We start from the raw sequence: 143,378 nt of genomic DNA, 5'->3' as shown, positions 1-143,378 counted from the left end.
AAACCAGTGAGGCGGGATCTCAGGGTAAGTGATCAGCTGGTGCGTGTGTCCCTGATTGGCAGATGGTGAGGTCGAAGGGCGGTGCCCCAGGGGTCAACAGCATCCAGCTTTAGGCTCCAGGAGGCTCTCAAGTATTTAATAGTTTCTCTTTGGAACATTTGTGAAACAGTTCAGGGGACTGTTTTCTGGGTGCTGCAGAGGAGCCCAAGCAGAGGAGATGAGGCAGGTGCTGCCCCAGCAAGGCCCCACAGGGTCCTGTTCTGTTACATTTTGTTAAGAAAATTGTTTTTGTTCTGATTCTTTTTTTTTTCTGTCTTTTTCTAGGGCCACTCCTGGGGCATATGAATCAGAGCTGCAGCCACCGGCCTACACCACAGCCACAGCAACGTTGGATCCGAGCTGCGTCTGCAACCTACACCACAGCTCATGGCAACACTAGATCTTTAACCCACTGAGCAAAGGCAGGGACCGAACCCTCAACCTCATGGTTCCTAGTCAGATTCGTTAACCACTGAGCCATGATGGGGGAACTCCTGTTCTGATTCTTTTTTAAGGATGTCCTCTCTGCTGGGCACAGGGACTCTGAAGATGAAAAGCATCGCTTCCTCTTCAGGCCTGTGGTCCAGCCAAGGGAGAGGGCCCTCTGTTTGCCAGGGCTGAATTGAAACACAGAGACAGGGTTTGGGGTAAGGGAGAAAAAAATAGCTTTATTGCTTTGCCAGGCAAAGGAGGGTCACAGTGGTCTCTAATGCCTTTAAGACTGTGCCCCCCTTAGAAAGAATTGTGAGGAGTGTTAGTAAAAAGGAGAAAAACAGGTCTTCAGATAGGGATCAGGATTGGGACAAACCTGCATTCTTCTTTCTTTGCGGGGATCTTAGTCATCAAAGCTGGCGTCAGGAGATCTCAGCCCGACCATGATGATGGTCTTCTGGGTTATTGCCTAGAATAACCGTATTTACGAAGAGGGCGTATTGATCAGAGATTAGAACAAACTAGGAAAGTTTCTGAAAAACATCATGCGCTAATCATCTTTAACCCACAGGCAGTGATGCTGAGGGTGCCTAATCTTTAGCTTCTGGGTGATTGTGTTTAGGGTGCAATTAAGCCTGGGAGAAGGACACAGGAGGACTCTAAGCTGTTCAGTTTTAAAGTATGCATTTCTGGGGTTCCTGTCATGGCTCAGTGGATACAAATCTGACTAGTATCCATGAGGACATGGGTTCAATCCCTAGCCTCGCTCAGTGGATTAAGGATCTGCGTTGCCATGGGCTGTGGTGTAGGTCACAGCTGCAGCTTGGATCTGGCCTTCTGGTGGCTGTGGTGTAGGCTGGCAGCTGTAGGTCCAATTCAACCCCTAGTCTGGGAACTTCCATATGTAGCCCTAAAAGACCAAAAAAAAAAAAAAAAAATTCATTTCTAAAAGGAGCATAAGGAATATAACTTTTCTCTCAGATGTATAAGATGCCTCTGTCATAATGTGTATCCCCTGAGGAGGAACTGGGACCTGCCCCCAGGCTGCGATGTTGTCTCATGATGGCTCCTCCCTGGTGTCTGCATCCCCTCCCTTCCCTGGATCAGCACCTGCCTGAACCTGTCCTAGGGACTCAGGGAAGTTCATAGAGGCTGAACGAGGCCCATTTCCTCAGAACAAGAAGTGGGCTTTGGTGCCCAGGAGCCCCACTAGGCCCTGCTATGTTGTAACTGGAGAAGCACAAAGCAGCAGGGGTGGCTGGATCCTGAGAGAAGAAAGGGCTGGAAACCTGGAAGACACTTGGGGCCAAGGTCAAGGACCTCTAACAACTCTGTGCAGTAACCTCTTAGGTGCTGAGCAGCGATGGGACACCCTGGCTGCTGGGCCAGCCAGGTCTGCGATAGAGAGTTCTGAGGAGAACCCGTGCTCATTGGCCCCTAGCATCTCTGCGAGTGTCTGGGGGTGAGTGTGTTTAGGGAAGGGGGACCCCTTCCAGGGCCTGAGCATGGGCTCCTGTCTAACACTCGGAAATGAATTGTCCCAGGAGATGCATGTGCTGACAAAGCAAGAGACTTTATTGGGGAGGGGGCCTGGGCGGAGAGCGGCAGGGAGAGGGGACCAAGGAGAGACGCTTTGCCACGTGGCTATAATGTCAGGTTTTACGGGAATAGGGTTAGTTTCTGGAGAAATGATTATTAAGGTCTTTTTTCCATTTTTAAAGTTGGGTTCTTTTATTTTCTATTTTTTTCTATTTTTTTATTTTTCTGCTATTTCTGTCTTTTTTCACTTTTTTGAGCCACATGGAAGTCCGTGTCTTTTCACTTTTTTGATGGTATTCATTGAAGCAAAAATGTCTTAAAATCAGAGAAAGTCCAATTTATCTATTTTTCCGTTTGCCCCCCCTCTTTTATTTTTTAAGGCCGCACCTACAACACATGGAGGTTCCCAGGCTAGAGGTTGAATCAGAGCTGTAGCTGCCAGCCTACACCACAGCCACAGCAATGCAGGATCTGAGCCTTGTCTGTGACCTACACCATAGTTCATGGCAACACTGGATCCTTAACTCACTGAGCAAGGCCAGGGATTGAACCCATGTCCTCATGAATACTAGTCAGGTTCGTTAACCACTGAGCCACAATAGGAACTCATGTCACTCATTTTTTTTGGTGTCATATCAAAGAAGGCTTTGCCTAATACATGGGTATTTGCTCCTATATTCTGTTATACAGGATTTATAGTTTTAGCTTTTGCATTTATATTAATGATTCATTTTGAGTCAGTTTTTGTGTATGAAATGGGAGGTAGCTCAATTCCATTTGTTTGTATGTTAATATCCAGCTGTCACTGTACTATTTGTTGAAAATACTACGCTTTCGCCATCAAATTGTCTTGGCACTTTTGTTGAAAATCAGCTCATTAAAATGTGCGTGTTTATTTTTTGGACTCCAAATTCCATTCCATTGCTCACGATGTTGATTACTGTAGTTTTGTAGTCAATTTCATAACCATTATGAGTCTTCCAACTTCTTCCTTTTTTTTTTTTTTCTCAAGATTTTTGGTTATCTAGGATCTCTTGACTTTTCATATGAATTTTAGGATCAGCTTCCCAATTTCTACAAACAAGACAACTAGGATTTTTCTAGAGATTGCATTGAATCTGTAAATCAACTTGGGGAGTATCGCTCTCTTAACAATATTAGGCCTTCCAATCCATGAACATGGGATATCATTCTACTTATTTGGATCTTGAATTTTTTTTCAGTGATGTCTTGTAGTTTGCAGTGTATAAGTATTGCCTTCTTTTATTTAGTTTTATCCTAACTATCTTTTGATGCTATTGTGGATGGAACAATTTTCTTAAATTTATTTTTTGACTGTCAACTGCTCAGAAATACAATTAATTTTTTTTGGGGGGGGGTCTTTTTAGGGCCGCACCCATGGCATGTTGAGGTTCTCAGGCTAGGGGTACAATCAGAGCTGTAGCTGCTGGCCTGCACCACAGCCATAGCAACGCAGGATCTGAGCTGCATCTGTGACCTATACCACAGTTCATGACAACACTGGATCCTTAACCCACTGAATAAGGCCAGGGATTGAACCTGCATCCTCATGGATGCTAGTCAGATTCATTAACTGCTGAGCCACGATGGGAACCCCAGAAATACAATTAATTTTTGTATATTGACCTTGTTTCCTGCAACCCTTTGAATTCATTGATTAGCTCTAATAGTTTATTAGTCATGTACATGCTATCTTAAAAGAGGAGAAATTGCTTTTTACTTTTCCTTTCCAATCTGAGTAACTTTATTATTTCTTTTTCTTGCCAAATTGTCTTGGATTGGAATTTCAATAGCACGCTGATTAGAAGAAGTGAGAGGGAATATCCCTCTTCTCATTCCCAATCTTGGGGAACAAGTGTGCCTTTCACTGTTAATTATGATGTTAGCTGTGGCTTTTTGGAAATGCTCTGTATTAGGTTAAAAGGGTTCTTTTTTCTTCTGATTTGGTGAGAGTTTTTGTCAGCAATTAATGTAGGATTTTGTCAAATGTGTTTTTTTTCCCTGAGTCTATTATGTTCTTTATTCTAGTAATGAGTGGTGTATCACATTGATTGATTTTTCAAATGTTAAATTAATCTTCCATTCTTGGGATAAATGCCACTTGGTCATGGTGTATAATCTTTTTTCATAAGTTGGTGGATTCAGTTTGCTAACTTTTATTTATCTATTTATTTATTTTGCTATCTTTTTAAAAGAATTTTGCATCTATCTCCATTAGGAATAGGATCTGTGGTCTGTCATCTTATTGCCTGGCTTTTGAGTCAAGTAATAGTAGGATCATAAAATGAGTTGAGAAATGTTTCTTTATTCCCTGTTTTTGAAAGAGTTTGTATAGTTTTGGTATTATTTCTTGAATTTTGATAGAATTCACCAGTGAAATCTCCTGGGTCAGGGGTTTTCTTTATGAAAGGATTTTAAATTACTAATTCAACTCACTTTGTTTGATAGAAGTCTATTCACTTTAAAACTTTCTTAGTCAGTTTTTATAATTTGTAAACTTCTAGGAATTTTTCCTTTTCCTCAAAGTCTAAAATGTTAGCATAAAATTGTTCATGATAATCTGTTACTTTTTTAATTACTGTAGACTCTATAGTGATGTCCCCTCTATTATTATTTATGTGTTTATTTTTGGCTGCACCCACAGTGTGAGGAAGTTCCCAGGCCCAGGATCCAACTTGCACCACAGCAGTAACAATGCCAGATCCTTAACCACTAGACCACCAGGGAACTCCCTCCTCTCTCACTCTTGATTTTGTCAATTTGTGTCTTCCTTTTCTTGTTTGGTTATAGCTCAGGGGTTAGCTGTGGCCCATGGGCTCAGTCTGGCCTGTTACCTGTTTTTGTCTAACTCGGGGTAAAGAATGGTTTTTACATTTTTAGGGAGTTGTAAAACAACAGTAAAGACAAACAAGAATATGCAACAAGACCGTACATAATATGCAAATCTTATAATATTTACTCTCTGAACTTTTACCGAAAGTCTTCCAACCTCTGATTGATCACGTGTGTTGATCTTTATAAAGAACTCACTGTATTATTTAATTTATTTCTTTATTTTTATTTTTTGCATTTTAGGGCCATACCTACGTTCCCAGGCAAGGGGTCAAATCAGAGCTACAGCTGCCGGCCTACACCATAACCACAGCCACACAGGATCTGAGCCATGTCTGCAACCTATACCGCAGCTCATGGCAACATCAAATCCTTAACCCACTAAGTGGTGCCAGGGATTGAACTTGCGTCCTCATGGATACCAGTCAGGCTCATTACCGCTGAGCCACAAGGGGAACTTCCAAGAACACACTTTCAGTTTCATTGATTTTCTCTATTCTTCTTCTGCTTTCTATTTCGTTGAGTTCTGCTTTGATATTTCCTCTCTCCTATTTATTTCAGTATTCATTTTTCTCTTCTATCTTGAATTCAAAGCTTGGCATATTGATTTTAGATTTTACTTCTTTCTAATGGTAAGGATTTAAGTATAAAACTTCAATCAATAAAAGTCGATATGTTATATTTTCATTTTTATTAGATCAAGCAAATTTCTAATATCCCTAATAATTTATTCTGGCCCTTGTTGTTTGGGGAGTTCCCGTCGTGGCCCAGTGGAAATGAATCTGACTAGCATCCATGAGGATACAGGTTTGATCCCTGGCCTCGCTCAGTGGATTAAGGATCCAACTTGCCATGAGCTGTGGCGTAGGTCGCAGAGGTGGCTTGGATGTCATGTTGCTAAGGCCGTGGTATAGGCCGGCAGCTGTAGTTCCATTTGACCCCTAGCCTGGGTATCTCCATATACCATGGTAGTGACCCTATAAAGACAAAATAAATAAATAAAAATAAATAAAAATAAAATATGTTGTTTGGGAAGTTCCTGTTGTAGTTCAGTGGTTAACGAACCTGACTGGTAACCATGAGGTTGTGGGTTCAATCCCTGGCCTTGCACAGTGGGTTAAGGATCCGGCGTTGCTGTGAGCTGTGGTGTAGGCCAGCGGCTACAGCTCTAATTAGACCCCTAGCCTGAGAACCTCCATATGCCTTGGGTTCGGCCCTCAAAAGATAAAACAAAACAAAACAAAAATGTTGTCTAATTTTCAAATATTTGGGGCTTAGTTTATAGAGGTTCCCCTTTATGTTTGATGTGGGGAGATTTTTTCTATTATTGCTTTCTAATTTAATATTCTTTTTAGTTGGAAAAGATATTTTATATGATTTCTATCCTTTTAAAATTTCTTGAGACTTCTGTATGATTTAATATATAGTCTATCCTATGAATGTTCCATGTGCACTTGAGAAGAACTTGTATTATCCTGTTGTTCAGTGGAGTATTATAGACATGACAGTAGAGAATATATATATACATTAGGAGTTCCTGTTGTGGCTCAGTGGTAACAAACCCAACTGGTATACATGAGGACGCAGGTTCGATCCCTGGCCTTGCTCAGTGGGTTAAGGATCCATTGTTGCCATGAGCTGTGGCATAGGTCACAGACATTGTTTGGATCCTGTGTTGCTGTGGCTGTGGTGTTAGGTGGGCAGTTGTAGCTCTGATTTGACCCATAGCCTGGGAACTTCCATTTGCCTTGGGCGCAGCCATAAAAAGCAAAAAAAAACAAAATAAAACAAAAAAAGAGAGAAAAAGGGAATATATATACAGTAGCCCAATTTGGTTTACAGTGTTGTCCTTTCTATCCTTACTTCTTTTTTTGTTTTACTGTTCTATCAATCACTGAGAGGAATACTGGAGTCTCTGACTCCAATTGATTTCTTTTTTCAATCTCTTTAGATTTTGTTTTATATAATTTCAGGCTTTTTTGTTAGGTGAACATACATTTATTACTGTTATTTCTTCTTGATGTATTGACTCTTCTATCATTAGGAATTATTCCTCTTTGTCTCTAGTAATATTGCTTTTATTGACTTCAATTTTATCTGGTATTCCTATAGCCTCTCTAGTTCTCTTGTGGTTACTGGTTGCGGTTTTTTTTTTTTTTTGGCTTTTTAGGGCCACACCCATGGCATATGATGGAAATTCTCAGGTGGAATCAGAGCTAGATCTGCTAGCCGACACCACAGCCACAGCAGTGCAGGATCAAAGCCACATCTGTGACCTACACCACAGCTCATGGCAACAACAGATCCTTAACTCACTGAGCAAGGCTGGGGATCGAACCTGCATCCTTATGGATATTAGTCCAATTCCTTTCCACTGTGCCACAGCAGGAACTCCTGACTTTTTTAATTTATTTATCTATTTTGCTTTTTTTTTAAAGATCTTTTTTCTCCTTTTATTTCAACCCAGTTGTCTGTTTAAGCGTACAATGTGTCTCTTGAAGACAACGTATTATTGTCTTCCATTTTTTATCCATTCTGATAATCTGTTTTCTGACTAGACTCTTTTGTCCCTTCCCATTTAATGTTCTAATGATGAAGTTGGATTAACATCTACCATTTTGCCATTAACTTTCCATATATCTCATGTTAGTTTTTCTGCCTTTTTTTTGGTTTGTTTTTCTTTTGTTTTTGGCTGCACCTGCAGCATGCAGGGGTTCCCAGGCCAGGGACCAAACCTGCTCCACAGCAGTGACAATGCTGGATCTTAACTAACTAGGCCACCATGGAATGCCATCTTCTGCTTATTTTTTTTGTTTTGTTTTTTTAAATGATTTTTATTTTTTCCATTATAGCTTGTTTACAGTATTCTGTCAATTTTCTATATAGCAAGGTGACCCAGCCACACATGCATATATACATTCCTTTTTCTCACATTATTCTCCATCCTGCTCCTTCATGAGTGACTAGATATAGTTCCAGTGGTATATAGCAGGAACTCATTGCTTATCCATTCCAAAGGCAATAGTTTGCATCTATTAACCCAAGATTCTCAGTCCATCCCACTCCTTCCCCCTCCTCCTTGGCAACCACAGGTATGTTCTCCAAGTTTATGAGTTTCTTTTCTGTGGAAAGGTTCATTTATGCCATATATTAGATTCCAGATATAGGTGATATCATATGGTATTTGTCTTTCTCTTTCTGACTGAATTCACTTAGTATGAGAGTCTCTAGTTCCATCCATATTGCTGTAAATGGGATTATTTTGTTCTTTTTTATGGCTGAGTAGTATTCCATTGTGTATATATACCACATCTTCTTGATCAATTCATCTGTTGATGGACATATAGGTTGTTTCCGTGAATAGTGCTGCAATGAATATGCGGGTGCATATGCCTTTTTCAAGGAAAGTTTTGTCCGGATATATGCCCAGGAGTGGGATTGCTGGGTCATACAATAGTTCTATATTTAGTTTTCTGAGGTATCTCCATCCTGTTTTCCATAGTGGTTATACCTGCTTATTTTTTGAAATAAACTTTTTATATTAGAATAGTTTTAAATTTACAGAAAAAAGTTAAAAGACAGTACAAAGCATCTATTTCCTTTTACTTTCTTCTTTGGCGTTAAATACTTTCAGGTGTACCATTTTAATTATTTTCAGCTATATTTTGGTTATTTATTTTTAGTGCTGCTTCTTGGTATTGCAGTATGCATCTTCAGTGTATCCCAAAGTACATCTTCAGTGTTCTTCAGGTTACTACTGTTTTTTGTTTGCTTGTTTGTTTGTTTTGGCCACACCCACTACATATGGAAATTCTTCGGCCAGGAATCCAATCCAAGCCACAGTTGCAACTTACGGCACAGTTGCGGCAATGATGCATCCTTAACCCGCTGCCTCACAGCAGGAATTCCCAGGTTACTACAGTTTTAATTCCAGAAGAATGTAGCAACTGTGCTCCAGAATAACTCCATTCCACCTCCCCCCCCCTTTTCACTATTATCATCTTATACATTGCATTTATATGTTATAAACTCAACAAGACAGGGTTATAATCACTGCTTTCAATAATCTTACATTTACTAAAGAAATTAAGAAGTAAAATCTTAGGTTTGCCCTCATGTCTACCATTTCTGGTGTTCTCTCTCCATTCCCATCAATTTCCTTTTATCCTAAAGGACTTTAAAATTTTTTCTCTTATAGATCAGGGCTCAGCTTTTGCTTCTTTGGGAATATCTTAATTTCACCTTCATTTTTTAAGAAGAATTTCACTGCATATAGAATTCTTGATCCACAGCTGGCTGACTAACTTACTTTCTTTATTCCTTCCTTCCTTCCTTTCTTTCTTTCTGTCTTTTGTCTTTTTAGGGCTGCACAGCTGACTTTTAGAACTTTGGATATGCAATTCTATGGCCTTCTGGCTTGCGTTGTTTCTGATAAAACAGATGTTAATCTAATCGATTGTTCATTATATGTTGTTTTCTTTTGCTGCTTTCAAAATTTCTCTTTTTCCCCCCCCTTACAACTGTATGTCTGTAGGTCTAGTTGGGGATCTTTGTGTTTTTCCTATTTGAGGATTTTTGGGGTAACTTGAATCTACAGATTAATGTTTTCGATTAAATTGTAAAGTTTTTTTTTCTTTATTTTTTGTGTCTTTTTGCTATTTCTTGGGCCGCTCCCGCGGCATATGGAGATTCCCAGGCTAGGGGTCAAATCAGAGCTGTAGCCACTGGCCTACGCCACAGCCATAGCAACTCCGGATCCGAGCCGAGTCTGCACCCTACACCACAGCTCATGGCAACGCCGGATCGTTAACCCACTGAGCAAGGGCAGGGACCGAACCCACAACCTCATGGTTCCTAGTCAGATTTGTTAACCACTGCGCCATGACGGGAACTCCTCAATTGTAAAGTTTTTTAGCAATTATTTTTTCAAAAATTTTTTTCTCGTTCTTCTCTCCTAGTACATTTGATTTTTTCTTATAGATTGCTAAGGCTCTGCTCATTTTTTTTTCAGTCTTTTTCTTTTCTTCAGATTGAGCAATAGAAACTATCCAATCTTTTTGCCTTCTGAAATCTGCTGAGCCCATCTGGTGATCTTTTCCATTTTTTAACTATTTTCTATGGTAGTTTTAATTTTTACTGTTAAAACAGTTTCTATCTCGCTATTGAGATTTTCTATTTGTTGAATCATTTGTTGAATTTTCCTTTATTTCTTTGAACATACTTATAAGAGGTGTGTTGGTCTTTTTCTGCGAAATCCAAAATCTGGGCCCAGAGTCACTTTATGTTGCCTTTTTTTTTTTTTTAGAGTCATACTTTTCTATTTTCAATCTAGTAAAATTTTAAACTCAAGCTGGACATTTTAGACAATGTTAGACAATGTTTAGAGCAATTCTAAGTTCAATTTTTCTTTTTTCGTGTGTTTGCTTGTTTTTAGAGCTGCACCCGCAGCATATGAAAATTCCCAGGCTAGGGGTTGAATCAGAGCTGCAAGCTGCCAGCTGCCAGCCTACACCACAGCCACAGTAACGCAGGATCCGAGCCACATCTGCGACCTACACCACAGCTCACGGCAACACCGGATCCTTAACCCACTGAGAGAGGCCAAGGGATTGAACTCTCATGGATCCTGGCTGGGTCTGTTAACCGCTGAGCCACAAAGGGAACTCCCTCTAGGTTCAATTTTTCTTTGGATTGTGATTCTTTTTCATCATTGCCTGGATGAAAACTCTGGAATCTATCTTCCCTATGGTGAACAGTAGGTGTCTCTACTAAGCTTTTGTTCTTATACGTACATATATTTTTTTGCCTGCCTTTCCTAGGGGCCCATCCTCTGCTTCCAACACTTTAGACCTGCAGTCTGTATGCCTCCCGTGCTCTGCTGCAGGACTGCGTGTGGGCTACAGAATGCATTATGTGTTGCAGCTATATCTCAGCTTTCCCTTTTTGTCCAGGTCTCTTGGGTCTTTTCCAAGCTGAATAATTTTCCATTCCCCCGGGGATGTGTAGAGGGCTCATCTTAGTCCTTCTACAGCTCTCTCTAGTCTGGAATTTCCTTGTTGAATTTCTAGCTGGTCTGCTGCTTTCCCTAACTGGGTGTCTCATCTCAGGCTGTTAAAGCTGCAGGTTTTGCTTTGCTAAATAAACCAGAGCTGGACAGTGGTTAAAGTGGTAAAAATAGATTTTATTCAGGAACTATTGTGATGGGGGAAAAAGAGCCGGCCATCTAGAACTGGACTGGAGTCCAAACACAGCAGGGACAATTGAGATTTACGGCAAAGGGGCAGGTTATGGGGCTCGGTGACTGGAAAATTACTAGAAGGATACATCACGGGTAGAGGGAAGGTGGCTAAACAGACTTAACAGAATTCTTTCTTGGTAGGGGATGAGGAATTTGATCAAGTGTTAAGGGCGATCAGATATTGAAGATGGCGGGGGGAGTTCCCATCATGGCTTAGCAGAAATGAAGCTAACTAGCATCCATGAGGTTGCAGGTTGGATCCCTGGCCTCATTCAGTGGGTTAAAGGATCCGGTGTTGCTGTGAGCTGTGGTGGAGGTCGCAGACATGGCTCAGATCCCTCGTTACTGTGGCTGTGGTGTAGGCGGGCACCTAGAGCTCCAATTTGACCCCTAGCCTGGGAACCTTCATATGCTGGGGGTGTAGCCCTAAAAAGCAAAAAGTAAAATAAAATAAAATAAAATGTGGGGGATTCCTGGTAACTCGACTTAGCAGGTTTCTTGCCAAAATTGGACTGGACAGGCCCAAGGGCAATACCCAAGGGTGACGCCTGGGGAGGCTGCCCAAGCTTTGGTCAAGGCCAGTTTCCCTCTTTCACCCCCACGAGCCCACCCCTTTCTACCAGAGTTGTAGGGGGTTTTCACCGCAGCTGCCCAAAGACGGTGCACTCTGACAAAGCAGTTGTTTTTGAAAGTCTGAGAGCAGCCCTGGGCAACAAGGCCACAGACTCTTACTCAAAATTCTAGCACTTTTCCCAAGAATGCATCTAACTTTGTTGTCTGCTTTTGGGTTTCAGTACCTGAGATCGATACTTCAGACAGTTCTGTCTAGTTTTACATGTTTTCTTCCAGGGAGGAGCCATAAACATCTTTAAGCCACTGCAGCTGGAAGCCCCTCTAAAGGTCCCTGGTCAGAGTCCTTTATGCATCAAAGTATTTTGTGAATCAAGTGTTTTTCTGCAGGGTAGAATTCAGTATTCTCTCTCTCTCTCTTTTGTTTTTTTTTCCCTTTTTTGGCTGCCTTGTGGCATGTGGAGTTCCCAGCTAAGGATCAGATCTGATCTGCAGTTGAAACCTGTGCCGCAGCTACGGCTATGCTGGATCCTTTAACCCACTGCACTGGCCAGGGATCGAACCTACATCCTGATGCTGCAGAGGTGATGCCAATCTCATTGTGCTAGAGTGGGAAGTCCAGAATTCAGCATTCTTAAACCTCTTTGGTGGTAGAACCCTCTCTTTTTTTCAGGAGCACCCTGAAATATATATATTTCTTTCTTTCTTTTTTTTTTTTTTTTGTCTTTTGTCTTTTCATGGCTACACCTGCGGCATATGGGGGTTCCCAGGCTAGGGGTCTAATCGGAGCTGTTGCTGCCGGCCTCCACCACAGCCACAGCAACACGGGATCTGAGCCGTGTCTGGGACCTACACCATAGCTCACAGCAATGCTGGATCCTCTACCCACTGAGCGAGGCCAGGGATTGAACACGCAACCTCATGGTTCCTAGTCAGATTCATTTCCATTGCACCAAGATGGGAACTCCCCATATAGTTCATATTTTATAGTCTATATAGTCTGTTATTTTATGTATGTCTTATGTCAAGGTCTCAGACCTCAACAAAATACATTTACTTCTCCTCACATCATTTAAAGAGACTGCAGTAGAAGAGATAGTATTTGGTGTCAACCAAGTCTGCTTCCACATCCTTGCTGATGCTAACACAGAAAAGCACACCTCTCACCATCCTGTAGCTGAGTGCAGCCCCATGTCTAGGCTGGCCAAGATTTATGCTCAAGGTAATAAGAACATCACTTCCCAGCCATGGTGGGGAAAAGCCTTGCCTCTCCATGGGGGGCCAAGGGGGCCTATGGGAAGAGGGCAGAGCCACAAGTCTAATAACGTCTTGACCCCTTAGTTCTAGATGGACGACACCCACCTTTGGGCCATAGAGGACACTGGATGAGCAACAAATTAGCTTCTAAGTGCCAGGCCATGGAGACTTATCGCTGTCTGTAATCACATCAGAACCTAGCCAAGCCTGACAGAGGGTTATAGGAAGGGCAGCCATAAAATGATCTTTGGAAGGAACTCAAAGGTTTGAGGAGAGAAAATGCTATTAGCAGGAAACCTACATTCCCCAAAAGCAGCGACTGGCCAACCCTGGTGTCACTTGATCCAGCTCCTCCGTCAGCGAGGTCAAATTTACAACCCATGTTCCTTTCTTGCATTTGTTAAGTCTGACCTCTAAGCGAAAACAATGTCTTAGACTTAATCTGAGGGACAAATATAATAAAATGTCAATTAACTGGAGCCCATCTACCCAGAACCCTCACCTGTAAAATTATTTTCAAGAAACAAGGTGAAAACAAGAGTCTTTCTTGTTGTTTGTTTTGTTTTGTTTTGCTTTTTAGGGTTGCCCTGGTGGCATATGGAGGATCCCAGGCTAGGGGTCAAGTCAGAGCTGTAGCTGCCGGTGTATACCACAGCCACAGCAACATGGGATCCAAGCCATGTCTGCGACATACACCACAACTCATGGCAACGCCAGATCCTTAACCCACTGAGTGAGGCCAGGGATTGAACCCACAACCTCATGGATCCTAGTCAGAATTGTGTCCGCTGATCCATAACGGGAACTCCAAGTCTTTCTAGTTTAACCATCAGTTAACCAGCACGTTTTATGAACTGGAATTCATAGCCTAAACCCTCCTTATTGAGGTTTTTACCCTTTAGGCAACGATGTTAACAATATGTAAGTTACAGAGGAAGAAAATAGGTGGTGTGCTTGTACTGAAAAGGGAATAAACAAAATTAATAAAATGCTTTCGGCAGGGAAATCCTTAGAGCCCTCTGCCATCTAGGAAACACACCAGCTCAATTAAATATAGCAGGTGACATTTTATCTTTAAACAGTGAATGCTAGCCTTAAAGATGCATGGCTTTCTCCAGCTTGCATCCCCTGATTCAGCCCACTCCGTGCCCTCCTACACCAGAAAGGAAAGTGAGGTGCCTGTGTGTCCCATTGCTGAGTTAATGATTATAGAACATGTTGCTTGGAGGCTGGAGGAAATGGAAAGGCAGCTTGCAGCTCATAGAAAAGATTGTGAACCCCCGTGGTGAGAATAACAGATGTAGCATGAAAGTGAAATTGTCAGCCTTTCCTGTTTTCTCCTGATTACCTTTGACATTTGCATGAAAATTGAATCCTGGTTTCCTGGAAGTTCATTTGCTCCCACAAAGCCTCTCCCTCTCAAGGCTTGATCCTCTGGTGGTGACATGATAATCACATCTCCAGCAAGCAATTCTCATGTCGCAAAGAGGCAATCATCACTTCAGGTGAGAGAATAAATGGCCCGCCCAGATGATCACTTGAAATCTTCGCGATGATCTTTTTTTTTTTCCAGTCTGCTTTATTTTTATTTATTTTTTAAATGATTTTATTTTTTCCATTATTGTTGGTTTACAGCGTTCTGTCAATTTTCTACTGTACAGCAAAGTGACCCAGTCACACATACATTCTTTTTCTCATATTCTCCTCCATCCTGCTCCATCACAAGTGACTAGATATAGTTCCCAGTGCTGTATAGCAGGATCTCATTGCTTATCCACTCCAAATGCAATAGTTTGCATCTATTAACCCCAGATTCCCAGTCCATCCCACTCCCTCCCCCTCCCCCTTGGCAACCCCAAGTCTGTTCTCCAAGTTTATGAGTTTCTTTTCTGTGGAAAGGTTTATTTGTGCCATATATTAGATTCCACATATAAGTTATATCATATGTTTGTCTTTCTCTGACTGACTTTACTTAGTATGAGAGTCTTTAGTTCCATCCATGTTGCTGCAAGTGGCATTATGTTGTTCTTTTTATGGCTGAATAATGTTCCATTGGAAGCCTTCATGATGATCTTAATGCAGTTTTCTTGGAAGAGACTTAACTTCATATGAGAAAATGACTAGAAACCTTGAAAAGAACCCACAAGGCAAAGGTAAACTTTGCCATCTGGGCACAGAGCCGAATCTTAGTGTCAGTCCTGTAAATCGTTCCTTAGCAGTACCGGGAGTAACTTCCTGCTCCCATGTCCCCTGCAAATGGTGGCTTGCTGAACGTCCATGGAGATCCATCTGTTGGCCCTATATGTTTCTCCTCTTTCAAAGCAAAGTGAACAAGTTCCTTGGACAGGAGTAATGTCATGGAGTACTACCGTTCATGAGGACATTTCTGGAGTTCCCATTGTGGCTCAGCGGGTTAAGGGCCCAGCTAGTATCCATGAGGATTCAGGTTTGATCCCTGGACTCACTCAGTGGGCTAAGGATTCGGCATTGCCACAAGCTGCAGGGAAGCTTGCAGGGAAGCTCGGATCCCCTGTTGCTATGGCTGTGGCGTAGACTGGCAGCTACAGCTCTAATTCCACCCCAGACTGGGAGTCTCCATATGCCACAGATGCGGCAGTAAAAACAAAAAAGAAGCTCATTGCACAAAAATTGGACAATGTATAGTAACCAAAAGAAGGTGATAAAAATTGCCTAGAGTCCTATCACACAGTGAAAACTCTTCTTTTAGTTCCAATCTTTTTTCCTGCACTGTGTTGGGTGGCCATTGTGTACGCGGTTTGTTTTGCAGGCGTTCATTCACAAGGCACATGCTGGTTTGCACTTGGCTCTTTGGTTGGCGCATATGCAAAGGCCCTGTGGTACACAATTACATTTGAATAAGGGAACCACAGTCTGATTCTAGGAAGTCCTCTAGACAGGCCAGTGTTCCATGTGGAGACCATGTTCAGTGAAGACACGACGTTTGATTCTGGCCATCAGACCATGAGATGCGCTCAGCAGTCGCTTGGCTGATGACTGGGCCCTCCTCCGTCAAGACTATGCCCAACAGTGACCACCCATCAATGCAAAAGACCCATGTAAAGAGGGCCATGCATGTGACCACGTGTGCAGTTTGGACCACGGTTGGGCCCAGGCGAGTCTGTTCAACCCCACCCCCCGACCCCGTGAGCTCCATCCATCCTTCAGGCCATGATCACGGCATTTCAGTCCTCAGCACAAGTGTAAAATGGTTTGAGTTTTCCAATCACCACCCCCCCAACTATGCAACCTCGAATCTCTTACTCCAGCTGGGTCACACCTACCCTGGTGACATCTCAAGAAGGGTCACTTTCGGTTATAAGCATGTAGCGAACTCATCACCTTTGTATCTGCTTCCAGATGCTCTTACAGCAGCGCGGGTCTGACCTGTGTCTCCAGGCTCAGCGAGGGAGGGGATGGGCTTTGTTCTTTCACTTGGGGGCCTAAGAGGGGGTGGGGTGGCCTGACTGTGTCCTGCGCCATGCGGTGTTGTGATGTTGATGAAGTGGAGGCAAACCTCGGCTTTGCCTGCTGCCCCCGGGGCGCCCCAGGACTCTCTTGGCCACCTGCCCTGGCTCTTTGATCTCCGACACAGCAATGCTTGTGGCCTGGCTTCGTGGCATTGCACCCATGACTGCACCCCCTTCTCTGAAATACCCAGGGAACCCCTCGTATTCGGGGGGGGGTGGTGGTGAGACTACCAGATGCCCTTAAACCCAGGAGCAGAGCCGCGAGGCAGAGTGAGAAGGTTTGAGTGTGAACCCTTTAACTCCTCAAAGAAGAATTTTAAAAGGAAGGATGAGGTCCATCCCCAGGTGCCAGGGCTGCAGGCGCGTTCCCAGTGACACCAGTTGTGCCCAAGGGACACTGGGCAGCGCTCCCCTGCAAGGACGGTGCATGGGTAATAGGTTTTTGCTGTTCCAAGAGGTGCCTTTGAGCTGGATTCTCCGAGATCTCCCTGTTGAAAAGGGCCCGTGTGTTTCTCACACTTGAGAAGCGCCAGCTGGAGGACTTGGAGCAGCCGCGGGCGTCATTTCTGCAGGGCTTTCTCAGCCTCCACCCTGGATGGGAAACTGCTTTTGGGATCCCTTCCAGGCCCTCTGGGGCAAGGGAACAGCAGTTCTCAGTGTGGATCTGGCTGCTCAGTGACCCCGAGGACCCGAAAGGAGCGGGAGAAAGTCAATGGCCTTATTTCACTTCCAAGTAAGGCAGGGCTGTTTGCCTGGTTCCTGGGAAATTGGGGACTACTGGCGAGATGCTTCTTGGCAGTGAGGGGGCTTTCAATTTGGCATTTGTGAGCCTAAATCAGGGCTGCCTAGAGATTAAAGCTGGAGGTGGTGCCTTGAACCCCAGGGAGCAGGGAGGGCCCTGTGTGTTTACAGGGCTTGATAATGGCTGTGAAGTCAGGGGCATTGGATGGAGGTGAGGGAGCCCCAGAGGCGGGAGGATCCCCTGCCTGATGTTTGGAAGTTAATTGTCCCGTGATAAAGTGTGATGCCTGCCCAGCCCTGGACTAGGAAAGGGCCCAACATCCCTTTGTTTTATGAGGAAAGAGCCCCCTGAGACCATCCTGGAAGATCTGGGCTCCCTGCACTTGATAAAAACCTGATACACAATCAGGAATACAGTTTAATGTGTACCGCCGAAAGCTTTTCTATGAAAGTTTCAGTATTCATTGAAAAAAGTGTATTTCCTGAATCTGATTAGTAACCATGATGTCACAAGTTCAGTCCATGGCCTCACTCAGTGGGTTAAGGATCCAGCGTTGTCATGAGCTGTGGTGTAGGCCACAGATTCGGCTTGGATCCTGCGTGGCTGTGGCTGTGGCTGGCAGCTGTAGCTCTGATTTGACCCCTAGTCTGGGAACCTCCATGTGATGCAGGTGTGCCCTAAAAAGCAAATAGTAATAATAATAAAATAAAAAGAAGATGGGAAAATTTCCATTCCTCCTGCTTTTGCTCCTCTCAGCCCCTGCCCTCTCTCTCTGTCCACTCCTCCCCCAGGAGAAGAACAGGGGAGTGACCACTTGGGCCAGGAAGGATAGACTGCAAAAGGACATATGTCCCCAAGTCAGCTGTGGACCCGTGTCAGTCTGGAATTCATACAGCATTTTCACAGGAAAGCACTGCAGGCTTTACAACATGGAAGCAGTTCAGAGCCTGAGCCTGGATCCTCTGGCAGCCTGGGACTGGCTTTTCAAAACCCCGATTTATCATAAAGGAGAAGAAAACAGATGGGGGGGACACTGCATTGGTGACCGGGACAAAATTCTGAAATTACAAAGCAACACCAAGATGCAGAGTCTGTACAGTGGAGCACATATTTCACGTGGAGGACGTCATGGTGACGAGAAAAGAATGGCCAGCTTTGGCATTGGAGGAGCTGGGTTCATTCGTGGTGGGGCCACGTGGGAGCCAAGAATCTTCTATAAATCACCACTGGCCCGGGAGCACTGCCAGGCTCACCTTGGCCTTTACCTGCTCCAGACAAAGACCAGCCATTTTGCCACAGAATCCCTGTTTTAATGGAGACTTGTTCTTAGATACCAAAATCTGGGGACTAAATGCACTCATTGCTTCTGGGCCATCATGACTACTCTTCCCTTCCAGTGGAGGCAGGGAGGTACATTTTTCTAAATCATGGCTGTACCCTGATAACCTTCAATTCAAATAAATTCAACACCTCAGAGTCCTTCCTGGCTACCCTACACCTGTATTTGTATCTCCTGTCCTTTCCTGTAACAATCCTGGGCCATCACTTCCCTTGCCTATTTGCTCTATTTTATAAAAATTTCAAAATATTTCAGAATCACCACAAATGACAAGGCTCACCAGTAAAGGTATATATATATAGTAAAGATATGAAATCATCCATGCACAATTATACCACCAAAATCAGAAATCATGAGAAGAGATGGGTACAAATGCAGGACACTGGTGACGCACTTGCAATTAAGACAACAACAACCTAAAACAATCTCATATACATATAGATTCTTATATCAAAACTCCAGAATAACTGCAAACCAAAAATCTACAATTGATACACAAACAAATAAGAAAAATCAACTCAAATACAGCACTAAAGATAGTGATAAAATCACAAGAGGAGAGAACAAGAGAAGAAGGGAAGAATAAAGACCAACAAAAACAATAAGAACATACATATCAATAATTACCTTAAATGCTAATGGCCTAAATGCCCCAACCAAAAGACACAGACTGGTTGAATGGATACAAAAACAAGACCCATATGTATGCTGTCTTCAAGAGACCCATTTCACTTCTAGGGACACATACAAATTGAAAGTCAGAGGATGGAAGGAAATATTCCATGCAAATGGGAATCAAAAGAAAGCTGGAGTAGCAATACTCATATCAGACAAAATAGACTTTAAAATGACTATTTTAAGGGACAGGGAAGGTCACTACATAATGATCAAAGGATCAATCCAAGAAGAAGATATGACAATTTTAAATATCTACACACCCAACATAGGTTCACCACAATATATAAGGCAACTGCTAACAACCTTAAAAGGACAAATCGACAATAACACAATAATAGTGGGGGACTTTAACACCTCACTTACAGCAATGGACAAATCATCCAGACAGAAAATCAATAAGGAAACACAGGCCCTGAATGAAGCATTAGACCAGATGGACTTAATAGATATTTATAGGACATTCCATCCAAAAGCAACAGAACACACATTCTTCTCAAGTGCACATGGAACATTCTCTAAGACTGATCACAGTCTGGGCTACAAATTAAGCCTCAGTAACTTTAAGAAAATCAAAATCATATCAAGCATCTTTTCCAACCACAATGCTATACAAGTGGAAAACAACAAGGAAAAAATTGTAAAAAACACAAACACGTGGAGACTAAACACCATGCTACTAAACAACCAATGGACCACTGAAGAAATCAAAAAGGAAATTAAAAAATACCTAGAAGCAAATGACAATGAAGATACGACACCAAAACCTATGGGATGCAGCAAAAGCCAGTCTAAGAGGAAAGTTTATAGCAATACAAGCCCACCTCAGGAAACAAGAAAAAGCTCAAATAAATAACCTAAAGCAGCTAGAGAGAGAAGAACAGACAAGATCTAAAGTTAGTAGACGGAAAGAAATCATAAAGATCAGAACAGAAATCAATGAAATAGAAATGAAGAAAACCATAGAAAAGATCAATGAAACAAAAAGCTGGTTCTTTGAAAAGATCATCAAAATTGATAAACCCTTAGCCAGACTTATCAAGAAAAAAAGAGGACTCAAATCAATAAAATTATGGATGAAAATGGAGAAGTAACAATGGACATCACAGAAATACAAAGGGATCATAAGAGACTACTATATGAAACTATATGCCAATAAAACAGAAAACCTAGAAGAAATGGACAAATTCTTGGAAAAGTACAATCTTACAAGACTAAACCAAGTTGAAATAGAAAAGATGAATGGCCCAATCACAAGTACTGAAATTGAAACTGTGATTTAAAAACTTCCAACAAACAAAAGTCCAGGACCAGATGGCTTCACAGGTGAATTCTATCAAACAGAGAAGAGTTAACATCTATCCTTCTGAAACTATTCCAAAAATTTGCAGAGGAAGGAATGCTCCCAAACTCAATCTATGAGTCCACCATCACCTTGATATGAAAACCAGACAAAGATATCATAAAAAAAGAAAATTATAGGCCAAGTTCGTCAATGAATATAGATGCAAAAATCCTCAATAAAATACTAGCAAACCAAGTCCGACGATACATTAAAAGGATTGTACATCATAGTCAAGTGGGATTTATCCCAGGGATGCAAGGATTCTTCAATATCCACAAATCAGTCAGTGTGATACACCACATTAACAAACTGAAGAATAAAACCTATATGATCCTCTCAATAGACACAGAAAAAGCCTTTGACAAAATCCAACACCCATTTCTGATAAAAATACTTCAGAAAGTGGGCACAGAGGGAAACTACCTCAACATAATAAAGGCCACATATGACAAACCCACAGCAAACATCATTCTCAATGGTGAAAAGCTGAAAGAATTCCTACTGAGATCAGGAATAAGACAAGGATGTCCGCTCTTGCCACTATGATTCAGCATAGATTTGGAAGTCCTAGCCACAGCAATCAGAGAAGTAAAAGAAATCAAAGGAATCCAAATTGGAAAGGAAGAAGTAAAACTATCCTATTTGCAGATGACATGATACTTTACCTAGAGAATCCTAAAGACTCTACAAGAACATTGGAGATAAATTTAGCTTCATCCATGAATTTGACCAAGTCGCAGGATACAAAATGAATACACAGAAATCGATGGCATTTCTATACACTAACAATGAAAGATCAGAAAGCGAAATTAGGGAAGCAATCTCGTTTACCATCACATCCAAAATAATAAAATACCGAGGAGTAAACCTACCTAGAGAGACAAAAGACCTGTACTCTGAAAACTATAAGACACTGAAGAAAGAAATCAAAGATGAAACAAATAGATGGAAAGACATACCATACTCTTAGATAGAAAAGTCAATATTATCAAAATGACTATACTACCTAAGGCAATATACAGATTCAATGCAATCCCTATTAAATTACCAAGGGCATTTTTCACAGAACTTGAACAAAATATTTTAAAGTTTGTTTGGAAGCACAAAATACCCAGAATAGCCAAAGACATCCTGAAAAAGAAAAATGGAGCTGGAGGAATCAGGCTCCCTAACTTCAGACTATACTACAAAGCAACAGTTATAAAAACTGTGTGGTACTGGCACAAAGACAGAAATAAAAATCAGTGGAACAGGATAGAAAACCCAGAATTAAACCCACGCACCTACAGCCAACTAATCAACAAAGGAGTCAAGAATATGCAATGGAGAAAAAACAGCCTGTTCAATAAGTGGTGCTGAGAAAACTGGATAGCCACATGTAAAAGAATGAAATTAGAGCACTTACAAATTTTGGAAATTAATCCCTTGTCAGTTGCTTCCTTTGCAAATATTTTTTCCCATTCTGTGGGTTGTCTTTTCATTTTGTTTAGGGTTTCATTTGCTGTGCAGAAACTCTTAAGTTTAATTAGGTCCCATTTATTTATTTTTGTTTTTATTGTCATGACTCTAAGAGGTGGATCTGAGAAGATATTGCTGTGGCTTATGTCAGAGGGTTTTTGGCCTTCACTTAATGTATTTTTAAAAATTGTTTTGTGCTGGCTCAACATGGCACTTGGCATGCACTTTGCAGCTGGGTCACATGCCTCTGTGTGGCTGGACCCTGGCTTATTCCATCCGTCTTTAAAGGAAGACAAGCAGATCACTAAGAGTTCACTCTTCTAGCTCCTGCATGATGAATAACCAGGTTAATATTCTGCTGCACTTCAGTAGTGGTGTATTTTCAGCATAAATTCCCAGAAGTGGGATTGCTGCATCAAAGGGTAATTCTGTTAGCTATTGCCAAATTCTCCTCCTTGGTGATATACCAACTTGCCTTCCATCCAGAATATACTAGAGCCTGTCCTCACTGCCTCACTGTTTTGCTTTTGAACATTTGTCCATCTGTCTGAAGAAAAATTGGTAACTCAGGAAAGATCAATTTACATATCTTATTATGAGTGAAGCTGATCACCTTTCATATGTGTAAGGGATATTCATATGTCTTTTTCTATAAACTGTTTATGTCCTTAGCTAATAATTTCTTTTTCTTTTTCTTTTTTTAAAATTTATTTTGCTTTTTAGGGTCGCTCCCACAGCATATGGAGGTTCCCAGGCTAGGGGTTGAATCGAAGCTACAGTGGCCAGCCTACACCACAGCCACAGCAGTGCAGGATCTGGGCCACATCTTTGACCTACACTACAGCTCATGGCAATGCCAGATCCTTAATCCACTGAGTGAGGCCAGGGATAGAACCCACATCCTCATGGATATTAATTGGATTTGTTTCCACTGTGCCACAATGGGAACTCCCTTTGCTAATAATTTCTATTGGATGTTTGGTCTTTTTTACTTCTGTATTTCTAAGAGCTCTTTATTTACTACATATATTTAATATCTTTAAATATGCTATTATTTGTTCTTTTATTTGTGGTGAGTGTTGCAAATATTTTCTCCCCATTTCTCATTTGCCTTTTGACTTTACTTATGGCATTTTTTATGTGGCTAAATTTATCCACAATATATGAAAAAATTTATCTTTCACTTTTTAATTATAGAGATCTATGATCCATTTGGAGTTTATCCTGTGGTTAGGTATGATTGAGGTCAATTTTTTTTTTTTTTCCGAATGCGTTGAAAAGGGTCTATCTTGTGTGATTTAGCAGTTTCACCTCTGGGACAATAGCTAAAGGAAACAAAATTACTATCTTGAAGAGATATCTGTGGAGTTCCCGTCGTGGCTCAGTGGTTAATGAATCCAACTAGGAACTATGAGATTGCAGATTTGATCCCTGGCCTCGCTCAGTGGGTTAAGGATCTGGCGTTGCCGTGAGCTGGGGTGTAGGTTGCAGATGCAGCTCAGATCTGCTGTGGCTGTGGCTGTGGCATAGGCTGGCAGCTATAGCTCCAATTCAACCCCTAGCCTGGGAACCTCCATAGGCCGAGGGTATGGCCCTAAAAAGACCAAAAGAAAAACCCCCCAAAAAAACAAACACCAAACCTTACTAAGAGAGTACATCTTCTCAACTCAAGGGAAAATGTACCTACATGAGGTGACAGATGCTAATTAACATTACCATGGTCATCATTCTGCTATAGATACATATATCATTGTGTTACACACCTTAAACCAATAACAACGTTGTGTGTCAATTATATCTTGTTAAAACGGGGGCAGTCTAAGTTGATTTTTGCTCTAGGGATTTTTGCATGCCACAGTTATTGTAGAGTGAATGTCCAAGTATAATTTTGTCTATTTCTGCAATTCTACTTCCATGTCTGGTCTAGTTCCATTGGTCTAGATTCATGTAGTACGCTTTTTGAATTATAGAGACTTTATATGTTGATAGCTGATAAGGCTTGTCCCTTGCAGAGAATTGTTTTATTCTAAGGTGGCTGTGGTATCCCGTTGTCATTCAGGAGGTGGTCCCCTGTGATGCCAGGCACCTTACAAAGGGCTATCCTGCACTGGGATAAAGTCCCTGGCTCCTTGTATAGCTTTCAAACTGCTACCAGAGAGCACATACATCAAACCTGTTTTTAGGTATCTAAATCTAGAACCTAACTTTGACTCACATAAAAACACAAGGTATGTTTTGTATGGGTCTAATATACACTCTATATTCTTTTTTTTTTTTTTTTTTTTTTTAAGGGCCACACCTGTGGCATACGGAAGTTTCCAGGCTAGGGGTCCAATTGGAGCTGCAGCTGAGGCCTACACCACAGCCATAGCAACACCAGATCTGAGCCACCTCTGCAACCTACACACGGCTCACAGCAATGCCAGATCCTTAACCCACTGAGCACAGCCAGGGATTGAAGCTGCGTCGGGTTTGTTACTGCTGAGCCACGATGGGAACTCCTTTTAAAAACTTTTATCAAGCATCATCAGGACCTCAGGAATGTGACAGCTCTGTTGGCCATGCAGTGTGAAGTGCGTGCGTGGCCAGCACTGCATACCTGAATCGCCCTGTCATGGAAGCTGGCATCTCTGGAGCAGTTGTGTTTAGATACAATTATCTGATTCCCTGTTATGGCTTCTAGTGTAGTTAAACACAAATCTTAAAAATATTTTAATATTAAAAATATCTGAAAGTACTTGTTTTTTTAATTATAAATTACTTTCCCTTTGTTTCTCCTTTTTTTTTTTTTTTTTGGTCTTTTTGCCTTTTCTTGAGCCGCTCCCACAGCATATGGAGATTCCCAGGCTAGGGGTCCAATCGGAGCTGTAGCCACTGGCCTACGCCAGAGCCACAGCAACGCGGGATCCGAGCGGCATCTGCAACCCACACTACAGCTCACAGCAATGCTGAATCCTTAAACCCACTGAGCAAGGCCAGGTATCGAACCCGCAACCTCATGGTTCCTAGTCAGATTCGTTAACCACTGCGCCACGACGGGAACTCCTGTTCTCTCAAACTTTGAATCTTTTAAGATTTTCTGTAGATTGCAAGTGTGCGTGTGTGTTCAGGGGCATGTTTTCAGAGAGAACACTGTCCAGAATATGTTTTGAATGATATTCATTGAGCCCCTTTATGTAGAAACGACAAGCTGGGTGTCAGAGACAAGAGCAGAGCACAGCCCTGCCCTCAGGGACCCTGCGAGGACGTGGACAAAACCTGGCTACAGGGTGGAAAGCCACGGGCCAGGAGAAAACACACACCATGGGGAGTGAGAGGGAAGAGGTTAGAGGGGGGAGAGCAGCCCCGAGGGAGGGGCGACGTTCAACAGGCATTAAAGGGCAGTGTCATGGATTAAATGGGGACCCTCTGACTACAAAGAGAAGCGTCCACATCCTGATTCCTGGAACCTATGAACGTGGTGTCATTTGGAAAAAGGCTCTTGAAGATGCAATGCAATGACGGTAAGGATCTTCAGATAAAGAGGTTGTCCTGGATGTCTGATGAGCCTTAAATCCAACGGTGAATGTCCTTTCAAAGGACAGACAGGAGAAGCCGTGGAAAGATGGACAGAGTAGAGGGACAGGGCCACAGCCAAGGAGCTTCCGAGGACTGCCAGGCCTCATCAAAAGCAGGAAGAGACAGGAAGGATCTTCCCCAGAGCCTCCAGAGGAAGCCCAGCCACCCACGGCTGATTTCAAGCTTCCAAAAATGTGAGAGGAGTTCCCATGTGGCACAGTGGATTAAGGATCTAGTGTTGTCACTGCAGCGTGGGTTCCATCCCTGGCCTGGAAACTTCCACACACTGTGGGTGTAACCAAAAAAACTCCACAAAAAACCATGACAGGACAACCTTCTGTTGTTTTAAGCCACCTAGGGTGGCAATTTTACAGCAGCCACAGGAAACTAAGAGGGTCCAGTTGGTGTTTGTTTTTATTTTCTTCTGCTTTTTCAAATTCTAAAACAGACCTTATAAGAACAGTGGATGATGTAAATGGAGAGTTTAATAAACATCGTAATGTGAACACTATGTAACCACCACGAGAATCACAACGCAGGACGTCACCAGCACCAGGCATCCCTTTGTCTCGACCTGACAACCGCTGCAAAGAAGTTCATTGTGTCACTTTGCAACATGACGAAGTTAGAGATTTTTTTTTTTTTTTTTGCTTTTTTTAGGGCTGCACCTGCAGCTTATGGAGGTTCCCAGACTAGGGGTCCAATCAGAGCTGTAGCTGTCAGCCTACGCCACAGCCAACGTGGGATCGGAGCCACATCTGCAACCTACACCACAGCTCATGGCAACACCAGATCTTTAACCCACTGAGTGAGGCCGGGGATCAAAACTGCGTCCTCATGGATGCTAGTCAGATTCATTTCCACTGCGTCATGTTGGGAAATTCTGAATTTAGGGATCTTGGGATGGGAGAGTGTCCCGGATCCCTGGATTCAGGGGGAGGTTTGACACGGAGGAGCATAAGGAGATGTGACAGCAGAAGCAAGATGCCCTGTTGCTGGATCAGAGGACGGAAAATTGAGCCCCAGCCAAGGAATTCAAGGGATGCAGCTCAGGGAAAGGAAACCAATTGCCACCCCCAGCTGTGGAGGGAGCCAGACCCTGCCCTCCCTCTGACTTTGAACCAGTGGAAATAATTTCCAACTTCTGGCCTCCAGAACTGCATGAGAGTGTATGTGTGCTGAATTAAGCCACTCACTTTGTGGCAATTTGTTACAGCAGCCACAGCACACATATGCACACACACATGCATACACACATACACACAAACACATAATACACACACATACAAAGTACACATAGACACATGTACACACACACACACACACACACACACACACACACACACACAGAGCACTGGAAGGAATCACAGATCACGGTGGAGCTCGCCTCTGCCCACACCCCAAGGCAAGCAGGGCAGGTGTGAGGAGGGCTCTTGTTTTACAGATGAGCCAAGTTTTGGCCGAAGACCATCTAGGACTCAGACCTTGACCTTCAGACGCCAAGGCCAGGGCTCTGTCTGACACTTTCTCAAGCTCTCCCCTGCTGGCTCAGCGCCTCCCCAGGGCTCATTTCCCTCGTGGAGAATGCAACTGTTTTCCTGCTTGTCACCACCAGGAGTCACCATGTCCTCTCCCTAAGCCGCTGTTTGTAGGTGACAGATTACTCTGGTCAGAAAGGGCCAGTGAGCAGAGGCATGGGGTGGAGGCAGGATGCTGGTGTTCAGGCCCATGGGGGCCCCAGAGGAGGAGGCTTTCCCACCAGCTAGTCCCGGCTCATCCCACCTGGGAACTCCCTTACAAAGGTGTTGCATTAGGAAAAACCGACAGTTTTTCCCTTCTCAGTTTTTTTTTTTTTTTAAACACAGGATATTTATGAGTTCCTGTTGTGGCTCAGTGGGTTAAGAACCCAGCTAGTATCCATGAAGATGTGTGTTCCATCCCTGGCCTCACTCAGTGAACTACAGATCCGGCGTTGCCATGAGCTGTGGTGTAGTTTGCAGACGAAGCTTGGGTTCGACTCCTTGCCTGGGAACCTCCATATGCCTTGAGTGCGGCCCTAAAAAGCAAAAAGCAAATAGCAAAAAAGAAAAAAAAAAAAAAAAAAAAAAAGGAACACTCACAATAATTACGACACCAGATACGTGGGTTTTCCCCCAGCACCAAGCAATTCTGTGGGACCCCAGCTGGGTGTCCTACAGTATAATCCAATTCTGACGCCATCTGCCTGGAGGTGATGGCAGATCCCACAGAGCTCCTTATGAGAAGTCATGAAGACGGTGTAACAGCCAGATGACGAGGTACACAGAGTGAAGCTTCAGGGGCTCCCCAGCACAGGCTCTACTTAAGGTTGTTGTTGTTATTGCTGTTGTCCTTGGGGGTTTCGGGTGTGTGTGTTTCTTTGTGATTGAATTTTCATTGTGGCAGCACACTGTTTCTTTTTTTTTGTCTTTTTTTTTGTCTTTTTGCCTTTTCTTGGGCCGCTCCCGCGGCATATGGAGGTTCCCAGGCTGGGGGTCAAATCAGAGCTGTAGCCGCTGGCCTCCGCCAGAGCCACAGCAATGCAGGATCGTTAACCCGCTGAGCAAGGGCAGGGACTGAACCTGCAACCTCATGGTTCCTAGTCGGATTCGTTAACCCGGGCGCCACGACGGGAACTCCAGCACACTGTTTCTATGCAAGCTCCCATAATAAGGGCTTTGCTGAAGCCTCACTCCTGCTCCATCCCCCCTACGCCTTCACCCTCCACCCCTCCATCCCCTTCACCCTCCACCCCTCCATCCCCCCCAACCCCTCACCCTCCACACCTCCATCCCCCACCCCCTCCATCCGCCACCCCCTCCATCCCCCACCCCTCACCCTTCCATCCCCCCACCCCCACCACCCTTCTACATCTCCATCCTCTACCCCTTACCCTCTCCACATCTCCACACCACCACCCTTTCACCCCCTCTTCACCTCCACCTCTCTACCCCTCTGCACTCTACCCCCACCGCTCCATCCTCCACCCCCTACCCTTCACCCCCCACCACTACCTCTTCCACACCCTAATCCCTCCACTCCTACATCCCCCCACCCTTACCCACCCTAAACCCCCACCCCTCCATTCTCCACCCCCCACTCCTACTCCCCCACCCCCCACCATCTACCCACCATCCCTACCCCCACCCCTCCATTCTCCACCCTCCGCCCCCACTCCCTCCACCCCTAACTTTTCGTCTGGGCTTTGCCAGTGGCAGTGAAGCTACCATGTTTGCGATGCTGCTTTGCTTCAGTCCCCAACTGGGGCTTTAGGGACATGCACTAACATGCTCACTAACCTGTCACATTCCTGTCCCGGTTTTCCTCACCTGGAGTCTCCGCTGTGGTTGTTTGTGTGGGTTTTGTCTCTTGGCTCCTGACATGACCTTGTTCCATCACACTTTCTCTGCTGTAAGGTTGGCAAGGTTTGGCTGAATTTATTTCTTCACGGATCTTCATCCCGGGTCCTTTTATATGGCCCTGGGGAGAGAGGAGTAGGCGACCCCCACCCCACACCCACACATCAAAGGTCTCCTCCCCCAGGATGCTTGTCCCCCCACGGACATCAGACCCAGCTCCCTAGTTCAGCCCAGGCGGGTCAGCCCTGCCAGCACTGCCTCAGCTGGACTGGACAGGTCCCTCTGTCCAAGCTTCCTCTCCTCATGGCCAAGCTGGGCTATTCTCCACACCCTTGTCTTGGGCCAGCCACCCTTGAAGGGGAATGACCCAGAGTAACCGAAAGTGACCCATAGTCACAGAGGAAGGGAAGGGTCAGGGGACAAGAGACCCAAGAGCAGACCCCTGGTAGGCATCTCAGGAGGGAGGGGAAGGGGAGTCACTGGGGACCGCTCTTCCCAGAGCTCTGTCCTCTCCTTCATCTTTGCCTCCTTTACCCGGGAACCAGATTCAGAACAGTCAGACCCACAGCACGGCCCAAAAGGCAGGCGATGTCTGTGAATGAGGGTGGACATGCTGAGGGTACATCTGAGAGCTTAGAAGAATAGTCCCAGGGACGGCTGTTTCCCATTCTCAAGATTGTCCCCTCTTGTCTGATCTGGGAATTAACTCTGTCAATTAACAAAATTCCCCCGTCTCTCCAGGCAGGGAGGGGGTTGAGGGGCTTGTCTGCAAAGCACAGCCTGATCCGTGATGTTTAAACCACCTCCCAGCTATTGGAACATCTGCTGTGTTTGGGGACAGTGAAAGGCATTGTCTTGCTGGCAGTAATGGGACAAACCGAGCAGAGAATGAACAACTGAATCTTCTGATGAAGCTTTTGCCACATTTGCCATCATCAGGAATTTTGATGAAAAACAAAAGTTGATCAGAAAAAAAATTTGCACCTAAGCTTTGTAAAAATGATTAATTTCACATGAATCCATTGTTGGTAGTATTTAACTGAAGTCCTTGTCGCTGAAATGTTTGTCAGTTCATCTTAGGCCAGTTCAGTTGGTTTGGGGATTAGATTTCTAAGGCATTGAAGCAGACTCTTTTTTTTTTTCCTTTCTAAATATTCCTTTATTCACAAACCTTTCACAATTTTCAATGTCTATTTTAGTCTCTTCTTTTCTACTTAGAAATAATCAGCTTTAGGACAAAAATCACTTTCTTTTTCCTTAACAAAAACATCTCCATTTATGCCTTTTCTTACCTCCAAACACTTTCTATTATTATATTTGGTAGCTTTAACCACACTTTTTTTTTTTTTTTTGGTCTTTTTAGGGCCACACCTGTGGCATATGGAGGTTCCCAGGCTAGGAATCAAATTGGAGCTGTAGCTGCTGGTCTACACCACAGTCAGAGCAGCACCAGATACAAGCTGAATCTGCTAGATCCTAACCCATTGAGTGAGGCCAGGGATCGAACCCTCATCCTCATGGATGCTAGTCAGTTTGTTTCCGCTGAGCCATGACAGAAACTCCTAACCACACATATTAATTAGACTTCTTAATCCTTTGAAATCTTAAACTTTTTAAGTGAAAATAAATACTGGGGAACTGCATTAACATTTTGGGGCTTAGTAAACTTACGAATACATTTAAATTTTAGAAACATATGTACTTCATTGCAGTCTTTCCACAGAGCACAAGATATATTTACTAAGAGAGCCAAACAGACTTAGTCTTGAAACTGAGCCCCCCTAAAACCAACTTCCTCTACTGAGCGTATGAGTAACCTCTATGCAAAAGGCTATTTCCTTTTTATTTTTCTCGCCTTTTTTTTTTTTTTCAAGGGCCTCACCTGCAGCATATGGAATTTCCCAGGTGAGGGGTCGAATTGGAGCTGCAGCTACCGGCCTATACCACAGCTCACGGCAACGCCAGATCCTTAACCCACTGAGCGAGGCCAGAGATGGAACCCGCATCCTCATGGCTCCCAGTCAGGTTTGTTAACCGCTAAGCCATGAAGGGAACTCCCAGTTATTCCCTTTCTTGTCCAACACCTGGTCCCCTCAAGGCCGAGGAAAGTCAAAGAAAGGTGGGACACAGAAAGTCTTTTGTACCCCGGAGAGTCCCCACAGGGTCCGAAGCAAATCCTTTTAGAGAGCAATTTGGGGCCAAGGTATTTTTCTCGGAAATTCCACCACAGGTATTTCTTAAATCTCTCTCCAGACCAGAGGCAGGCATGTCTGCCACACTTATGGAGCTTCAAAACTGTGGATTTGAAACATTTTACCAATAAATTCTTTGAGCTGCTTGGGACTGTAAGGAAATATTTATCCCCTGGAATGCTTTTTTCTTGCAGGGTATCTGAATGGTTATGGCCCTTCTTCATGCTGTGCAAAATGTGACTTGATTGCGTACAAAAGCAACAAATATAAGAAACCACCATGCTTGCGATGATCTCCACGGGGCTGCTTATTACACGGGATTTAGAGGAGGCAGAACTGCCAATCATATTCAAGTCCACAATCTTTTTCCTGTATTTTTTAAATTTTACCTTAAAATTTTTTATTACAGGAGTTCCCATTGTGGTGCAGGGGAAATGAATCCGACCTGTCACTTCTGATTATCGGAGGCGGACCCTCCCTCCCCACGCAGCCCCCTCCTATTCAGAGCATCTGAACCACCCAGCTGCCAGCCTCTGGGGGTAAGACGGGAAGTGCAGAGTGGTTTTGGCCCCAGGGCAAAAATGTGAATCCCAACAGAGAACGCCCTGTGGGACAGTCCCTGGAATTTCCACACCGTTTCAGTCTCTGTGTTGAATCAGGAGTGGCCAGTCTCTGTGGAAACTTTGGTACATTTGGGCCACTTTGGGTCTAGGTGACAAAGTCCTATTGAGCTTATTGAAGCCAGCACTTGGATTTAGTGGGAAGATTGTGGGGCATCTCATAGGCCAGGGATGGTCACTGACTGGCAGTGACCTGGGTGCCCTCCCTCCCTCCCTCCTCCTCCCTCCCTCCTCCTCTCTCCCTCCCTGGGGCAGGGGACATGCCCTCCACGCGGCTGACACCTTGCCAGCCATTCCTCTACATCCCTCAGCACAGGCCAGGCCATGTGGAGCCATGCTGTCCCTGACACATGTCCCAGGGTCCTGGCAACACCAGCCATCCACTCCTGGGGTCTCCAGCTGAGACCTGGTCACCTGAGAGGGGGACACGCAGGTTGGAACAGGGGAGGGCATTTCTGGTAGCAGCAGATAGAGAGGGGACTCTCGGGGCTGGTCTGGGCAGAGAAGGTGGCTCTTCCCGGCACATGGTAAGAGGAGCCTTTGTCCTGTGCTTGGCTGGGGACCCAGTTCTGGTTGGTCCAGGCTTTCTATGGCCTTTCAGTCCATATCACACTGATCTGGTCATCATTTCATTGGTTGCAAACCAAAAACAGCCAGCAAGGCACCAACCCACGTCTGTAAAACTCACAGACACAAAATTACACAGTCCTGATACACCAAACAACATGGTGGTGTCACAAATGTGGTGTTTGGTGAAAAGAGCCAACCAGGTGCGGGGTGTAGACTTTAGGCTTCCGCTTGTGTGGCGTCCAGAAAAGGCAGATCCAGGCAATCGTTGCTAGAAGCAGGCCAGTCGTGGCAGAGGCTCGAAGCCGAGGGATGGAGGCTGGGAGGGACTCGGGGGACAGGCTGGGGCAGGGGATATTCTGTACCGTATTCCCTACTGGGACTATATGCATGCTAGACAACTGTCTACATTCATCTAAACTCTTTGAATTACACACTTTAAATAGTGCCTTTGCGTCTACTTAAATTGGACCTCAGCGAAGTCATTAGAAAACATAGATGTTCTTAGCCCCCATTTTCAGGGTTGGGACAAGTGGGAAAAGAGGAGAAATATTCTATTTAACTAATTCAGCAGGTTTTTGTTTTTTTCTTTCTGACTTTTCACTTAGAGTGATAATGTCTACGTCCAACCTGTTGCTGCAATAGATATAAACTACTCTGTTAAAAACAGATAAACAGGAGTTCCTGTTGTGGCTCAGTGGTTAACGAATCCGACTAGGAAGCATGAGGTGGCGGGTTCGACCCCTGGCCTCCCTCAGTGGGTTAAGGATTCAGCGTTGCCGTGAGCTGTGGTGTAGGTTGCAGACGTGGCTCGGATCTGGCGGTGCTGTGGCTCTGGCATAGGCCGGTGGCTACAGCTCTGATTCGACCCCTAGCCTGGGAATCTCCATATGCCACAGGAGCAGCCCAAGAAATGGCAAAAAGACAAAACAAACAAACAAACAAACAAACAAACAAACAAAAGCCAGATAAACATAAAGGTGCTACTGTGCAGCACAGGGAACAATATTCAATATCCTGTGATAAACCATCATGGAAAAGAATATGCAAAACAGTGTGCATATGTATAAATGAATCACTTTGTTGTATACCAGAAACACAGCATTGTAAACCACTGTAAATCATATTTACTGAACAGAAAGGGCTGGGAGGGACTGGGGTTTGGGACTGGCATATGCACACTGAGGTATATGGAATGAAAGGCCAACGGGGCCCTGCCGTGAAGCACAGGGGACTCTACCCAATAGTCTGTGATCATCTATGTGGGAAAAGATCAACGAATCACTTTGTTGTACAGCAGAGATGATCACAACCTTGTAAATCAACTATACTTCAATCAAACTTTTTAAAAAATGAATGAAATAGGGACTTCCCGTCGTGGCTCAGCAGAAACAAATCTGGCTAATATCCACGAGGACGCAGGTTCAATCCCTGGCCTTGCTCAGTGGGTTAAGGATCCAGCATTGCCGTGAGCTGTGGTGTAGGTTGCAGACGCAGCTCAGATCCTGTGTTGCTGTGGCTCTGGTGTAAGCTGGCAGCTGTAGCTCCAATTCGACCCCTAGCCTGGGAACCTCCATATGCCACGGGTATGGCCCTAAAAAGAAAAAAAAAAAAAAGAAGAAGAAGAAAGAAAGGAAAGAAAAAATACAATATGGAAAAAATTTTTACTTAAAAAAGTAACTCAGAGGTTGCATGACAGGGAGTGGGGCTCCCCTAAAGCCTTTACTTCCAGTGACTGGTCCCCAGGCTACCAGATGTAGGGAAGGTCACAGCGCACACCCACGTGGTCTCAGGCGTGTCCTGCAACCATGCCCTATGACTGCTGTCACCCTGGCCTGCGGGCAGGAGCCCCCCTGCTCCCAGGACCCTTCAAGTAGACAAGACTGGTGGAAAACGGCCACTGGGCTCCGCTTCTGTGACAAACCCCTCCACCTGGGTCCTGGGGCTGCCCGGCCACCAGGGCCACCTGCCCCTTCCTGCATCAGCAGGTAGTTTTCCAAGGACAAGCCCATGGCTGAGGCAGCAGACAATGACCCAGGGTACCTGGGAGGGTCTGACACAATATGAAAAGTGACTTGAAATATCTTTGCAACACACACACACACACACACACAAACACGAAAAGATAGAACAAAGACGAAATCTCACAAAGGAAATAGCTAAGCCAGCATGCTAAGGTGATATAAATAGCACTAAAACCATTCAAGGTAAAAGGAAATTTCCTGAGTAAATATCTCAGGTTAGACAAGGTTCTGGAGCAGGATCTTAAGATGCTGGGACATGTTTTGGCAGAAAGGCATGACCTCACCCCTGCACCACGAGTGTGGAATAACAACCTCCATGAGAAGCTGTTTATGAACTATCCATCACTTAAGAAACCTTCAGCCCTCTGGGGTCTAATAATAGCAATCTGGATTGTCTGGGGTCCTTAAAATGTCATCTGAGACAGCTATCAAACAGCTGCAAAATCTAATGACACTCCGCTGCTCCCGACACATTCACGTGTATCTGCCCCATCCTGGGAAGATGGACAGCACCCCAAAGACTGGATCTGGCCTCTCTGTGAGAAGTAACATATGTCTTTTCTATCAAAGGAAGTCTTGGTTACTCCATTTGGTTCCTACTTTATCTGAGACACCCTCCACCCGCCCCCCCGCTTTACCCTCTCCTCCCAGTAAAAATTTCTTTCAAATTAGCCAATGGAGAAGAAAGTGCATCCTGACCTGACCGGTGGGAAGGGGACAGGTATACCACCTGCATTAGCGATGAAGGGGGAGGGGTCTTCCTTCTTTGCACGCACTTGCTCACTTGCCAGCTCGTCACCTACGGGGAGCACCTGCGCCCTTCTGCCGAAGTAAGGAGACTTGTCAAGATCTCCCCATGATGTGGGTCTTACTTTCCAACACGGGCGATCCGAGCCGGGAATCACCTTTCTCCAACAACACCTCCCCACACACGGCCCCAGCAAAGCGTCTTGTTTCTGGGCCATCTGAGGATGCAAACAGACCAAAGGAGTGTAAGGCCCAGGACACCGTTGATTGGCAGGTGACAGCCTCTGCCCCCCAGCTTCCTAACCTGTAAAGTGGGGGTGTTACTCCTGCTCGGCCTGTGGGACCGGGGGTGGCTGAGAGGCTCTGAAGTCCTCAAGCACCATTTCACTGTAGGCTTTGCTTCCCTGGACAGCCCTTTGCACCTAATACCCATGGAATGGATCAAATCCTCACCAGTGATGGTAGCATGGCTGTGTCTCTATCTCCATGAATGGAGGATATTTTACTGTTATTATCTAATCAAAAATATTTTTATTTGGGAGTTCCTGCTGTGGCACAGAGGATCCATGATTGGCTTGTCTCTGTGATGGCACGGGTTCGATCCCTGGCCTGGAGCAGTGGGTTAAGGATCTGGCATGGCTGTGTCTGTGGCATATGTCACAGCCATGGCTCAGATTTGATCCCTAGCCTGGGAACTTCCACATGCTTTGGGTGTGGCCAAAAGAGAAAGAAAAAAATATTTGTACTGGAGGCTTGGAGATTTTTATTGGAGTCCTTAGCAGAAGGAATGAATATCTGATGCTCCCGTGGTGGCTGGAGGGAGGAAGTCTGAATCACATCGTCACTGTCCCCATAAGGCCTGGACGTGGCTGTCTTAAAATTCTGTGCTCATAATTCACAACGACAATAGGTAATGAAATGAAACAATGCCCAGCACAAAGGAAATGAGAACAGCTCCTCGGGGAGAGCTCTGTGGCCCGTGTGGGTGCTGCCTGTATGTTACCAACGATCCATAACCAGGTGCCCCCAAGAGAACCCAGCAGGGCTCCATCAGTGCAGACCCATGACCCCCAGGAGCAAGGCCACTGCAAGACCCCTGCAGGCCATCTCTTTGGGTTTCAAGGCACCTGTCAAAGTGGAAAAGACTGTTATTGAGTCCATCCTTCATTAAAGCAGAATCATGTAGGTGCTGGTGGCCCTGTCCGTACTGTGGCCCTGCCCCATCTGTGCTGGTGACAGTGGACCTTGCCCGGTTCCTGGTCTCCGAGCATGGGGTCTGGTGTTCCCCAGGACGGGGCTCAACAGCAGACCTCTGGCTTTGGTATTGGTGCCCTGAGGCTGGGAGTCATCACTTTTGGAAGAGCAGGCTCCCACTAGAACACCCATCTTTTGTGTCCCGGTGATGCAGCTGCTGGGTTTTTTTCACTAGCACTCACCTCGCTCTTCTGCTCCAGTGGGCAAAGGACTTCAGGACATGCACCCCAGGGCTTGTTCCACATGGGCCGCTGAGCTACCTTTCAACTATGGCGGTCTGCTCTGGGTCTCAAGGTCTCTTCAACTCTCAGAATCTTTTTGGTTATAATGATGTAAATTTAAGGATGAAGAGACTGGAAACTGGCCCCATTTAACGTGTGAACATGTTTTAACAGCGTTATATCTTTTCACCAGAGGGCCTGTAGGGATCCAAAGACCATTTCTTGAAGATGTTCGCTGCCTCTGTACCCGAGGCTGGGATGTACCGGCCCCTTCACTGAGGACCACACCCACCTGCAAAGTCCCATCCCTGAGGACCATGCCCACCTGCAAAGTCCCATCCCTGAGGACCGGGTCCATCTGCAGAGTCCCATCCCTGAGGACCATGCCCACCTGCAAAGTCCCATCCCCGAGGACCACATCCATCTGCAAAGTCCCATCACTAAGACCTCATCTGCTTGTGGAGTCCCTGGCCCCTTCCCAAGCCCTGCTCCCTGAACCTTCCCGTGAGCAGAGCTGGGCATAATAAGGATTTTGTGCTTCTCAATATTTTTTTAGGCTGAAAGGAAATTTTCCTGCTTTCCCTGCCTTTGGCTCCGGTTAGTTATTTGAAATGGCAAAGTTATTAAAATTCCAACATGGGGCTTTGCTTAATAAACAGGAAAGGAGTTTTGAGGACCCACCACTGAGCGTAAAGATTAACCCTGTGGTTGCCAGTCCTGAGATATAGACAGTTTCTACGCTGGCCTTTGGGGAGGGTCTCAACACAGGGGTCCTTCCTTATTGCCATTCCTGGGCTGCTATGAGATTTCGTTATGTGTAACATGTACTTTTCTAACATCAAACTTAAAGAGAGACATATGAAATGATCTCACTTGTACAGGACCTGAGTACAAATTCACTTTTATGTTTTCTTTTGTCTTTTTTACGGCCACATCTGTGGCATATGGAGGTTCCCAGACTAGGGGTCCAATCGGAGCTGTTGCTGCCGACCTACACTACAGCCACAGCAACACGGGATCTGAGCTGCATCTGCGACCCACACCATAGCTCATGGCAACACTGGATCCTTTAACCCACTGAGCAAGGGCAAGGATCAAACCTCCATCCTCTGCACCACAGCAAGAACTCCCCAGATTCACTTTTAGATGCCAACATTTTTTTTTTCTTTTTTGTCTTTTTGCCTTTTCTAGGGCTGCTCCTGTACCATATGGAGGTTCTCAGGCTAGGGGTCCAATCAGAGCTGTAGCCGCCGGCCTACACCACAGCCACAGCAATGCGGGATCCGAGCTGCATCTGTGACCTACACCACAGCTCACGGCAACGCCGGATCCTTAACCCACTAAGCAAGGCCAAGGATCGAACCCTCAACCTCATGGTTCCTAATCGGATTCCTTAACCACTGAACCACGATGGGAACTCCTAGATGCCAACATTTATTCATTCATCAGATATTTATTGGGTGCCGGTTCTACGGGGTAATGAAAAAAGAGAACCAACAACTTGGGAAGCTCACCAGCTCAAAAATCAATAGAAAAAAAAAGAGAAATAAGGTGAAGAGAAACCTGAGATAGAATGGAGAAAACGTCAGCAGAACATGAAGCTTGGAGGAGTTCAGAGAAAAGTGTGCTGCTGGCCCCAAAGAAGGAAGCCGGAGAGACTTCCTGGGGAGGCAGCATCTGAGCTTGGCCTTGAAAGGTGGCTGGCTGCAGTGGATTAAAGATGGCCACAAACCCACTGAGAAAGGGGACCTCTGTCCCTCCCGAGTGCCCCCTGCAGGGGGTGGGGGTGCTCTGTGACTGCTCCCATCAACAATACAGTGGCAATGACTCGTGTCAGTGTCCAGGCCAAGACTTTAAGATACTGGCAGCTTCTTCGTCTTGTCTCTTGGAATGGCTGGTCTTGGAATACTCCCTCTGGGAGCCCCAAGCTCCCTGCAGGAACCACCCCGGGCCACAGGGCCTAAGTCTTGGTGGAGCCAGGACTGACTTCTAAATGTACTCTGAGCCCTGCTTATATCAATATCCCCCAGAAACTTCTGTTCTTAAAAAATACAGACTCCTGAGCTTCACTCAAGACCAAGAGACTCAGAACTCCAGGGAATGTAGCCCAGGAATCTGCATTAACAAGCATCTTGTGGAGTTTCCGTCGTGGTGCAGTGGGAACGAATCGACTATGAACCACGAGGTTGTGGGTTCGATCTCCGGCCTCGCTCAGTGGGTTGAGGATCCGGTGTTGCCATGAGCTGTGGTGTAGGTCACAGACATGGCCCAGATCTGGCATTGCTATGGCTCTGGCATAGGCCGGCCTCTACAGTCTGATTTGACCCCTAGTCTGGAAACCTCCATATGCCGTGGGTGTGGCCCTAAAAGAAGACAAAAAGACACACACACACACACACACAAAAACCACACCAAAAAAACAAGTGCCTTGGGCTTTTTAGACCAAGACTGAGGAACAGTGGAATAAAGAATAGACCACGGAGTTTCCACTGTAGCACAGTGGGATAAGGATCTTGCATTGCTGCAGCTGGGGGATTGGTTGCGTGGAAGCTCCAGCTTGGGTTCAGTCCCTGGCCTGGGAACTTCCATACGCCATGGATGCAGCCAAAAAAGAAAAAAAAAATAGACCAGCTTCAGCAGAGAGAGAAAGGGAAATGACAAATTTAAGTAAATAGGAAGAAAAGGACTTTTCACGGGGTCTCAGGTGTGACCAGCACTTTATAAGTAAATACAGTTGAACAAATAAACAAACGGAAAGGGAGCTGGATGTTACAACTGGCACAGTGTCTCCAGCCAGGCACCTGAACTTGAGGGCGGGGGTCTTGCTACCAACACAGAGTTGTTTTCCTGTGACTGACACGAGAAATTTCATCACATAGGAGCCTCTGACTGAGGAAGTGGCGGTGGAGGCTCCTGGGCCCCCAGCAAAGTTGCCTTCCCTCCCCCACCCCCCTCTACACCTGGACCCTCCATGTTTGTGTTGGAGAGAGACGGGGACACAGACAGCCAGTGAGGAGGACCAAGCAACCAGAGGCCTGGCTTGGATGGGGACGAGAAAAGGCTACGAGAAACAGGTGGATGTGGCTCTGCGTGCTTTTTCATCATGCCGATAAATGCAACCAACAGTGCACAAGGCAGACGCGGGAGCCAAAGCCATTTCATTCCGGAAGACCATCTGCACAACGTCCAGCGAGCATTTTGAGAAAGATATTGATACAGGATTGAACGGGACTGAGTTAGATTCAATCAACAGGCATGACTCTGATGCCTTTACTCCTTCTTTGTATTAATGAGTGCCCTCCAACTGTAATCATCAGTCTTTGAGTTCTCATCTTTTGAAGGAAATGGAAATGGGATACCATTTCCTTAAAAAGAAAGAAGAGCATCTCAGACTAAACCATTGCTTTACACACGGGGTGGAGAGGGGCCCGAGGGACTCAGGGGCTCCTGGGGGCTGGCAACAGGGTTTCTTGATCATTGTGCTGTAAAGGGGATCTCTGCGCTTTTCTGCCTTATGTTACATTTCAGTGAAAGGTTGACATGAAGAGGCTGTCCCCATTAATGGCAGAGATGGAGAATTCAGCTATTCTTTAGGGTGTGCAATGCCCTCCACCCCCAAGCAACTGTGAAATCACCTGGAAACATTTCTTGCTTTGAAAAGAGTGTAAACACACAATGGAGACCAAACGGGTCCTTTACTTCAAACGGTCCCCATTTTTATCTTCCTGGTTGGCAAGTGTCCACTAAGCTCAGGAAGCCCAGCATCTTAACCTCTTCTAACAATATCTCCTCTCCATCGCCCTGCCCAGACTCAGGCTGCTGCCTCTAAATGTCCTTTGAGCTTGAGGTGGCCCGTGAGTGCCTGCTTTCCCCACGGAGGGGAAGCAGGGCCTAATTCTCAAGAAACGTTCCCTTCACCTTGTTGGCAAATAATTTTCTACGGAACCCATGATTTGTCCTACCAGTTCTATATACAAGCAGTAATCAAGGGTTTTCTTTCATTTATTTATTGTTTCTTTTAGGGTGGCACCTGCGGCATATGGAAATTCCCAGGCTAGGGGTCGAACCCGAGCTGCGGCTGCTGGCCTACACCACAGCCACAGCAACGCCAGATCCGAGCGGCATCTGCGACCTACCTGGCAACACCAGATCCTTAACACACTGAGGGAGGCCATAGATGGAACCCGCATCCTCATGGATAATGGATACTAGTTGGGCTCTTAACTCACTGTGCCACAACGGGAACTCTGAGCATTGTTTGATTTTTTTTTTAAAACATAGATTCATAAAAAAAATTAGGATTTGACATCTACTTTGTCTTCAAATTTATATCTGCATGAATTGATTAAAGCAGAGTTTTCTCCCCTCGGAATCTTGGCGTTAAGCAATAACACTACCATGTGCATTTTTGAACTGTAAACGAGAGGGCATGAAATGAAGGCCTCTGTCCACAAGACCAAACTCCCCAAGGAGTTGGCTCTGTCCTTACAGGAGACACCCAGGGTTCTGCTCAGACCGGGGGAAGAGGAGAGTTTAAATGTTACAGGAGGAGCAAATGCTGTGGGAGATGGAGCCTGAGGGGTGACCCACAAGACACAGGAGAGGTTCCAGGCACGTTGTGAACCAGCACAGACAGCACGCCTTCCCATTGGCTTGGCTCTTCCTCCTCGTGCTAAATGTCTGGGCCTCAGGCAGAAGGAACCCTACTGTGGTTGCTTCTCATCCTACCCCAGCTCTACCCCTCCCAGGGTCTGTAAGCACTTCCCTGGGGTCACTGGAGGAAAGAGGATATCTTTGGGGTTCTCTCTGGCGCCTCGGGAAGTCTGTGAGCCCAAGGCTTGGGGTTCTCTCGGACCCCAGTCTCCTTTTCCTTTGCTCTGTCTGCTTTTTCCCACTCCACCCAAACGCGCTTCTTTCTGTTGGGGGAGCGCCAACCGCATCACGCAGAGGGTTCTTTACAGGTGAGATGCTGAGCACCAGCAGGTGTAAACACTGAGGAGCCAGATTTAGACCAGGAGTACTCAGCTGAGCTCTGAACAGATTCTGGAGGCGCCGGGTGGGAGGAGGGGTAATTCACATGGCGGCTGCAGTGTAGACGGGCGTGATCAGGCCTGGGACTGGAATGGCAGGCTCGGTTCTCGCCTCCGAGCTTCACGTTGGTACCACTTCTGTGCGGGAATTCAGGGGCGCACGATGGGGAAACTTGTCCTGCGAACCTGCGGGCTTTATCTGCTCCTGGTTTCTGAAAGGTTTCCCTATGCGAGTAGTTAGGAGTGAGGTATTTTCCTGGAAGGCAGCTCTGAACGCAGACTGTGGAGACTTTCAAAATAACACGATGCAGGAAGCTGCCAAGGCATCCCTCTGAGCGCAGCACGGGGGGGATCCAGGGCGTTCCAAAGGCCCTGTGCGGGAGGGAGCGGGCTGGGGTGGCCTGGCGGAGGGCAGTGAGGACGCGGGCTAGTGGGGCAGGTAGCGGCGAGACCCGGAGGCCTGAGCCAGGATCCGGCCGAGCATCTCCACCCGTTCCGCGGCTGGAGAGAGGGGCGCGGTGGCTCAGCGCCGACGCTTGGCCGGCAGCCCGTGGGCACAGCGCCCGTCTGGCGGGTCCCGCCCCTGTAGGGACGTAGGGACCGCCCGCCCGTCCGCCCAGTACCCTCGTGCGCAGTCCTGCCGCGCACAGTGCCCCCGAGCCCCGGTCCTCCTGCGCCTGGTCTCCCAGCGCCTCTTCTTCCCGCGCAGCGTCCGCTGAGCGCACCCGCAGCCATGGCCGCCTCCTCCGCGCAGCCCACAGTCCTGGTCATGACCGCTCTGGCGCTGCTCTTGCTGCTGTGCCTGGGCCCAGGTAAGGAGGCGATGCTAGGGCTCCAGGGAGAGGATTGGTGAGGGCATGGGGTCCTAGGTACCCATCCTGAGCCCGGGCAAGGACCAAGGGGTGAAAGGGGTCTTTGGTTCTGCCTTCGTGCTGTGGCGTGCTTGGGCAGAGCCCAGGGTCAAGGGCAGGGTCTCGGATGTGTGTGGCAATCTGAGGAAAAGAGAGGAGCATTAAGTGGCGCAAGAGGCAGGGCCCAGTGGGCACGAAGGCCGGGAGGTGCGCCCAGGGCTGAGCAGAGCCAAAGGCTGTCCCTAGAGTCCCTTACGGGCAGGCATTCCCTCCCTGGCTCTTTGGCTAGGTCAAGTTCAAGTCTGCAAAGCTGCCAGCACACCTCTCCTCCCAGCTGAAGAACAGTTCTTAAATGAGAAATGCTTAACCCTTTCTGCTGCTTGGAGCCTTCCGAGAATGGGCTGAAAACCTCAGTTTCGCTCGCTACAAAATGTGCACATTATACATACATTCCTTAAATGACGTGGGTGGGTGTGCAGACCTTTGAACTCTGGGAGCCCACAGACCCCATTTCAGGAAGGGTGACTGGAAACCATAGGTTTTGCCCTCACCGTGCCATGTCCCCTCCTGTGATCCTTTGTGGCTCACTAGTGGCTTCATACAGGCAGGGTGTGCCTTTAAGCCTCAGGGCTGGGAGGCACACCCCAACCTATTGCCCTGGAAGGCTGGGGGTGACTGCCCTGACACCCCAAGGCTGGTGCTTTTCCCACCACTAAGCAGCCACACCTGCGGTGGAAAAAAGGCAGGGCTCCCTTGATTGTTCAGCTTCTATGTTTTGGGCATTCAGCACATCCAGGCGCACCAGCAGAGGATGCAGGTGGAGCCCCCAGGGGCTGTGGAGCCTGAGGAGACCTCTGTTCTAATTTAGCGCCCCAGCAGGACCAGTCAATCATTTTTCCATCAAGAGCTGCTCCCTTTGTTCCTCCCATTTTAAGAAGCCCATCTGAAAAAAAACAAAAAAAAAAAAACAAAACAAAAAAAAAAGAAGCCCATCTGAATAAAGCATTGGGCTATAAGCCAGTCCTCCTCAGGACTTGTATTTTATTTCATTTCTACCAAGAATGTTATGATTGGAGGTGGTTCAAATACTAGCATCACTGAGCTGGAATGTGAAAGTTCTTATGACACGAAATGAGCATCTTTGCATCAAGTCCCCAAGGTGGCTCTTTATGACACCCAAAAGCTTTAAGTGGAGAAAGTGATCATGGCCCCTTCTTGGGCAGTGTATTAAGAACTTCAAAGGGGACATCCTGCCATTCTGAGCCTGCTGGGAGGTGGGATGCCAGGTAACTGGATTTGATCAGTGCAGGGGTGTCTCCGATCACAGACTGGAGAAAGTGACCAGTGATGCTGGGGTGAAAAATCCATAGTATGGCAGGAAAAAACCCACAGATCTGATTTGTTCCTTTCCTCACATAAATTTAGCTGGGTGTCCAATTTGATGCATTCATATTTATAGTCCTATATGTAGTAATTGGCACTGTGACATCACTAATAATCCATAATTTAGGACTTAGCCCTGCTTTTCAGTTGTATCGCTGAATTTGGTGAGACTTTCATTTCTGGGGCAGTTGTGACACATTTGCTGTGAGAACTTGCAGCTTCATCGAAAATGCCTAAACCCAAAGTCTACCTCAAATCCGGCCATGTTTCATCAATCAGTTGTAAAGCGCTCTTACAGAAAGCAGACAGAGGGACTGTACTTAATTCTACATGCACGACCCTGTGACTTCTTAGAGACCCATGCATGTTGAGATATTCATCAACACTCTTTTTTTGTGCTCTGTCTGCTTGGGCAAGTGTTTCTATAGATTTTTGTGTTGACTCTTGAGGCTGGAAGGGAAGCACAGACTGAGAGCAGTCCCACAGACTGAGAGCACAGACTGAGAGCAGTCCCACCCATCTAACTAACGCCTAGCTCGCAGCGCTCACTCAGTACTGATGCCCAGCCAGCTCCAGCCTCTACGGATGGGGGGGCCCCTTGGGGTGACTTACCCCAGCCTTGGGTGGCTGCCCGCTGCTGGGAGCCTTACTTCCTGCTCCAATCTATGGCTCAGTGGTGACTTAGAGCCATCGCACTCCTCCTTGAAGTTTCTTTCCTCTAGTTAAACATCTAAATTCCTTTCATTTTTTTTTTTTTTCCTCATGTAACACACATGGACCCTTGTCCTCTCTGGATCTTTTCCTCTGACCAGAACTCCTGTTTTTCTGTGACCATCTGAAAGTGAGAAGTTGGCATCTGAACCAAAGAGTAAAGGGGTGGTCTGATCAGAGAAGTGACAGAACAGACACAGGACAAGTATTTCCTTTTTGCAAGATGCTGTCCTTTAATTAATTAATTTATTTTGACTGCCCCGCAGTATATGGAGTTCCCCAGCCAGGCATCAGATCTGAGCCGCAGTTGCAACCCATGCCACAGCTGCAGCAACACCAGATCCTTAATCCACTGTGCCGGGCAGGGGGTCAAACTTGTGCCCCAGTGCTCCCAAGACGCCATGCTACAAATAGGCTCCCCCCACACAGCTAGTAGTAAATTCTTTAAGCAGGGGGTCTTAATCCTTTTGGGGTCCCAGACACTTCTGAGAGTCTGGCAAAACCTCTAGCTCCCGTTTCCAGAAGACTGCACCTTTGCAGATGCCAACATGGTCTGCAGCTGTTGGGGGAGTGTCAGGGACCTCCAAGGGCGTGGGCACCATCATCTCAGTGTCTCTGTCTGGGAGGCCAGACTCCTGCTCCCTGCACCTGATGATGCCCTGCTCACTCCTTATGAGGCCGGGCTCTTTTCCCAGGAGCTCTGGTTCCCCCTCCACAGGACAAGCCTCCGTCCTGTACATAGCACGAGAGGATCAGATGCTCCCATAGGTCCCCAGCTCCCCGGGAGGATGGGCGTATTATATCAGGTCAGATTTGTCATTTCCTACTAAATGATTGAGCAGGTTAGAATCACTTTTTTTCTTTTCCTTTTTCAGCCGCCCCACAGCACATGGAAGTTCCCAGGCCAGTGATCAGATCCGATCCACAGTTGCGATCGATGCCACAGCGGTGGCAACACCAGATCCTTAACCTACTGAGCCTGGTTGGGGATTGAACCTTTGTCCTGGTGCTTCACAGATGCTGCTGATCCTCTTGCACCACAGAGGGAGCTTCAGAAACACTTTTAGATCTGAATAAAAACAACAGGAAATGGTACAGACGATGCCTGGTTGATTATTAGACAAGCTCCAAAACGGGGCTGACCTTTTAGCTCTAAGGCATGTTCCTGGGCTTATGGCAAAGGAATCCCACCTCCACGTCCATCTTCCCATGGCTGTCTTCTCTATGGTCTCACCTGCCTCCTCGTATAAGGACCCTGGTCATTGGCTTTAGAGCCCAGCCTAAATCGCGTGTCACATCACCTGAGGTCCCTAACTCTCTACGTCTGCAGAGACCCTATTTCCAAACAAGGTCAGGTTCAGAGGCTCTGGGAGGATCTGAATTTGGGGTGACACTCTTCAACCCGTTGTTCCTGAAAAGTCAAGTCTGCAGGCTGGTAAATAAGAGAGGTCACGGCCCCAGCATAATGTCTGAAGGGCTGAAAGCACAAGATCACCTTTCCTAGCAAATGGTTCCAATTGGCTCAAGTAGCTCAAGTTGCCCAGCTCAGCATGGTTGTTGTCACTGCTTTGAGCCACAGAGAGCCTGGCTTGCTTTTTCTGCACAACAGGAAAGGCAACCAGCACTAAATACTGTAATGTTACCATACTGCCAACTTGCCAAAGCAAGAGAGGGGCACAAAGTGCCTTTTTTCCAATTTTGATTTTTGCATTTGAGAAATGTAAGGGCACAGGGCAACCTTGAATATTTTGTTTTCATTCCTTCAGGTGGCACAAATGGAAACAAACTCAAGCTGATGCTTCAGAAACGCAAAGGTAAATACAGCCCAAATGCATAAGGGTTGCATTCTTAACTGGGTGGCAATGAAATGGGGATATGATGTGCTCACTGGAGTCTCGGGTTTGGAAACGCAGACGTGTTTACTCCTTAAAAGGTTAGCTGACCTGAAGGGCTCCCTCTGTGAGGATTTGGGCGGTCTTTCACCAGATAAACATTATTGCCGGCAAATGCTTTTCTGAAAGCTGTCAGCGTGGACTCAGAGGAACAGAGCTGCAGTGTTAATTGAACGCTGTTTGTTTTCAAGCCATGATACTCTCTGGAGTAGCGCCTCACATTCAGAGCACATGCAGGCTCAGTCCTGGGGCAGCACAGAGCAGTATCACTGTGGTCGCTCCGTATCCATCACTCTCCCAGGATGCCTTTCCTTACGTACACCTGCTGTGCAGAACACATCTCACAGGGATGCAGTCACTCAGCAAAATGTGGAAACAGAATGGTCTGGGAGCTACACAGATGAATCCTGGGCTGCTGGGGTCAGTCCCATCATGTGTGGTCCTGAGAATGCCAATTTCCCTCAGGACGCTCGTCCTCACTTGTAAACTAGGAAGTTATCCCTTCCTTAGAATGAAGGTACATTTATTCTATTCCCAGAGTTAAAGGGGCTCCTGGGAGGCTGAAGTCTGCTCCCCGCTGTTGAGCCCCTGCTTCCCAGCTGGCTCAGCAGGGAACTCCCTGAGCACACATGGCCCCTCTGGGAGAGGGCTCCCAGGGAGCTCTCAGCTTCTTCCCACCCCCATCCCCCAGGCCCCTGGGATTGGCCCCTTCCTGTGCCCCTGTGTCACCAGGGGTGATGGAAGCTCTCACAGGGCCACCTGGCGAAGGGGCATCAGAGAGCATCTGGCCGAGGTAGTCACCACTCCTCCATGTACGTCCTCAGCTTTTATCTAAGAAACACATACTGCACACCTACTGTGTACAGAGCAGTGGCACAGGCCCCGGGGGAATACACAGATGAAAAGAGGGGGGAAAACAGACGTGCTGATATTTATCCACATGAGCAACGGGCACAGGGGTGTTGGACTTCCTTTTCCTGCACAGCTGCCACAACAACCCGAGGCAGGGCCCAGTGTCCTAGATGAAGGGTACAGAGGCTCTGGCCCAGACATCGGGCCAGCCCCGAGCATCTGCAGAAACGGGGCCTTTTCAGAAGCTCAGCCCTCAATGGAAAGAGGCTCAGGGAACATGGGAAAGCAAGGGTCACGCCCTTTGAGAGGCAACTGAATGGTCGCCAGTCACAGAGTAAGGCCCAGAATTGGTGGCAGTGCAGACAGGAGGACTTGCTGCAACGCTGGGCTGGCCCGCTCAGCTCTTTCTCCCTCTTCTCCTAAGCAAGCCCACTGCACAGACAATGAACACATACTACTGTGGACTGGATGCCCAGAGGCCGGGGGAAGCAGCAGCCCCTGCCCAGGGTCTGGGGTCCAGCGTCCGGGGTCCGGGCTTGGTACGCGTCTGCAGAGGTGGAACCTGTGCCCAGATGGGAGAGCCTGCTAAGGGAGCCCGGGCAGATGGCGGAGACTGCGCCGAGTCCCGCGGCTCGTATTCCTCCTGGAAGGTGCCACTAAAGCCTCCACCTGCCACGTGGGATGGGGGAGGGGGCATAAAACAGGGATTCACCCCAATGAAGAAAGGAATCATTCTATGTACTTTGGGGACCCATCGTTTCAGCTCCTGCTCCATCTGAGACCCCGGTGGCTGTCCGCGAGAGCAAGGCCAAGGAGTTCCTAAGCAGCCTGCGGCGCCAGAAGCGTCAGCTGTGGGACCGCACGCGCCCGGAGGTGCAGCAGTGGTATCAGCACTTCCTGTACCTGGGCTTCGACGAAGCGGTGGGTGATTGCGCCTGCGAAGCTTGGCTTCCCAAAGGGTGGGGGACAGGATTGGGGTGAGGCGGGGGACAGTGGCCTGGCTTCCTGCAGGGGGGTGGGGGCAGAGGCGTGGTTTGGGGAAACAGGGCTGAGAATTAAGTTCTGCTATTTACTCTGAAATCAGAGACCCCTTTTGTGCCCAGTTTTCCAGGCGTTGGGTCACATGACCATCAGCCAAGGTGTAAAGGCATCAGCTAGAATTTTCCAGCCCGCTGTGCCAATGCAAGTCTCTCCCATAAGGTTTTGAACGTAGAATTCCAGAGACAGCCCCACCCAGAGTGGTTGGCTCTTAAATTCATCAAGAATCTGATTCTCCTAGAACTCCACAGTTTTCTCCGGGTGTCCTTAAAACAATTCACCTCCTCCCAAAATATTTTCACTTTGCCTCAGAACCACCAGAAACAACAAGATTGATGCACAGGCCCTTGAAGACAGTAGAAGAAGATGAAAAGTGACTTTTAAAGAGAGGCAGGTTAGAGTTCCCGTTTTGGCACAGTGGAAACGAATCTGACTAGTATCCATGAGGACTCGGGTTTGATCCCTGGCCTGGCTCAGTGGGTTGGGGATCCATGTGACCTGTGGTGTAGGGCTCAGATGTGGCTCAGATCTGTCATTGCTGTGCTTGTGGTGTAGGCCAGCAGCTGTAGCTCCGATTAGACACCTAGCCTGGGAACCTCCATATGCCATGGGTGCCGCCCTAAAAAGAAAAGGGAAAAAAAAAAAAAGGCAAAATAAATAAATAATGAGGGACGGGTTTTTGCAGATCGTTTGGGGAAAACGGGTCTATGCATTTGCAGGAGGTATGGTTCAGTTCATGTGTCCAGGTAGCGTGAATGGACATATGCACCAAGTGAAGGAAAAAGAACACTTGTCATCCCTGACTCCCAACTGGGGACCAGGTACAGGGAAGCCAGCAGCAGAGTTCCAGTGGGAGATTCTGCTGCAGCAGAGCAAGTCTGCATGGCGATGGGGTAGTGGACATGAGCCCTGCCCTGGAGAGGAGAGCCTGCTGCCCAGCCAGGGAGCACACATGGGGCAGTATTTCCAAGGGTTTTTCCCAACAGGCCCTGGCTCATATTGTGAGTGGAGGGTGTATACAAAATTCTTCAAGAGGCAAACAAAATTAAACTGTTCAGAACTTCCCATCATGGCTCAGTAGAAAGGAATCTGACTAGCATCCATGAGGACGCAGGTTCGATCCCTGTCCTCGCTCAGTGGGTTAAGGATCTGGCGCTGCCGTGGGCTGTGGTGTAGGTCACAGACACAACTCGGATCCTGCATTGTGGTGGCTGTGGTGTAGGCCAGCAGCTACAGCTCTGATTCCACCCCTAGCCTGAGAATCTCCATATGCTGAGTGTGGCTCTAAAAAGGAAAAAAAAAATTAAACTCTTCAGAAACATCGTTTTTAATGGCTGCATAACATGCAGCCCTAGAGCCGTATCATAATTTCCTTCTAGTTCCCAACCATTAGACATATCAGTTGTTCCCTGTTATCTTCTTGCTACTCACATATAGTTTTCTTGCTCTGCACATCACTAAGCACTTAGAGACAAACTGTGAGCCCAGCACATTTCTATTACTTATATGAACTACTTGACATTTTTTTTTTTTTTTAGGGTCACACCCATGGCATATGGAGGTTCCCAAGCTAGGGGTTGAATCAGAGCTGCAGCTGCCGTCCTACACCACAGCCACAGCAATGCAGGATCTGAGCCACGTCTGTAACCTACACCACAGCTCACGGAAACACTGGGGCCTTAACCCACTGAGCAAGGGCAGAGATTGAACCCAAGTCCTCATGGATTAGTATCAGGTTTGTTACCACTGAGCCACAGCAGGAACTCCACAAGGCAGGTACTATTATCTGCATCTTCCTGTGTAGTTTGCTGTTTAGTGTTATTTGCCCAGTGGAGTCATGGGCCAAAAGGTAGAATCAGGATCTTTAAGTATCAGCAAATCACATCTTCCCATAAGCCACACAGGAGAGCCCCACTATTCTTGAATCTTCAGCAGCATCTGGCATTCACAGTGAAACATTTTAAAAACAAATACATGTACTTAATTGGTAGGTGAAAAAGTCACGTCATATTTTAGTGATTTGCATTTTCTTGATTATCAGTATTTGCAGGTCAAGAAAATAGGTATTAAGAGTTTAACATGGGGAAATGGTTAAAATAATGCCTGGTGACAAAACCAGAATAAAAATGGGGGTCAGCGAGTTTCCCAGTGGCTTAGCAGTTAATGGTCAGGCATAGTGATGGCTGTGGCTTGGGCTTAGTCTCTGGCCCAGGAACTTCTTCATGCTGTGGGTGCAGCCAAAACCAATGGGGATCAAGTAAGATTTTAGTAACATAGAAGAGGCTAGAAGGAAATACATCAAAGGGTCAGTAGTGGTTGTCTCTGGCAGTGGAAATATCCCGGTTTTTCTTTGTCTCCCTCCCACATACACATTTTTTTTTTTTTTGTCTTTTTGTCTTTTGTTGTTGTTGTTGTTGTTGCTATTTCTTGGGCCGCTCCCGCGGCATATAGAGGTTCCCAGGCTAGGGGTCTCATCGGAGCTGTAGCCACCGGCCTACGCCAGAGCCACAGCAACGCGGGATCCGAGCCACGTCTGCAACCTACACCACAGCTCACGGCAACGCCGGATCGTCAACCCACTGAGCAAGGGCAGGGATCGAACCCGCGACCTCATGGTTCCTAGTCGGATTCGTTAACCACTGCGCCATGACGGGAACTCCACACATACACATTTTTAAAATACGAGTCTACATAACTTCCGTATTCATGAAATATTTTTTAAATTTTTATTTTTTCCATTATAGCTGGTTTACAGTGTTCTGCTAATTTTCTACTGTACAGCAAAGTGACCCAGTCACACATACACATATACATTCTGTTTCTCACATTATTCTCTATCCTGCTCCATCACAAGTGACTAGATAGAGTTCCCAGTGCTAGACAGCAGGAGCCCATTGCTTATCCATTCCAAAGGCAATAGTTTGCATCTATTAACCCCAGATTCCCAGTCCATCCCACTCCCTCCCCCTCCCCCTTGGCAACCACAAGGCTATTCTCCAAGTCCATGAGTTTCTTTTCTGTGGAAAGATTTATTTGTGCCGTATATTAGATTCCAGATATAAGTGATGTCATATGGTTTTTGTCTTTCTCTTTCTGTTGTGAAATATTTTTTAAATGTATGGAAAAATGATCATAAACCTCAGACGAGATAATAAACTGAGAAAAACCAAGAAACAGGAGTTCCCGTCGTGGCGCAGCAGAAAGGAATCTGACTAGGAACTATGAGGTTTCAGGTTCGATCCCTGACCTCAATCAGTGTTAAGGATCCGGTGTTGCAGTGAGCTGTGGTGTAGGTCACAGACGCGGCTCAGATCTGGTGTTGCTGTGGCTGTGGTATAGGCCAGCAGCTGTAACTCTGATTTGACCCCTAGCCTGGGAACCTCCGTAGGCTGCAGGTATGGCCCTAAAAAGAAAAAACAAAAACCAAGTCACAGGGGTGTCATCTAGGCATGGTGACTTCAGTTAATACTGTTTTGTGTCTTTGTTGCTAAGAGAGTAGATCCTTTTTTTTTTGGCCGTGCCTGCGGTATGCAGAAGTTCCTGGACCAGGGATCAAACCTGTGCTACAGCAGTGACAATGCCAGATCCTTGACTGCTAGGCCATCAGGGAATGAGAGTAGATCTTAAAAGCCCTCATCATAAGGGAAAGAAAAATGTCGTAACTCTGAGAGGTGGTGGATGCTAAGTGGACTTAGTGTGGTGACCATTTCTCAATGTCGACAGCTATCGATTCTGTTGTGCACTTCAACTGCACATAATTTTCTGTGTCCTTTGTGCTCCAGGAAACAAAGGGGTGAACAGCAGACTCCACATGCCCAGGCTGTAAACCCAAAGGGCATCCTGTGCTTCTCACTATCTTCAGCCCCTCCCTCTTCTGTCTTTTTTTTTGGGGGGGGCCTTTTTATGGCGAACCCACAGCAAACAGAGGTTCCCAGGCTAGGGATCAAATCAGAGCTACAGCTGCAGGTCTACACCACAGCCATAGCAGTGGGGGATCGGAATCACGTCTGTGACCTACGCCACAGCTCACAGCAACGCTGGATCCTTAACCCACTGAGCGAGGCCAGGGATCGAACCCACATCCTCATGGATGCTAGTTGGGTTCGTTAACTGCTGAGCCACAATGGGAAGTCCTCTTTATTGTTCTGTATTGGAGTATAGTCGATTTACAATGTTGGGTCAGCTTCAGGTGTACAGCAAAGTTATTCATCCCTTTTTCCATCATAGGTTATTTCAGGAGATTGAGTGGCGGTCCCTGGGCTATGCAGCAGGTCCCCTGTTGCAGGAATTATCCTTAGGAGGGGTCGTTCATTGTTGCAGAAACACCACCCCAGAGAAACATGGCCAGTGAGTTGTGCTGCAGGTGATGCTGGCCTTACACCTGTCTTCTCACATCTTCTTTTGCTGCAGAAATTCGAGGATGACATCACCTACTGGCTCAATAGAGACCGCAATGGGGACGATGACTACGATCACTACCAGCGGCACTATGACGAGGATGCGGCCATCGGTCCCCGGAGCCCCCACAGCTTCAGGTATGGGGCCAGCGTCAACTACGACGACTACTGACCAGCACGTGAGCCCCGCACAACGCCTGGGGCCCTGTCTGCTGTGCCTCGTCTCAGCTGGCCTTCCCTCCCCACAATCTGCGGCCAGAATGGAAGCATTCAAAGAATATACCTGCCTTCAGAGAGTTCATGCAAGTACCCAACCACGCATGTCACTGAAAAGTAGAAATAAAAGCATTTTGTTAAAAAGTCTCAGGATTCCTTTGGATGAAAAGTAAGCTGGCAACAGTTTTCCTTCCCTGCGAGTTTCTGAAGCTAAAGCAACCTCTCGGGGGCACAGGTCCCGTCCCCTCCCAAGCGTTCCCCTGGCAGGAAGCCTCACCACCACCCCAGGCAGCCCAGAGGGCCAGCAGGGTCTCTGGGGTGTTAAAATGCTGCCCCCACTGCAGGCCAATCAAACAACCAGCAAGAACGTTTAGTTGGAAATGAGTTCAGGTTTCAGAATGAGGTCTGGGGATTCTAATCATTGACACGGGTTGGTGGGTTTGCTGTTTCATGCCCTGAGCCAGGAAGGACCTGTTTCATATTATCAGGCAGGAAAAAAAAGGGTAATAGAAAAAACATCGAAGTTTAGTTGATTTCAGAGACTTGCTTGTCTTAAAAATTTAAACCTTGTCCTATGAAGTCAAGGAAGATTTAAGAATATACTTTGAGATTCCCTTGTGGCTCAGCAATAACATATCTAACCAGTATCCATGAGGACACAGGTTCAATCTCTGGCCTCACTCAGGGTGTTAAAGATCCGGTGTTGCCATGAGCTGTGGTGTAGGTTGCAGACGTGGCTCAAATCTAGCATTGCTGTGGCTGTGGTGTAGGTGGGCAGCTGTAGCTCCGATTCGAGCCCTAGCCTGGGAACCTCCATATGCTGAGAGTGTGGCCCTAAAAAGAAAACAAAATTAAAATAAATAAATAAAATCACCGTTTTAAGCCTTTTTAGATGTACAGTTTAGTGACATTAAGTTCACTGCCCCCTACCTCCAGAACCATTTCATCTCCCCCCAGTGGAAACTCTGTCTGAGAAACCCTCACTTCCCACCCTCTCCCCAGCTCCTGGCCCCACCATCTACTTCCTGTCCCCGAGGATTTGACTCCTCCGTGGCCCTCAGAAAAGTAGATTCCTAAGTGTTTGTCCTTCTGTGACTGGCTTAGTTCACTGAGAATCATGTCCTCAAGGTTCATTAGCAGGCGGCAGCATCTCCTCCCTTTTTAAGGAGGAATGATATTCTGTTTCGTGTGCAGAGACCACATTTTTGTTTATCGTCCATCAGCAGACACTGGGGTAGCTTCCACCTCCTGGCTCTTGTGAGTAACACTGTCACCATGGGTGCAAATCTCCACTCATGCCCCCGCTTTCAGTTCTTTGGGGCATATGCTCAGAAGTGAGTTATTGGATCATAGGATGATGCTATTTAATTTTTTTTTTTTTTTTTTTGCCTTTTCTAGGGCCACTTCCAGTGGCATATGGAGGTTCCCAGGCTAGGGGTTTAATCGGAGCTATAGCCGCCGGCCTGCACCACAGCCACAGCAACTCGGGATCTGAGCCGCATCTGCGACCTATATCACAGCTCACGGCAATGCCGGATCCTTAACCCACGGAACAAGGCCAGGGATCAAACCCACAACCTCATGGTTCCTAGTTGGATTCATTAACCACTGAGCCACGACTGGAACTCCAGATGCTATTTAATTTTTTGAGGAGGCACCATTCATGTTTTCCACATCAGTTGTATTATTTTACATTTTTTTTTGTTTAGAAACTGTTTTATCAAATTATATTCATGGAAAAAGTCACATAGTCACTGTACTCCCCCCCCCCAAAAAAAAATCCAATGGCTTACATTTGGGGATGAAAATTAAAATAAAAATAAAACCCCCAAGCAATATAGATAATACAAAAATATAAACAATTACCAAAGAATAAATGTTTTGTGAGGAAACCACAAGGAATAATAGAGAAGCAGGTGGCCAGGAGGCTCCTGAAGTTAGAGAAAGGTCATTTCTATGACCAGTTTAAATACTCGAAGAAAAATTCAATGGCTAAATACATTTCAGAAATATCTTTTGATTAGTATGTGATATGAGGTTAATATATAAAAGAGAAAAATGCAAGTCAGTTTTATTTAATTGGACAGAATTCTATATAATATTGTATCTTCTTGAGAGAACATGAGATATCAAAGATCTCTTTGCAGTTCCCATCATGGCCTCAGCAGTAACAAACCTGACTAGTACCCATGAGGATGCAGGTTTGATCCCTGGCCTCACTCAGTGGGTTAAGGATCGGGCACTGCCGTGAGCTGTGGTGTAGGTCACAGGTGCGGCTCGGATCCTGCATTGTTGTGGCTGTGGTGTAGACCAGCAGCTGCAGTTGATTCGTATTTTACATTTTATTATAACAGAATTATAGAACCTCAGTATTACAAGCTAATCTCTAAATGGAAGTTTCCTATAGGCTTAAATTGAACATCATGGCCCAGCTCTGGGCACCTGCCTTGCAGGTAACAAGCATGAAGCTGAAACACCCCATTTAACTCCCAGGAGCCCCCTGACCAGGCACACCTGGGAATGGCTGCAGGTGGAAGCCGTGAACACATCCCTCCAGAGGATGCAGGGGACCTGGAAATGCTTGGCTTTACTCCCACCCCTCTGAGTATAAAAGAAGCCTAACTCCTAACATGGGGAAGTGGTTCTTTGGGGCACAAGCCCACCATCTCCTCGGTCCGCTGGCTTTCAGGATAAAGTCTCTAGTCCTTGTTCCCACAACTCCTCTCTGGATTTCTTGGCCTGTCATGCAGGGAACAGTACAAGTCTGGACTCCGAAACAGAATTTGACATACGCAGGAAAGAACCTTGCTGCCCATGGCCCGGCAGCCCCATTAGGGAATTTTGGGTAAGGCCTCAGCGGCAGCCAGGACCCCTTGTCCTGAGGACCTGCCCTTCAAAAGTCCCCAAAGAGGCACCAGGTGCCCCAGCACTTGGCAGCTGGAACAAGGAATCAATATTTGGGAGCTGATGGGCTCAATACAGTAGGGTAAGTTTCTCTGGTGTATACAAGCTGGAAAATTTATGTCCTCTCTATTTGGGGCTTTTTCTCCAGCAAAAGCCAGTTTGTTTTGTGTTTAAGTGGGTACCCTGTTGGAGAGGAAGCTGTTATTGGACTTATGCCTGATCTGTGAACCAGTTTATTTTCTTCGTAAGATACTAGCATGTGTGTTTGGTTTGTCTGGACTTTCTGTTTTTAAAAAGAGAGTATGTGGAGTTCCCACCATAGTGCAGTGGTTTAAGAACCCAGCCTTGCTGCAGCTGGGGTGGGTCACCGCTGCAGCTTGGATTCAGTCCCTGGCCTGGGAACTTCCATATGCTTCAGGTGCAGGGAGAAAAATAAAATAGGATGTTTACTATTGACTGAAGATTCTAAGGAACAGTCATTGCTGCCGTTCAGCAGGAAGCAGCCAGTGCATTGTCAGTCCCTTTCCCAAAATTGTGGACTGGACGTTGACCATGGGGAGTTGTAATAGAACACAAAGCTTCTTCACTATTACAATTGAATCACTAAAGCAATGATGCCTATAAGGCTTAATGATGCAGAATGGCTGGGCGCCTGCCTTCCAGGTAACAAGCATGAAGCTGAAACACCCCATTTAACTCCCAGGAGCCCCCTGACCAGGCACACCTGGGAATGGCTGCAGGTGGAAGCCGTGAACACATCCCTCCAGAGGATGCAGGGGACCTGGAAATGCTTGGCTTTACTCCCGCCCCTCTGAGCAGAAAAGGAGCCTGACTCCTAACTCAGGGAAGGTGGTTCTTTGGGGCGCAAGCCCACCATCTCCTCGGTCTGCTGGCTTTCTGGATAAAACAGCTATTCTTCACCCCCAGCGACTCGTCTGTCCATTTACTGGCCTGTCCTGCAGCGAGCAGAGCAGTAGGAACTTGGCCTCGGGAACAGAGTTACATGAAAATTTTTGTTTTTCTTAACTACTAGAGGGCTGGCTCCAACCCCAGTTGCAGTGTTAAAGAGGGGTGGGTGATACAGAAGGTATCTTTGCTTCATTCCTCATTTTAAAGGTTGCCGTGCTTCTCCAGATATTGTGTCTGGATAGTTGGGTAGATTTCTTTTGTCAAGGAAATTATTCTTTTAAAAATATGCTAAGCAAATTAAAATATACCACATATGGATGTGGAATTCTATTTCCTCTATCTGTTCAGATAACATCATTTTTAATGTTAATTACTGATAGCTCTATAATAAAAATTCTAATGTTAACCACTTGAACTCCTGGAATAGAAACTAACTTATTGGGTTCTTTTTTTTTTTTTTTCATTGTTGAAATTGGTTGGATAATATTTGTTTAGAATTTGTGCATCTGTATCTATGAGGAAGATTGGACTGTAGTTTTCTTTCTGAGTCCATTTTATCAGTTTAGGGGCAGCTTATGCTGGCCTCTTAAAATGAATTGTTTTCTACTTCTCCATGTATGAATGGAATTCCCTATATCCTGATTGATTGGGGGTTTTCAAAAAAAAATTGTTTTTTTTGTTTGGTTGGTTGTTTGGTTTTGCTTTTTAGGGCCACACCCATGGCATATAGAGGTTCCCAGGTTAGGGGTTGAATCAGAGCTACAGCTGCCAGTCTACATCACAGCCACATCAACATAGGATCCAAGCCATGTCTGCAATCTACACCACAGCTCATGGCAACACTGGATCCTTAACCCACTGAGCAAGGCCAGGGATCGAACCCTCATCCTCATGGATCCTAGTTGGATTCATTTCTGCTGCACCATAACAGGAACTCCCAAAAAAGCCATTTGGTGTTTCCTTCATGGTGTAATTCTTGACTACAGAATGCATCTTTTATAGGTAAAGAGTTATTCTGGCTTTTTTTTTTGCTGCTTGAATCTCCTTTGCTAAATTCTTTACTGGTAATCATCGATTATATCAATTTTGAAGTGTGTTTGATTTGCTCTTAATTTTTTTTTTTTGTCTTTTTGTCTTTTTGTCTTTTCTAGGGCTGCACCCATGGCATATGGAGGTTCTCAGGCTAGGGGTCTAATTGGAGCTGCAGCCACCAGCCTACACCACAGCCATAGCAACTCGGAATCCGAGCCTCGTCTGCAAACTATACCACAGCTCATGGCAACGCCAGATCCTTAATCCACTGAGCAAGGCCAGGGATCGAACCCGCAACCTCATGGTCCCTAGTCAGATTCATTAACCACTGAGCCACGATGGGCACTCCTGCTCTTAATATCTTATCTTTTCTCTTAATTTCCTTCCTTCCCCATCCACGGATCTTTGATTTATATTAGGTCTTAGCTCAGTTTTGAGCTTTATTTATTTATTTTTTCTAAGGCAGGCATTTAATATCCTAAGTTTCCTTTCAAGAATTGTATCCTAGGGAGTTGCAGTTATGGCTCAGCAGTAACGAACCCAACTAGGATCCATGAGGACTTGGGTTTGATTCCTGGCCTCGCTCAGTGGGTTAAGGCTCTGGTGTTGCCATGAGCTGTGGTACAGGTTGTAGACGGGGCTTGGATCCCGAGTTGCTATGGCTGTGGTGTAGGCTGGCAGCTGTAGTAGCTCCAATATGCTGAGGATGTGGCCCTAAAAAGCAAAAAAAAAAAAAAATTATATTCCATGAGTTTGATGCGAAATTTTAGATGATGAAGTTAGATGATGAAATCTTCTAATTTCAACTCTAACTTCTCCTTTGACCCATACGTTGAATAGAAGTTTTATTAAATTTCCAAGTGAATGGATTTTTCTAATTATCTTATTGGCATTGTTTTTCTAACTTAATTGCATCGTGGTTAAAAACAAAACAAAACAAAACAAAAAACAACTTAGGGAGTTCCCAGCATGGCTCAGCGGAAACAAATCCGACTAGCATCCATGAGGATGCAGGTTCAATCCCTGGCCTCATTCAGTGGGTTAAGGATCCAGCATTGCCATAAGCTGTGGTGTAGGTTGCAGACCAGCTCTCATCTGGCTTGGCTGTGGCACAGGCCAGGGGCTACATTTCCAATTTAACCCTTAGCCTGGGAAGCTCCATATGCTGCAGGTGTGGCCCTTTAAAACAAAAACAAAACCCTTAGTGGGATCCCACTCTTCTGAAGTATAACATCTGCGTCTGTGCCAATCCAACAAGTGGCCACGTGTGCCTGTAAAGAAGGTGGTTTTGCAGACATCCCATGTGCTCATATCCATTAGCTCCAGTTGGACTGTTCTACTGTTCATCTCTTCTATTTTCCTACTAATTTTCTTTTGGTCATTTGATCTACTGATGCCTGCTAAGTGTTAACATCTACTGTGACATGGATTTTTGTCACTCTGGCCTCATATGAGGCTCTACGCAAATTCACATGAGACATACATTTAGACTCGATGCATTTTCCCGGGGAATGGGACCATTTGTTGCCAGGCAGCAGATTTCCTCATTTCTCATAATGCTTTCTGCCTGAATTCTCCTTTGGATATGAATCCAATGACAGCATTTTCTCTCCTGGTGTTAACTTACTGCCTCGTCTACTTTTCTCACAGTTTAGCTTTATTTCTCCGTGTGTTTTTTGTAAAGAGTCCATAGCTGAAAGTTGTCTTCTTTTTAAAATACAGTATAACGCTTAAGGTCTGATCACAACTGTGATGATCGATTTGGTTTTATCTCCAGCGTCACATGTTGCATTTTGACTCATCCGGTGTCACCGGTTCCTCTCCCTCTTTTTCCTCTTTCTTCCTTCCTTTGGACTGCTCTGTTTTTCTCCACTTCTTTTCCCTTCCCTTCCTTTGAAGGGTACCCTTGCTCTCTTAGTGTTTGACCATTTTCCCCACAACTAACAACAGTTGCAGGTAATCAAGAGCCATAGCCTTCTCCCTGGATAAGACAAGCATCCCCAAATGCTTTATTCTGCAGTCTCCCCTCCCAATTCACAAGTGACAATAACGTGGCATTTTTTTAATCTGGTCTGCTTTCCCCCCATAGGTTGCCTTTGTTTCATTTATAGTTGCTGGTTGCTTTAGATGTCATGGATCCAGCTTGGTTCTCTATTTCTCCTTGAGACTCAGACCATGCACGTGAGCTCATTTTCCTTGGGCTTGAATTCCCTCCTCCAAAATCCGTTTAGGGAGGGTTCTCAGGCGGTAAGCTTTCACGTTCCACTTGCCCTTGCATTACTGGGTATAGCATTTGGGTTGAGTTAATCAGCTCTCGGACGCTATTACCCCACAGCCTTGTGGTTTCCACTGTTGACGTTAAGGGTTTTGCCAAGACCTGTCATTCCTGTGGGGGTCCGGTCCTCCCCCGCTGACTTAAAATACACCAGCCTTTGTTACTTACATCTGTGTCTATGTGTTTCTACCGCTTGGGCTTCTTGAGCAGAGAGGACTGGTATCTTTCAACAAATTTGGAAAATTCTATTATTTCCTCACATGTTACTTCTTCCCCCTTCTATTCTTCCTTTTTGGAATTTTATTCAGTTGTGTACATTTCAATATTTCTCCTTTTCAAGTATGCTTCGTTTAGGTCTGGTTATCTGCTCAGATTTTCAAGTTTCCCTTCTATTTCTTTAAAGATATTAAGCTTCTTTCATACTCTTCCTTTCCTGCATCTGAAAGCTTTGCTGATCTTTCTGCCCACCACTCGTTGTTTCTCACACACAGTGTCTTGAATCCTTGATGTCACATAGTTTCTTTCTTTTTGCTTTTTTAGGGCTGTACCTGCCACATATGGAGGTTCCCAGGCTAGGAGTCAAACTGTAACTGCAGCTGCCGGCCTACATCAGAGCCACAGCAACACAGGATCCGAGCCGAGTCTGCAACCTACAGCACAGGTCACGACAATGCCAGATCCTTAACCCACTGAGCCAGGCCAGGGATTGAACCTGCGTCCTCATGAATGCTAGTCAGATTTGTTTCCACTGAGCCACAATGGGAACTCCTGATGTCACATAGTTTCTAACTGTGACATGCTGCTCGTTTTCTTTGGAGACGTTTTGTTCATTAATACTCAAAGCCTGGGTGAAGTTGAGTCCTTCAGCCAATGCATGCATTCCCCACTACCAGTGGCCTAGAGGGCGGGGGTGGGGGGCGGGGAGGATGGGTCCCTACAAAACTGGGACCACTCACTGTGAATTAACCCTCCACATGGGGGTCTTCAGACTCCACAAGGACACTCGTGGTTCCTGTTCTCTTGGTGCTTTCTCCCCAACCACCCGTTCACTCCCACCCAGCTGAACTCTTTCTGGCTGCCGGCTTCATTGTGATTGCATGGTCATCAAGCCCACAACAACGTGGAGGCTTTTGTTTCTGTGAAAGTCTGATTGAAGTATCGTTGATTGACAAGATTGTGATCATTTCTGCTGTACAGCAAACTGATTCAGTTATATGTGTCCACACATCCATTCTCTCTCAGATTCTTTGTCCACATAGATGATCACAGACTATTGGGTAGAGTTCTCTGTACTATACAGCAGGTTTCCATTGGCCAGTCATTCCATATAGCCCAGTGTAGCTATGCCAGTCCCAAACCCCCAGTCACTACCTGTCCCCTTTGGTAACCATAAGTTTTTCAAAGACTGTGAGTCTGTTTCTGTTGTGCAAAAAATTTCATTTGTATCCTTTTTTTAGATTCCACATATGAGTGATATCCTCTGATGTTTGGCTCTCACTATCTAACTTCACTTAGTATGACAGTTTCTAGGTCCATCCATATTGCGTCAAATGGCATTATTTATTTTTTTGTGGCTGAGTAGTATTCCATTGTGTATATGTACCACATCTTCTTAATCCATTCATCTGTCGATGGACATTTAGGTGGATTCCATGTCTTGGTTATTGTAAATAGTGCTGAAATGAACATAGGGGGCATGTATCTTTTTGAATCATGGTTTTTCTCTGGGTAGATGCCCAGGAGTGGGATGGCTAGATCATCTGGTAGTTCTATTTTTAATTTTTTCAGGAACCTCCCATACTGTTTTCCATAGTGGTTGCACCGATTTACATTCAAGGTGCAGCCTTTGGGGGCTCCATCTGACTTGGGGCATCTGACCAGGGCTTTGTCTCTGTCCCAAATGCTGAGCAGCCTTCAGAGAAGCAGGAGCTTTGCAGGATCCTGCAGATGCCCCCAGGCAAATCTGCTTCCCTTCATTTGGGGATTCTGTAGATCCCTTGCTTTTGTGTCTAAAGGATGCATTAAAGATTTTGTAAAAAATCATATTCATTTGTTCCCATTAGGAAATTTACTCTGGTTATCTCTCTAATCTGCCCCACTCCTGGAGACTCCCATCTGGTAATTTATTTAAAATCAGATGTTCTTCACTTTCTTTGTGTGTCTAGGAAATCTAAGAACAATGCCTCTCTCTCTCTCTCTCTTTTTTTTTTTTTTTTTTTTTTGGTGTTTTTAGGGCCACCCCCCGCAGCATATGGAAGCTCCCAGCCTAGGGGTCGAATCAGAGCTGCAGCTGCCAGCCTACACCACAGCCACAGCAACTCAGGATCTGTGCTATGTCTGATCTACACCACAGCTCATGGCAACACCGGATCCTTAACCCATTGAGCAAGACCAGGGATTGAACCCGCATCCTCATGGATGCTAGTCAGATTCCGTGAGGAATCTCTGCTGAGCCATGAAAGGAACTCCTAAGAACAATGCTTTTTAAAAATGTTTAAGATATATTTTAACTTTTTCTGGCCATACCCGAGACACATAGAAGTTCCCAGGCCAGGGACTGAACTTGAGCTACAGCAGCCACCCAAGCTGCCACAATGACAACGCCAGCTCCTTAACCCCACTGCACCACCAGGAAACGCCAACAATACTGCTTTTTAATCCATAAAATAAAATACTTTATTACTTTAAAAAAAACCCTGTGATATAATAATGAATATGCTTCTTCATGCTCCAAAGGACAAGATCTGGTGACAGGTGCATTTGGTAACAAAGTCCCAGGTAAGAACAAATTCTGTGGCTTTTTGTCTACAAGTATAATTGAAGAAAAGGCTACATTTGAGTTAGGGCTCAGTAAAAACAAATGATGCAATATTTTCCTTCTGTCATGAAACTCCTTTGAAGGGCTTTCCATCCCATGTAATTCCTGTAATTGACCCAGGGTGAAAAAGTTTCCAGGTATTCTGAGGTTAAAGGAGAAAACACTGAAGAGTTCCCATCGTGGTGCAGTGGTTAACAAATCTAACTATGAACCATGAGGTTGCAGGTTCGATCCCTGCCCTTGCTCAGTGGGTTAAGGATCCAGCGTTGCCGTGAGCTGTGGTGTAGGTCGCAGATCCGGCTCAGATCCCGCATTGCTGTGGTTTGGTGTAGGCTGGCGGCTGCAGCTCCGATTGGACCCCTAGTCTGGGAACCTCCACACGCCGTGGGAGCAGCCCAAGAAATGGCAAAAAAAAAAAAAAAAAAGAAAGAAAGAAAAGAAAACACTGAGTCCAAGAAGGTCTGGCCCTGTCTCTCTGACCAGCCCCCTCGTGCCCCCTTCTGCGCCCTCCCCTGGCTCCCAGCCTCGGCCCCCCAGCCCCAGCGCCTTCAGCCTGACACTCCATACCCTCCTTCTGGAAGTTCTCTCTGTACTGAGTTAATTCTCAGACTTCTTCCAGTGCCCAGTGTTGTCTTGCCACATTCTCTCCTGGGCTCGTCCCGGGTCAGGGTCCCGCAGGAGAAAGGGTGCTCACATAATAGCCCCAGTGATAACTGTCCCAAGGAAGTGGACGAGGATCACGCCTGCAGCCTGCGGGGTGACTGCTCTGTCGTGCGTGGGGTTGGAGCCGGATTGCACCCAGGAAGGAACAACTGACTCTCTTGTTCACGTATGAGGACAATGGGCTGAGGGATGGACTGGGACCTCTGGGACACAAAGTGAGTTAGGAACAGAATAGGAGTGACAGCTCTGATTTGGGGGTCCTTCCCACTCTCTCACTCTGCCTCCTCCCCTGCATTAGCTTATCCACACCCTCCTTGCCGCCCTCTGCCCCCATGGCGAGGTCCTCCTCCTCCCTGTCCCTCCTCTCTGCCCTCTAACTCCCCATGGCAGGGTCCCCCTCCTCCCTGCCCCCAACCCCTCCCCCGATAGCGGGGTCTACCTCCTGCCTCCAAAGGATGCCGCAGGGCCCAGAGTTTTCCTCCGACAGTGCTCAGCCTGGAAAAAGCGAAGAGTTTCCTTCCCCCTTGCTATACCGAGGGCTGGCCAGCTGCCTTCTGAGAGGAGCTTGCAGCAGCCACGGGAGGCCTCAGGGCCCATCAGGTGGAAGCTTCTTCAGGCTGGGTCAGATGGCCTTGGCCAAGCGCTTTCCAAACTACACCACCGACCCTCTGAGCACGGCTTTCGCATTAAGAGACACTGTCGTCCTTGATGGAGCAGAACACTCTCCAGGATTTTAAACTACTTTCCTAGCAAGCTTCAACAAAGGACAAAAGCTCCCATTGTAAAAAGATGCTGAGTTCTGAGATTAGATGTGGGGGGATGGGACAGCAAGGCCCAGACACGGCTCTCCCCCACCCCCTTCTCTCTCTTTTCTTTTTTTCCTGGGAGCACCCATAGCATGTGGAAGTTCCTGGGCTAGAGTTCAAAGCCACGCCACAGCTGTGACCCGTGCCACTACAGTGACAACACTGGATCCTTAACCCGCTGTGCCACAAGAGAACTTTTTTTTTTTTTTTTTTTAGTTAAAATATAGTTGATTTACTAACGTTGAATTAGTTTCAGATATACAACAGTGATTTGGTTATATGTATATGGTGTGTGTGTGTGTGTCTATTCTTTTTCAGCTTCTCTTCCCTTATAGGGTATTATGAAATATTGAGTATAATTTCCTATACAGTAGGTCCTTGTTGGTGATCTGTTTTATATGCAGTAGTTTGTATCTGCCAATCCCAACTTTCCCTCACTTTCCCTTTGGTAACCATAAGTTTGTTTTCCATGTCTGTGAGTCTGTTTCTGTTTTGTAAATAAGTTCATTTGTATCATTTTTTTTAGATTCTACACATAAATTGTATAATTGTCTTCAGCTTCATTTAGTAGGTCCATCCATGTTGCTGCAAATGGCATTAGTTTGTTCTTTTTTATGGCTGAGTAATATTCCATTGTGTATATGTACCACATCTTCTTTATCTATTCCTCTGTTGATCCACATTTAGGTTGCTTCCATGTCTTGGCTATTGTAGTGCTGCTATGAACATAGAGGTGCATGTATCTTTTTGAATTAACAGTTTTCTCCAGATATGTGCCCAGGAGTGGGATTGCTGGATCATGTGGCAAATCTATTTTTAGTTTAGTTTAGTTTTTGTCTTGTCTTTTTAGGGCCACACCTCAGAATATGGAAGTGTCCAGGCTAGGGGTCAAATCAAAGCTGTAGCTCCCAGCCTATGCCACAGCCACAGCAATGCCAAATCTGCAACATACACCACAAGCTCATGGCAACATCGGATCCTTAAGCCACTGAACGGAGCCAGGGATCAAACCCACATCCTCATGGATACTAGTTGGGTTCCTTACATCTGAGCCACAATGGGAACTACTATTTTTAGTTTTTAATGAACCTCCATACTGTTTTCCATAGTGGTTGTACCAATTAACATTCCTACCAATAGTGTAGGAGGGTTCCCTTTTCTCCACAGCCTCTCCAGCATTTATTATTTGTGCACTTTTTTTTTTTTTTTTTTTTTGTCTTTTGTTGTTGTTGTTGCTATTTCTTGGGCCGCTCCCGCGGCATATGGAGGTTCCCAGGCTAGGGGTTGAATCAGAGATGTAGCCACCGGCCTACGCCAGAGCCACAGCAACGCGGGATCCGAGCCACGTCTGCAACCTACACCACAGCTCACGGCAACGCCGGATCGTTAACCCACTGAGCAAGGGCAGGGACCGAACCCACAACCTCATGGTTCCTAGTCGGATTCGTTAACCACTGCACCACGACGGGAACTCCCTATTTGTGCACTTTTTGATGATGGTCATTTTGACTGGTATGAGGTGATACTTCACTGTAGTTTTAAAAAATAATTAGCAATATCGAGCAAATTTTCGTGTTCGTTTTTGTCATCCATATATCTTCCTAGGAGAAATGTCTAATTAGATCTTCTGCCCACTTTCAGTTGAGTTTGTTTCTGTGCCATTGCACTCTATAAACTCTTTTTATATTTTGGAAATTACTGTCAGTCAAATAATTTGCAAATATTTTCCCCATTATGTAAACTGTCTTTTCATTTTGTTTATGGTTTCCTTTGCTGTGCAAAGCATTTTTGTTTGTTTTGTTTTTTGCTTTTTAGGGCTGCACCCACGGCATATAGAAGTGCCCAGGCTAGGGGTCAAATCAGAGCTAAAGCTGCCAGCCTATACCACAGCCACGGCAACTCAGGATCCGAGCTGTGTCTGTGACCTATACCACATGCTCATGGCAACGCTGGGTCCTTAACCCACTGAGCGGGGCCAGGGATCGAACCTGCATCCTCACGGATACTAGTCAGATTCGTTTCCGATGAGCCATGGTGCAAAAGTTTTAAATTTAATTAGATCCCATTTGTTTATCTTTGCTGTTATTCTCATTACTCTAGGAGACTGCTCCAAATGTTGCTATAATAAATTGAGTGTCAGAGTGTCTTGCATATATAGTCCTCTAAGAGTTTTATGGTGTTTGGTCTTACATTTAGGACTTAATTCACTTCAAGTTTGTTTTTGTACACAGTGTTGGAGAATGTTCTAACTGCATCCTTTTCCATGTAGCTGTCCACTTCCTGAAGAGATTGTCTTTGCTTCATTGTATAGTCTTGCTTTCGTTGCAGATTAGTTGACCATAGCGGGGTGGATTTATTTCTCTGCTTTCTATCCTGTTCCATTGATCTCTCTTTGTTTTTTTTTGTTTGTTTGTTTTGTCTTTTTGCCATTTTTTTGGGCCGCTCCTGTGGCATATGGAGGTTCCCAGGCTAGGGGTCGAATTGGAGCTGTAGCCACTGGCCTATGCCAGAGCCGCAGCAACATGGGATCCGAGCCGTGTCTGCAACCTACACCACAGCTCATGGCAATGCCAGATCGTCAACCCACTGATCAAGGGCAGGGATCGAACCAGCAACCTCATGGTTCCTAGTCGGATTCGTTAACCACTGTGCCACGACGGGAACTCCTCTGTTTCTGTTTTTGAGCCAGTACCACACTGACGTGATTACTATAGCTCTGTGGTATAGTCTGAGGTCAGGGGAACCTGATTCCTCCAATTCTGTTTCTCTTCCTCAGGAATACTTTTGCTATTTGGGGTCTTTTGTTTCCATAAAAATTTAAACATTTTTTTCTCCTAGTTCTGTGAAAAATGCCATTGGTAATCTGATAGGGGTTGTATTGAATCTATAGATTGCCTTGAGTAGTACAGTCATTTTAACAATATTGATTCTTTCAATCCAAGAACTCAGTATACCTTTCCATTTGTGTTATCTTAAATTTCTTTCATCAGTGTCTTATAGATTTTAGAGTACAGGTCTTGCCTCCTTAGGCAGATTTATTCCTAGGTATTTTATTCTTTTTGATGTGATGGTAAATGGGATTGTTTCCTTAATTTCTCTTCCTGGTCTTCTTTCAGTGCATAGAAATGCAATAGATTTCTGCATATTAATTTGCATCCTGCCACTTCATCAAATTCACTGAGCTCCAGTAGGGTTAAGGATTTTCTATGTATAGTATCATGTCAAACTGAGTTTTTCTTCTTATCCAATTTGGATTCACTTTCTTTTTCTTCTCTGTGGCTAGAACTTCCAAAAATGTGTTGACTGAAAGTGGCAAGAGTGGGCATCCTTGTCTTGTTCCTAATCTTAAAATAAATGCTTTCAGCTTTTCATTGTTGAGTATGATGTTAGTTATGGGTTTTTCATTTACGGCTTTTAGTAAGTTGAGGTATGTCCCCGTTCACTTTCTGGAGAGTTTTTACCATGAATGGGTGTAGAATTTTATCAAAAGCTTTTTCAGCACCTTTTGAAATGATATGCTTTTTATTCTTCAATTTGTTAACATGGTGTTTCACACTGATTTGCAGCTACTGAAAAATCCTTACATTCTTAGGATATAGCCTACCTGAGCATGGTGTACAATCTTTTTAATGTATTGTTGGATTCATATTGCTAGTATTTTGTTGAGGACTTTTGCATCAGTGATGATGTAGTATCACCAATAATACAATTCACAGTGATACTGGCCTGTAATTCCATTTGTGATATCTTTGTCTAGTTTTGTATCAGGGTGATGGTGGCCTCATTGAACAACTTCAGAAGTTCCTTCCTCTGCAATTTTTTTGGAATAGTTTCAGAAGGATAGGTGTTAACTCTTCTTGTCTTTTTAAAGATAAGACTCTGAGTAGATGACACACCAGGGAGGGTAACTAGGTCATCCAGGGGAATCCACGTGGGGGACATCACACCTGTGTGACCTGATCACTCATTTTCAAAGTCTGAAGGCTGTCTGGAGAAGGAGTCTTTGTCCTCTTCTTGGAGAGCTCAAGGGCATAACCAGAACTCATGCCTGGCTGCTCAGAGAAGCCGATTTTAGCTCAAAATTCCAAAAATCGAACAGGCTGCCTCAGAGTTATGTGCCTCCAGCAGGGTGAGTGAAAACTTTGTCAATACTGTTGGTGGAAAATTCTGCATTTGAAGATTAGAGTCTTACAGTTTGAGGTCATGGGATGGACACATCCTGGTGATCTTCATAGAGAATAGTCTCCTCCATTCCTGCAGAGACTGTGACGAGATCTGGCCCCGGACTCTTCTGAAACTCTAACTAAAACTACTGCATTAGTTTTATCTCAGATACTGGAGGAAATGTTAGAGCCAAAAGGAATTCACCCTGTTCAGGCTACAGAGCAGAAATTCCAGAAGTTTGCTGACAGCCAGGCAGTGTTCTTCTAGTAGCTTGATGATCTATCTGCTTCTCATGTCAGGCTGTAGCAACCGGGGAAAACCAGGTGGGGACATTCAGGGACTTAGGATTTATAAAGGGCTATATCTTTTCATGGGCAGTTCGTCTCTTTTCTTGTAAATAAATACCTAACACACCTAAATGTAAGCTGGCCTAAGGAAAGCAGAGATGTCCTTCGGTCACCACCAGGGGTAAAATGAAACTGAGAAGCAGCCCATGTTAAGAGGCAGATGTCACAGTTATAAAAGAAAAAGAAAAAAAAAAAAAAAAAGCATGGACTGGTCTGCTACACCTGTTGTGTGTGAGCATCTGATGGGATTCAAGTTTGGTTTTTTCTTGTTTTTAATGAAATGCTCTCATCCTGTTTTCTGGTTTCCAGTTCCTTTCCCCTTTTTGCTGAGAAACAAATTTTGTGAAAACCATCCAGGAAATGTAGAAGAGAACATGGACAGTGTCCAGTATTGAAGCCCAGATGCTGATAGCACTGCTGAGTGGTCCTCCCTGAGTTGAGAGCAGACGGACTCCACTTTTTGCCATCTGATCATGGAAGCCAGGAGTGAAGGATCTGACTCATCTACCAGGGATCCTTCCAGTCGGCAAGGTGACTCAGATACGGTTCTGTTCTGGAAAGAAAACACCATCGCCATTTCCTCCTCACATCTGTGTATCACGTCACTGCAACCTCACCACCACCTCGCAAAGGAGGAAAGTCAGGTGATCACCTTTATATCTTTTTCTTTGCATCTTTGATAGTGAGCTTTTACTTGATTAATGTTTAATGAAATCTCATGTTTAGTGATTATTGATTCCTATTTAATCCTTTTCAATACCTGCTAAATTTTCCTCACTTAAAACTTCAATTTGAGCAGTTCCCATCATAGCTCAGCAGAAACAAATCTGACTAGCCTCTGTGAGGACGTGGGTTCTATCCCTGGCCTCACTCATTGGGTTAAGGATCTGGCATTGCTGTGAGCTGTGGTGTAGGTCACAGATGAGGCTCAGATCCTGCATTGCTGTGGCTGTGGCACAGGCCAGCAGCTACAGCTCCAATTTGACTCCTAACCTGGGAACCTCCATATGCTGTGGTGTGGCACTAAAAAGACACCCCCCCCCCCAACACACACAAACTTGAGAGATTTTTAATCAGAAAGACAGCATTAGGGCATTGAGTCCAGACCATGTTACAGCTAGAATATTTATGATTTCATTGATCACCATTTGATATGGCAATATCAATTTTTTACAGTTGATTATACTGGTGAATTTTCAAATACTGAACCAGCCTGTATGCCTGATGGCATAAACTCTACTTAGTCATGCTATATACTTCTTATGTATTGCTGCATTCAAGCTGCTAACACTTCCAGATTTTTTGCACCTACCTTCGTGAGTGATACAGGTCTGTATTTTGTTTTGTTTTGTCTTTTGTCCTTTTTCAGGGCCGTACCTTCGGCATATGGAGGTTCCAAGGCTAAAGGTCTAATTGGAGCTGTTGCTGCCTGCCTACGCCAGAGGCATAGCAATGCCAGATCTGAGCCGCGTCTTCAACCTACACCACAGTTCACCGCAACGCTGGATCCTTAACCCACTGAGGAAGGCCAGGGATCGAACCCACAACCTCATGGTTCCTAGTTAGATTCATTTCCACTGCGCCATGACTGGAACTCCTGTAGTTCTTTTTTGTACTCTCTGTTTGGATTTGATGTCAGGATAATACTGGTTTCAGAAAATAAACTAGGAAGTATTCTTTGCTATTTGAGTGTCTGGAAGGTGTTTGGTAGAATTCTTCAGTGAATCCTTCTGGGCCTGGAGATTTCTTGTTTGGGAGGTTTTTTAAACTATGAATTCCATTTGTGACAAGGATAGTCAATTTATGAGTTTCATACTGGATAAGCTGTAGTTTGTACTTGTCCAGGAGTTGGTCCACTTCATGCACGCTGTCAAATTTAGACACAGAGTTGTACCTAGTATTTCCTTATAATCCTTTTTGTGTGTGTGTTTTCATTCCTAACGTTGGTTATTCATGTCTTCTGTTTCATCATAAGAAGTCTGTGAATTTCGTATTTTCAAAACCCGTAGACAGCATACCATTAGGCCATTTAAACAAGACTCTACTAGGCCATCTGTTTATTAACTGGTGTCATTAGATCACTTACGTTTAATGGAATTATGTTAAGGTTTAAATCTGCCATTTTACCTTTTGTTTTCTGCTAGTCATTTGCTTTTCTTCCCTTCATGTGGGTTAAATTTTTTTTTTTTTCATTCTATTTGGGCATTTGAGCATATGCCTGTGTATAGATTTTTGGTGGCCGCTCCAGGTACTACCTTATAAACGTGTCAAAGTCTACCGGTGTCAGCTTTTACCAGTTTGAGGGCAGTGTGGAAACCTTACCTCCTTTCATCCTCCAAAACATGACGAAAAATAATACAATGCCGTTGTCTTATTTCCTTTATAAATACACTGCAAACCACCAAACTGTTGTAGGTTTTGCTTCGACATCAAACATAACTGAGAACTTGAGAAAGAAAACCCACATTTTTGCTCCTTCCATATTCTTTCTTCATGATATTCCTAAGTTTCCATATTTTCTTTTTTGTTTAGAGAATTTTTATAGTTTTAGGGTAGGTCTGCAGGTAAAAACATTTCTTTTCCTTCATGTCAGAATATCCTGATTTCCCCTCCACTTCTGAAAGCTATTTTCACTGGATGTGGAATTTTTGGATTGACAGTCTCTTCTTTCAGCCCATGAAAAACGTGCCACTTCTCGGGCCCCTGGTTTCTGAGGAACTTGCTGCCATTCTGATTGCTGTGCATCTGGAAGGAATGTGTCACTTTGCCTGGAGATTCTTTTTCTACGGCTTTAGTTTTGAATCTGACCGTGATAGGCATAGATTTCTTTGGGTTTATCTTATTTCAGGTTCACTAAGGATTTTGAATCTGAACCTTTATGTTGTTTTGCCAAATTCAGGAAACTACTGGCCCCTTTTCTTGGAATGTTTCTTATTCCCTGAAGGTATTTTATGAAAATCAAGGGGAAGAAAGTTGAAAGAATGAATGTCACAGAAGCATTCCGGATGTCACCAAGAAACAAGGTAAGAGAGAATCCTGGGGCCTGGGGCTCCCCCAGACTGCACAGCACAGCTGAGCTCCACCAAACTCCCTCTGTGTCTAGGCTTTTTCGTCAGTGCCTGGGGCCCCATTAGTAGTTCCCAAACATGCTTCTGGTCATCCCTGCTCAGTCAAGGGATGACTTAGTTTGGGCCAAAATAGTGACAAATGAAAATAAGAAACCATCCTGCCTCACACAATGTCCAATCTAGCAGTGACCTCAGTTCTAGAATCTCTGGGGGAACTTTGCATATGACAAATAACACCACAGCTTCCTTGGCCTGACCCCAGAGATTCTGTTTGGAAAAACATACCCAATTAAAAAAAAAAAAATATGCCCTGATGACTCCGAAGTACAGGCAAAATCCCTAGTTATAGAGACAAGCATGGACCCCCTGCTGGATGCTTTTATCCCCTTGGTGACTGTGCAGGATTCAACAGGAGGAGCCAACGGACTTGAAAATGTTGTAGCTTTAACTTACTATGTGTTCTTGCATTTGTTATAAAAGATTCCTAGCACTAATCCTTGAAAGCATTCTTAATGAAAGCGAACGCTCTAAGTTTCCACTCCAGGAGCCTGGCTCCCAGGTCATTGGAACAATGACTCTTCTTTCTCCATCTAGCTGGTGCTTCCAGAGAAGGACAAACAATGATTCTAATCTGGGGTAAGACCTAAAATTGCTCCACACGGCAGTGAAAACTGTGCCCAGATTCAGCCGCAGCAGCATCGAAATGGTTCCAATACCCACTCATCAGTTCTGGATTATACCAGCCTGGATGTTTACGGATTTTCTGTAAAATTAAATTCTCCATTACTTGCATCTTCTTAGCCATCCAATGATGCAGCACGCAAAGCAGAGAGCCAACGTTTAAAATGGAAAGTGAGTTTCAATATTTTATTAAAATAGCATATTTAACCACTGTTAACCAAGAATATGTTAACTCTGTCCCCCTCCCCCCAGTATGCAGCACAACACAGTAGTGATTTCAAATATCCTTGATCGTGATAACCAACAGAAAAATCTCAAAGTCAAGGTTGCAACTAAAAACCGGACCTTGGGAAAATTCTGTATGAAAAGAAACACAAAGCTCTCAAGCCGAATTCTTTTATCTGCCCGAGATTAAATGTGGTGTGCCAGCCCCCCCGCCGCCAATACTGCGGAGGCTGCTGCTTCTCCTCTATGCATATAGCAGAACGTCTAAGAACCCACGTTATAAATAAATCAGCATTTAAACCCCATTTTAATGTTCCTTTTCAGCTTCACAAAGAAACCAGTAAATAAAACTGTCGACGACAGTCACAACAGAGGTTCTCACAGCAAGGTAAAAAACTTGAAAACACACAGAGGTGCATCGATGCTATGTTACATAAAAAGACAGATTTAAAAAGTGCAAGGCAAAATTCTGCAGTTGTTTAGGGAGTTTTTAGGCACATCCATTTCTTAAAGCAAGCTTCAGAATGATTTCCAGTTGGTTCTTCATAACACCTGTTTTAAGTCTTTCTTTAAAAAACGAAAAAGAAAAACACATCCTATTAAAGTGTGAAATGGCATCTCTTGTCCCAAGAGGTAAAAGTGTTCAGTTATGGCGCGTCCGTCCTTTTTTTATTCTGGCGGGCTTTGGTTTGGGGATGTACTGGTTATTGGCCTGGTACTCAAGTTCTTTCCGGAAGTAGTGAATCGCTTTGTTTAACCCTTCTTCCAGCGGGACCTGTTTAAACAAAGAGAGGATGAGGGCTGAGGCGGGGCTCAGCGTGGACCACACAGGCCAGAGGCCAGGCTTCCCAGGCGGCCTACACATGCGCACAGAGGCCACTCCCTGATGACGGAACAACCAGTGAGTACCAGCCCCTGCCCCGCCTCCTGCTGGCTGGGAGTCTGCTCCAGGCTGAATCGGGCACAAAGGGCCCCTTCAGCATCACACCCAGGTGTGCCCAGAAGTCCCCACGGACGAAGATGCTGGGGAAGCACCGTCTCTGACCCACACGCCTCGTGCTGGCAGTGACACTCACCCTCTGTACTGTCCTCCCCCCCTGCCCCAGGAACCCAAGCGAGACCCACGACACCACCTGGGAAGACCCTTAATTTGGGGCTGGCCCTTTGAACGGTGAACGGTGACCTGAAGGATAGGAAGGCAGCAGCCCACGTGGTCTTGGGGAACAGGCCTCCCAGGGCGCAGAAGACGACTCGGCACCTGGGAGGCCCCCCCCATTTTCCCATGTCTCACACCCCGCCCTGAGCTCGGCCTTGCATGGGGACCTGTGAGGACCAGCTCTCCCTGCTGCCCTCCTGCAAGGAGCGAGTGCGGTGAGACCTTGGGGAGGCCAGGCCGTTCCCATAACGGGAAGGAGGACACAGGCCGGAGGCCCTGCCAGGCCTGCCACCCAGCAGCGCCCGTGAGGCGCCGACGTGCGGGAGGGGTGTCAGGACCCCCAAACTTACCACCGGTTCCCAGCCCAGCATCAGCTTGGCTTTCTTGATGTCCGGCTTCCTTTTCTGGGGGTCATCCTGGGCTTCAGACAGAAACTGAATTTCACTCCCACTGCCTGAGTTGTTTAAAAAGAAAAGGTAAGAGAAGCATGAACCACTCAGATGTGACTTTCAAGACACGTCAAGGTAAAGTCCTACCTTTGGCTTGCAAGCCACCCAGGGGACAGTGCTTCCGGCCCCACCGTGCATGGTGAGGGCGGGACACAGGGCCCCCTCACAGCGGGGGAGCATAGGGCAGGCCCCGTGTAGACCACCACCCCCAGCCAACACTGCTGCCTGCCCTGCTGCCCCTGGGCACTCAATGCCCTGCGGGAGCCCATCGCCTGCCCTCAGGCTGCCTCCATCTAACGAGTAGGTGCAGGGGGCGGCTATGGGCCAGCTCCCGGCTGACGCTCAGGAGCCAGTCCTGAGCCGACACACAACATGCAGAGGACAGAAGCCAGCCCGGTCCACGTCCCAGCTGGGCCTACACCCCACAGGCCAGCAGAACGAAGCCATTCCAGTGACCACAGCCAGGCTGGAGAATCTGGAGCAAATGAAACAGCTGCTGTTTGGAGCCAGTGGGGCCCACGGCGGTTACAGGGCAGCCACCCAGGCTTTAGCCAAACCTCTCAACTTCCACATTGAGTGTGACCACCTGAGGATCTTGTCAAAATGCAGATTCTGATCTGGGAGACACGGGCAGGGATGGGATTCCACATTTCTAACAGGTGCCAGGTGAAGCTGAGGATGCCGGCCCCAGGCCGCCTGTGGGGTGGACATTGTGGGGAGGCCCAGAACAGGGGCTGCTGTGGTCCCTGGCAGGCAGCCCTCCCCTCTCCTGTCCAACCATCCCGGCTGGTCGCTGGCAACTCAACGCCGAGAAGGACAACCCCAGGACCCAGCGGTTCAAGCGCAGGATCTAGACAGACGCTTCAGGACACCCCGCACGCTTATTGGCTTCAGCTGACCCCAACCTCTTGATCAACCCCGAGAGCAGACACCACCCAGGAGCCAGGCTCCCAGGGCCCCAGTACACCCAACGGCATGACCAAGGGCACAGCCGTGCACACCTGATGTGACAAAGGCCACAGCTGTACACACCTGCAGCCCACAGCTGGCTGAAAACGCACAAGCTTCTTACCCCTCTTGGGGGCCACTCCCAGGTCTACACAGCCTCCCACACTGCCTGGCCAGAACTGCAAGCAGAACCTAAAACTTGGTGACTGATTCTCTTGAGAAACACACAGGCCCGTGTTGCTCTCCTGCTCTCTGAAATCTCAGGCTCATCATGCTCAGCGTTTGGAACCAAACAACGGTCACCTGTGCGGATCTGTGACCATGGTTACGGCTCAAGCACTGGGAACAAAGGTACCACTTCTGTTCCACACAGACCTGCTAGCACAGCTGTGAACCAAGCCAGCCCCTTGGCCACCCCCCACCCCCCTTCATCTTTCTGTTAATTGAAGAAACACAGAAGCGGCGAGGTGAGGTGCTTCTTATCCAGTTCCACTGGTGTGTATTAATTACACACTTTCCAGGCAAGACATTCTCAGTGGAGCGGTAAGTGCGGCCGGCTCGCTCAGGAAGGCCCCTGTCCTACTTACCAACGAGGTTTTTAATTAGCTGAGCGAACTCTAGGATGGTGTGTTCCTCTGGGTTCCCCTGAGGAAGAAACAGTCTCTGGTTAGACGTGTAACCGCAATGGTGACACCCCCACCCCAAACATCCTCCACGAAGCCCCGGGCTCTGAGTCACCAGACCCCTGCCTCCTTAACAGCTCACAGGGGCGCTCTGGCCGGCAGGGGGCTACACTGCACCCGTCTTGTCCTCCAGACCACCCGTCTGGGGCTGGGTCAGGAGCATGTAAGGATGACATGCGTCCCCTGGGCAGGGTACAGGACAGCATTCAGGTGCAGCCTCTGCACACGGAGCCTGGTTCTGGAGGCCAGTCTCCTAAGACAGCCACTGCCTCCCAGCAATAGAGACGCGGGAGCCAGGATGCGAACCCCTACACAAGAGAGCTGTGCTCATGGAGGGAAAGGCGGCTCGTGGGTATAAGGCAGGCTTTCTTTTCAGGGGACTGGAGGAAAACCATTTTCTCCTTCCTCTCATCACATGTTCCAGCAGCCACTCGCCCCACCCCACCACCCCCCACAGCCCATCCCATAATAACAGATGCCACAAAGCCTGGCACCTAGTCCCCTGGTATTCTCCCCTCCCGCCTTCCTAGTCCTTCTGAAGCTGGCAGGTGAAACAGGCAGGAAGGGACTCTGGGTCTGATCGTGAGCACAGAGGGCCCACCGGCCGCGTGTGGGGAACTGGGGAGAAACATCCGTCTTTGCTGGGGCAGCTGGCAGATGCCCTCGGACATTAGGAAGATGGAGGTTCCCAGGCAGCTGGATGGAAAGGGCCCCCACCTTGAAAGGGAAAGAAGGATGTGGCCTCGAAAGCAGAGGAGTTGCCTGGGAGACTGCTGACAAGACACACACTTTAAAGGGCGTGAAGGAGAAATTCAGGTGAGGACGGCGCAGCTTCCTGGATGCAGAGGCGGGCACCCGGGACTCGCCTCATGCTGCTTTTAGTCGCCTGTTCTGTAAACGTGCACAGGAACAGTGCTAGCTGGTACCCGCAGGTCAGTCAACAGCCCTACAGGGAGTGACCTCTCGGGGGGCCTGTTCTTTGCACTGACAGGAACTCCCTCCAACCCTGGAGAAAGTGCTCAAACTCGCTGGTGACAAAGAGAAGTCCAAGAAATTCAGTGAAGTGGCTTCAAGAAATGGGCAGGCACAGCCACACCTGTGTCCTTAACCCCTTGTTGGTGGGGTGGGGCTGAGAAGCCCCTGAAACAGGCTCGGGGCTGCGCCCAGGTGGGGCGGCAGGACGGGCATCTGCTGCCACCAACGAAGGGGAACAACTTGCTTGACAGACAGGCTACACTGGACACCTCACATCCCATCCAGTGTAGACGGATGGAACAGACCCGTTCAGAAGACAGGGACCAAAAGGGGGAGTGGGCTCCAGCCCAACCTGAGCTCTTGCTGGAGAGGGGACTCGGAGGTCGCCTTGGCCGCAAGTCCTCAGGAAGCTGTCACATTGCAGCAGCATCGGGCCAGCTCTGGGTGGTCTCCATGCAGAGACAGGAAGCCAGCAGACACACAGAGAACGAAATTTTAGTTCTAAGTATTGGGAAAGCCTTGCTGCCAGCGGGGACCGGCCAGAAGCACGCCCTCCAGCGCTGGGAGCGCATAAGGCTGGCCAAGAGGTGGGGCAGGACGGCCTGCCCGTCCCTGGGACTGTAGGACTGGAGGAGGGAAGGAGCCGGCAGTCCTGACCAAGTGGGAAGCCGGCCCAACGGCCGCGTCCCCTAATTCCCTAAGCTGAGCCTCCGGAAGAAGTGACGCTTTTTCAGCGATGGAGGAGGACCACGGATCATCCCTCTAGGACACCCGCAGCTGTAGGAATTTCTAGACCCGGCCCTTCCCATGGACAAAGCGGGTTAGCGTTTGCTATGTGGCTCCCCCACGTCTCGCAGACTTTTTGCTCCTCGAGGGCTCCTGTCTGTCCTGGGGTTTTTCCCTCCAGCCACAAGCAGGTTCAGGGAGGGGTGCACAGGCCCACTGGGGTGAGGGGCAGACTCACCAGGTTGACGGGGCTGCTGACGTTGCTGTTCATGAGCGCCACCAGGCCATTCACCAGGTCGCTGGAAGAGAGGGGAGGCTGCTCAGCACCTGCAGGTGCCTCGCATCAGACATGGTACCTCCCAGAAGGAAACAGGACCCACACGGGACCTGGGCATCAAAATAAAATCCTGCACCTAAGAGGGTGAGGGGGTCGCGCAGGTGCCCACGGACCAGAGATGTGGCACTGGGTTGCTTGCTGCTTGCATCCCTTTCTCTTTCTCTCCCCCGTTCTCTGGCCCCTACCTCCCTCCCTTCCTTTTTTTATGGCTGCACCCAAGGCATGTGGAAGTCCTCAGGCCAGGGATCAAATCTAAATGCAGCAGCGGCAACACCAGATCCTTTAACCCACTGTGCAGGGCCGGGGATCAAACCTGGGCCTCCTCGGTGACCTGAGCCTCTGCAGTTGGACTCTTAAACCACTGCACCACAGTGGGAACTCCTGGGGTTTGCCTTTGGGGGCGGGGGGGAGGCAGGTGGTGGAATAGACTGAGTTCTCTGCTTTGCATTTCTGAAATCCTTTAGCAATTAAAAAATAAAAATAAAGTAGGCTCACACCCCAAAAGCTGGTGCTTACATGAGTTTCTCAAGAAAGTCCATGTTTAATGTGAACCCAGGGAGTTGGCCCATATGGAAAAGCAGGTGGTTTTTAAAACCAGATCCTGGGAGTTCCTGCCATGGCACAGCGGAAATGAATCTGACTAGGAACCATGAAGTTGCAGGTTTGATCCCTGCCCTTGCTCAGGCGGTTAAGGATGCAGAATTGCCGTGAGCTGTGGTGTAGGCTGCAGATGCGGCTTGGATCTGGTATGGCTGTGGCTGTGGCGTAGGCCAGCGTCTACAGCTCCAATACAACCCCTAGCCTGGGAACCTCCATATGCTCTGGTGTGGCCCTAAAAAGACAAAGACAAAATAAATAAAACTAGATCCCCTGCAGTGAAAGAAACCCAGTAGGTAATTTCCACACTGGCAAATCACAGATACAGCCAGACAGTCCTGAGTGTTGAAATAACACCCCTGGAGCACCAGCGCCCCCCGCCCTGAGCCCCCCAGCACCCAGATGGGACAGGCAGGGATGTCTGGGTGTTGGGGATGGTAGGTAGTGAGTGACTGGGCTGTGACAGCGAGGATAAGTAAGCACACTTCTGCTTACTGAGGTTTGGCTCTTATTTTCAGAAGCTTTAAAGGGTGGTTCTGTTAAGAAAAAGTTACTTTGTAAAATGACACCTCACTGCCACACAAGCCCTCTCCTAAGGCACCGTCACCAGTGGTGTTTCTTATGAGATTGAGGGCACTGCTCGGGGGTCCAGGTGCAGCTGAGGGCAGGTTACTTTGCTAAACCTCCATGAGAAAAACCTCCGTTTCTGCTTTCCGATTTTCTTGGTTGGGTATTTAGCAAACAAATGATTTCCTGCGTATTTTATAGGAATGTGCCTAACGTCTGCCCTGTTCTCAATGATCAGACCCAGGAGCAAGTACTGTTGTCAGATGAGTCCTCTTCCAGAAATTAGCAAAAAGTCACTTCGTCACTATGGTGGTAACTACACCCCAACATGCTCTCTGCCAGCATCCGTCTCTGCTGGCATTTGGAAAAGACATTTAAAGCTGCCATTCAGTAGCTTCTCCAATCATTTTTAATATTGAAATGGGGGGGTGTCCATGTTAAGCTGGAAGATGATGGGCTCATGCAGTTGTCCTCATGGGGGGATGCATCTTTCATGCAATAAACTGGCAACTTTTAAGGTCAAACCTGAATCTCTTCAAAGTGTCATTTTGACAAAATGACTCTTTAAGGACAGCACAGCATGCCTCCATTATTGTGGGAGGACCTGACTGTGAAAACACCACTCATGGTCATGTCACAATGTTACCTAGGGGGCACTATGGTCACCCAGAAATGGTCAGCATGTCACCCAGAAAACGGCAAAATGCCGCTCCAGGGCAATGGTGGATTTTTGAAACAGGTTATTTTAGTTCACTATCTCTAGATGTAGATACAGTGCATTTTTTAACTGAGAAGTCAAAGAGTCTCAGTTTCTGTAAAATAGTCTATTTAAAGAAGCCCAACTCTGGCAGGTTAACCATCTCAGCCATGCCTGGGGGGACTGAGTGGAAGCTGGCAAAGTCTGGTCGAGTTGAGGCGGGGGGCTCACCAACTCACATCCCACTAACAAGAGGCGAGACCAGTAGACAAACAACTTTGGGGAGAGAGGGCCCCCCACTGCATTTCTAGTGACACGACGGAGGCTGTACACTGACGTCCCAGTTGGTAATGGGGAGGTGGACTGGGCTGGCTGGGCAGTGAGGCACGGCCTGTCCTGGGCTGGAACAAGGCCCACTGCACCACTCGATACTCAAAGGACTTTAAGTATCCATATGCCGCTGGAGCAGCCCCAGAAATGGCAAAAAGACAAAAAGACAAAAAAAAAAAAAAAGGACTTTAAGTACCAGCAAAACAAGCAAGCATCTGAGGCTACTTTAAATGCATGCTGTAGCTGATGTCTTTGAGATAACAAGAAGAGTCAGAAGAACGGCTTCCATTACTGCATAGTCTTTGGACTATTCCATGAGGGGTATGGCTGAAGGAGTCTGGGGGCCTTGATGAGGATGGAGGAGAGTCGAGGTGACTGTGGGGTGGAGGCAGGTCACTACGGGATGGCCCCAGCGTACGGAGTCCCACACACGTGCTCCCCAAAGACATGAGCTGTGGGCACTTCTGCTGCTGGGCTAAGTGCTCTGAAATGAGACCCGTCCTGCTGGTTCCTGAATTTAAGAATATTTGGGCCACAAAGCGGGCCAGTTACATGACAGTCCCGGCCTTTTGCCCTCTTGGGCAAGATACTAATGGCGGGGAGGGAAAAAACACTGATCATTATGTGTATTTATTCACAGCTTCTGGACTAAATGTGAAAACTAACACTAGGTGGCTGTGTTTAATTTTTTTTTTCCCCTTTGCTTTTCAGGGCCGCACTTGCAGCATATAGAAATTCTCAGGCTAGGGGTCAAATTGGAGCTGTAGCCGTCGGTCTACGCCACAGCCACACAGGATCCGAGCTGCATCTGTGACTTACACCACAGCTCATGGCAGCGCCAGATCCTTAACCCACTGAGCCAGGCCAGGGATGGAATGCACATCCTCATGGATACTAGTCGGGTTCATTACTGCTGAGCCACAACAGGAACTACTAATTTTTCTTTTTTTAAGAACCAAACGGTGTGGCTGCCCTGGCTGAGGTGGGGCTGGGGGCTGCCTGACCTGCCATGTCACTCGCCAGCATCCTGGGGTGGCTGCAAGACGCTGAGAACAGCGTGTCTGAGTGACACATTCCAGGGTATCTGCCCTGAGAAGTGACAGGATACAGCCCCAAACATAGCCAGACCTTCCAATGGCCCAGGATGCCAGGAGCCCGGGCAGATTTCCCACCACCTGGCTCCGTGGGAGGACACCATGGCAGGTGTGGCTCAGGTAACAATTCTCCCCCTCTTTGCCTGCACTTTAGAACCAGCTGCCCCTGGAACCAGCCCATGAAAAGTTAGCTTTAGGAGGATTCCCAGGAAGACAGCACATATTCCCACGGGAGACCAGTGAACCAAGCTCATCAACACATTCTTATCTGTGCTGAGTTTCAGCATCACATGTGACAACATCAGGACACCTAACCTCTCCCCTCCCCGTCCCGAGGACAAGGTCGCCCACCCCAGGAGCCACATCTGTAGGCCTGAGGCCTGTGCTGGAGTCACCGTGTGACCCCGAGGAGACACTAGGTGGCAGCAGGAGAGCAGCCCACGGGGCTTCTCATCACAGTCTAACCTCTGATCTAACCTTCAGACACAGAGCCCAGGGCTGCCCGGTGACGGTCAGGGTTATTAACTTTCCACCCAGCCCCAGGGTCATGGTTGGGAAAATGAAGAGGGAGTGGCCCGCACAGGTGTGTGGGGTCTTACCTGACATACTGGAAGGCCCGCGTCTGCGACCCGGATCCGTACACCTGGGGGAGACGACAGTGAGGGCCTGAAACCATGGACGGGGGCCTTCGAACACAGGGGCGCCCGACCTCAGCACTGGCATCCAGATGGGACGCTGTCACACCTGCATTGTCACTGAGATGAAGGTGCAGCTTCCCCGGAAACCACCTCCAGGCTGTCCCCATGCCTGCCCCGAGCTCTCTGTTGGAAGCTCAGGGAGCAGCTGGGATGCTCTCCTGGGAGGGGCTGCAGGGAGGTGCTGCCCTCAGCTCGGTCCTGGGGATCCACGCCCCCCGCCCCCCGCCACAGTGACAACCCATGGTAAGCCACAGTTTCCACCTTTAATCAGAAGGAAGAGACTGAAGCAGAGGCTCCTGGGGGGACCCTGGACCCCACAGTCACAGAACAGAGCCCCCGGTCACCCGCTCCCTGGCTGGGGAGGAAAGAGGGCAGCTGTGGTGAGGGGATAGGCATACTGCACCCCCTTGTCTCCCCAAAAGGGGTGTCCAGACAAAGCCAAGAACAGGCTGGGCAGTGGGAGCCGGGGCTTCCCCAGGGCAAACCCACATGGCAGAGAGGGCTGCATGACCACAGCAGGGCCATCGTGGCCGAGGCTCAGAGCTGGGCTGAGAGAGGGAGCAGGTGGTGGGGAACTCGGTATCCAAGGCCCAGAGCAGGCCTGGCTCACACCCCCACCAAGCAGCGTAAACTCCCCTAAGAAGTGCACCTCGCCCTGGGGGGCGTGACAGGTGACACTTTTTGTTCTCAATCGGCAGTGGTGCAGCCAACACACCCGAAACGCAAGCACACGCAGAAGAGTGTGCAGAGCACAGACTCCAGGCACAAACACCAGCAGCCAGCGTTCAGAAACTCATCTGCCCTCTGGGCCTCCACCCCACCATCTGGAAAATGGGGGCTGTCTTGTAACCTGCACCCCCAGACCCACTGCAGCTTCAACACAGAAGACGGTAAACTCTCCTGACACAGCAGAGAGGGCGCAAGGGACACAAGGAAGGGCATGGGCGAGCAGCTGGTGGTTCCCCAGGACGTACTCACTGATGGGCAAACGCCCTACATGCCTGTCACAGCAGGAAGCTCATCGCTCTGGAGACCCACCCAATGGCGAGCATCACAGGCCACAGGTGCAATGACAGGATGGGGGAGGGAGAGGCAGGAGGGAAGTGGAGCAGGAAGCGGGTGAGGAGAAGAGTGCAGAGGCTTCCCCAAAACCAGCCAGCCAGCAGTCCCCATGAGGGCGGGCAGGAGGCCCCTGAGGAGCCGTGGGGGCAGCAGGGCCACGTGTGACCAGATATGAGGCCACCCAGCTGTGCTCACCCTCACCGCACACCCCAGCTGCTGCCCCGGACTCTGCTGGATTCCAGAAACCCCCTGGGACAAAGGGGCCCAGCAGGGGGAGGGACCTGAAATTGCCAGGACCTGAGCCAGATGCACCCACCTGGGCAACCCCAGGGCCCAGGCAGCCCTCAGTGCTGGGGGCTCTGCAGGAGCAGGTGACTCAGTCCATCCAAGGTTGAGGCTCCTGGGTGGTCCCTCCAGGTGCCCCCCCGCCCCCCACCACAAACCCCTGGGCAGGTGTCCCTGAGCCTGCCGGCTGGCCACCTACCGTGAGCGGCTCCCCCTGCAGTGCCTGCAGGATGAAGTTGCTGACCACCCGGCCATCGTTCATGTGCATCCGAGGCCCGAAGGTGTTGAAGATTCTGGCCACACGCACCTCCACACCCTCCTGCAACAGAGAAGAGGCTGAGGCGCGGCCCCACCCACAGAAACCACAGCCCTTCAAGTGCACGCGTTCCTCTGCCCATGAGATGCTGTGTTCTCTGTAAGCAAACCTGAAGCCTGCAGCATCAGAGGGGTCTGCGCCCCGGACCCACATCCTAAGGCCCCGCCATGAACATTCTGCAGAAAACCCAAGAGACGATTAGGAAGCGCGAGGGGACAGTGTTTGGTATAAATTTTTCCCCAGCAAATAAATACTTTATCTGGGACCAAGCTATGCTTCATTTTCATAAACGCTTTCCTGTAATATTTTGTATAAATTTCTCACTCCATGTTTAAATGTCTGTGAATGTATAATAGCTGATTTGAAGGAAAACAAGAGAGCACGCTGTCTCCAGAAGGTAGGGGCACAGGAGCTGCCTGGTCCTAAAGGGCTACGCTGTGCCCACATCCCCAATCCTTTCTGCTCAAAATCTCAAGGCAAGCTGCACCTGATAGAGGCCATCAGCTAAATGGCCTGGGAAGTTACAAATGAACATTCTTTACAAGATTGCAGACCTTCGCTTTCTTGCGAATGTACTTTTGATGTTTCCATTCTCATTAGAACAAACATCTATTACTTTCGTAATTGGGGAGAACAGACTCCAAACATCTAATAGGAAAAGTATGTATTTTTTAACTCCAAAGCCTTCTGCAATCTTTCTTCATTATTAATTGAAGAGACTGCTTTCTCATGAACAAGTTAAATACCTGTATCACACACTCTGCCTTAGTGGGCTTTCATAGCACTGCTTCTAATTTGTTTGATCCATTAGACAGCAGAAGGGCCTCCCCAGGAGTCCGAGGGGAAGTGGGATGGTGGGGGAGCCCTGGGTGCACCTGCCAGGCCACCCCGTGTGTCTCTCAGTCACAGGGAAATAAGAGGGGCTTCCTTCAGGGGGCTGATATACGAGTCCGCCCTGAGCACAGGCCCGGTGATGACGACTTAGTGGCTACTGGTGTCTGACTGGTCCAAACAGTTCTTTTCAGAGTTTTCCGTTGTGGCCCAGTGGGTTAAGAATCCGACAAAGTGTCTGTGAGGTGGCGGGTTCGATCCCTGGCCTTGCCACAAGCTGCAATGTAGTTCACAGCTACAGCTCAGATCAGGCATTGCTGTGGCTGTGGTGTAGGCCGGCAGCTGCAGATCCGATTTGACCCCTAGAGCTTGGGAACTTCCATATGCTGTGGATGCAACAAAAGAAAAAAGAACCAGTTCTTTTCTGACTCTACACATCAGAGCTGCAACAGGCTGGGAATCGGATGGACCCGGAGCCAAAAACTTCTGAACAGTAAATATGGCACGTGAACGGCCAGGGGCTGGAACTGCTGGCCGCCTTGCCCAGAGCAGCCTCATCCACATCCCCCGCACTGGACAAGCTACCCTGAGGTGGCTGGGAAGCCTGAATCCATTGCACGGCCGGCTCCCAGAACCTAGAATGCTGTGCTGTTGCTAGCTTGCCCCAGCCACACGAGGGCATGTGTTCACATGGGCTATGTGGATGAAGACATGAGCTAGAAGTTCAGGTCCATCCAGCAGTAAACCCACCCTTTCCTTCCAGAACCAGGGAGCACTTCAAAAAAGGGGAGGAGCAGAGATGTTGATCTCAGTAGATAACCACCCAGATGTATCCACATGCATTGAACTACGAAGATGAGGAGAGGATCAGAAGGGAAGGACTGTGGCTTTATTCCAGGAAGAGAGGAAAACCTCAGGTGTGCTTTGATCCTCCTGGCCCTCCCTCTCCCGGGACAGTCCAGGGCCAGCCTCACCCAGTGCTAGGTTCTGAGACACTGACGGAAGCACTGAGGGGACTGCTTGTTGTAACTTTCCCACCTGAGCCAGCGACCTCAGGTGACGGGCATCTCCTCCAGATGGTGGAGCCGGGACAGCCACATGCTTTCCCAGGAAGCTGGGCCCTCAAGCCCATCCACACCATCATCAGCTCCGTCCCACACACGACCTCTAATGGGATAAATCCACACCAAGGCACACTCAAGCCAGATCCCACCTTGGGCAGGGTCGTCTCCTGAGCACCTGGTGTCAGGACAGAGGCCACCCCGTGTAGCTCTGACACCTGTCCCTCAGGCTGAGTTGGGAGGCTGGATGTGTCTTCCGTGGCAGTGGCTGGGAGGGTACAATGGCCCCGTCTCAGGGCAGAGGAAGGGCCAGCATCCAACCCAAACTCCTCTCCAGGAAAAAGTCCCGGAAAAGCCTGCCAGCTCAGCAGGGTCCCCGCTCTGAGGGGCCAGGGAGCAAACGCACAGCCTCCTGCCCACACCCCATGCTGGACGCTGATGTGGGAAGGGAACCCTAGGCTCCAGTTTGTGCCTGTGGTTCTGCCCCGTGAGTCGCTCAGCTTCGTACCAAGGACCAGGGCAACTCGGGCCAGTGTGGGTCACGCCAGCATCAAACGGGCAGAAATGTAAGAGGACAAGGCTCAGAGCCCCATGGGCCGGCGTGCTCAGCACCCACAGGGACACGGCCCAGGCACCGCCCAGCACCGGGGCTCTGAACCAGTGACCAGCGGCACTAACACTCCAGCCGGGCAGGGGCCGAAGGGCTGCAGGACAAGGCAGGCAGCCTGAACTGCTCCCCACGCAGTATAGGGACCCCTCCGTCCCCAAATAACGTCCCCAGAGGAGAAATGTTACCAGTTTTCCAGGACACACTGTCTTCAGGGAGCAGGACACAGAGGCAAGGGAGGAACCCCAGGAGCCGAGGCCCCTGGGAGAAGCACAGGCACACCCCCAGAGCAAGAGGGTGACATACTCCAAAGGATGAACCCTGAAGGTCTCTTCTGGCCTCTCATGAAGCACCTCGGGTGGGGGAGAGGAACTCTGGGTCTGCAGGGAGACTGAGGCCTTGATGGGGGGCAGAGCTCATGTCCTGAGCAAGATTCTTGGTGCAGAAAGCTCCCCATTGCCCTGGGTGGTAGCCAGAGGGAGGCCACAGAGGGCTGGGGACAGAAGGATATGCCTGCCTGGCAATGGTTATCAACGGCCCTGCCAGACCCTAGCAATCAGCCTGGAGTGCCCACGATCTAGGTCATACCCAACTCACTGCATGGCCAGGAGGGAGGGGGCACCTGTCCACCAGCAGGGAGGCGGGGCGAGCAGCACCAAGAACAGGTCTCGCCAGGTGGGTCCAGGCTACAGTCTCAGCCCCTCAGGTGAACCCTGCTCCCTGGACATTTGAGTCCTTTTAGCTGCCTGCTGAATACTTCTGCTGTTAAGATATGATACCCATACTGAGTTCCTGTCGTGGTGCAGCAGAATCGAATCCAACTAGGAACCATGAGGTTGCGGGTTCGATTCCTGGCCTTGCTCAGTGGGTCGAGGATTGGGCACTGCTGTTAGCTGTGGTGTAGGTTGCAGATGCGGCTCAGATCTGGCGTTGCTGTGGCTCTGGTAGAGGCCGGCAGCTACAGCTCTGATTGGACCCCTAGCCTGGGAACCTCGCAGGTGTGGCCCTAAAAAGACAAAAGTCAAAAAAAAAATTTTTTTTATAATGCCCATACCAAGGATTTAGTTTTAAGTATGCTGATGCCAAAATATAAAGCAAAAGCGTACTCTCAAGGCCACGGACTAGGGGATTTCTGAGATTCCTCTCTTTCAGCTCCGCAGTCCATGGTTTTATGAACAGCAGCCCGTTTGCAGATCCATCCTGTGGGTGGGCAGACCCGAGGGTCAGACTCACAGGACCCTGAGCACCAGCATCAACACAAGCCTGCGTGTTGGCAACTCTACCCCATCTGAAGGCACAAGCCCAATTTACTTCCTCTCAGACAAGCTCAAAATATTCCTGAAAAATGTGATGCCTTTTGATCCAGCTGAAATCCATCCCCCAGAAGAAAACTCACAGGAGCCTCTACGTAGGAAGCCTGCCCTGAAAGGGGCCTGAGAGACTCTGCTGGGAGATTCAATTCTATTTTGAGTACATTAGGATGCTTCATTCATTACAACAAACCCAGAAGAAAAACCCATGTAGAAGGGAAAAATCTCTAAAATGATTATTCACCCCTAGATTTATGTTATTTATATTGTCAACTTTCATATATTAGGTTTGTTCAGAGTAAGGGACATCCACATACTATACGCAGTCTTTTCAATATAATGAGGATCTATACTTAAGAGGGGGTGTATCTTTATGTACAAAAAAAGGCATACTATTCCACCTGGACCATCGTTTTTTCTGGCCATTATTTTTTCATTTGTTTCCAGATAGTGTAAACTGTAACCTCCAAAGTTTTGATGCAGAAGAGCTGGAGTACCAAAAATTAGTCACTTTGCTGTCTGAACTCCAAAGACCCAGAGGGGCCCATCCCGACCCCAGACCAGGCCAAGGTTAGAGGGGCCCACCCTGACCCCAGGCCAAGGCCACAGGGGCCCACCCTGACCCCAGACCAGGCCAAGGTCAGAGAGGCATAACCATATTTGCATGGGGGGGGGGGGGGCCCTGATTTCACCCTTGGCAGCAGCTAATATAAAATCTTAGGTAAAAAAATTATTTTCACCTACACTTATCTCTGGATGAGATGGGAACAATTTCTTCCTTCCTGGAGGTCACAGTCTTGGACCCACTGCTCTCCCCAGGAGGGGGCACAGTGCTCAGGGAGGGAGGCTCAGTGCCTGGGGCTCTCCCCGGGGAGGGGGGGAGAGGGGGAGGGCACAGCACCAGGAGCACTCAGTGCTGGGCACCCAAGCAGGGCCGCCCTCCCGCAAAGCCCCTGCCAGCTAAGCAACAAGCTCACCACCATCAGGGACCCTCGGCCTGAGAAGGCTGCTCCTGGGACAGATACCTGCTTGTCTGAGTCCGAGAGCACGGCCACCAGGCCAGTCACAAGCAGTCTGTCTTGGCTCCGCTCCTGCCAGTTACTCACCCACACGTCCCTCTAAGACAGGGCATGTTCAGGAGGGCCCCAGAGCTGGTTTAGCACAGGGACGTCACTAAGCAAGGGTCAGATCCTCTGGACATCTCAGCAAGTCCGCACAGGCTTAGGCGGGCAGGGCAGGGCCCTGTGACCCACAGGTCACATCTTCAGGAGAAATGGGGGGCGGGGGGGGAGGTTGGCGGGTGGGAACCAGACCTGCAGCTGTGGGGTCTTCCCGCTGCAGCCTGGGGTGAGCAAATCCGTAACACAGAAAGGAGGCCCAGCAGAGCAAGGATCAAAGAAGCAGGAAATCAGAGCAAGAAAATACAAGTAATGATCCCCAAAGAGGCCTGTATTAAAGCCAGAGTGAATTCATTCTTAAACTCATTAGATAACAGAAAATTAAAAAAAAAAAAAAAAAAAAAAAAAAAGAGAGACAGAGAAAATTTGGAGACTTTGATAAAACAGAGGCACTTATTAATGCATGGTGGGCCACCAGGCCTAAAGCTGAGGGTCCTGGCGAGGGTGTCCCCAACCTAAGGGTTATCACCCAAGAAGCCTTTTCTAAAAACAGAGACACACGGGAAAAGCCGCTGATATCACCATTATTTCATGAAAGCGGGAAACAGGGCAACACCCCCCACAGGAGCAGAGTCAGTCTGGGCGTTTCATTCTGGTACACATCTATACATCTGGTACACAGTGTCTGGTACACACAGACACTACTGTGTCTACACCACAGGCTGCAGAGCCAGGTCCATACCTGCTTCATGTAGGCATAACACATGGTCTCAGCGACGCGTTTGCCCTCATCATAGCAGGCTCGGGGTCCTACAGGATTCACGTGGCCCCAGTAGTCCTCTGTCTGTGGGTGGACCTCAGGGTCTGTGAGCAGGGAACAGGGAGACCAGGTTTTCAGAATTTCCTTGATTCAAGTTCAAATGCCTCATCAACAGTGGATATTTACAATGAAGATGGGGGCCTGGGAAAACCCACGGTAAACACCTGAACCTGGAGACACCCATCAAAGGGGACCTTCAATGTCCCCAGCCCGTCGGGACAGGGTGTTCTCACCTCCCGTGTTAAGTGATGACAATATTTCACAGGAAAAAAAGAAGTATTAACAAAAAGCAAAGTCTCTCAATTTTAAGCCTCCCCCCTCCTGTAAATTGTTCTTAACTTTTAGACAGTTGTAGAAACTAAACATCTATGCAAAGAGACAATGGTCCGATTTCCTTTTTATGGAATATAGGATTGTAGTCAAGTGTGTGCTTATTGGAAACACCTTCAGTGTCTGGAACACGATGGCTTTCACCTATGCCATCCCCAGCAGAGTGCGAGACTCAGTGACACAACCAGGAGGCTCGGGGGCTCCGAGGACAAGCGCCCAATGCCAGCAGCCCATCTCCCTGGCAGGTGTCCACAGTTCCCGATGCCTGCTTCTCCGGTGTGTACATCAATCACACTCAAAGAGGCACCGAGGAGCAGACTAAGGGAGCCTAGTAACAAATTTTTTTTTTTTTTTTTTAAAAACACAAGTGCATTTTTGGAATCTGAATTAATAGCTGATTTAGCTAGCACAGCAAGAATTTTATGCAACTGTGCTATGAAATGTGTACATCTTTGCTAAGAGATCTGGAGAAACTCAGGAGCCACACATTACAACTTATTTCTTGTGTATCTGGTAGCTGGAGCTCTGGGCACAAGGGGATGAGAGCAGGAACACGACGGACTCTGAGTGCCTGAGCTCTGCCGGGGGCACCCAGTCCTCCGTATCTGCCATCAGGGTCACAGTTCCTTAAGAAGAGGCACTTCTCCTTTCTTCTTTTTTTTTTAAAGGGTCACACCCGCGGCATATAGAGGTTCCCAGGCTAGGGGTCAAATGGGAGCTGCAACCGCTGGCCTACACTACAGCTCACAAGAACACTGGATCCTTAACCCACTGAGCAAGGCCAGGGATCAAACCCGCGTCCTCATGGTTCCTATTCAGGCTCTCACTGCTGCTCCACGACGGGAACTCCCAGAAGGGGAACATTTTACCACAGGACCAGAGGGAAGCGCTGAGGCAAACACTCCCAAGATGGGACTTGACAGATGTGCTGATGACAGGAACTTTTTGGGGATTTCTGAGGAGGGCTGGGGAAGCTGGACACCAAAAAAGAGACCACGAAGGCAGCTAAGGACCAGGAGGAGGGTAGGACCGGCCCACTGACCTCCCGACCAGCACAGGCACAGCTTTGCCATGACAGAAGTAAACCTTGTCTGGAATCAACATTGGGGAGGCCTGCAGGTGCCCGTCAGAGCAGAGCTGTGGGGGCCTCCAAGAGCCACTCTGACGCCAGCCCGCCACTCACGGGCCCCAAAGACCCAAGCTGCTGGCAGAGTTGGGATGAAGTGGGGGCGGCGTGAAGAAGACGTTGGGGGCCTGGATGGGTGGTGCCAGTGCCTGGAGACGGTGACAAGGACACAGCCCAGAGAGTATCAGCACCACTACTTTTGGAACACATGAGGCAAAGGACCACTGGGGCCAGGGACGGACCTGCTGAGCCTTTGCAGGGTCTAGAAATGGGAAGCACAGGGCCCCACTGCCAGTCCAGGTCCGAGAGCCGTGGGGGAGCAGGGAACGCTCTGCCTTCCCAAGGTTTCCGGGCTCCACCTCCTTAAGAACCTTCCAGAAACTGTCCTCCAACAGGTGAGGCGATTGGCGAACGTCTCCCTACGGAACAGGCTCTAAAGCCGACCCCTGAGCACATGGGGGCCAGCGCTCCTGCTAAGCAGGAAGAAGTTCCCAAGGATCTAGCTTCCGGGGACCTCTGGGCCAAAGACACTTCCATGGATTAAACACTAAGTGGCAGGTGCTGGTTAGCCAAGTGACCCAACTCGTCCCCCACCCCCTGAAGGGGGAACCCGATGCTGAAGCATAAGTGCAGGCTCAGTGGTCCCTCCCTCCTTCACAGGAGACCACATGTGACCATTCGGGGGCGGGGGTGGAGGCGGAGCAATATGCCGACTCACCTCCGTACACCTCCGAGGTGGAAGCCAGGAGCAGACGCGCCCCGACGCGCTTGGCCAGCCCTGCAGAGACACCAGAGCACACGGTCAGCTTCAGAGAAGGAGGAAAACACACTCACATGCTCATCTTGTAGCCACGTGAAGTGGTTTTCTAGTAACGGTGTCTGATCTCCACGGATCTTCAGTTATCACTCCAACCTGCATCTACTTCGGAACCAAAATTAAAACAAACAGTAAGAAACACACAAATGACCCCAGGAAGCACAGTTTAGTGGGACACCTGTAACTGCAGCCTTGGCCAAAGGGAGCTCTGTGGGCTTCATTATAAGGTAGGATTTGAGGAGCTCAGAGATTCTTGCACCCACACCTACCACCCAGTAATTTCACCAGGTACCCTGGCTCCCCGGGCAGAGGCAAGGCCCCATTGTCCCCCAGGACAGTCAGCCTCCTGCCAGCTGACCCCGCGTCCCGGGCACCTCTGAACGTTCTGAGCCAGCTTCCTGTCTGAATACCTCCCCACACCCCCTTGAGGTCTGGCTTCCAGAGCGCCTTCTCCAGAGCAACCGGCCGCATCCCAGTCCCGCTCTGCAGCCTCCCTGCCCACTCGGTGCGGGATGGACCACAATGTCAATGCCTGTGGTGCTCAGGGAAGTATGGAAGGCTCCAGACGCTCGCAGGCACCCTGGCCAGGAGGAACTCACGGCCTTCACCCAACCCCCCTGCTCCCCTTGCCACACCCCCATGGCCCCATGCGCAGGTGCCTTCAGCGGCAGCGGGTGCTCTGGAGGAGGGGTTGCGTGTAGGAACATGGGGTCGGGTGGGGTGGGGGTGGGGTACACGGCAGGAAGAGAACAGCACTGATAAAGGTGTGCTTTTGGAGGTGACCCCATGACGTGCTTGAAATGGCAGCAAGGATGCAGCCTGGCATGGAACTTAGGGCCACCAGCACCACGGGACTCTATCCCTCACTCAGACCCCTCACGTCTGCCAGGCAGCTCCTGGCCAGACCCTATTACCCCACAGGGACAATGGCGGTGACAAGGGACCTGTTTTTTTTTTGGTTTTTTTTTGGTCTTTTTGCCATTTCTTGGGCTGCTCCCACAGCATATGGAAGTTCCCAGGCTAGGGGTCTAATCGGAGCTGAAGCCGCTGGCATACACCAGGGCCACAGCAACGGTGGATCCAAGCCGCGTCTGCAACCTACACCACAGCTCACGGCAACGCGTGATCGATCGTTAACCCACGGCGCAAGGGCAGGGACCAAACCCCAACCTCATGGTTCCTAGTCGGATTCGTTAACCACTGCATCACAACGGGAACTCCCTTTTTTTTTTTTTTCCCTGAATTTTTTTAAATTAAACTTTCAATGTGAGGTAAGTGTGGGCCCAAATGCAGGTGTGAGAAATAATCTAGAGACCCTGGGGCCTTCCACCCACTCTGCCCCAGTGGCAGCAATGGGCAGAGTCACAGCACAACCTGACAGCAACAGTCACAGGACAACTGTCACCACGATGCCACCTGGAGCGAGGGCGGGGGCTCCCCTGCGCTGCCATGCCGGGGGTCTTCCTGGGGCTGCACACGTGTCACCAGGAAGCAGCCACGCTCAGAATATGGGGCAGGGGGGACATGCCGGTGAAACTCCACCTTGTGCTCAGGCCACACCGACCCCCTCCTCCCAGATCAGAGCCGCCAGACCCTTCCCAGTCCCAAGGCACACACGGCCTCGGTCAGGGGGACAGGTGTCACTTGGAGGCCAGGTGGCCACTCCCGGGGTGTCACCGAGGCAGTGCAGGCCACTTCCTACAGTGACTGTACCCCCATGACAAGTTCTGATGGCAAATTAAATGACACTGAGCCCAGCCGTGGGGACGAGGGAGGGCCTGAGGACCACACTCAAACTGGATGCCTGGACTAGGACCCCTGCGCACAGCTGCGAAGCTGGGGCGACTCACCCAGCATGTTCAGCGTCCCGATGGTGTTGGTCTTGAGCGTCTTGATGGGGTTGTACATGTAGTTGGGCGGCGAGGCTGGGGAGGCCAGGTGGTAGATCTGATCCACTGCGGGCAGAGCCAAGCTGTTACTTCCAAGGAAAACACTGGCAACCAAACTCCAAAGTTGGACCGCGTAACAAAGGTGCTCGCGTCCCTCTCACTGAAATTCTAGTTCTTACCCTTCCTTCTTCTTAGAAATCATTTACATTTGCACTGGAAGCACTTAAGACAAAAACAGAATGCCTGATTATAACAAAGATGCGCTGGGCCGCTTGGGCGGCCGGCTCTCCGCTGATGAGACTCAGTCCAAATACCAAGCTGGTTGTTTTCTGAGATCTGCCCCCGATAAAGCATCCCAATCAGGGGGCAGACAGATTTTTCAAAGAGAGTTAAGCATGAATATTAAAGTAAACATTTTAAATTTACCAAACAAATCTGGCACAAAAGAGCCTCTTGCTTTGTTTTTATTTATCTTGAATACAAAAACCAGACTCGGAGGTGACAGTCGGAGGGTGCTTTTAAAGCCTCGACTCACTGGCGCAGAGGCTGCTGCGTGGATGTCACCTCCCATGACCCTCACTCCCTGGGGCCCCCTCCCTCAGAGGGTGGGGTAGTGGTGACCAGGGCACTAATGGGGAGCCAGGCCTGCAGACATGCCGTCTGTGATGTCCCCTACCAATCAAGGGTCAAGGAAAACCACCACCATCACAGGCCGGCAGGAAAGGGGTCCAAGCACACACTGGTGCCTGCAGGGACCTCTGCTCCTGCCCCACCTTCTTGCCAATCAGGACCTCGGCTCTCCTTTCAGGTAACGGCACTTCAGTGGCTACGTTTCAGAGACAACAGGCAACGCAGGCACACCTAAAAAAAGTCCCCACAATACATTCTCCAAAATGACTTTCTCAGAAAACAGCCCCCACCAAAAAAAATGCCCCAACCTCCTCACCCACAGAACATGACACCTGCCCCCTGAAAGTCCTCCGTCACCTCCGGGATGACCTCTCAGGACCCGGGGCAGCTTCCTGACACAGCCCCGCAGGTGAGAGGCGAGGGCCAGGGTGAGGCCAGGCGGTGGGCTTGGTCTCCACACCCCTCCCCAGTGATCACGGTCTTTCAAACGTGAGGGAAGGGAGCCAGATGGCTCTGTGGAGACAGCATCTTTGGGAAGGGGTCTGAGGCTGCACACCTGTCACCAGGAAGCAGCTGCGCTCAGGGACCAGGAGGGGGTGATGGAGCCCAGGAATAGCCTGGGAACACAGTTTTTCCTCCACCAGGATTGCACGCCAGGATTGCACCAGCTTCTGAGTGTTTATTTACATGGCTCCTGGTTTTGCTAAGACTATTCTAATACCCAGTATTTTGCAACAGCCTATAAGGGGAAAGAATCTGAAAAGGAATATATATATGTGTGTGTATATATACTGAATCACTGCACCATACACCTGAAACCAATACAACACTGTAAATCAACTATACTTCAATAATAAGGCTATTCCAGCAAACTCCTAATGTCATTTATTTTCTATAGTTGATTTACAATATTGTACCAATTTCTGCTGTACAGCAAAGTGACCCTGTCACATATGTATGACATACACACACACACACACACACACCATTCTTTTTCTCAGATTAACTTCCATCACAGTTCTATCCCAAGACTGGACAGAGTTCCCTGTGCTGTACAGTGGGACCTCACTGCTTATCCATTCTAAATGTCATACTTTGCAATCACTAACCCCAAATGTGATTTTTTTAAAAAAAGTCTTATTTTAAAAACAGTACTTCTGTAGCTCCATCTCTATCGAAATCTCAAAGGCATCTTTTTCTCATCCTAAAATTCATACAAGAATCTCAAGGGAGTTTGAATAGCCAAAACCATTTTGAAAAACAACAGAGCTGGAGAATTCAGTTGCTGATTTCAAAACACAGTACAAAGCTACAGTGACAAAACAGTGTGTTACTGACATAAAGACCAATAGAACAGAAATGAGAGCCCAGGAATAACCCCTCCTGCCTATGATCTCATGATCCTTGACAAGGGTGACAAACCACTCAACGGAGAAGAACAGTGTTGGGAAAACTGAATACTCACGTGCAAAAGAATGAGACTGGACTCTTCTCCTACACCCCGCACCAAAATTAATTCGAAATGGACTAAGAACCTACAAGTAAGACCTAAGGTGATGAAACCCCTAGAAGAAAACATACGGGAAAAGCTGCATGACCTTGATTTCGGCAGAGATGTCTTGGATCTGACACCAAAAGCCAAAGCAGACAAATGGGATTACATCAAACTAAACGTTTTGGCCAATATCAAAGGACATAAGCCGCAAGGTAAAAAGCAACCTATGGAATGGGAAAAATGCTTGCAAATCATACATATAATAAGCTAATATCCAGAATATATAAAGAAATCATACAAATGAACGAAAAACAAATCAAAGAAGGCAATTTAAAAAAATGGCAAAGTATCTGAATATAATGACATCCAACTAGCCAGAAGTGTACGAAAAAATGTTCAAGATCCCTCAGAGAAACTGAAATCAACACCACAACGAGGTATCGCCTCACACCCATCACAATGGCTACTATAAAAAAAAAAAAAAAAAAAACCCACAACAAAATGAGACAAAAATTGAAAACAACAAATGCTGTGGAGAAACTGGGAGCTTGGTGCTCTGATGGGGATGTCGGCTGCCGCAGCCACTATGAAAGCACTGAGACGCTACTCAAAACATTAAAAACAGAATTAACACGGGATAAGGAATTCCACTTCTTAGTGTAGAACCAGAGGAATTAAAAGCAGAGACTCCAAGGGGTTTGCACACCCGTGTTCACAGCGGCACTATTCACAACAGCCAAGAGGCGAAAGCAACCCAAGTGTCCATGATGAACCAATAAGCAGAACCTGGAAAATCCGAAAGTAGGTATTACTCAGCCTTCCATTCTTTCACAATGGAAGAAATTTTTATTAGAATGAAATAGGGGTTGAAGTTCATTTTGTTCTTCATAAATATTTCCAATTGTTTAAGTACCATTTGTTAAAACAAAACTCTCCTTTTATAACTGAAGGAACTTTATACCTTAGCAGAATTCCATTTATCAATTATGTGTGTAGATTTTACATGTATTTTCTGGACTCTCTATTAAGCTAATCCTTAGTCTTTATCGTTTTACACTGTCATCATCAATGCAGCTCTATAATATGTTTTGATATCAAAACCTGTAAATCTGGAGTTCCTGTCATGGCACAGCGGAAACAAATCCGGCTAGGAACCGTGAGGTTGAGAGTTTGATCCCTCGCCTTGCTCAGTGGATTAACGATCCGGCGTTGCCGTGAGCTGTGGTGTGGGTTGCAGATGTGGCTCAGATCTGGCGTTGCTGTGGCTCTGGCGTAGGCCAGTAGCAACAGTTCTGATTAGACCCCTAGCCTAGGAACCTCCATATGCCTCGAATGCAGCCCTAAAAAGGACCCCCCCCCAAAAAGATCTGTAAATCTTCCAAAATTTTAATTCTTTATATGATCATTTGGTTTGCTGATGAAGTTTAGTTTGCCTGTCGATTTATACAAAAATTCCTGCTGGAATTTTGATTGGGATTGCATTGAATATGTAGTTCACCTGGTAGATAATTGTTTTCTTAACAATATGGTCTTTAATTCTTGAAAATATCTCTTCATTAAAAAAAAAAAAAAAAAAGAGGAAGAAAATTCTGACACCTCCTACAACAACTGATGAAGCTTAGGGATGTTCCTCCAAGTGAAATGAGTGAATAATGCCAGGTGACTCTATGCACAGGAGGTCCCAGAGCAGTCAGATTTCACAGGCAGAAGGCAGCATGGGGGTGGCCAGGGCTGGGGGAGGGGAGTTACTGTTTAAAGGGCACAGAGTTTCAGTTCTGCTAGATGAACAAGTCCTGGAGATCTGTTACCTAGCAATACAGCTAACACTACTGTTATGTACAAGGTTAAGACCGTAAAACAACAACAAAAAAGATACTTGTGAGCAGTGAAAGAAAATGAAAAAAAGAGGATCAGTGCAAAGGGGCAAAGCAAAGCTGAGGTGGAAATGTGGGGAGGTTTCGGTTTCTGTGTTTGTCCCCCTCGCTTCATCACCCCTCCAGAGCCTGCAGAGCTCCCCGGGGAAGCTTCTGCATGAGAAGTGCCTAGACCCCTGGCATCCTGCCACAGACACCCCCGTGGGGGAGAGATGCTGGACCTTTATTACACGTGGATAGTTACGTATTTTCTCAAGCCACCTTGGAAAACTACTAGGTTAGTTTAAAAATGGACCCGTTCCAGCAGTACTGGGGGTGTTAAGGTGTCATAAGGGCCCGGGTGGGGCTGCGCCAGCCAGGCTGTGATCCTGCAGCACAAACTATTCAGCACTGTTCCCAGTCTTGAGGTGACAATGTACACAGTGAGAGGAAGGAAACTGCATCAAAGAGAGCCATGACAAAGGGCACCTTCAGAGCGTGTAGTTCAAACACAAAGGCCCGGGCACCCTCTCCTGGGACCACACACCATCCTGCTGGGGGCCTGACCGCTGGTCCCCAGCCCTTCCTCCACGTCGAGCTCCCGGGCACAGGAAGCAGTCCCCACCCCACCTTACGCTCCAGCTCCACTCAGCCCCGCTCTTGGGACAGCAGCCCCTGTGATCTACAGCTCAGGCAAATGCAGATTCCCAGGCAGAGCAGGAAATCTGCAACTGGAAAGAAGCCTGCTGCAGTGTGGGCCAGGGTAGGCGCTGCGCTGGGGGTGGGTGGGGTGGCGGGCAGACAGCTGAGGGAAGTGGGGACCACGCGCCGGGCCTCATCACCCAAAGGCTGTTCCACCTGGTTTGTCGTGTTTCGGGCCAGGTGACAGCTTAGGCCCAGGGCTCCCCCATCCAGCCCATGGGGAAGGGTTAGGCGCCCTTAAAGCTATGTATACAGATTTAAACGGCTCAGTCCTGCCTTCCAAGGAGGACGCATCCTGCCTCTGACAGTAAGGACAGCTGCTCCAATTGCTGTCCCAGAAAGGACACAGCACCCACCGCTGACTGACCTTCTGGAAGGAATCGCGGGGAGGGTGCAGGGGAAGTTTCAGCACAAGCTTAAGGAGTCAGCCAGGAGAGGGGCTAAGAAAATACCACAAAACATTAACAACAGAGCAGCAAAGCGAACCCTCCCAGCCCAGGAAAAACACCCTCAAAGCCGCCAAGGGTGGCTTCACCAAAAATGAGCATGACATTCAAAAATCCAAGCCAAGGGAGAATGGCAGCATGCCCGCACGCGGGCTGCCAGCCGCCAAGTGACCTCTGGTGACCCTGTCACATCCGCAGAGCCACGAGCCGGAATGGCAGCTGGAAAAACAGGAGCCTGAGAAATGAGCCCGAGTAAGCTCAAGTTGATGATGGAGGGGAGATAAAACAGCAGAGCAGAGGCGTGTTTTCTCTTCCCCGAATTTCCTTCGAGAGGTTCAGAGCAGCATTGCCAGCTGGGAGGAGGGTGGGCCCTGGGGCTGGGAGGTGGGCCTCCCGTGGGTTCTGAAAACACCATCCGCTCAATCCCAAATGGCCTCCCTATAGGTGTTTATGGTGAATACACGATACATAAATACAGAAGGAAAACCAAAGGAAGCTGAACAGCTCTTGAGATAACCAAAAATCACTGCTCAGAATCCATCAAGAAAAAAACAAACAGACAAACAAACAAAAAAAAACCAGACCGAAAAAATCAAGCAGCGTCTCCTACCAAAGGGGAAATCCACATAAACACAAGCAGAAGACTCACATCAACTTGTGGGGTTTTTTTTGTTTGTTTTTTTTTTTTTACAGAGTTCCCAGCATAGCCCCTGTCAAACAGGACCACTCATGGCAACACGGGACACAAGGCCTGGCCACATCCCCAAGCACCGGCATTTATGATGGAAAAAAGGGTTTAAGAAGATACAGAACATGTCAAAGTGTAAGGACCAAATTGCTCTTGGCACAAAACACTAAGAGATGTTGCCTGGACTTTGAATCAGTTAACACTGACTTAACGCAAAGAGAAGAGGAGGCTGCACACCGAGGTCCAGCTGGGACCCTGGAGGAATTCCCGCTTAAACACAGGGTCTCGGAAACCTGCAGCCTCCGCATTGCTTACCTTTTCTTTTTTTTAACTCAATGAATTACATTTATAGTTTGTACAAAACGATCATCACAACCCAATTTTATAATATTTCCATCCCAAACCCCCAGCGCACCCCCTCACCACCAACCTGTCTCCTTTGGAAACTGTAAGTTTGTCAATGTCTGTGAGTCAGTATCTGTTCTGCAAAGAAGTTCATTATGTCCTTTTTTTAAGATTCCACATGTCAGTGATAGCATTTGATGCTGGTGTCTGAATTCAATTAGCATGATAATTTCTAGGTCCATCCATGTTGCTAAAAATGCCATCATTTCATTCCTTTTAATGGCTGAGTAATATTCCATTGTGTATATGTAGCATGTCTTCCTTATCTACTCCTCTGTCTATGGACATTTAGGTTGTTTCCATGTCTTGGCTATTGTATAGAGTGCTGCAATGAACATCAGGGAACATATATCTTTCCCAGTCCTGGTTTTCTCATATAGATGCCCAGAAGTGGGATTGCTGGATCACATGGTAATTCTATTTTTGGTTTTCTGAGGGATCTCCACAGTTTTGCACAGTGGTGCATAGTTTACCTTTGCAGCTTTGTAAATGGAGAGTGAGAAAGCCCCCCAATGCTATCTCTACAGAAGTATTCCCATCTGAGTGGCACTCCTCAAATGCCTACGTGACCAGGGACCCAGTACCCTTCCAAACACTGCTGCAGTCACACCTGCTACCATCCCCGGTGCTGGCAGCCCAGCTTTGTTGACCCCGGCACGTGCTGTCTGCCCACCCCTGGCTCCCAGACCCCCGTGCCTGGCAGAGGTGGTGACACTGGTGTCCTCACCAAAAAGTGGTGCTGACATTCCTACCTGACACAAGTGTTTCAAGAACTAAACGTGGTCATCACAGCCATGGGAACAGTGCCTGGGACACAGTGCCCACATGTCACCCCTGTCGCCCAATGCCCTTGGCTTCCTGGACACCCCAAGCACCATGAGGCCGGGGACCCGACTCTGGACCCAGCGGGTGTTCCTGCCTGTGTCCCTCTCAGAAGGCATGCTGCCTGTGCAGCGCACCTGTGGTTTTTCACTGAAAGGCAGCCGTGCTGCACCAGGTATGAAGATCGAGACAAAGGGACCTGCGGAGTGAGGGCCAGCGGACCTGACAGGACACAGGATACACGTGCCATCCACAGCCCTCGGGGTCAGAGGCCGGATGCCCACTGCCCCTGCCTGGTCTCCCTGGTTGTCCTTGGGGTTCCCTGGAGACTCCTCCTTAGTTGGGCCGGCCCAGAGGTTCTTCCTCTGCACCTGTCCTCCTGGGAGGCCTCCACTGGGGATGGGGCAGTGAGGTGGGGGAGGGAAGCCTTCCCCTCCGGTCCCTAGACTAAATCCCCTTCCTCTCCAGGAGCCTGGGCTGGGGGCGGCCCTCTGCATTGGCTCTGAGCAGATTTCAGAGGTTCCGTGTCCCTCCTGCAGCTGAAAAGTTCACCTTCACTGAGAACCTTATGGGGCTCCTGGAGGTGAGACTCACTAAGTGGCCCGCAATCCCAAACAGTGGGGCCTGGACTCAAAGCTTGTCTACACTGTCCCAGCCTGGTCAGCTCCAGGCACCTCCCACTGGGGCCGTAGCTGCTTCGACCCAGCCAGGACCCCGTGTCCACTGCTGTTGCCAGTTTCCAGGTCGCGGTTTGCCCTGTGACCTCCGACTTCTGCTGGTGCAGAGAAGGGAAGCCAGTTGTCAGTCTGCTCAGTTCCTTCCTGCTTGTGGGGACGGGTGAGATGATTCCAGGTTCCTGAAGTTCAAGCTCCCTTCTCCTGACACCTTACCAACTGTGGGGATTTCTCCCCTGGACAGCATGGGATGAGTCAGAAGGCCCGGGGCCTGCTCAGCATCCTGTGACAGACACCCGCCCTCATCCAGAGCCATCCTGGGCTGGAGCCCAGCGTTCCCCATCCCGACAGCCTGGCATCTGCCTCCCAAACCAGACACGCCTTCCACCCCAACCCTGGCTTCAGAGAAACCTCCCCGTGTCCTGAACAGGTGGCTGGAAGAATAATAAACTTTACTCCGTCCAGAGCCAGACAGTCTGCAGGATAGATGCAACACCGCCTGAAACTGAGATGCTGTGGCTGGTAAAACCCAGAGTTCTTGTAAAGCAAAACAAAGAGGGATTAAGTCATTTCAATGATTACTGATGGTTTCTTCCACAGCAGTAGTCTTCTCTCCCTACCATCTCATCCAGACAACCCAGAGGCCTCCGTTGTAACCTCTGGGACAACAATGCTTCCTGTTTGACCATTTCGTAATTTTTCCAGTTGCACCTGAGGCAGATGGAAGTTCTGAGGCCAGGGATCGAATCAGAGCTTCAGCTGTGACCTACACCATAGCTGCGGCCACGCTGGATCCTTGACCCACTGCGCTGGGCCAGGGATCAAGCCCTGTGGGCCACAGCAGGAACTCCCTGACCATTTGGTAATTCTTCACCACATGGGGTGCCTGGGCTCACGGTGCCCATCTCGGCCCCAGTCTCCGTTCCCAGAACATCTCTTCCAAATCGACCATCACATACCGAGTCCAGACAAAAGGGAATTTCCCATCAGAAACACAAAACTGGAATCAAGCATAAGGGTTACACTCTGGTAACAAGAGGAAGTGTGTGCTGGGGAGACGTAGTGACGCTCTGCTGGACTGAGTGATACCAGTGCCCCCTGGTCACCATCTGCCCAATGCAGGAAATGGACAGACCACAACTCCACAAAATTCTGAGCAGAACGTTCCTGCTACATGTAAGTATCAGACCAGCTAAAGCTCCTGGTAGATAAAAGGCACCCACAGACAGTTGTGCGTTAAACATGGGGTGCTCGTACTTGTTACACACCCTCATCCCCCCAAGAGGGAAGCAGTTTATCCCTCAGGCTGAGCTCGGCTGGTCAAATCCTGCTGGGGCTAACTTGGACAGGAGTGAGGAAGCCACCTCTGCAAAGCATGACTGCACCCCTTCACGTGAAGCGCTCAGAGTCACGCGGGCATTGTGGGGCAGGGGATGGGGGCACTTAGGCAAGAGAAGAAGCCCCTGTACTAGCGGGGGCTGGAGAGCCAAGAGCAGTGTGATTTTATCCAGAGAGCGTGTGTGTGTGCGTGTGTGTGGCTGTGTGTACACCTCCCTGCACGCAGACTGTATGTGCTTGCATGTGTGTGGCTGTGTGTGCTTGTGTGTGTGTGTGGCTGTACATGCACCCGTCCTGCACATCAGAAGCACTAGAAATGGCCTAGGTCAGCTTTGGTGTTGGAGCTCAGAGTCCAGGCAGAATATTTAGTTGCCAACACACCATCTCTACTCCATCAGGCTGGCTCAGGAACACTGATATCATGTCACCAAGAGTTTCTTTGACAACTGTTTCCTGCCACATGCATGCAGGAGCATCACCTCTGGCCCTACTGGCTGCTCAGCCTGTGGTTTTCTGCTGCTATCCCTGCAAATTCAGAGGCTTAAAAATCAGCCCCTTGTAACTCCCAGGTCTGAGGGCAGAGGTGGGGGCATGATGCAGCCTGACACCCCCCAGGCTGTGCTGCTGTCACCAGGTGGCTGCAAAGCTCGGCCGAGTAGCGCAACGGCCTGTGTCTTTGCGGACCTGGGCGGGGCTGCCCTGTCAGAGCTGCTGTGGTGGGCACGTCCTCCCTGCCCCCAGCTCCTCTCCCCACCTCACCCCTGCACCATCTCTTCCAGCCCCTCTCCCACCAAACCTCTCAGCAGGGCTTGTCACCTTCCTTCTGCTTCTCGGGGCTCCTGAGATCGCGTAGGGCCCCAGACCATCCTCCCATCGTAAAGCCAGCTGATTCACACCCTTAACTCCAGCCAAGAAGCCCTTTCACAGCAGTGCCCACATTTGCATACCTTTCCAGCTCTGCCTGGCATGGGCAACACCCCAAGGTCCCTCATAGCCCACACCGAGGTCCACGTAGACAGTGAGTGGTCTGCTTGCTAGATCCTGTGTTCCATTCCCTAGAAACTATAGGCTCATCCCCAAATCAGGTCCGCACAGAATGCAAATGGGGGGCCTCCCTGCTCCTCCTCTAGAGGCTCCAGCTCCAGAGCCACTAACTCCCACCTCTTCCCTACGCATGTCTCCTGCGCCCCGTCTCCTACCAGGAGGACACAGGGCACTGGAACCCCGGCCCACCCGCTTTGAGATCCTGAGCTGTGCTGCAGCCACAGAGACCCTGTCCACAGTGGTCACACCCGCAGGTTCCACGGCCTAAGATGCGGACACAGCTCTCTGGGGACCACCAGCCAACCTAGACCTAATTCCTTTCACATGACAGAGTGGCCAGAGGCTGTGACCTCTTATGCATGGATGTCAGTAATGCAGTAGCCTCCATCAGCTGACCTCTCAGAGGCTAGAAGTAACCCCACATGGTGGCCAGGCACCAGACCTGTGGGCCACCGGGAGGGGGTGTACTGCCCAAGCCCCCATTCCATAGGCCACGAGGCTCGAATCAGGGCTCCCCCATGTCAGTGCGCCCAGACTCTCACGGTCCTGGACCTTCTCTATCGCAGGGGCCAGGGAGGTGCCTGGGCCGCGGCAAGATCGCTTCCAAAAACAAGACACATGGTCGAGTCAGATAGTGACCCTGGGGCCCCATCGAGCCCGCCCGCCTGTGTGACCAGCGTGGGGGCAGCCCGAGGGCGGCTCACCTTCGATGTAGAGGGGCTCCACCACGTCATGGTTGATAAGCTCGAAGTTCTCGTGGCCGATCCAGTGCTCCACGTTCCTCTTTCTGCCCGTGAAGAAGTTGTCCACCACGGTCACCTCATGGCCGTCCATCATGAGCTTGTCCGTGAGGTGGGAGCCCACGAACCCTGCACCTCCAGTTATCTGCGTGAGGACAGCTTGTGAGACGCCTCCATGGTACAGGAGGGCAGCCGCACCCACTGAGCACGGGATGGGCAGGATGGGGACCACAGGTCCAAAAGCCATCTTTTCCAAGCCCAGAGCAGGAAGTTGTATCTTCATAAATGTCGAAGCTGCCTAAAAAATCTGAATCTACCGCCCAGCATAAGCACTGAAAAACAGCAGTTACCAGTTTCTAAACGTGCTCTTTGATAGAGATGTGTTCTTAGTGATTACAGCTCCCTGTTTTATGGAGGATGAGACATGGAGTATCACTATGGGTTGTAACAGAACTCCTGCAAAGCTTTAGAACCACTTGGCAAAAAAGACGGGCAACGGGTGTCGATTTGGGGAACTGGCGAAAAAAGTGCTTTTGAAATTGGACTCAAAAACCGTGTGTGTCGGGGAGGGGGGGAACCTGCATGAAAACCTAGTATCTGTTTCAAACTGTTTATAAGAACAAATGAATAAGCAGTAGACACCACAGGCCAAGGCCATAAACGATCCAGTTCCACTGTAGGGTTAAGAGAGTCAGCAGCCCTGCCAAACAGAAGTGAAGCAGCCACGTGGGGTGAGGGAAGGCAGGAGATCACCAACCACGTGCTGCTGAAAGGAAATTGGACAAGGTGAAAAGGCAATTGTGAAGCAAAAAAAAATTTTTTTAACTCATAAAAAGGCTATTCAAATTAAGTAGTGGAAGCGGAGGGTTTAGGTAAAGCATATTTCTTTTGGGAGGGTAGAAGCCAAAAAAGAATAAACCCAGAAAAGAGGCACTTGATGGCACTAGCTCTGTCCTCCTCCATCAAATTCTGCATTTACACCACCCTCTCGACTCAAGCGGAACGAATTAATAGTAGGAAGAAACACCCATTTTTTTTTACTTAAATAAAAAGTATATTAAGCTCTAGGTCTATGGCTTTAAAACTCTGAATCTGCCATGAAGTCCTCTGTTCACATAATCTGCTGTGGAACTGCCACATTTATCACAGGTGGGAGCCAAGGTGCCCGGGGTGGAAGGTGGGGTGCCCAGCCCAAGAAGAACCATCTGTCCGCCTCCACAAATGCAGAGGTGAGAACTGCACAGCTGAAAAGCCCTGATCCTGAGCAACCAGCTCTCCACCAGCCGCAGCCATTCTCCATCACGGGTGGGCCCCGTGTTCTAAACCTCTTTGCTTTCAGGACGAGAACCGACACCGCAGGCAGAGTTTGGGTCAAGACCACCAGATCACCAGGAACGATGCCACTGGCCCAGCCCTCCTAAGTTTTTTTTTTTTTTTGGTCTTTTTTTAGGGCCAAACCACAGCATATGGATGGTCCCAGGCTAGGGGTTGAATCGGAGCTACAGCCGCCAGCCTACACCACAGCCACAACAACGCAGGATTTTTTTGTAGTTTTCAGATTATGTTTTGCACTTATTTTACTAGTTATTCTAAAGTGTTTTGTCCTTTTTAAGGCTAGCATAAATAGCTCTGTTTTCATTTTCATAGCGTGTATTCTCTTGGTAGGTAGAAACACACTCGCTTTTTTGGGGGGTCTTTTTAGGGCCACACTCTTGGCATATGGAGGTTCCCAGGCTAGGGGTCGAATTGGAACTGTAACTGCTGGGCTACACCACAGTCACAGCAATGGCAGATCCGAGCTGTGTCTGTGACCTACACCACCGGATCCTTAACCCACCGAGCAAGGCCAGGGACTGAACGTGTGTCCTTATGGATACTAGTCGATTCGTTTCCACTGTGCGACGACGGGAGCTCCCCAACCCTCCCAATTCCATACTCTCTCCAGAACCTGTCAGCTTGTCCACTGTATGTTTTACCTTTAGCCTGCATTTTATCTCTACACCTGAATAATGACTTGAAAAAATAATTCTCTGGAAACATAACTGGACTTCTAATCTGGCTCTTCTCATCTGGCTCAGTCTTTAGCACTTAATTCATGGGGTGAGGCTGCTTTTTCTCTTACTTTTGCTTTATTGCATTTTCCTCCAGTTTTTAAATCAGAAAAAATTACATCTTTTTTAAAAGAAATTTAACCCCGGGTACTGTAACTCTATAGCTATATGCGAATGTTTCCTAAAATAAGATGCTGCATGACACGCTGACTTTATCTCTGCACCTAAAATAACTGAGTGAGGCCTGGGGGCCAACAGAAGCACACGCTATTAAATTACACACAACAGCTACCAACTTGTCACTAGTCTTAGCGACATAAAACTGCTAGAAGCACATTAGCCTTGTTTAAAAGAGATTAAATTTTTTTCTTGAATAATTCCTTTCTGTGGAACATACTTAAGATTTATGTAACGTAGTTGGATGGTTATAAATGTTTCTTCTAATGAATTTCATCCCTTCCGGCAAATATTTCAAAGAGAAACAAAATGGGCAGAAGCTCAGCACTTAGGGAGCTTCCTCGGGGAAAAAATTGCCAACCCCAGCAAACCTTCTGGGTAACAGGGAGCCAACACCCAAAGGCAGGCAGGGGCAACCTCACCCTGAACACTCGACTTGCCATGCTCTGCTTGGCCCGTGGTCCATGAGCTGCTTGCTCTGGTGGAAGCCAAGAGGCAGCCGCCCGGTCCAGTTCAGCGCAGCACCAAGCTGCCCGGTCAACCAGCAAAAACACAAGGCGGTGTCTTTTGGAACAAACCTCTTCTTTGTGCTAAGGCTTCAACAATTACTGAACAGACTTTACATTTCAGCAACAATATGCCAGCCTTGGGCACTAAGTGCCACTGAAATGTGGCTTAACCTATGAGATGGCGGATGAGTGAAAGACACAAAGCCTTTTGTCCTGATGACTCGTAAAGGGAAATGAATTCAATGGCCCTTGGCACCAACAGGAAAATCATCCCACAAGGAAACAACAAGAACCCTAGCTGGAGTTCCCATTGTGGCTCAGAGGGTTACAAACCCAACTAGCATCCATGAGGACTCGAGTTAGATCCCTGGCCTTGCTCAGTGGGTTAAGCATCCAGAGTTGCCATGAGCTGTGGTGTGGATTGAAGACACAGCTCAGATCTGGTGTTGCTGTGGCTATGCTGTAGGCCGGCGGCTGAAGCTCCAATTCAACCCCTAGGTTGGGAGCCTCCATATGCCACAGGTGCAGGAAAGGAAGGCAAGACCCCTCACTAACGTGCAAGGTTCAGAGGTTCACAGAGCATCACTTTCTGACCACTCTGACAAGCAGCCACAGAAAGATGAGGAAAATCAGCTTTCCTCTTCGCTGGTATACTTCTCAACTCTCACCTAAATGCTTTCACAGAAAGATGAGGAAAATCAGCTTTCCTCTTCGCTGGTATACTTCTCAACTCTCACCTAAATGCTTTCACAGTCTGATGTGATAGAAATAACCCAAGAGAGGGGCATACATCAGATTTTAGAGTCTACGCAGGGCAAGGTCTATGTAACCATCCACAAAGGTAAGAGAGCTTTCTGTAACTTCTAGAAGAAAAGGGAGGTTTTGGAGGGGAATGGCTGAACACTGACTCACAAGTACCACGCTGGTGTTTGGGACACAGGGTCCTATGAGGGAGATGACGGCTAGGAATAGACACCCTCGTGTCCTGACCACTGACACACCAAGGTCACAGAAGAACAGGTGCTCCGTGGACCTGCCCTCAGCAAGACAACACAGCTGGTGAAAATGAATGCAAAAAGCCAATGTTTAAGTCTCTGGAATTTGTCCTAGGGCACACGGAAGATGCAGAAGCGCTGATCCAGGACAATCTACTAAAACTCAGTCAGAACAGGGAGCAGCTGCACACCTGGGCCCCAGCCCCCTCCATCTGCTCAGCCTCACCCTCCCACTTCAGAGCAGGTGAGGGCTGGGTGTGGCCAGAAACAGGGGCTCCCAATGAAGAGATGCATCTCGCCAGGAAGGGCAGCCCCCAACCCCCCATCCCAGGGACTGGACTCCCAGCCTGGACTCCCAACTCCAGAGCCTGGTGGCTGAGGGCTCCCCTCTCCCAGCTCCTCCCCAGCCCCCAGAGCAGAAGCCCTACCCCAGGTATGGTGGGCAGTGACCTCAGGGGCTCTGGTCTCCCGTGTCCACTCCCTCATGGCCAAGAGGAGAGACAAGCAGACAAGGGATCCCTGCTCCCGCCCAGCTCACCGCCTGCAAGGATCGCTCTCTCCTCCAGCTCCTGAGAGTCCCCTCCAGGGGCTCAGAGACTCTTCCGTGGGGACAGGCAGTCAGTGAACACAGAGGCCTCCAAGCTCTCCCCAAAGAACCGACCTTGCTTGGAGAGAGAGCAGGGAAGTTGGAGCACAAGGGGCTCTCACACGCAATGGAGAGAGGCCATTGGCCACCAGGGGGCCTGTGACACAGCTGGTTTAGTAAATGGACCCGAGGGGGACCCAGGACCAACCTCCGAGACTGGGCTCACATCTCCCTCTGCAAAGGCACCAGAACATAGCTGGGTCGGACTGAGGAGTGATTACAACACCAGGCACTGGTGAAGGGCAGATCCACTGGCCGAGGACTGGGGCCTGACGGCTGCTGAGCCCACAAGGCAGACAGCTCAGCAGAGCAACTGGGGGAAGAGACGGTAAAAAGGGCCCTGCTGGAACCTATCACCCTCCAGGGCAACTGAGGCTGGAGCCTCTGAGGGGTGGCCACAGAGACAGACATCCCCAAAGTACAATAGCCAGACTACCAAACAAATCCGCAAACCAAAATGAAAAAGGCCTTGGGGGTGGGGGTGGGGCACAGGATCCAGAGCCGCTAACCACTGCCCAAAATGTCCGGTTTCCGACCCAAAATTTTGAGATGTACAAAGAAAAGTTGAGTGTGATCTGCGTCCAGGAAAGCAAGCAGGTGACAAACTGCCTAGGGGACCAGGTGTCAGAGCCAAGAGTCTCCAGAGCAGCCACGGCAAGTACATTCGCAGAACTAGAGAAAACCAGCTTAAGGAAGGAAGGAGACTGAAAAGAGAAGAAGTGTAAGATAGAAACAGATGGAAATTCTGTGTTGACGAACACGGCAACCAGAAAGAAAAATGCACTCAACGATGGCCTGGGCCTGGCGGAAGCGCCAATCGGCAAACCTGAAGCTAGACTGCAGAAGCCTATGCAACATGAAGAACAGAGGGAAAAAGAAAGTGAACACAGCCTCAAACGTGAGGCACCAATGAGCACCCGAGGTGATGTAACGGGGAAAAGGCAGAAGGAAGAACAGAGAAAAACACAAGGAAATACTGGCTGAAACGCCCCAAACTGACGAAGCACAGTTATCTACGCATTCAAGAAGCTCAACTGAGTCCGCATAGGAAAATGCAAACTCGGGTACGCGCATACAGACACAGCACACTAAAAATGCTAAAAATAAGAGACAAAGAAGAAGACAGGCTGAAAACTGTTCCGACACTAAAACTGCTGAAAATAAGAGACAAAGATGAAGGCGGGTTGAAAACCATCCTGCAGAAGTATGTCCTGGGAACCTCAGCGTGATCTTACTTGGAGGCTGGGCCCGCGGCAGGTTTAACTAGTCACGGTGAGATCCTACTGGAGCAGGCTGGACTGCGAGTCCAGTGTGAGACATGGGGAAAGCATGGCATGACGATGGAGGCCCAGGCTGGCGACCCGGGGACACAGCCACGCCAGAGCCAAAAGCCTGGGCCGGATCTTCCCCCAGAGCTTCAGAGAGCACAGCCCCACAAACACCACTTGTTTTGACTTCCAGCCTCCAGGACTGGGAGCTACTGCTGCTCTGAGCTACTGGGTTGGTGCAACTGTTACAGCAGAGACTGAACAGGAGAAAAAGCAAATGACACCTCGAACCCCAATGTGACTCAAGACTGACGTCTCGTAACAAATGACAGAGAAAACAGTAGAAAGAAACCAAAGCCAAGAATCTTGCCTACAACTAAAGATGACTTCTAGAGATTAAAAAACAAAAGCAGATAGAAGACGAGAAAATTCATTAACATCAGACCTGCCATACGAGAAATAGTAAATTCTTTCAGGGGTAGGAGGCACGGGGGATGAAGTAATTGGGGAATTATAAAATACAATCAAGCTGCATTTTCTCCTTCTCCTAAGTGCTTTCAATTTAAAGACCAAACTATAAAGCACAACACGAACACACTTAAAGCCAAAGAACTAGACACTTAACACAATGGTCAAAATAAGGAATTTTCTGTTACGCGTATTTTACCACTACCATAAAAACAAAAAAACCAACTGAACAAATATGTATATAATTGTACTATTTCTTCTTATGAAATACAGAGATACATTTGACCATAGCAGTTCAGAGAACACAGGTGAGAGCAGCAGGGAAATGACACCTGAATTAACTCAAACCCACGGGAACAAATGAAAAAAAGCAGACTTGGTGACAAAAAGGTTAACGTAACAAATTCTGGAGTTCCTGTCATAGCTCAGTGGTTAATGAACCCCTAGGATCCATGAGGATGCAGGTTCGATCCCTGGCCTCACTCAGTGGGTTAAGGATCTGGCGTTGCCGTGAGCTGTGCTGTAGGTCGCAGACGTGGCTCAGATCCCACGTTGCCGTGGCTGTGGTGTAGGCTGGTGTCTACAGCCCCGATTCGACCCCTAGCCTGGGAACCTCCATACACTGCGGGAGCGGCCCTAAAATGAAAAAAAAAAAAAAAGAAAAAAAAAAGAAACACTATCAATAAATACACCCTGGCTCTGCTATATTTACTCACCTTATTTAAAAGGGATAAGCTCGTGTCAAGTAACAATCATAACATGTTGTTGGGTTTGTAACATGGTCAGAAATAATGCACAGAACTAAATGGGGTAAGACTTCAATGCCTACTGGACAGCAGCAGGAACCTGAAGCAGCGCCGTACATTAGGATGCATGTGGTAATAAGCACCAGAGCAACCAGGAACAATATAAATTTTTGAAATATGGTAAAAAAAAAAAAATATATATATATATATATATATAAAAGACGCTGAATGTTACACACGAGAAGATTCACTTCATGCAAAAGAAAAGAGTCATGGAGAACAAGGGCACAAAGATGTGAGGCAAGTAGAAAACGAAATGAAATGGCAGAAATAAAGCTATGTCGATAATAATATTACACGTGATTGGTTAAGTAATCACTTGGAAGGCAGAGGTTGTCACACTGAAGAAAACAAGATCCGACCGTCTGCTGTCTGAAGGGGACACACTGTGAACTCAAAGATACAGTGCACCGAACATAAACATATATAGCACAGAAACAGTAAGAAAGATGGAGTGGCTTAATGATATCAGACAAAATAAACCTTAACACAAAAAATGTTAACAGATGACAAGAGATCATTTTACAAGGATAAAATGGTCAGTTTTTCACGTGGATATAACACAAACATCTCTGCACCTAACCACAGGACCCAAAATATCACTTACATGTGGAATCTAAAACATGGCACAGATGAACCAATCTACAGAACTGACACAGGCTCACAGACATGGAGAGCAGACTTGTGGCTGCTGAGGGGGGAGGGGGAGGGATGGGAGTTTGGGGTTAATAGATATAAACGATAACATTTAGAACGGATAAGCAATGAGGTCCTGCTGTACAGCACAGGGAACTCTATCCGGTCTCTTGGGATAGACCATGATGGAAGATAACATAAGAAAGAGAATGTATATGTATGTATGACTGGGTCACTTCGCTGCACAGCAGAAACTGGCACAGCATTGTATATCAACTGTATTTTAATTAAAAAAGGAAAAAGAAAAGAAAAAGCAGAAGCTATATTGTAGGTGACATGATCCCACATGCTGAAAATCCATTGAAAACTATTAGGACTCACCAATTAGTTCAGCAAGGTTGCGGGACATAAGAAAATACAAAAATCAAGTTTGTTTTGGAGTTCCAGTGGTGGTTCAGTGGAAGTGAATCTGACTAGGATCCATGAGGATGCGGGCTGGATCCCTGGCCTTGCTCAGTGGGTTAAGGATCCGGCGTTGCCATGAGTGGTGGTGTAGGTCACAGATGCGGCTCGGATCTGCCATTGCTGTGGCTGTGTGTAGCCCAGCAGCTACAGCTCCAATTCGACCCCTAGCCTGGGAACCTCCATATGCCAAGAGTGTGGCCCTAAAAAGACCCCCCCCAAAAAGCGAGTGTGTTTCTACCTACCAAGAGAATACACACTATGAAAATGAAACAGAACTATTTATGCTAGCCTTAAAAAGGATGAAACACTTTGGAATAACTAGTAAAATAAGTGCAAAACATACTCTGAAAACTACAAAAAAAAATCAAAAGAAACTAAGGAAGACCTAAATAAATGTAAAGACATCCCCTATTCAAGGACTGGAGACAATCTGTTGAGATGACAATACTCCCCCAACTGACCTACAGATGCTACATCACTCTCAGAATCTCAGGTGGCTTCTGTGGAGAAACTGACAGGCGGATCTTAAAATGCACAAGGAACTGTAAGGGGTCCTAGACACTCAAAACCACCTTGAGTTCCCCCTGTGGTGCGACAGGATGGGTGGCGTCTCTGGAGCGCCACAACACAGGCTCAACCCCTGGCCCGGCAGGGGGTTAAGGAGCCAGTGTTGCCACAGCTATGGTGTAGGTTGCAAGTGTGGCTCAGATCCGATCTCCGACCTGGAGAACTCCATTTGCTGCAGGGCGGCCAAAAAAACAAAAGCTGAAAACGAAGAACAAAGTTAGAGGCCCCAAAAGTCCCAACTTCAGAACTTACTGCAAAGCTGCAGCAGCCAAGACAATGTGGTTCTGGCACCAAGACAGATGTATATAGATCAATGGGTAGACTTGAGAGTCCAGAAATAAATATTCAGATTTACAGTCAGTTCGTTTTTTGACAAGGGCAGCATGACAATTCAACAGCCACGATTGGTCTGGCCAGCCACTGGTGCTGGACCTTGGGCAGCCACACACAGAAGGGAAACTCTTATCTAAATCCACGTGCAAAATTAACTCAAAATGGATCAGAGAACTATACGTAAGAACTACAGCTCTGAAACTCTTGGGAAAAACATGGTGAATTTTTGTGACCTCAGATTAGGCAATGTGACACCAAAGCACAAACAAGGAATAAAAGAAAAAAGAAAACTTTATCCATTAAAAGCACATTAAAGCTTCTGTGCTTTAAGAACACCGTCATGGCATGGTAGAAACAAATCCAACTAGTAACCATGAGGTTGCGGGTTCAATCCCTGGCCTCATTCAGTGGGTTAAGGATCCGGCATTGCGGTGAGCTGTGGTGTAGGTTACAGATGTGGCTCAGATCTGGCATGGCTGTGGCTGTGGCTCTGATTCGATCCCTAGCCTGGGAACCTCCAGATGCTGCGAATGCGGCCCTAAAAAGCAAAAGACTACCAATTAAGAAAGTGAAAAGACAACTCTCAGAATGGAAAAAAAATTTGGCAAATCATGTACTGATGAGAAACGGCTTGGATCCCAAGTTGCTGTGGCTGTGGTGCACTGTAGCTCTGATTTGACCCCTAGCTTGGGAACCTCCATATGCCACAGGTGCAGCCCTGAAAGACAAAAAAAAAAAAAGGAAAGAAAAAAGAAAAACACCACACACTGTATCATTTGAAATGCCCCAAACAGGCAGTGCCACTGAGACAGAAAGTCATTTTCATGGCTGCCAGGAGCTGGGGGATGGGACTGGACTGGTAACATGCACAGGGTTTCCTTCGGGTGATGAAGCATCCTGGAATGAGGATGTGGGGCTGGTGCACCACGCTGTGAACAAGCTGGAAACCACTCAACTATATTCGACCAACGGTGATCTTCAGGAGCTGTGAATCACACTTAAAAGCAAATTTCTTGATATTACAAAAATGAATCAGATGTGCAAACTTACCAAAATTCTCTTACGGTCCTTCTCTGATAAAAATTTTACTGGCGGGTATTTCTGGGTGAAGCTGTATAATGAAGAAATTATAAAAAAAACAGTCAAACATCTCACGTGAGCATTTCCTCTACCTGCCACCGAAACAAATGCCAGACTTGAGAACTCTCCCCGTCCACTCCCCTCCCTGCTCCAAATGTGTGCTGTTGGAACCAAGCTATCACTGGTTCAAGTTCAAGATTAACCTGCTCCTGGGTGGGCATCAAACTAAGGGAGCGACCTGAGAGCCTATCCTGGAGCAGGGAAAAGCTAAGGATGCACAGGCAGCCAAAGCTAAACACAAAACACGGAGGTGCTGGCTTCCCCAGGTGCCGCAGCAGGGTTGGAGGAGGAAATCAGCTGCGTGGAGTCACGGCCAACCGAGCCCTTTGAGAGTGAAAGATGCTGAGACTGTTTCCCTGTTCAGCAGTTTCACAACCCCAGTGTCTCCTGCCCTGCTGGGGCCTGGACCTCAGCCTGCCCTCCTTGCCTCCTTGGGCCACCTGAACCCATCCTGCGTCTCGACTCATCTGCCACCACCCTCATCAAGGTGCTGTCGGGCTCCAACCCACACCCACGTTTCAGGACTGGAGCCACATAAATGGCCTATCGAGCGTCCGATGAGAGTTGATAAATGCAGATTCTGAAGTGCCCACTCTTTTCTTAATTTGTCTTTTCGTCTTTTTTCAGGGCCACAACCACGGCATATGGAGGTTCCCAGGCTAGGGATCCAATCGGAGCTGTAGCCACTGGCCTACGCCACAACCACAGTAACACGGGATCCAAGCCGTGTCTGTGACCTACACCACAGCTCACAGCAATGCCGGATCCTTAACCCACTGAGCAAGGCCAGGGATCGAACCCACAACCTCATGGTTCCTAGTCAGATTCGTTAACCACTGAGCTGCGAAGGGAACTCCCCAAAGTACCCACTCTTAAAGCGATTCAGTTAGACACAAAAGTGCTTTAAAATATTGGGAGGAACCAGCTTTTGAGTTATTTGGCGAGGTGCTAGGCAGGGCGTCATCTCCACCCCCAGCATGTCCCCACATGGTGGCTGAACTGAACGGGCAGCGTGGGTCTCCTGCAAAAGCGCAGCTCGCTTACATAGAAGCCAAGGACAGGGCTGTCACAATGCATGGGACTCCCTATAAGAGCACAGAGACTCTCTGAAGGTCAAGTGTGCTGGCAGGTGGGGCTGTCAGGGAATGGGTGAGAAACCTAGCCTTCCCTGAGTTCTGTGACACCCTGCCCCCGCCCCAGCCCCACCCTAGAGCAAGACACTCCCCCCCAGCACTCCAGGTACCTCGGGGCTTCTGCTTCGTCAGGCAGAGGGCTGCCCCAGGCTGTCCTGGGCCCCTAAGTGCTTGAAGAAGGGGAGCCAGGAGCCCTGCCTGCCATTCTCGCTCTTGCTTCTTCATGCAGGGGGACATCATAGCAAACCCCGGCGCTGGCCGGCACACCCCTCACACCTGCCAGCCTCCTGGCTCAGGCCCTCCTCCCCAGGGCTGCCCACCAGCCCCTTCTCCAGGCTGCAGGGATTCAGAGAAAGGTTCATAGGGACTACATGGATGTGCACAGCCAAGAGGGGGTGACCAACGGGGCCCCTGAAACCGACTGGCATCCAATGATGAGCCTAGAATAGCTCTGAACAGCTTTTTAGGCCCGCGGGAAAGCTTAAAAATGAACTCAAATGTGCCATGAACACCAGGCACCCACAGGAGACGGTCTTCTTAGAAACACAAATAAAAGAGAAGCAAACAGCCCACGGTCTCCAGTCCACGGTGTGCAAGACGACCAAGAAAGCTGCTTCAAACTGTGTGCTAAGCCTTTGATCGGAGAAACAGCACTGGCTGGTTTCTGCCTTTTCTTCCACAGGCAGTAACCAAATTTCAGATTCCACCTGTTACTAAACTTTTTCATCAAAATATAGTTGACTTAACGAAATTGTTAGTTTCAGTGTACAGCACAGAGATTCAATTATACACACATACAGATATTCTTTTTCAGATTCTTTTCCTTTATAGGTTGATACAAAATTCTGGGTATGGGTCCCTGTGTGCTACAGTAGGTGCTCGCTGGTATTTATTGTATGTGGGGTAGTGTGGAAAACCACCTCACTCATTTCCTGCTTTGAGGGGTCAGGGGCACAAAGCTCGGGGTGTGGGGGAGCCTGGGCTCCAGGCCCTCCGGGTCCTCCTGAGTCTGTGCTTCCCACTGTTTGTCCCCAAGGCCAGGGTGACAGAGCCCAGTGACCGATGTGTCTGGGCCCCAAGCCCCTCGGCAATCCTACCCAGGTGTTGACTCACCCACATCTTCGGTGTTCGGGCACTTTCCTCCAGCCCCGTTCTAGGCCACCCCATGGGAAAGGCCCGGGAGCCGCCCACGGGAAGCCTGCATTTCCAAGCGAGGAAGGCAGAATGTACTAGGAACCCAGCAACAGACCTTCCTTAACCTCCCCCAGAACTGATCCTGCTCTAATTACTTATCCTGGTCCAGTCTCCAACTGCCTTTTTATTAGGACAATGTTAAGTGACGTCATTTATAAGTTTAATTAGCATTACTACTTGCTGGCCATTCAAGGAGTATTTAAAGATGTGTATTTAAAGATGTGCAGATGAAACTAAATAAACAACACAGAATCAAAGTGCTAAGAGCTGGGGTCAAAGTAAACTGAACAGGACAGACCACAGGCTCCAGGCCTGGAACCTCTCACAGTTCCTACGTGTACGTGTGGTCCTGGACCCCTCACGGGATGGTCAACACATGCTGGAAGCCACCTGAGCACCTCGCAGAGCCAAGAGGAGGCAGGCTTGGCCTCAACTTGTGTGCCAGGACTTTGCAGGAGCCACAGGGCTTGGGAAGGCGGCTTCCATGCTGCCGGGCCATCCCTCCTCCCAGGGCTCAGGTTACCTGTGGATTTGACTCAAGGGCAGGAACAAATACCCATGTGGACAATGGTTTGAATTGTCACTTTGTGGAAATCAAATTGACAGAGCATGACAGAGGAAGGACTTTAATAAACAGGACCTTGGGTCAGGCTTCAGGGAGACTCCTGAAAAAATAAACACTTTTTTTTTTCTAGAGAGAACCCACAGCTTTCATCAGAAACATTTTCCTTCAGTGACCAAAGGAAAAATGTTTAAAAACACTGCATCCAAATTTGAGAGTAAAAACTGGCCTTCCCATGGAAAAGTCTCTGTCTTGTATCTTTGAAATTATAGATTTCTCAGTTGAGATGAACTTAGACATTGACCTTCTAAGGTAAAATAAGACATAAGTATCTTCAGACACAAAAAGTATACATACCCCCCCTTTTTTTTATAACCTTCTAAGGTAAAATAAGACATAAGTATTTTCTTAGACACCAAACAAAAAGTATACATACCTTTTTTCCAAATCTCTGATTTTCTCTCTCAGTGGTTCAACAATCTAAAACAAAAATAACCAAAATCAGCTCTGAGGCAGAAACACGGTCCTCGGCCACTTCCCCAACCCTGAAATTCCAGACGGCACAGTGAGAAACAGACTTTACTTCCTGCTACGATTCACCTCCAGCTGGAAATCAAGCCAGACCCTGTGGATCACGATTCCAGAAGCGAGATGATGCTGGAACCTCCCACTCTAGAGATGCCCAAGGCTCTGGGGAAATTCATCTTTTTCCTCCCCAGGTTTCAGGGAACAAGAAAGGTGGGTCAGGCTCAGAAAAACAGGCGGGGCACCACCCCTGCCTCTTTTCAGGTCAAAGAGAGAGGTCCCAGGAGCTACCCCCAGACAAGCATCTCTCTGCATGTGTCACCCGCTGTCACCTCCAGGACACACATCCCAGGCTGTATGGCTACCACCCCTCATATCAGCCCCAGGGTTGGACAAAAGAACATGGGTGGCTGGTGGGCTCCCCAGGACCAGCATGTGGCTTCAAATCAGAGTGAGTGCCTTCCTACCCCCTCCCACAGCCCCTGTTACAACAGGCTACACTACACATTGTATCCTGTGTTGTTATCCATGTTAATACATTGTAACAATAACATAGACTATACCCTGGACTAAAACACAAGCAACTGTTTTCAAACAGGAGGTGTGGAATTGACCAGAGCCGCAGGAGCTCCTGGACCCCTGCATCTTCAGGTTTCCTGGGTCCCAGCACCTGAGTGGGACCATGCTTCCTTCTGCATCTGCCCAGTTGAATGGAGCCTCTGCCTCCAGCTCTGGGGAAGGTACCCACTTCCCTCTTATGAAATCCTGGAAAGGCCCCTTTGAAAAGTCACAGAAAACTCTAAGTCCCTTTTGCCTTCAAGGCAGAGTCTGTTTTAATACATCGCACCCTTACGGGAGTTCCTGCTGTGACACAGAGGGTTAAGGGTCCGGCACTGTCTCTGTGGCAGCGAAGGTCCGATCCCCAGTTCAGCACAGTGAGTAAAAATCCAGCTTTGCCACAGCTGTGGCTCAGAGTCGATTCCTGGCTGGGAAACTTCCATTTGCTGCGAGTGCAGCCCAAAAAAAAGGGAAAAAAAAAATTCGCACCTTTATAAATGGACAAATGCTGACAGAGGCGTGTCCACAGGCCTAACAAACACAAAGGCTCTTCTGAAATAAGGGAGTAATTTATTGAGACGGTTTCAAAATCACAAGTCCACATCGAGCTGCCACAATAAAGATCCCGGCACAGCCAAAGGACCTGACGTGGACAAACACTGGAAAAGCAGAAGTGCACTGCGGAGGAGACACTGACCTCTTCAATCTTGCTTTCGATCCTGAGGTCGCCATTCTCCTGGAGGGACCTGTTGAGCAGAAAGCTACAAACTGAGATCAAGGCAAAGGCTGGGCGGCCTCAAGGTTTATTTCTGAACCAATTACACCAGGCGCCCAAGGCTCTCCCCCCTCCAGAGGGGAGACTAGTGGACCAGACCCACCTCCCACTTTCGGGGTGTCTCTAGGCAGCGAAGACAACCTCCCTCTCACATCACAGTCAACAAGGGAATTTAAACTAGAGGCAGGCAGCCTGTCTCTGAGGAGCAGACGTTTGTCTGCTGGGCTTTCCTGGGATTTAATGCAAAGTGGAGCTTTTCCAAGTGAAAGCACAGAGTGCCTTTAACAGGACCCAAGCAGCCCTGCAGCCACACACAGCGGCCTCTGTCAGAGAGGGCGGGGTCCGTCCTCGGGCCCCAGCTGCCCTCCCGGGCCTCCCGGCCGCGCTGGCCACCACGCCCGCCGTCATCACCACGCGGCTGCTGCCCTGGTATTTTCACTACCAAGAAATACGGAAGGGAGGGAATTTTTCTTTGAATGTGAAACTGCACTAAGAGCATCAGATCTGTTTTTGCAGATTACTGAAGGCTTATTACTCTTTGCCAGTGCTCTTTAAGGAATATTAACACAAGGATTTGACTTTTACAAGTAAAAGTTATTTTCAATACGGATGCTCACAAATCCTGCTCGACTCGGGCTGGAAGGTCCTCGGGCCTCCCCTTCCCAGGGATGGACAGGTGCCCTCAGCACCCACTGGTCTGCTCCAGGGGGTGGTGGTGGTGGTCATGGGTTCCCTAAGCCTCACCCTCCTCGAAAGGGTCTGGAAAAGGGCCTGAGTGCTTTCTCAGACCCCCCAGAAATGCCATTTACGTTTCGAAAGCCTGAATGCCAGCGCCCACCCTCTTCTGTCTACAAGGCCAGGAAGGCCTAGGTGGGCACCAGAGAGGAGCCGCCACAGAAGGAGGCGATTAATCCTCATGTCTGGGCTTGACTTGGGTCGTCAGCGGTAAGCCCAGCAGCGCTGCTCCAGAACACCCACCAGAGAGAAGCCTCGATGTGGGAACAGAAAGAACTTGGTCCCACATGTACACACACCTCGATCACCTGGGACATCAGTGGTCTGTGTACGTTAGCAACTGAAACGTGCCATTTCCACCCCGTAACATCACCGTAATAGCCAAGTGATTAAAAACAATTACCTCATGTTAACCAAGTTGCCCCAAACAGCTGTAAAAGAAAGAAAAAGGAAAAGTTAATATTTACGTTCACAACATTCAAGGACTCTACTGCAATTATGAATTTTTTTTTTTTTTGCCTTTTTTTTTTTCTTTTTTTTAAGGGCCACACCGGCAGCATATGGAAGTTCCCAGGCTAGGGGTGTCCAATCAGGGCTGTAGCCGCCAGCCTACACCACAGGCACAACCCAGGATCCGAGCTGCATCTGTGACCTACACCACAGCTCATGGCAACGCCGGATCTTTAACCAATTGAGCGAGGCCAGAGTTCAAACTCGCATCCTCATGGATCCTGGTCGGGTTCGTTAACCACTGAGCCATGAAGGGAACTCCAAGTACAAATTTTTAAGTGACATTTTAAAGTTCACTAAGCAAACTATAACTCAGGAAGGCAATGAAATGGTCCCTTTTATTATAATAAGTCCCACTAACAGGAATTGGGAGATGATCCTATACACCCCTCATTTTGGAATAAGCTGCTGCGGTCTGGAGTGCACTGTGCATGTGCTGGGATGAGCAGTATGTCCCCAACCTCTGAGGACAAAAAGACTCCAGGGCCCAGCCCAACCTCTTCCTTTAAATGCTGGTGAAACCAAAACCCAGAGGAGGCAGAGGACAGCCTGACCTCTCGGCCATTCTCTCAGCCTCCCCATCCCCCTTCCATCACCATCTCATCCACCGGGCCACCTGCTTAACGACACACACCTGCATAAAGGTGTTCACAGCAGCCCGGCCGCAGCAGTGACTTTTTCAGAGACAGAGTTACAAACACACTAGAGCAGGACACCCACTCTTAAGTTCTTTCCAAAGAAACCTCTAAGAGAACGGTGTTCCTAATTTTCCCAGGTGGCCCCAGTGTGCCCATACGCCCCGCCCCAGTGCCAGTGCCGAGCACCTCCTAAGGCCGGTGCTGGGGGGCAGGGACTATATTACACTAGAGGCTGGACTGGCGGTTCTGGGAACCCTGAGGTTAAAAACGACCCTAGGTATCTTCTCACCGCAACCCCTGGTACCAGCAGGGGTTAACACATGCTTACTGAGCAGGACTCAGTGCCCAAGGTCACACTCCCCACTGGAAAGGCCCATTGTCAACAAGAGACATGCTGGCTCTAAGAGCACACCCCTCCTCAAAAAGGAAACTCTGATAGAAAAGACAGTAACAGAACCAGAAAGGGGCAAGTCAGACGAAACAGGAGAAATGAAAGTTGGACTATCTTCATCATTCATTAAAAAATAAAGAATGTTTATATCTTGGACCATGTGATCTTACGTCTGAGAATTATCCTCAGGAAATATGTATACGCACAAAAACGCTGTCCTCAGAAATCACGGTTTTTTATTTTCCTTCCAGAAATGGGTTTTTTTTGTGTGTTTTTAGGGCCGTACCTGTGGCATACGGAGATTCCCAGGGTAGGGGTCCAATCGGAGCTATAGCTGCCTGCTGACCTGCACCACCGCCACGGCAACACAGGATCTGAGCCATATCTGCAACCTACGCCACAGCTCACAGCCAATGCCAGATCCTTAACCCACTGAGTGAGGCCAGGGATCAAACCTGCATCCTCATGGATACTAGGCAGATTCATTTCTGCTGAACCATGATGGGAACTAGCACAGCCTTATTTATAATTTATAAAAGGGAATAGGAGTTCCTGCTGTGGCTCAGCACGTTAAGAACACGAGGATGTTCTTAACCTGTCTCCCTGAGGATGTGGGTTCAATCTCTGGCCTCACTCAGTGGCTTAAGGATCGGGTGGGTGTGGCTGTGGCTTCAGGTACAGCTCCAGTTTGACCTGGCCCAGGACCTTCCATATGCCACAGGTGGGGCTGTGAAAAGAAAATAAAAAAGGGAATAAAGCAAAATATCTTACACTTGGGGAACTATTATATCATTATGATACAGCATTGATGAAATCATAAAGTAATTAAATATGAGTATATAACTATCATCAAAAAGATAAGAGCTAACAAGTGCTGACAAGAATGTCAAGAAAAGAGAACCCCAGCTCACTCTCTCCCAGCGGGAAACTGGTATAGCCACCATGGAAAACAGTATGAAGGTTCCTCAGAAAATTAAAAATAGAATTCCCATATGATCCAGCAATTCCACTTCTAGGTATTTACCCAAATACAATGAAAACACTAATTTCAAAAAATACACATGCACCTCTGTGTTCGCTGTGGCACTGTTTACAACAGCCAAGACACGGAAGCAACCTAACTGTTCACTGATGGACAGATAAAGATGATGTGGCGTATATTCACAATGGAATATTATTTAGCCATAAAAAGCGGGAGCCTCCACTTGCAGTAACATGGGCGGACCCCAGGGGCACTGTGCTGAGTGAAGACCGTCAGACAGAAAGACAAATTGTACGATCTCCCTTACATGCCAAATCGGAAAACAAACAACAACAAAAACCCAAGCGCACAGATGTGAGAACAGATCAGTGGTTGCCAGAGATGGGACCACTCTGGTGAAACAGGTAAACAGGGATGTCAGGTACAGCATGTGACTAGTTAGCAACACCATCTGTATTTCTGAAGAAAGCTGCTGAGAGTAGATCCGAAAAATCCCATCACACACAAACACACACAAATGTGTAACCGTGTGGTGATGACATTAAAAGTATGATGATCATTTCACAACAGACACACATATCACATCATTACCTGCACACATGAAACTAGTAAGATGTTACACATCAATTAAATCCCAATACAAACACAGCTGTGAAACCACACCATAACCTGGTGACGCAGGTTACAGCTCCAGAGGAGAAAAGGTCCCTGCTACTAAAAATACACAGAAAAGGAGACCATCTGAAGATGCCAAAATACTGAATGCAAATGCTGATGAGATTATTTTTCTTTGTATGTTATGTAGTTACCTTGTTTTTTTAAAAGGAAGGAAAAGCTGGACTTCCCGTGTGGCTCACAACATAAAAGGCAGGAAAAGCTGTTTAAACCCCACTCACTGAGCTGTGCCGGGTCAGGGGTGGGGGTGGGGGGCGGCGCGGGCCTCTTCCCAGATCCTGGGACCATCCATCTGGGTCAGTCCTCACCTCGGACACAAGGCGCCCATGAACCTACAGGTGCCAAACCCCAGGGATGTGCTTCTTCACTGGGTCCCTCAAGTGGGTACCTTGTCTCATTTCAGCGCTGGGACTGGGTCCTTGTCACACAGCCTGGGAACCAACCATGCGAGAGAATTACCTGTCACTAAGGTGCCTTCTGAGCTGTGAAAGGGTAGGGCCTTTAGACCATCTTCTCAAATCATCGCATGGTCATTAGTTTACCCCGTTTCTTCCTTTTTAACCTTTTTGGAATCAGTTTAAAATGTCTGTTTCAGGGAGTTCGCATCGTGGCTCAGTGATAACGAACCTGACTAGTATCCATGAAGGTGCAGGTTCAATCCTGGCCCTCTCAGTGGGTTAAGGATCCAGCATTGCCAATAGCTGTGGTGTAGGTGGCAGACACAGCTCGGATCCCGCATTGCTGTGGCTGAGTTGTAGGCCAGCAGCTGGTCCGATTTGACCCCTCACCTGGGAACCTCCACAGGCTCCGAGTGCAGCCCTAAAAAGCAAAAAAAATAAAAGTCTGTTTTGAAGGCATTTCTCAGTCCTATGGCCACAGGCCATCTGAGAGTGGGGAGGCTGCCATCCCTCCCCAGGAGTAAGACACTACATCTCTCCAGTCCTCGCCCAGGGGTCCTGCTTCAGCATCTGTTCCCAGGGAAGGTAGGAGGCCCTGGCATCTGGGAAAATGATCCTATACCAGCGCTTCATTGGCACAAACGGATCACAACATTTGTGTGCAGACACCCAGATCTGTCCATGGCTCAGACCCCTCCATGGGCGCCTGTCCCCCACATCTGGACACACACCCCTCAGCTACTCGTCCATTCACCCCAGAGCTTCAGGAACCCTCCCCCCTCCTCACCATCAGTCCCCCTGGCAGCCCACCCCCAGGACTCGGCACTTCTCTAACCACTCTAGCTCTGTCTACAGGGGTCTCCCAGCCCCTCATCTGGCACTCCATTCCTGGGGGTACCCCCCCTTCCCTGCACAGGGGAGGAGCTGGCCTCTTGTGTTGCCATGGCAACCACCACACACCTCTTGGGAATGGGCAGCTTAGAGGTGGGTGTCCCTTCCAGAGCAAGAGTTTCCTTGTCACACCTGCAGCACTGAGCAAGGCTGGCCCAGCGCCTAGGCCAGCTGAATGGAGGTCCAAGAAGGTCGTCCCTTAGGATTCTCCCCTGCTTAGTACTTTTTATCTTCAGAAGCCTTACTGCAATTACACTTTAAAACGTTTTAATGTCGAGCAGCCTGGCTTCCTTTTAGAGTCTCAAAAGTTCCACTGTCTCTGCTTTGGTGTGAAAAGGACCCAGCACCCAACATGGACCAGACACTCAAGGCCCAGCCTGAAGCAGCCCCGAGTTACTGCAGACTCATCCTGAGGGGGAGAAACATGATTTCCAGCAAACTCGGAGCCATGCCGTTCCGAGTGTCCTGTGCAGGGAGCCGGGGATGCTGCAGGGCGTGGAGTTTGAAAATTAAACACTCATTAAAATTAATGCTGCTTTTAGAATTCTGAACCTGTTCAAGTTAATCTGACCCACCTTAACAGTGTCTCAAAGGGCTAGCTAGGAGTTACTAACCAATGGTCATCTAGAAGGTAAATTAAACTAAACTGAACTAAAACTAAACTGAATTAAATTAAATCTATTATGTGTAATACAAGGTCCAATATTAAGAAAAGTCAATATAAAAGAGAAAAGATTATTAAAGATTATTGACAAAGGGCTTAAAACCAAATTCCTTTACAAAAGGGATATACATACAATTTTAAATTTTGGGCTGCCCCTGCAGCACATGGAGTTCCCAGACCAGGGTTCAGATCCAAGCCACAGTTTTGACCTACACTGGAGCTGCAGCAATGCAGGATGCTTAATCCACTGTGCCAGGGATTAAACCCGTGTCCCAGGGCTCCACAGACGCCACCAATACCACTGTGCCACAGCGGGAACCCCAAAAGGGATATTTTAATTTATTCTAATTTTTAATGTAAATTTTAAAAATACTGGCTGCAAACTGAAGCACACTGGTTTTACAATTACCTCTCATTACGTCAGTATCTAGACTTCATACGTGAAGGGAAACCCAATTCGAGAAAATCTATCACAGAATTTTTCATTTGGAGCAAAAATCTGAATTATTTTTAAAGGATATGATTACAAATGCATGTCCTTTTCCAACAAAGAAAGTACCAAAATGCTAACTCATCAGTTTCTTAGTCTCTGTTAGTCTAACCTGGTTTCTTAAATATTAATCAGCCATCACTTGAGATAAATCCTTTGGGGACAATTCTCAATCAGAAGGCTGAGGTGGGGGGCCTCCAGGGCCTCAGGAATGAAGTTCAGGATGTGTGGGGAGAGAAGACGGGGACTCCTGGAAGGTCCAGCCAAAACCACACGTCCAGAGCTTTCAGAAATCCTAAGATGCCAGGACCCCACATGAAGAACCACCGATACAAAATTCATAAAGGCTCAGAATTTTAAGAAGAGCGTTTGTTTGGGAAGGTCCTAGGATGGGGGCAGAGCCTGTGAGTGCCAGCCACATGCAAAGTGCTGACTCTTCCCCAGAATTCCAGCTTCCTACCGTGCATGGCTGTGAAACTGGATCAGACAAAAGCGCCCTTTCCGTTTCACGCCTCACACTTTAAAGGGCTGCGATGTTCTTTAGCGTGTTTTATGGGCAGTCTGATGACCACTGTCACCTGAAAAACACATGTATTTCATCCTAAGTCTCAGGGAGAAGCGTGAATCGGGGAGACACCCCTCCCCTTGCCCTGCACATGGCACACACCTGTGAACAAGGTGCTGCAGGTGGCCCGCAGAGGTGAGGATGACCGAACACCAGCTGAGTGATATCAGACTACTCCTCATCCCCCAAGCACCAGTCCACAAAGCAGATCCTGCAGATGCTGGGAGGGGCGAGACCTGCAGGTAGGACAGACAGGGAGGTCCCGGGAAGGGGGCCAGGGGACGTCCCAGCTGACAGGCTGCAGATGGGGACCACCTGGGACCACAGGAGGGAAAGGCCACCCACGAGACCTTGTAGAGGATCAGACCCTTGGGACCTACCCACAGCGCCTTCGCCCAAATGGACCCAGGTCTGCTTTAAAATGTGAACATCTGTGGCCAGAATGGCCATCATCAAAAAGTCTACAAACAATAAGTGCTGGAGAGGGTGTGGAGAAAAGCGAACCCTGTTACACTGTTGGTGGGAATGTAAATTGGTGCAACCACTGTGAAAAACAGTATGGAGATTCCTCAGAAAACTAAAAATAGAATTACCATTAGATCCAGCAATCCCACTCCTGGACATCTATCCAGAGAAAACCAGGACTTGAAAAGACACATGCACTCCAATGTTCATTGCAGCACTCTATACTGTAGCCAAGACATGTTAACAACCTAAATGTCTATCGACAGAGGGGTGGGTCAAGAAGATGTGGTACTTATACACAATGGAATATTACTCAGCCATTAAAAGGAACAAAATACCGGCCTTTGTAGCAACACGGATGGACCTAGAAACTATCATGCTAAGTGAAGCCAGTCAGACAATGAGACATCAACATCAAATGCCATCACTGACATGTGGAATCTATTGATTATAAGAGAAATGCAAATCAAAACTACCATAAGATACCACCTCACACCAGTCAGAATGGCCATCATTCATAAATCCACAAATAACAAGTGCTGGAGGGGCTGTGGAGAAAAGGGAACCCTCCTGCACTGTTGGTGGGAATGTCAACTGGTACAGACACTATGGAGAACAGTTTGGAGATACCTTAGAAATCTATACATAGAACTTCCATATGACCCCACAATCCCACTCTTGGGCATCTATCCGGACAAAACTCTACTTAAAAGAGACACATGCACCCGCATGTTCATTGCAGCACTATTCACAATAGCCAGGACATGGAAACAACCCAAATGTCCATCGACAGATGACTGGATTCGGAAGAGGTGGTATATGTACACAATGGAATACTACTCAGCCATAAAGAAGAATGACATAATGCCATTTGCAGCAACATGGATGGAACTAGAGAATCTCATCCTGAGTGAAATGAGCCAGAAAGACAAAGACAAATACCATATGATATCACTTATAACTGGAATCTAATATCCAGCACAAATGAACATCTCCTCAGAAAAGAAAATCATGGACTTGGAGAAAAGACTTGTGGCTGCCTGATGGGAGGGGGAGGGAGTGGGAGGGATCAGGAGCTTGGGTTTATCAGACACAACTTAGAATAGATTTACAAGGAGATCCTGCTGAGTAGCATTGAGAACTTTGTCTAGATACTCATGTTGCAACAGAACAAAGGGTGGGGAAAAAAAAATGTAATTGTAATGTATACATGTAAGGATAACTTGATCCCCTTGCTGTACAGTGGGAAAATAAAATAAAATAAATAAAATAAAAAATAAAAAAAAGGACATAATGAACAACTTTGCAGAACAGATACTGACTCACAGACTTTGACAAACTTATGGCCTCCAAAGGAGACAGGTTGAGGGGTGGGGGGATGCGCTGGGGGTTTGGGATGGAAATGCTGTAAAATTTGGTTGTGATGATCGCTGTACAACTGCAAAGATAATAAAATTCATTGAGTAAGGAAAAAAAACCTGGGGGGGGCGGCAGCGGGGAGACTCAAACATCTATTCCCAGAGCCTCTGTTGGGAGCCTTGCAGCAGAGCCGCTAAAGCACTGCGCTTTGCATTGAAAAGGCTCTCCGGGACCAGGAGTTGGGGGGGGCAGGAGTGGGGGGCTGCCCCCTCCATTCTCAAAGGAAAACCCAGGCTTCCCAGAGCCTGAGAGGCCCTCTAGGGTCTGCGCCTCATTCCTGAGTCAGGATCCCTGCGGAGGGACTAGGCAGCAGGTGCCCTGGAGACCTTGACTCCTGGGGAGGGTGGAAACTGCCACCTGCCACAGCCACACTTTGCCTGCCTCCCACGGCTCTGTCCCAGGCTCCAAGCACACTGGGCCCATGTGACTTCTCCCATTTGCCAAGCCTGCTCCTGCTGCAGGGCCTTTGCATTTCTCCCAAATGCCGCTTCATCGGCCGCCCAGTTCGTCCAAGTCTCCGCTCAGAAGTTCCCTTGTCAAAGAGGTGGTCCTGACCAAGGCACCTGCGGCGGCTTCCCCCACCCCTCCCAGCTATGACATCCGCACATCAATTTAGCTAGGAATCTCTGCTCCCTGTTTGTTCCCCCAGGAAAACGGACACTCCAAGGTGGCAAAGCCATTGCCTCAGCAGAGAGCTGCCTGCATGCAGTAAGTGCTCACTGATCACCTGCTGAAGGATGAACGAAAGGCTCTCCCAGTGGCGGGCGTGGCTCTTGGCCCAGGCAGAGGCAGCAAATGTTTTCTGTAAAGGGACAGCTGGCGAAAGCATTTGCAGCCACACACTTTCTGAAGCAATTACATTACACACTCTGCCATGGAGGGCAGCGGCCAGATAGAAGCAGGGCTATGCTCCCACACAACTTTATTCAGACACAAATTCTACTACTGCCTTTTTTTTTTTTTAACTTTTTTTGAGCCAGTTAAAAATTGTTAAACGTTCTTAGCTCAAGGGTAGGCTGGGTTTGGCCCGTGGCCGTTTGTCAATCTCTGCTCTAAGGGACACCAGCATGAGGACGAGGTATAGTCCCTGTGTCCAGGGCCCTGTCGAGAGGAAAGGCCAGAACCACCTGCGTGCATGCACGCACCCACACACACACACTCACATGCACATGCGCTCACACACACATATCAGAGAAGCAAAGGCTGAAGTCAACCAGGTCCAGAGGCTGTGAGGCTGGGCAGGGCTGTGCTCTGGCTCAGCGGAGCTGGACGCCCAGGAAGGACACGGGTAGCACAGGCCCCCGGGGAGGGAAGAGGAGGCTGCAGTCAGGGGGGGCCTCCTCCGGGGCTGGGCCATTGCTCGGAGTGCAGGGGAGGCAGCAGAGTCTCGGCATCAGAGGAAGCAGGGGTGCAAGGGGCCAGGGAGAGGGGGCTGAGGAAAGAATGCGGGGCCAGAGAGGATGACCAAGCATCAGGGACACAGGCCTGGAGCGGGAGGCCAGGGCCCAGCAACAGGGCCGAGCAGCTGCCTGAGCTGACATGTCAGACCCTCGACACAGGGCAGCAGAGACACGGCACTGGCCCAGCGGCAGCCGCAGCCCAGGGTCTGGGGACAAGGCCCAGGTGCCTGGCCAGCTGTGGCTCCCACCACCACCCTGCCGTCACAGCCACACCCATGAAACAGGGCCACTCGGGGTCCCCACTCCCATGCCTGGGTAGACTGTCCAGGGTTCTGACCCCTCCCCATCTCCACGGAAAAGGCACCTGTTTTCCCCGAATTGTCTACTAAGCTACACCCCACACCCCGCAATTCAACAGATGCTCAAACCCAAACTGAGCATCACCAACCTCAGGAAATCCTTGGGGGCCACACAGCCCACCAGCCACCAAAGATGGAGGGAAGGGAGACCACAGCCACCACCTGCTCAGGTAAAACACTTTTTTCCAAGGATCCAAAATGGAAACCCACGCCAGCCCCAGCTCCTAGGCTCATTTGAACCACACACTGTCTGCAGAGAAAGTTCCAGAGTACCTTCCGCGAGGCCTGCCCCCACCCCACTCCCCTCAGGGTCCCGAGCACTGGGCTCCCCTGCAGCCCAGCCTGTCTGCCATGCTCACAAGGTCACCCTGCTGCTCACAGAGGGAGACCCTTTTAAAACCTGCCCCAAGGTCAGCGATGCCCCATTAGGTGGGGCCTGAGCCTCCCCTAGTGGGGACAGCAGCTGAGACCTGCAAGCACTCGAGTGCTGAAACACTGGATCCCGCAGCCCAGGCCACCTGGCAGGAGTGCGGCCACACGGGCAGACAGGTCATCTGAAAGTGCCCAGGAGCCAACCCAGCTGAGCCGACCTCAGGGGCAGACGTGCCAGTGGAGCCTCTAGAAGTGGACCCTCCAGCTGCTGCCTGAGCCCCAGCTGAGGTCCCAGAGGCCAGTACAGAGGACAGACGCACATTTCTGGTTCCCAACACACAGATCCATGAGCACGTGACACGGCTGCTGTTCTACGTGCCCAGGTTCTCCAGGGGCCGGTGACACAACCAAACAGCCAGAGTCAGAGCACAGAGGGGTGCCCCCAGCACTAAATCCACTGACACCCTCCCATCAACCCAGGATCCGGGCAAACTCTTCCAGCCCAGGTACAAAGTCTGGCTGGAAACTGAGGTCCTGGGGAAGCAGGGAGGACCCACAAGCAGTGTCCTCTGCCTGGGCCTGTCAGGTATGTCAGCCGCCAGCCTGCTGGGGACAGACCATGCAGGCCGCCTGCCTCTGTCTGATTGAAGCCTTAAACACACCCAAGAAAGAGGCACCCAGCTCACTTCCACAAACCCTAATAATTCTGGCCCTGGAGGAGCAAACACCTGACCAGCCTTGGCCACAATCAAAGAGTCTTCAAGGCAGAGGGGGAGGATATGCGTGACTCCTGCAATGAGAAAGGCACTGGAAGAGGTGTCTCAACAGGTCAGAAGGTTCACGTCAGAGGATTTTATTCTGTTTAAAACTCTAAGAGGGGGCTGTCAGAAGGAGGGGGCCTCCCTGCTTCCAGTATCAGGTGCTGAGGGTTAGGTGGTGTCTCACAGCAAGGGGGTCCTTCCTGCTCCCCCACCTGAGGAAAGCTGGCCCCAAACCCCAAACCTTGCCCTGCTGGCCCAGCCTGGGTTCAAGAACAGGGTGAAAGCTGTCCCCAGCAGGCTGGTGGCTGGCGTACCTGACAGGCTCAGGCAGACGACACTGCTTATGGGTCCTCCCTGCTTCCCCTTGAAAGGCCCTGCCAAGGCCGGCCTTGGGTTTGAGCCCCAGAGCAGGCCCTCCCGCCCCCATAGGCCCAGTGGGCAGGTCCCCCCGAACGCTGGCTATAAAACATCTACATGACTCAGACCATCCCAGAGACTTTCCTGGGAAAATCACACCAATGCTCCCATGGGAAAAATTTTTTCGCCCCAAGAGGTTCCTTCTCACAAAGTGGTTAAAAAGGCAAGAAACTGTGGGGTTTGTAGATGACCTCTGCTCCTCTGAAAAGGCTTTACACGCAAAAAAAAAGTCCCTCATTCAGTGAGATGGGATGCCCAGAAGGGACATTGAGTAGAACCCATTTTTTTGGCTTTTTCACACTATGCGCACATTTAAAACTAGATGCAGGCATATTAACAAGTCTGCCAGCTGGTTCCTCGCATGCCCAGGGCCCACCTTTAGTCCCTGCCCTGCTCACGGCCTCCTGAGGCTGCATGTTTAAAGATAACAACAGCTGTGTGTGTCAGATGAGCCATTCAGGGCAGGCACAGCCCTGGAGGCCCTCCCCACCCACCTCCCCCACCACCGCCCCCCAACCCCAAGCAGCCGGCAGACCCTCCTGGTTCCTCCCCCAGCTGGTGTCTCCTCCATCCTGGGCCAGCTCCTCATCAGGCTCCGGCGCCCACATGACCTGTGTCCCCTGGTCTCTCCCCCTTGTGACTTGTCCTCATCCTGTTCCAGCTGTGAATTCAAACTTCTCCAAACCACTGCAATTGTCCACTCCAGTTATCAAAAAATTGGGGCGCATGCACCCCACGTGAATATCATATGTACCGTATCACAGCCATTACAACACGGACACAGGCAGATAATGGAGGAGGAGGAAGTAGACAGAGAAATTCCAACAGGTGGGCCCCAAGAGCGCACCCCCAATGCCAGCCCCACCGGACGCTCCCGCCACCCTTGCCCTGCCGCCCGCTCCCACAGCTCAGCTCCCAGCTCCCCTCCCCTCCCAACTGGGGCCAAAACCCACCAGCATGTCCCCAGCAGGAGTCCAGGGAGGCACTCAGCCAGGGCACGCTCTGCCAGATAGGTCCTGGGGCAACGCAGGTGCAGTGTGGCCCTGAGGTCTGAACACCGGGGGCAGGTTCATCATGTGTCGATGGTGGCTCATGTCGCAAACTCAGGTGGGATCAAACCCAGTTCTGCCCTCCGGACCCGCACCTGCCACCCCCACACCTGTGCACAGGTGGCATCTCTGCCCTCAGTGCCAGGGTCCAGCTCCCCATCGTGAACACCTTCTTAGAGAAGAGGAAACTTGTCCTGAGATCTGTTTCTGCCTCTGTGGGGTTTTCCTGCTCTCCTCCTCCCTGGACTTAAGACCTGGCCTGAGTGCAGACCCCATGGGTGGGGGCCCAAATCCACAGGACACCCCACTTCAGACATCCATCCCCAGGTCCAGGGCCACCTGTGCTTCTGACTGACCCATACCGCCATAAGGCAGGGCTCCCACACCCCCCACTGGTTTGACAATTTGCTAGGAAGGTTCACAGAAGGCAGAGTCTGTTCCCTCACCTCATGATAGCTGGTTTATCACAAAGGATGCAGCTCAGAACAGACAGAGGGAGAGCCTGGGGGACTGGAGCTTCCAGGGCCCCACAAAGCACCACCCTCCCAGCTCCTCCCCTACTAGAAGCTATCAGACCTCACTGCTCAGGACTTTACGGGGGGCTCTGTCTCCAGGCCCAACCCCCTTCCTGGAGGCTGGTGGGGGAGGCTGAAAGAGGCCGCCCTGTCCCAGGCTAACCTCAGCCACCCTAAGTCACCCCCTGGGCAAAAACTCAGGTGACCCAAAGGGCTTCTGGTGACTAAGAGAAATCCCAGGGGTTTAGGGAGCTTGGAGCCAGGACCAGGGACTGAGACCCCATACACTTTCCTCAGCACCACACCAAGCGGGAGCAACCGCTGCAATTCACCTTGGAGGGGCACTCAACATCCCCAACGTGTGAAGCGCCCTTAAAAATACAGGGAGCGCTCAGCAAATACTCAATAGAAAAGTGGGCAAAAGACCAACAGTTCTCAGAAACAGATACATTTAGTTGGGGGGGGGGGTGTTTGTTTTGGGTTTTTTTTTAGGGCCTCACCGGCAGCATATGGAAGTTCCCAGGCTAAGGGTTGAATCGGAGCTGTTTTTATTGATTTCTCCATTATTTTTTTGGTTTCAATCTCATGGATTTCTGCTCCGATTTTTTTTTTTTGTCTTTTTTTTTTTTAGGGTTATACCTGCGGCATGTGGAGGTTGCCAGGCTAGAGGTCAAATAGGAGCTGTAGCCACTGGCTTACACCACAGCCACAGCAACGCGGGATCCGAGCTGCATCTGTGACCTACACCACAGCCCAGGGCAATGCCGGATCCTTAATCCACGGAGCGGGGACAGGGATGGAACCTGTATCCTCAGAGACAATGCTGGGTCCTTAATCTGCTGAGGCACAATGGGAACTCCCAAAAACAGATACTTTAATAGTCCTTTAACACATGAAAAGACACTTAATGTCCCTCCTCTAGAGCAGTCTCTCCATGGCAATGACCAGTGCCCCCATGAGTTGTCCCCACCATCTGCTGGAGGAGGACACAGCTGCTCTGGGGGAACTGCATTCACAAGCTCTCTCACTGCAGCAGTGTTTCCAAGAGCAAAGTACCTGAAATAACAAAATGGCCTGGCACGGGAGCCTGGTCAAGGGTAGGGCACACACACAGCGGTGACGCAGAGCAAAAGTGACTCCACGCACGGACATGAGAGCGTTCCAGGAAAGGCAAGGAGTGCAGAATGGTCCACATGGTAGGTGGCCTCCTGGGTAATGAGAGCAGCAGGTGCATGAACACACACAGGCTGATGTCCACACTTGCCAAAAGCAACCTAAGATGGATAAAACGGACCCACAACAAGGGGGAGAGGGTACAGGCTGGACGCTGCGGCCAGACACGTCTGCACAACCTTTTATTCAGTTTGATTTTTGAACCGTGTAAACGGCTTACACACTTTAACACCAGGAAAGAGAAAGCAAATCCTAAAATGGAACACAAACCAAAAAAGAAAAAAAAAAATGAACCTGGCTTGTATCAGGCATAGAAAGAAATGTTTCGAGGAGCTTTGAACACAGTAACTGGATACCCTTAGCACCACTATTTAAAGGACAAAAAGGACCAGAAGGAAATTCTGTATTTTCTCAAGTTTGCCATTGTTAAGTGGCAGTGATGTGGTAATTCTGAAACTCTTCTGTCTGGTGGTACAGAGCAAATAGCTTGTACTGATGTCAGGAGCAGGATTTCCATTGTGGGAAGAAGGAAGCAGCTATAGAGAAAGGGGGCAGGTGAGAAAGAACCTTGTTATGACTTAAATGGGAAGCAGTAGCACACACCCCCGACTGGAAACAACTGGTCCCTGTCCCGGCTCTGTCCCCTTGTCCCCTGCAGGAGCCAGAGGCAACACATCTCAGCCCGCCCAGACCCTAGTTCTAAATCCACACTGTCCAATGAAAGGAAGCAGGGCTCCTAGGACAAACGGCTGAGTCCAGGTTTGGGGCAGAGGAAAAACCAGATGAGCCAGGAGCACCTGGAGATCAAGGAAGGACTCCAAGACGGAAGGAACCCAAGTCACGTGATTTGGGAGAGAGGCTAAATTGATGGTGGCCCTCAAAACATGTCCACAAGCTAATTCTTGGAAACTGGGAATATGATCAGACTTGGAAAAGGGATCTTAGCAGGTGTAATTAATGAGCAAAGGGTCATCCTAGATTTTTTTTTTTTTTTTTTTTTTTGCTATTTTAGGGCCGCACCCTCAGTATATGGAGGTTCCCAGGAGAGGGGTTGAATCAGAGCTATAGCTGCAGCCTACACCACAGCCACACCAGATCTGAGCCACATCTGCAACCTACACCACAGCTCACGGCAACACTGGATCCTTAACCCACTGAGCAAGGCCAGGGAATGAACCCACATCTTCATGGATCCTACTGGGGTTCGTTAACTGCTGAGCCACAATGGGAACTCCAGGCCATCCTAGATTTTCAGTTGGGCCCTCACCCCACTGGACCAGTATCCTTTTAAGGGACGGGGGATATCTGAGAGGCAGAAGGAGGGACCCCACAACCACCCTGGGGAAAGGAAGAGTCCACCACCAAATGCAGAACCTGAAGCTGCCTTGATGGAGCAGCCCTGCCAAGACCTCAACTTCTGACTCTGGCCTCCAGGATCCTGAGACAATAAGCTGCCCATTTTGAAGCCACCTGGTTTGTGCAGTTTGTCACAGCAGCCACAGGAGCTAAAATAGCGAGCAAAGACAGGGGGATGGCACGGTCTCTCCATTTAGAAGAAGGCAGGGGGAATCACAAAATTCAGAGGTCACCGTTTTCTGATCCCTGATGTAAGAATCCATCCAGGCAAAAACTCAATGGACGCTTTGAGTGCACTGGCTGAAAACAGGACACTGGTAAGTCTCTTGACCACCCCCAGCTGTGTCCTGGGAAAACGGACCCTGAAAATTAGGTGAGGGGCAGCCAGCCCTTCTCAGCATCAAACTCAGCACCAACAGTGGACAAAGCTGATGCTGTACTAACCAAGCAGCATCATCACAAAAATGTTTAGCTGAATTTAATCCTAAGCAAACGACCAGGTAAATCCAGGTGGGACGTTTTAAAGGACAACCAGACTTTCCTTTTAAAAGATAAATGTCATTAGAAAACAGAAAGAGAGATGGAACAGCGATGTGTAAATCTTGATGGGATCCTGGATCTAAAAAACAACACTCAGAAGAGGCTACAGAAGTACCCCTCATGACTCAGTGGAAACGAATCTGACTAGTATCCATGAGGACGCAGATTCAATCCCTGGCCTCGCTCAGTGGGTTAAGGATCTGGCATTGCCATGAGCTGTGGTGTAGGTCGCAGATGCAGCTTGGATCTGGCATTGCTGTGGCTGTGGTGTAGGCTGGCACTGTAGCTCCAATTCAGCTCCTAGCCTGGGAACCTCCATATGCCACGAGTGCAGCCCTAAAGACAAAAAAAAAAAAAAAAAAAAAAAGAAGAAAGAAAAAGCTATAAAGACATTTATGGTACAACTGGAGGAAAATTCAAATATGGACTGCAAGTCAGATGATATCATTTACGTTAATTTTTAGAATATGATAGTGATGAGATGACACAGAAAATGCAGATCTTAGGAGATACACAGTAACGTTTTTAAACATGAAGTTATTGCTATGTCTGCTGCTTTCAAATATTTCAACAAATTAAGTATGTATAAAAACAAAAAGAATGAGCAAATGTGGGAAGAAAAGAACTACTAGCATATGTAGGCTGAGAGTTATTTGGGTCCTTGCTGAATTATTCTTTCAATACAATGGAAATCACATGTGGAAATCCTCAAACTAGATGACGAGGGTCAAAATAATTTCCAGGTTGCCCTCTCCAGCCTCCAAGGAGGGAGGGGGAGATTTTGAGCTCCTATTCATGGTGAAGTTGGGGGAAATGACCCGGGAAACTGAGGTAATAAGCCAGTGACTGCTGGGCTCTGGCAAACCTGGAAGCACCACTTAGACAGTGTGCTTGTCTCCCCTCTTTTCTCCCAGGAGGCCCCTGGCATCAGGACCCTGCTGTCGTGCCATCTGCCCATGCAGGCCAGCATCCGTCTGTCTGCTGAGCGACTTTTTTTTTTTTTTAGGGCCTCACCTGCACCATATGTAAGTTCCCAGACTAGGGGTCGAATGGGAGCTGTAGCTGCCAGCCTATACCACAGCCACAGTAACTCCAGATCCAAGCCACATCTTCAACCTACACCACAGCTCACAGCAACATCAGATCCTTAACCCACTGAACAAGGCCAGAGATTGAACCTGAGTCCTCATGGATGCTAGTCGGATTGGTTTCTGCTGAGCCACGACGGGAACTCCTGCTGAGTGACTTTGTCATTGCAAATCATGGAGACAGATTAGACCAGGTGCAAAACTCTCATGAAAAGTCCCAACTCAGAGAAGATGAATGTCTGATATCACCAGTGCAGAGCTAACACATAAAACATCCTTTTATGTGGTTTCCGGGGTGAGTCAGTGTCTTTTCTTTTCAGTGGATTAACAGGGACAGGACAGGAAGGTACCACAAATGCATGTCACTACAACAAAGCCCAGGACATGGCCAAACCTAAATGAGCACCAATATTATCACACCTCAGGTTTTCAAGAGCTTAAGGAGCACCACTGAAATGTCAGAAAACAGCCTCCGTCTTTGTTCTGCTGTTTCAGGTACAAACTGAGGTGCACAGGGGAGAGGGAGCCAGTGCTTCTGGAAGGTGGAGAGAAGGAAGAAGGCAGAGGAATTAAGAGAACAGGAGCCTGAGACAGGTGCCGGGGGGAGGCAGGGCACCAGGACGTGGGGTTGTCCTTCGAGGGCAGGGGCAGGGGAGCCCTTGTCAGCAGGGCCCAGGGCTCCTGGGGGCGGTTGGTGGGGGGAGTGGGCAACTCAGGAGGATGCTGAGTACCCTCAACATAGCTACCTGTGTGGAGCGGCCCCTGCTCAAATGGAGCCCATGACCCAGGGTCCCCAGAAAGCCTCCAAGGAAAAAGGAAGTCACCAGGGGGAGAGACTCTGCAGGGGCGGGGACAAAGGAACTACGTGAGGAGGAGACTGGGAAACAAAGAGCAAGGTTTTTGGAGAAAAAAAGAAGTCTCATGAACAAAAAGTGACAGCAAAAAGAAAGGGGTTTTTTGGTTATTTTTTGTTTTGCTTTTTAGGGCCACATCGTGGCATATGGAAGTTCCCAGGCTAGGAGTTGAACTGGAGCTGCAGCTGCTGGCCTACACCACAGCAACGCAGGATCCGAGCCATGTCTGCGACCTACACCACAGCTCACGGCAATGCCGGATCCTTAACCCCGCTTGAGCGAGGCCAAGGATAGACTCCGTGTCCTCAAAGATACTAGTCGGATTCATCTCCATTAAGCCATGATGGGAACTCCAAAAAGACAGGTTTTAGATCACAGGAAGATTCAGATGACAAAGATAATGAAGTTTCCAAAAAGCAGAGCAAAGCTCTAAATTGACAGAAGACAGGAAACGAAAAGGATGACACCAGGAGGTCCCAAGGCCCCGCAGGTTGACATTCCAGGAGGGGAAGGAGGGACCAAGGGAGAGCTCAGGGCTGCACATCCTGGGCAAGCCCGGCAGGTGCTGTGCTGGGACCACAGGGCACAGCAGTCAGGGCAGCCTCACTCTTGGGAACAGGCGTGCAGTAGTCTTGAAAGAGACCAGTTATCGATCACAGGGGAAGAAATACAACCACAAGGAAGCGCTCAGGGCCCAGGGGCCACGCTGGAGCTGAGCCAGGGTGTGGGGTGGCCACCAGCACCAGGGCAGAAGGGCCTGGGCTCCTGGGGGAGAAATCAAGTTGGGGCGGGGGGGGGCAGCTGGAGCCGCAGCACCAGCACCCAGAAGGGGTGAAGCCCGATGGTTCTGCACCATCCACCTGTCAATTAAACACGAAGACAGAGACATCTGAGGCCGAGGTCTCCCAAGGCCTCAGGGTGAAATAACTAAGATGCAGTGAGGGGACAGGAGAGCTCTGCTGACCAGCCTGGGGGGCTGGGGCCAGAGGCATCATGAGACTGGAGAGGCTTGGGGGGGGGGGAGCTCAGGGAGGTCATGGTGCTGCTGAGCACCTTGGGGGAGGCGCAGGCTGGCCACAAAGCCTTGGGATCTAACAGGGAACAGAGCACGGAAGGCGGCATAATTAACTGCGAGAAAAACAAAAGGTAACATAAGTACAACACAGCTCACCGTGAATAACATCTAGTTACACACTCGAGCTAATGCTGATCTCCTCAAGATGACATCACGCCTGCGGTAGGGTGAGCACAGGTGGGTGGAAAGGAAGGAGGGGAAACATTCATCTTTTAGGGAAGAAGGTCCCCAGGTGGCACCTACAGACGAAAAGCTCAGGCTTGCAGCACAAAGACAAACCAAATTCATCAGCTCAAAGCTGAGAAGCACTTGCCTTGGGGCAGGGGAAAGGAACTCCCTCCTCCCTTTGCCTGGATGGAAGAGCCAGGTGTCAGCAAGGAGGCTGGGTGCCCTCAGGCAAAGAAACCGAGGAAGATGCAGGAAGGGGCTTCGTGTCCTTGGGGAGCAAGGGCAGTTTTCTCAAACAAGGAGGCAAGATCATTAACAAGTGGCATGGAGACCAGGGGACACTTCCACCCGTCGGGGACACTCAAGAGCCACTGTGTGGCCTTTACTGCTAAGCGTCTCACCCACCAGCCCTGTGCATTCCTAACACTGCCTCCCCTCTGGTCTTAAACCCTCAGGCGAATGAATCCACCCCCCCCACCCCCCGTCGGACACCGCCTCCCCAGGCCCCGTCTGCAGAGGCAGCTTCAGCACAACTCCAGCCGCCGCCCCCTTCTCGGCCTCCAGAGAACAGCTGCCTGCTCCTGGTACCACAGGACCTCTGCACGAGCCACTTCTTCTGAGCACATTTCCTCCTCTGTCCCCATTAACTCCTACACGGGCCGCACTTCTCAGCTCCAGCCTCACTTCCTCCGGGAAACAAATGCCTGGCTTGGCCCTGCCACAAGCCCTCAGACACCCCTTAACTTCCTGCCCTCCTGTTTGAAATATAACGCTCATTTGCATGATTATCTCATTCAGGGCCAAATCATCTCCTAAGTCAGCAGTCGTACAGTGGGGTCTCCAGACACCCCACCACCACCACGGTATCTCAGGTGAAGCCAGTAAAAATGCAAATGGCCTGGCCACACCCAGACCTGGTGCATCAGACACTCAAGGTGGGAGGCACCAACCTGGGTTTCAAGAACCCTCCAGGTGAGTATGACGCACACAGCTGGAGAACCACTGCCCAGATGTCCTGCACTCCTCGTGACCCCCCCCCCAGGACTAAACACAGGAGGAACAACAGTAAGGGTTTGATGGACACCAATAAAAACTGGGCAGGAGTTCCTGGTCCACGGGATGTTAAAAAACTTTCCATGGCTCTCCAGAACCCTACCTTTAGAAGCCCCCCAAATCAGCAGGGAGCCTGTCCATTGACAGATGAATGGATTAAGAAGATGTGGAATATATATACACAATGGAATACTACTCAGCCATAAAAAAGGACAAAATAATGCCATTTGCAGCAACAAGATGGAACTAGAGACTCTCACACTAAATGAAGTCAGTCAGAAAGAAAAAGACAAATACCATATGATACCACTTATATCTGGAATCTAATATATGGCACAAAGGAATCTTTCCACAGAAAAGAAAATCATGGACTGTTGGAGAACAGACTTGGAGTTGCCAAGGGGGAGGGGTGGGGACTGGTAATTTAGGATTAATAGATGCAAACTATTTATTGCCTTTGGAATGGATAAGCAATGAGATCCTGCTGTATAGCAAGGAACTCTATCTAGCCACTTGTGATGGACTATGATGGAGAATAATGTGAGAAAAAGAATGTATATATGTACATGTGGCTGGGTCACCTTGCTGTACAGTAGAAAATGGACAGAACACTGTAAACCAGCTATAATGGAAAAAATAAAAACCATTAAAAAAAAACCCACTGAGCCTGCCACACACCTGGGGGGCGAGCCCCAGCTTCCTGGCCTTCCTAGACTCACATCTTGTTCTCTATAGTTTATTATCTGAGTGATCATCCTTAAATTCACCTGACTTCTCTTGGCCTTAATTTACTCACCTCTCAAATGGGCATAATCACAGTACCTATTTCCTAGGATTGTTAAAATAATGAGACAATGAAACACTCACGCACACATGGAGAAGCCGGCATCACACAGGTACTGTTATGATGGCCCTAAGGATAGTTATCAACTCGAAGTGATCTTTCCCCTGGAGGCTCCGCTCTGACTCAAGCCCTGCACACACTTCACACTAGCCCTTTGGACCTCGCAACTATTTCCACCTAACCCCTCGCAGCTGGGCTGCCCCCACAGCCTAGGTCTTAATTGCACACATTTTCCTCAACAGAAGGCACTTTCTCGAGGCCCCCTCACCTCGGGAATCAGATCTTGATAATTCAACTGTTGAGCAGGTGTTTCGTTTCAGCGTGTATCAGTCTCGTGGCTAAGATTCAAACGAAGCTCACACTTGGTCCAATTTTGGTACTCGTTGAAGTATTAATAGCAGCAGTGAAAATACATTCCCATCGAATAGTTTTTTTTTTTTTAAAGAGATAGCTTTTGCCTCTAAGAAGAGGGTCTACCACCCGACTGAAAAGTGCCCCTCCTGCCCCTAATCCCGAAGCCACCAGGAGCGATGGCACAGAACCGCACACACCAGAGCGGCGCCAGGATTCCCCCACTCCACCCGCGCGCCGGGCCGACCTGCGCCCCGGGATTCTGGGCGTGGGGACTCCCCGCCCCGGTGCATCCCTAGCCCTAGGTAACAAGACCCCGGGTGAAGACACCTGGGCGTGGGGACTCCCGGGCTTCCGGACACCTGGACGCCAAGACCCCAGAGCGCGGACATCCATGAGTGTTCGGCCCCTGGGCACGGGGACCCCGAGCGTCCGGGATCTTGGGCTCCGGGACTCCCAGGCGTCCAGACACCTGGACTCGGCGGCCTCTGGAGGTCCGAATACCTGGACTCGTAGACCCACGGGCGCGGACACCCCCGGGGTCCTGGACCCCTGGGCGCGGCCGGGGGCCGGCGGGGTCCCGCGACACTTGAGTTCCCCAGCAGTTAAACGCTGAGTAATTTTCCTGGGAGCAGGCAGCTCAGGCAGGGGCTCCGCCAGGCGAGAGCATTCCTACCCCTGGACCCGCCCGGCGGCGCGGCACTCTCAGGAACCGTGGACCGCAGCCCGCGTGTGGCTCGGACCGCCGGGCCGAGGGCCGAGTGTCCGCGCCCGCTGTCCGATCGGCGGCCGCGCGCGCGGAGCGGGAAGGAGGGAGCAGGCCGCCGGCGGGAATGAATGGCCCCGCGCGAACTCACAGGCCACGTAGGCTAGCAGCGCGATGCCCAGCAGCAGCTTCATCCTCCTGCGGCTGACGGCGGACGCGAGGCGCAGTAGCGCCTGGCTCAGCATCCCGGGCCGCGCGCTGCGGCCGCTGGGCTCCGTGCGCGGCGGCGGCGGGGGCGGCCCGGAGGCCCCGCCCCACGCCCGCTTCCTGCCGGTCGGGCCCGTGCGCATGCGCTATGCCCGCCCCGCCCGCGCCCGCAGGCGCAGTGCGGTAGCCAGGGACTGGCTGCAGGCGGGCAACGTGTGCGCGTGCGCAGGCCGGAGCGCCGAAGCCGCGGGCCGCGGTGGGCACTACGGGGTACAGCTCTGGGAGAGCTTGTGCTCGGCTTTCCCAGGTCTTTGGCGCTCTTTACCGCCTCCTTCTGAAAGTTGTTCTCCCTGCTTCTTTAGTTAAAGTAGCGGTAGCGACAAAAATTAGTGCCCCAAACACCGCTCAAGTCCAGACCCCGTGCATTTTTCCTGTCCGGTGATCGGCCGGAGCGTCTTTCTACGAAGTGTGGAGTCTATTATTATATTAAAAAGTAACGCTAGTGTAGAATGAGGACAAACCAGGAAGAAAAGGGTGGATCGCGTTGTCTCCGCCTGGAGACGAGCCCGTGCCTCGTTCCAGCTTCCTGCCCAACGTGTGCTTTTGGCCACACTTACGCACTGAGGGTGCACTGATGGCACCTGCGTCCCCTGGGTTGTTTATTCCATAAGCATGTGCTCCCAGCGAGGAGCTGTGTCAACGTACCCATGCAGAAATCACCGTGGGATTGTGGGAAGCTGCCCCCCCGGGGAGAAGCGGTTGCACGTGGATCTGCGTGGTGCCAGTCCCGGGGTAGGGGTGGGGGTATCCAGAGGGAAAACCCCGAGGGTGGGGCTGCGGGCCGAACTGCAGGCTTCAGCTGGTCCCGGCCGCTCCTCTGACCGCTGGGAAAGTTAGGCTTCTTTGCTAAATTTCACAATCGAATACCTTTCTTTAGCTTTGTTATAAACCTCCAAGGAAAATAAATACCACAGCTAGCAATAAGTCAAAGCAGTA

General features: G+C 48.7%; 2 protein-coding genes and 3 long non-coding RNA genes across 9 annotated transcripts; 2 read left to right on the top strand and 3 right to left on the bottom strand.

Moving 5' to 3' along the window:
* Nucleotides 1–41,604: 41,604 nt before the first annotated feature.
* On the top strand, nt 41,605–53,049 carry ECRG4 (ECRG4 augurin precursor). Of its 2 annotated transcripts, XM_021085660.2 has the most exons (5): nt 41,605–41,690; nt 42,275–42,377; nt 46,277–46,324; nt 48,018–48,175; nt 52,703–53,049. In XM_021085660.2, the coding sequence occupies exons 1-5, from the start codon at nt 41,658–41,660 to the stop codon at nt 52,859–52,861; spliced, it is 501 nt and encodes a 166-aa protein (XP_020941319.1). In that variant the 5' UTR covers nt 41,605–41,657; the 3' UTR covers nt 52,862–53,049.
* Nucleotides 53,050–72,744: 19,695 nt separating this feature from the next.
* On the bottom strand, nt 72,745–142,484 carry UXS1 (UDP-glucuronate decarboxylase 1). Of its 4 annotated transcripts, none has more exons than XM_085015565.1 (15): nt 141,387–142,484; nt 120,410–120,437; nt 119,194–119,257; nt 117,850–117,893; nt 114,435–114,495; nt 104,428–104,608; nt 93,588–93,692; nt 91,639–91,698; nt 89,387–89,508; nt 83,601–83,720; nt 81,956–81,999; nt 77,973–78,033; nt 75,938–75,995; nt 74,304–74,407; nt 72,745–73,572 (listed from the first exon to the last, which is right to left on the bottom strand). In XM_085015565.1, exons 2-15 carry the CDS (start codon nt 120,412–120,414, stop codon nt 73,441–73,443), a joined length of 1,161 nt encoding a protein of 386 aa, XP_084871691.1. In that variant the 5' UTR covers nt 120,415–120,437; nt 141,387–142,484; the 3' UTR covers nt 72,745–73,440.
* LOC146404660 (uncharacterized) lies at nt 105,886–111,251 on the top strand. The gene is made up of 2 exons (XR_014841358.1): nt 105,886–105,950; nt 107,699–111,251. It is a non-coding gene; the product is annotated as an uncharacterized LOC146404660 (long non-coding RNA).
* Nucleotides 123,766–126,447, bottom strand: LOC146404659 (uncharacterized). Its single transcript, XR_014841356.1, has 3 exons — nt 126,313–126,447; nt 126,106–126,223; nt 123,766–124,021 (listed from the first exon to the last, which is right to left on the bottom strand). It is a non-coding gene; the product is annotated as an uncharacterized LOC146404659 (long non-coding RNA).
* Nucleotides 133,570–141,214, bottom strand: LOC146404658 (uncharacterized). Its single transcript, XR_014841355.1, has 3 exons — nt 139,691–141,214; nt 137,153–139,048; nt 133,570–135,255 (listed from the first exon to the last, which is right to left on the bottom strand). It is a non-coding gene; the product is annotated as an uncharacterized LOC146404658 (long non-coding RNA).
* Nucleotides 142,485–143,378: the final 894 nt, after the last annotated feature.

Source organism: Sus scrofa, chromosome 3 (assembly GCF_054392235.1).
Source record: "Sus scrofa isolate SSC_HxYL_T2T_F1_AM1 chromosome 3, Sscrofa_HxYL_maternal_Yorkshire_Landrace_v2.0, whole genome shotgun sequence".
Taxonomy (NCBI): Eukaryota; Metazoa; Chordata; class Mammalia; order Artiodactyla; family Suidae; genus Sus; species Sus scrofa.
The sequence above is the reverse complement of the archived record's forward strand: the minus strand, read 5'-3'. Positions and strand labels throughout refer to the sequence as shown.

Excerpts from the sequence above, each read along its gene's own strand:
- ECRG4 (XM_021085660.2), top strand. The coding sequence starts at position 41,658 with ATGGCAGGCTCGGTTCTCGCCTCCGAGCTTCAC. Across the intron at positions 41,691-42,274 it reads TTCTCGCCTCCGAGCTTCAC|CGTCCGCTGAGCGCACCCGC; the intron begins GTTGGTACCACT and ends CTTCCCGCGCAG. Across the intron at positions 48,176-52,702 it reads ACCTGGGCTTCGACGAAGCG|AAATTCGAGGATGACATCAC; the intron begins GTGGGTGATTGC and ends CTTTTGCTGCAG.
- UXS1 (XM_085015565.1), bottom strand. Across the intron at positions 91,699-93,587 it reads CGGGACGCTGAACATGCTGG|GGCTGGCCAAGCGCGTCGGG; the intron begins GTGAGTCGCCCC and ends GTGTCTCTGCAG. Across the intron at positions 89,509-91,638 it reads CACCTCGGAGGTGTACGGAG|ACCCTGAGGTCCACCCACAG; the intron begins GTGAGTCGGCAT and ends CCCTGCTCACAG.